Source organism: Triplophysa rosa, linkage group LG14, assembly GCF_024868665.1.
Source record: "Triplophysa rosa linkage group LG14, Trosa_1v2, whole genome shotgun sequence".
Lineage (NCBI taxonomy): Eukaryota > Metazoa > Chordata > Actinopteri > Cypriniformes > Nemacheilidae > Triplophysa > Triplophysa rosa.
Window position 1 is genome coordinate 21619983 of NC_079903.1, and position 111129 is coordinate 21731111.

At 38.4% G+C, this 111129-nt stretch overlaps 3 protein-coding genes and 1 long non-coding RNA gene across 5 annotated transcripts; all 4 read right to left on the minus strand.

Moving 5' to 3' along the window:
• Positions 1-684: 684 nt before the first annotated feature.
• On the minus strand, positions 685-18765 carry etv1 (ETS variant transcription factor 1). 2 transcript variants are annotated; one of them, XM_057350893.1, is made up of 13 exons: positions 18529-18765; positions 18112-18239; positions 17812-17899; positions 17501-17548; positions 13229-13282; positions 9673-9802; positions 7775-7963; positions 7057-7304; positions 5391-5459; positions 5217-5285; positions 4794-4963; positions 3681-3782; positions 685-2750 (listed from the first exon to the last, which is right to left on the minus strand). In XM_057350893.1, the coding sequence occupies exons 1-13, from the start codon at positions 18722-18724 to the stop codon at positions 2529-2531; spliced, it is 1713 nt and encodes a 570-aa protein (XP_057206876.1). In that variant the 5' UTR covers positions 18725-18765; the 3' UTR covers positions 685-2528. The 2 variants fall into 2 exon arrangements, with proteins under 2 accessions (XP_057206876.1, XP_057206877.1); XM_057350894.1 differs by lacking the exons at positions 17501-17548; positions 17812-17899; positions 18112-18239; positions 18529-18765 and adding exons at positions 9948-9984; positions 13676-14182 and having other exon boundaries at positions 689-2750.
• Positions 18766-38951: 20186 nt separating this feature from the next.
• On the minus strand, positions 38952-54842 carry LOC130564637 (uncharacterized). The gene is made up of 10 exons (XR_008964292.1): positions 54761-54842; positions 54526-54617; positions 49703-49786; positions 48887-48985; positions 48714-48785; positions 45236-45298; positions 43753-43847; positions 43500-43673; positions 39246-39301; positions 38952-39066 (listed from the first exon to the last, which is right to left on the minus strand). It is a non-coding gene; the product is annotated as an uncharacterized LOC130564637 (long non-coding RNA).
• Positions 54843-55396: 554 nt separating this feature from the next.
• Positions 55397-87143, minus strand: agmo (alkylglycerol monooxygenase). The gene is made up of 13 exons (XM_057351471.1): positions 86913-87143; positions 85001-85131; positions 84503-84654; positions 71291-71394; positions 70943-71038; positions 69162-69228; positions 68875-68940; positions 68528-68607; positions 67323-67457; positions 64830-64946; positions 63122-63204; positions 62933-63035; positions 55397-56710 (listed from the first exon to the last, which is right to left on the minus strand). The coding sequence occupies exons 1-13, from the start codon at positions 87033-87035 to the stop codon at positions 56630-56632; spliced, it is 1338 nt and encodes a 445-aa protein (XP_057207454.1). The 5' UTR covers positions 87036-87143; the 3' UTR covers positions 55397-56629.
• A 1711-nt stretch (positions 87144-88854) lies between these two features.
• On the minus strand, positions 88855-98663 carry meox2a (mesenchyme homeobox 2a). The gene is made up of 3 exons (XM_057351373.1): positions 97849-98663; positions 93388-93560; positions 88855-90904 (listed from the first exon to the last, which is right to left on the minus strand). Exons 1-3 carry the CDS (start codon positions 98348-98350, stop codon positions 90686-90688), a joined length of 894 nt encoding a protein of 297 aa, XP_057207356.1. The 5' UTR covers positions 98351-98663; the 3' UTR covers positions 88855-90685.
• Between the last annotated feature and the right edge of the window lie 12466 nt (positions 98664-111129).

A 111129-nucleotide genomic window follows, 5' to 3' on the forward strand; every position in this document is an offset into this window, starting at 1 on the left:
TTCAGTGTGAGTAAAGGCAATCCGGGAGATGTTTAGTGGGTTTCGGTGTCAGTGTAGTATTTTTATTTTTATGTTTTTCTATGCATGTCGTCATTGTATTAACGAAAAACAGAACAATGTGGGCCAATAGACACATGAACGATTTAGCGTGAAAGGTACTAGAAAGAAAACATCTGTTGGCCCATTGAAAGACTATTATCATGGAGATTATCCAAATTTACACAGTCCTGTTTTATCCTCTGACCTCTGTCCTCACTTTCCAGTACACTTACCATTCCACCACATATTTAGAACACAGAGGCTGTTTGCATGAGATTTCAATGATCGATGTTTGAATAAACCACTGTCATTTGTGCTTTTTTGGTAACCGTGACGATCGTTTTAACAGCCAAATTTGACCGCAGCTTTGGGCCGATGTGTGTGCTTTACATTATGGGACAGTCGTCAGATAAGTTCACACTGTTTCAGATGTGTTTACGTATGTGTAAAAACTGTGATGGTTTATGTGCACTGTGTTGAGATTTATATGAACCACACAAGCATAATTTTAGTATTGCAACTTAAAAATAAAAGCAAACCAAAAAATGTAAACTACATTTATTTCCTGTTGTTTTCCTGTTCTTGTTGGCTTTTATTAGCAATTGGTTTTTAGGCTGAAACGTTCATACAATCACTATCAGATACATTCCTTCAGAATGAGAACTACGAATGAAAGCAATTGCCAGTCATGAGAAAGCTTTCCTAAAATACGTATTGTCTTTTTTTCCCTGGGCTCTTTTGGCTAAATGTTTCATGATAGTGCCTCTCGCAATGTGACAATTGAAGCGTGAGAAAGCCATGCATTATGGAAGGCGTGATCACAAAGAGGACATGATAGTACATTGACTAATTTGAAAATTCCATTGAGTCCTAAAATAAATATGCAGTTTCCAGCAATATCAATGGTGTGGTGTTTGTAGCATCTCCATAGTTTTAATAAAAGTTTAGTTCAACCAAAAATGAAAACTCTTTCAATATTTACTCACCCTCATTCCAAACCTGTACTGAAGAACGTTGGTAACCAAACATTGACTTCCATTGTATGAATACGAAACCACTATTTTTCAAAATATCTTTTGTGTTCCACAGAAGAGGATATACATATTTTGAATGATATGAGAGTGAATAAACAATGACATCATTTTTATTTTTGGACTATTCCTTTTAAACTATCCTGTACTTCTGTCAGGTCTCAGTTTATTAGGAATCCGGATTAGGAATGACCATGAATTGGAAAACATGAATAATTTTCATACTCATAAAAAAACAATCCAACTGTATTTCAACACTATTTTATTACAGAACTGTAGCTATCGCCATTCTTTTCTCAGTTATGTATATATATTTTTACATTCCATAAACACTGATTTTTTTCAATGTAAAAAAGAACGAACGAAATAATGAAGGTACTGCAGAGCGTAGCTGCCGTCTGATCATACGTGACTAAAATGACACGAAAAGCAGCATTGAGGTGCATTAACCTGAATATACACGTTTATATGTTCAAACATGAAACGGGGGAGCGAGTAATGGAACAACATTCACTTTAATGATAATATAATAGAAAAAGAAATTTGTCATTCTAACCGTAAATGAAAACGTAAACACGTGAACCTTGTTTTCGAGAAAACCATTTGATTTGTTTTATGATTTATTAGTCATATTCTGGTCCCAAATATGTTTAACTGATACTGACCTATGGATATGTTTATTAAATGTCAAAGTCAAAGAAAATTCCGAGCAGCATTTGAGTGTAAGAATTTAAAATCATGCTTGAATGGGATTTTTTTAACTTTCATTAAGATTTTCTTGCACCTCCCTTTATCTACGACTGTATATTCATTTGAGAATATATATACGGTATGACAAATATTAGTGTATAATAACCCGTCATAAATAACATAAATTTGTCATTACGCTGTGCTAGTACATAACCACCAAAAGTAGTCGAAGATGTTTTTTAAGTCCAGGACAGATCGAAAAGGGATGTTTATGGAATGTTTGCCATGTGAATCTCTTTAGACATGTGCTCTCTTCAACATGGAAAGTTTGAAGGATTTTATTTCCATAGTAATACACTGTATTATTTACTCAGTATGACACCAAGGGAGAGAAAACAAACGTGGTGAAAACCGTGTGAAAATAACAAAGCGCTCCACAAACAGTCCGAGAGGAATTTCGGCGGTAAAAGAGGTCGGGGTTCATCCATCCGCGTGCTCCAGACTCTAACCTGTCTAAACAGATCAAAACGTCTGTCCAGAGAGAGGCCACGTCCCCTTGAGATTACGGCATGCTGAAACATCCTCTTCCACATCAACAAAAACACCAAAGGAGCATCTAAAGTAACTACGGTAAGTCTGTAGGTTGACACACTGCTACTCTTTGTCTATAAAGTGCACTTCCTCTTTGTCCTGGGGAATGACTGAGAAGAAAATCAGGGAGTCTGAAAGTTTTTTGAGGGCGCAGCACGCTGTCCCGTCTCTCCGTGTTCAGTAGACGTAACCCTCGCTGTAAGGGTGGGGGTTGCAGTAGCCGGCGTCTTGAACGTACGCCATGTTCTCGTCGAAGTGCGACAGCGGTACGGTGTCTTCCTCGTTGATCTGACGCTCCAGGTCGGTCTTCAGCACAGGCCGCTGATTGTCAGGGAAGGCCATGGAGAACAAGGCCTCGGGGTCGCAGACGAACTTATACACATATCTTTCACCTGCCACCTTGGGAAGAAACAGATCGTTAGTATATATTTCAAATGTGATGGGAAAAAGCGTAACTTACAGTACGAATGTTTTCCCAATAAATAAAGAAACACATATTTGTATTAAATGAGCTTGTTAGCTTATATATTGAAGTACCAGTTTGCGCATTTGGGCAGTTACATGTATCTTAGATGCATTTTTTGTTTTGTTTTTAAAGCATAGTTTTCCATAAGATAATGAGGACGATAACGTTCCATATTCCTCTTAATGGGCACGTTAAAATATCTATTTCGTGGATTGTGCACCGTGATTGGCCCGCCTGACCTGAACCCCATAGAGAATCTAAGATGAGAGACACCAGACCCAACGATGCAGGTGACCTGAAGGCCGCTATCAAAGCAACCTGGGCTTCCATTACACCTGAGCAGTGCCACAGACTGATTGCCTCCATGCCACGCCGCATTGATGCAGTAATTCATGCAAAAGGAGCCCCAACCAAATATTGAGAGCATAGAAATGAACATACTTTTCAGAAGCCTGACATCTCTGTTTAAAATATCCTTTTTTAATTGATCTTATGTAATATTCTAATTTTCAGAGACACTGAATTTGGGGTTTTCCTTATCTGTAAGCCATAATCATCAAAATTTCAAGAAATAAAGGCTCGAAATATTTCACTCTATGTGGAATGAATCTATATAATATATGGGTTTCACTTTCTGAAATGAGTGACAAAAAATATTGACCTTTTTCACAAATTTCTAATTTTTTGAGATGTACCGGTATACATTCTCTGAGAATTTATATTCAAGTTTTGACTGAAAATACCACATTCATAATGCTGGTATTGCCCATGTGGTTAATGTATTTAAATACAGTATTTCAAATCAAATGTTAAAAAGGTGAAAAAGTGATTTTACCAAGAAATAGAAAAAACGTTGCATCTACCTTTTGCATGATGCCTTTTTCATAGTAATAGCGCAACGATCTGCTGAGTTTGTCGTAGTTCATGGCAGGTCGATTCTTCTGAATTCCCCAGCGCCGTGCCACCTTTTAAAATAAAGAAAATGTTTTAAAAAAGGCAGTAATCTAAACACACAAATAGGAGGAAAAAAGACATAACACCCGGCTGTCTGATCTCACAGGAATGGTGGCTAATGTGCATGAATTCATACGAAGTAAACGCACAAAAACACGATTACTAGAAAAAAACAATAACGAAGCTCCACCCCTAAGCCTAACATCACTGGCACGAAAGCATATTGTAGTAATCTGTACTGAATTGATCAAAATGACGAATTGTCACACGATTATGTGGCAGACTAATATACTGGACCACACAAGAGTCAAAAAGCACCCGACCGTCTGCGGTTAAATCTCTAAGGGCTGAGAAACAGCTTTGTGCCTGCAGGTTGGGCACAGCCGTCTGCTCACACCTCTAGACAGAAATGTGTTCATTAGGAAGAGCAAAGTGTGACAGATGTTCTTGCACCTGTCCGTACGACCACCCACCTGTGCCCACCCTCCTTTTCATATCTCTCTCCCCCCGCACTCTCAGAGCCCAGCGCCGTGGGTTTTTTCACTCTACTGCGGCTCATTCACGCCTTGCGCCTGCCCGGCCGGTCCCAACAGCCCCCGGTCACCTGATGGCATGAATGACTCGCCTGTTCCCTACAGCTGCCCGGTGGAACGACGCCAATGCGCACACACATACAGTAGACCTCCAGCCACACACACACACACACATACACGCACGCACAGGACCAGTAAGTCCCGCTGTCACAAACACACCTCTGTCCGTCCCTTCCAAACACACTGGGCACTGATCATAGCTCAGATGTTTGGACAGTCGACATGTTGAGATATTTTCTTTTTTTGGGAGGACATAAAAGCTGCTTTATACAAACAATATCCTAAGGCCTTTCTAGGAATCAAAACCTTGCAAATAAAGTCAACGTTTGTTTGAGGTCATGATGCAATTAAATAACGGTCACTCTTTCTTTCTCTGTCAGATATTTTGAGAAAAGTTTCAAGGATTCTGTGTCTAAAAGCTGTTAGTACCTCCTCTGGCTCAATGAGTTTAAACTCCATTCCTCGTCCAGTCCATGCGATGAAATGTGAGTTTGAGGGGTCATCCAGTAGGGCTACCAAAAACTGCCAGAGCTGCAATGAGCCCCGTCTCTGATAGGTCGGGCCTTCACGATACATCCCAGCCTCCTGCTTTATGTCGCCTGTGGGTTTAGAGTTAAAAGGCTTGTTAACTCTCATAGCCAAAAGTAAAGCTGGACGATATTTCTTTTTGCAAAATGTAATGAAATCTAATTTAAATGGCTTTTTCAGTAATATCACACACTGTATTCAAATACATGATGTCTGGAAGCTCCTATACACGGAAAATCCTTGAAATTAAAAGTGATCTAAGAACAATATAACTCGTAACGCAAGTACTGTATATTAGCATTAGAAAATGGTATTGAGACATACCTTCCACCTTTTCTGGGACCACGCACGTGTCGTCATAAAAGTGCCTCGCAACTTTGTCGAACATACAGCCTATAGAAAAAGACATTGACACATACTGTATGTAAACCTAATGCTCATATTAAACAAGACAGAGACAATGAATATCAGATACAATGTATCATTCTGTGTAGTTACCTTCTGCTCTGTTAGTGTGGGTCAGATAGCCCTCTTGTCTCAGATATACAGAGCGACAGCTAGGCACTTCTGAAATAACAAAAGATAAAAGTATGTTAGGATTTTGACTTCACTTTAGTTTGTTTAAAAAGAACATATGAACATTTTATTTATTATTATTTTTATTTACATTGCTTAACACTGTAAAAATATTTCTGAAATATGGAAAAAACGGCAAATTTACAAGAAGAGCATAAAACTTAATTTTACGAATTCTTTGGAAAAATGTCCATTTCAACAGGATTTTTTACAGTGATATTTTATTTATTTATATGATTATTTTATTATAAAACGGTTTTATTATTAATAACATATGTTATATTATATCATTATTATTATATCTATTTGTTAGTAAAGATTTAATCTCTAATTTAAATGAAAAAAAAATTGGCGACGGTTGACCGAACTGGATGCCTTGCTCTCCTGTCAGTCATGTTGTTTGCTGACGCTGTGATTCAATCAAAGCAAAGCAAGACAGCCTAAGTGAAAGCTCTATAAACCATCTAACCCTGTTCATTTAGACCTATAAAGATCTTTCAGGCTTTCATTCAAGTAATGGGCCTGTCAAGGAAATGACCTGTGATTAAATTAGCCACTGACTGCCCCGTCCTTACACAGCCCACAACAAAACAAGCTCCTGTACCAGGCAGAATAAATGCTTGTTAATGGCTGGGAGGGGATGCAAACAGGTCCCGTGATCTCCTCCTTTGATGCAAAGAAGCAATGCAGACAAATCACTCAAACTCATGGCATGTTTACCCCTTAATCCGTTAGCTTTTAGAGTATCTAGTTTACAGATAACGTAAATGTTATAGCTTATAATACAGTATGTGATAGATAGGTAATAAAAACGTATCCTAAGTCGATTATAAATGACAACAAATTAAGGTTGCTAACAAATCACTTTGCATTTGTTAAATTTTAATACCTTATATTTTGTTTATACTATTATAATACAATTTTGTTATTTAGTACTAATGTTTAATTTATCACAACATGGTATGTGTTGTAAATAAATATTAATGCTTTTTTTAAGTACAACAATGTAAATTGTAACTAGATGTATTATTGTAATACTTATATTTATTTTATATGAAATAAATAATATAATATAATATAACATAATATAATAGTGTTGGTGCTACTGTATTATCATCGGGTTCTGTTTTCCACATTCACATAATCAACAGGAAACAGCTGAAAAGCAGCGCTGCTTTCTCTCCTGTCCACCACCATTTCTTATGAATGAAAACCAAAAGCCTCTTCATTCATGCCAGAGCTGGGCCGACAGCCCGGGGGTCCCTGAGGGAGAGATTAGGGGCCCCTCTCCTTTCCAACCAGAGCGTTAGGAAATGAGATCAGACCCAAATTTTCTAATGACAAGCTAATTCTATCAATCATCTCATCCTAATAAAGTTGCTATCTTCCTGTGTGTATACAAAAAGAAAAACGTGCTTTCCAGAAGATTCTGTTTCCTGTTGGTTATTAAAATGTGAATTCAATTTGATCTTTTAATATTTTTTCCATATCTGAATATGAAAGTTTAGTCTAGAATTTACATTAAATGTACACACCAAACAATACAAGCTGTATTAACTGCTATGTAATGTATAGACACAAAACTCACCCGAGTCGTAAGTGAAGTCGCGGGGCTCTTGTTTGATCATCATGGAGTGCGGGTACGTCTGGGGGAGAGGGCCCCCCACCATGGCCGGATGCTCAAAGAGGGGGTCGGCGTACTCCTGCTTGAACCCCTGAGGAGGGAAAGGGATGCTGGGTTCCGACATCTGTCTGTGATACATGGGCCGTCCGTCCCGTGACATTGAAGGAGGTGATGGGAACGAATGGCACGGCTCCGACAGCTGCCGCCGAAATCTGTAAGCCCCAAAAAAGAATAATACTCTCAAGCATTGTATTTACTTTTTTTTTTAATAAATTGATATTTTAATGGAAATATGTAGAGTGGAGATTTGCTATTTTGTTAAATATGAAATAATACCTGTTAAATATGAAATAATATATCTTAAATATGAAATAATTTAATGTAATTATATCAAATGAGATTGAAAATTTGGAAAAATTAAATAAGCATGTTAATGCAATACATTCTAAAAATTAAATGAAACAATAAAATGATTGAAATAAATGAATACAATTTAAAATATACATTGATTCAAAAATAGTGAAAAACACATTTTTGAAAAGGTAACTATGCTAAATTGTTAATTTCACTGTTTGATTTATATATAGAATTAGACACTTTCTAGTTCTAGATATTTGGTATCGTCGGTCATTTGCATGTCAGGTGTGTTTTGGTACTTTACGTTTGCATTAAATGGCAGTACCTGTGGTCCATGGGGTAAGCGCTGTCAGGGAGGGGTTGCGGTGGAGCGAGGTGAGGATACGTTCTGTCTGGTTTAGGGGTGGGGGCAGCGGTGGGAGACACATGCTGGCCAGGGGACACGGGTGTACTGCAGGGGGTAGACACTGGGCTGGAGGCCTTCATTCCAGCGGGATGCTTCTGCTCGTAGGCACTGGAGACACCAGGGAACAAGAGCAGCTGATGTTAGTCTGTCCTGAGGGGCTTCAATGCTACATTCATTTCTATAAGACAGACTTTATTACAGGAAAGAAACAAGTACTCTCATGTTTGTGTGTGTGTGCGTGCCTATATGCTGTGTGAATGGTATTTTGTAAGAAAAAAATATATTTAAAAAATACAGTCAAAACAGTCAGTTTACATGAAGAGTTTGGTTCCAAAATGAGATAACTCTGTTATTATTTTTCAAAAATCATGTTTTTTTATTGTGCATTCCAAATAATATCAATCAAGCTGTAGTTGGTTTGTTTTGATTTAAGCCATAATAACTCAAAAAATATATAACTAACACAATAAAACACAATAAAAACATAATCTAATAAAAAACAAGATTTTTGAAAAATGTTAAAAAAACAGAATTATGTCATTTTGGAACCAAACTCTTTATATATATATATATATATTCATTTGATAATTTATTAACCATATCACTTTCTAATTTTAACAAAATCAGCATAAACACATAGTCTAACAGTAGGAAACCAGCAATCCAAAAAAATATTTTTTTCCCCTCTCGAGTCTCGACCAACACCTCATTTCACAATCGAAGAGGTACAGAAGAGCAACCGCCTCATATCTTTGTGAGGTCTAACCCTTAACGCAATTAAACTCCATTCAAAAACACTAGAAGACAAGCAACAGACTTCTATGGATCCTGAAAATCTCCAAAAGCCCCTTTTTAAAGGGAACATCATTATCACAGAGGTTGTCTGTTGAACTCGAGTGTCATGTGCCGTAAGAGGGCAGGTCGTCTCCTCCGGTGCCATAAAACATCCCAGTGAAATGTCATAAATTTAAAATCAAATCAATAGAAAGATGACTGTAACCAAGCAACCGCGCTTGCTACATACGCTTGTCCAAGTGGAAAAGCCATTTATAGCACTTAATGCACCGTACCGTAATTTCTTCTTTTTTCCCCTCCAATTTCAGGTGTATCTCATTCAAGTCATTTCGAACAGCACCTGCTGTACAGTTGCCTCCGAGTAAATAACTCAAGGAAAACTATTATTACTATACAGTTACTTCCGTAAATACAGCTGATTTTAAAACTATTCTGGGCTCCGACTGAAACAAAATCATGCCTACGTGGAGAACCCATCTTCTGGTAAATTACTCTGCCGTATAAAAGGTAAAACACCTCGTTGTGACGCTTTACTGTTGGAGGTGAATGTGTGGTGCATATAAAGCCCTGAACGTTCAGCGTTATGAACCCGGTGTTAAATAAAAGCACGATTTAAGTTCAGAAATTTTCTTTCCCTCACAAAACATCTAGAATGAAGAAAAACGCACGCCCTGAACTGACTGCATGAAAATAGTTTGTTAAACTGTATCATATGATTTGCAAATGTATGTAGACATATTCGGTCCATTTATCACTTAAATCTCACACCAGCTGCTGCGCCTCAATTTGCAAACCAAAATATGTGACATTAGTGTCTTTTTGACAGCTGAACATATAAAGTTCAGACGAGCTTTTCACAGCTTGGTGAATTGTTTTGCTAGTTTCCTTTCTTGATTCAGTCTAACACAGTTACAACCTGTATTTTAATGTATTTTCATATATATATAACCTAACACCTTATATATACATATTCATTACACGAAATGTTTCATATTCTGTGCGTGTGGTTGTATGTGTGTTACCTGATGTTATACAGGCACTTCTCTCCATAGTGGAGTCTGAAGGGCCTCTCCTGACTACAGGCTGACCCCAGATCAGTACATGGACTGTGGGGCTCTCTTTTTATCCTCAACTGCAGCCCGTGAAATGCCACTAAGAGAGAGAGAGAGAGAGAGAGAGAGAGAGAGAGAGAGAGAGAGAGAGAGAGAGGTCAATACTCATAACAGCAATCAAAGGTATGGTTGCTTTAACAGTACATAACACATAAAGAATGAATATTGTGTCAGAATTGACTCACCCTCGTGCCGTCCCAAACCCATATGACTTTCTTTCTTCTGTGGAACACAAGAGGAGACTTTTAAAGAAAGTTGTTTCTGCTCTTATTTCCATACAATGACAGTAAATAGGGACTGCATCTGTCAGTCAATCATTTTCTGCCTTACATCTCCTTGTGTGTTCCACAGAAGCTATAGTCATATGGGTTTGGAACAGCAGGAGGGTGAGTAAATGATCACAGAATTTATATTTTCAGGTGAACTGTCCCAAATCACAAGTGAACAACATGACACAGATTTCGGACCCCAAAACAATTTGACTGATGCAGCACTACCTGTACATGTCATTTCTAAGAGCAGCAATCAGGTCACTGGTTCAATTTGCAGCAAACACACATACTGACAGAAATATAAAAGATGTAAATGTAACTAGTTCAATAATATATTGATGTAATTCATGCACCCTTTAAAGCTTCTGTGTTTTTTTAGCTGTGCACGGATACCTCACAGACAGACACGATCATTGATCGATTGGGACTATCTTCACCTTCTAACATTTCTTATACCTCACAGAACTTTAATGGAACAACTGCTGATGGTGTTTGGTTGCATTAAGAGAGGATCAAAGCTAGTTTAGTTTAGAAATATCTACTGAGAAAATGTTGCTGTCATTATTCGAGTTAGGGATATCCTTCTATCCATTCAGGTGTTTTAAATCTACAAACCAGCAGTGCTGAAAAATATGTCCATTAAAAGTTTCATGCTATAATATATAATTATATTATATATATATATATATATACTGTATATAACATAGTTTTGTGTTGAACTTTACCATACCACTATTATAAAAGTAAAATAAATAAAAAAGTAAAAACATTGATCCAAAACACACTGCTACTGCTGGCTTTGGGCCAGATTAAAGCAGTCAAATTCATATCTTCAATACAGTTGCTGAATTTATTTATATTTTTTCGAGTGCTTACATTTTGTATCAATATTCGAGCATACTTTTAAAACGGTCAGAAAAGACTTATCGTTATTCTGAAATTGAAATGACAGACGAAGTTACCATGGTAACACAGTCAGTGCTCTGTGATGAAGCCCCTAGAGAGCTGACCTTTCAGGGTCACCGGTTAAGAGTAAAAGTAAATGCAGGTAAAGGTTTTAATGATGTCAAACAGCAAGTCATATGGGGCCAACCAGGCTATTTACAAAGTAAACGTGGCCGTGAATGGGTCTGAGAAACATCTAAGGCGAAGTATATATACAGTACATGCACAAATTAAAATATATGTATTAGATCTTTGTGTGTAATGTAGCAATGCATAAAGTTAAAATTACATCCAGTTAATGTATATATCTTTATAAAAATATATAAATATGTAAAGTAAAAGGAAAGTCTAAATGATCAGACAAAAAATGGTCTTGGGATATCATTGATCCTGGTTGTGGATTCTAAAAGTAGCGCTACAGATGAATAATTCATATTTGAGAAGAGATCTTGACGGACCAGATTAAGAATCATGCTGACAGAAGACAGAAAAATGCCGTAATTGATTTTACACAAAGAAATAAGAATACATAAATCAATGCAAAAGATGTTAAAAGCGTCTTATTTTCATTGCGGGAACGTCAGATGTCATTCCAGGATTACAACAATTACACATGCATTGATTGATGTTAATGGGCAACGCTTTGAAGTACTCGCTCGTGACATTTACTACGTTAAAACCAAAATCCATATAATGTTATGCTTTTCATTTTCATAATTTTATAAATACTTGATGACTCTGACCAGATTTAATACTATACAGCTGACAGAAAATCACAAAACTCCAGTCATAATGCTAAAGAAGGCAGTTTTCTAAGTATTGCGTGTCTTCTTTTCTGTGTTTTCTCACCTTCCTCTGTTTCTCACTCTCACCTCTTTGCTGACTGTTACGCGCTGATAATAGATTCACTCACACCTTCTCTCTTAAACACTCTGGGCTTGAATTACTTTGGCCTTTACAAAAGGGCAAATAACTAAAAAAGAAATTACCACTGTTTGATCACACTTCCTGTGCCGGCAAATCACGGAGTGTAATAAATGATTGATCTTTTTACAGCCACAATAAAATGTACAAATGTTGTATTTAACACAATCTTTCAAGCATACGCTGTAAGAATATGTGAAACAGCTTCTGTTCTACATTTATCTACACAGCGGGACGAGAGGTGTGTTTTTACTGGGTGTGTTATCCCTGTTTTGTGGGAATGGACCACATGAAACGGAAGCGATCCATTGGCAGTGTGGACTCGGACCCATATGGGAGGGCCAGGATGCCCGTTCAGGAGCCCCGCCGCCCTGCCCTCGCTCTCCCTCCATCTGCCTGTCTCTCCTGAGCACTACGCCAGCAAACTGCAACATGCTTTAAACAGTTTCATTTAAACGTGAAACTTTGAACTTGAGGAATTATTGAAATTTTGCATTGATACTAAGATGACTAATGATCTCAGAATTTCTAAAAAAAAATTAAAATTAAATGCATAATCTAAAAGGTTTAATACAAGTCTACACGTCGATATATTAATACCCAGGTCAACAAAACAACATTATAGCCTCTTTTTGTGTGTTCGCTTTCCGATGGTCTACGCTCACAATGAGGTCTAGCCTACGTTCAGGAATCGAACCAGTACAATGCTCCATTATCAGCGAACAGTAGTATATTCAATTTCCTTAATGAGCTTGACTTCTGCGGAAAGACAAAGCCCCCCGTTCAGTGTCTGTTTTGGCTCCTCTTTAAGACATAAGCTGGATTCACTTCCCACTGAGCTTCATTCAGTCCATGCCACTTCCGACACTGGCACCAGCTCTACCACGACCGATCCGCGCCAACTTTACTTCCTGTGCCCATTTAAAGGCCTATTGCTTCTGGCTGCACTCAGCGAGGAGGTACACAACCTAGCAAACACACCCCTCTCTCTCTCTCTCTCTATCTCTCTGTGTTCATCTACTAAAACAATAGCGTTGAACACGTAAATGTTCATTGTGAATGTAAGAAAACAAATAAATAGAAATAAAAAATATATTAAAGAATATTGATATCAAATATAAATATAAATAAATCACACTCAAGTAAACAAACACGAGATTCTTATTTTCACTTTTGTGACTATAAATTCTCTAAATATATAATTATATTACAGTACATCACTCGCACACACATCTTTCCTTGCAATAAATCTGAAACAACAGTCATGTCGCTAATGTGAGAATTAAAAACGTTAAACTAACAAAGAATTATAAAGTCACACTTACAGTTTTCAGTCTGAAAGTCTGGAACAAACTGCTCGTCATTATCAGGAACTTGAGCTGCGGGAACACACGAGAGCAGAGGGTCAATAAGGACAGATTTCTCTTTTATTAGTATGTTTAATTTTCACGTTACTATATTACACGCCTAACAAGTAGAGCTAACACAATATGTATCTCAATAATCGCTTCAACTGGTCATTTCCTCTTCTAATCTACTATAATCGAAAAACTAATGATTTGAAATTCTCAAAATTACGCACAAAGGACATTTATTGGAAACATATCCTCTAATTATGTTCATAATTGAATTTGAACTTCATTTGCTCATGCGTGTGAAACTGTCTCAACCGCTTTCTCTGACATCCAACGACAGACTTCAAAGACGTACGTGCACAAAAAACACTTTTACAATACACAAACAAACACAAATCTAGACTGCGAGATAAATACCAGGCAATAAAAAAGATTAAGAGCAACTCCTCCCATCCCGAGGCGGCCCTGGTGATCAAATGTGTTTTCCACACTCCACAGTGTCTTTAGAAGGATAGCCATGCGGCGAGAAAACACCTATTGTTCACACTGTCTAATTGGGACACATCCCCACTGGTGAATGCACCTGTACCTGCCGCGCCGGCTGCCGTCCAAACAGAACACGTCCCCCTACCTCTCCCTCTCATAGCTAATGCTAAAATAATGAAGCCTTCATACGGGGCTCAATTAAGCGTGTTCGTGTTTATATCACGTACATTTACACTCTTGCACGACTTCTGTTGTTTGCTACGCGTCGGGCTCTACGCTAAGACGAAGAAGCGCACGAGACCTCGCCGCACGGGCTATTAGCACGTTTATTCCTCTGCGCTAAAATTGGATTTTCATTTTCACAACAACAGTAGCAAGTCGCAACACGTATCAACGTTTGCTTTTTGTGAGGCAACAAGTTTTGCTCGGCTAGTTGGGTTTTTGTGGAAGGAGGTGGCCCTTAAATATTTTGACAGATTAATTTGTGTGTCTTAAATCCTTCGTGGGTACATGCTTTATCTGGGCATGCGGTTAGATGTTGCAACCTTGAACACAGATCAATTATTTTTATTTGATAAATACAGTCTCCAACAAGTACTACAAAAACAAAATGAGGAAAAAAAGGTGAATTTAGTCCTTCAAATTCTTTATTCATAATTTTCAGCTAAAGCTGGAGGCGTTGCCATGATTTGGGTTGAATGTTTTAATTCATACAATTTAATTCAACTACGTGTTTGCCAAAACAACGATTTGATGTATTTGCACATTACTTCTTACATTTCTGCTAATTCTGTAACTGTTTAATGTTTCATTTTTTTTTGCAATTTGCTGAAAGGTCTGTAATAGACTACATCGACTGTGTTAGACGTAATGTTGCGTTCCACTAGTAGTTTCTCGATATATACAGAAAAGTATAAATAAAAGATTTGCCTGACAAAAATGTGACAACCTGCCCGTATAACATCAGAATCCTTTTTTACATCCTAAACTCTGCAAGAAACAGCACAGCTGCACATTTCACAGTTACTAAGGCAAACAGAACTCAGAACAAGTATAACAAAAGAAACAGGTGTACGAGAAGCATGACACGTGATGAAAACAATAGCTATAAAAAGGAAAGTTGAGAATAAGAGAGAATGAGGCGGCAGCCAGTTTTCACAACAGGGTGAATGAGGCAACCTGTGAATGGGACAGCTGATCGCCGCACCACTCCTGAGGCCGACTGAGGTGTTGGAGCATGTCCACGAGTCAAGAAAAACAGAAGAGACAAACTAAAGTGTGTTAAATGCAGAGCAGGCCGGAAACAGAACAGAACCCGACCCAAAATAACCTCTGCCTAACATAGAAGAAAAATGTAAGAAATGATATGGTGAGACAAATGACAACAACACAGAACTGTAATCCTATTTTTGAACTGAACCGATCTGGATCAAAAACGAATACAGTTGTATTAAATCAAACCGAATCAGTTAATTCTGAAATACTCCGTGATCGTTTCAGACATAAGCGAGACTCTGGCCAAAGTGACACATGTATGTCAAATGACGAGCCATCAGGTCTTTAGTCCACATTGCCGGAAATTCTGTCCGTCGCTCATATGTCTTTTCCTTTCCAATTACCTGAGCTAATAAATCTCTGAATGAAACCACTAGGTCTTGGTTTGGGTTCTAATGGACAGTAAGTCATATATTAAATCTATCCGCGATTCATCTCTAATCTTTGGGCGCTGCTGCTGATGGATGTAAGACAGGTTGAATTGTATTCCTCACTGTAATATCTGCTGCAGCGACATCTTTTTTCCCCCGCACACTTTTTTCCCTGCCGGATACACTAAAATATTTAAGTCATGTCTTATTCTTTTAGAAGCCCTGGGGTGGATTTAGCATAATCAAACTTGCAACAAGGACGGCAAGGTAAAGTCCGAAATCTGTACTAAAGCATACTTTTAATTTTAAAATTCACAATCATACTGCGAGCATATTAAAGAATACATTAAAATAGTGTTTTAAAAATGTATGTTCTCTTTTTTTCTATGCAGGTTCTAAGTCTTGTGCAATACTGGACATATGCAGTTATCTTTTCTTTATACATGTTTGACTTTTTAAAAGGTGAACAATATATAGAACAGTACAGAACAAGGTCCCACGTAGCGCAGCTGTGCGAAATCATATTTCACCGTGAGTTATTGGAGACGATACTAAATAAAAAGATGCTTGATTAAGTTGAATTATCCAGGCTCTCATGGCATGTCCTGTTTCATAAATTCAGTTACACAGAAACCAGATGGATTGATGAGTAACAGAAAACAGACACACGATCATCTTCGTTTCCTCTTTTCGTCAAAATGAAGGCAAATGCATCGCATGGATTGAAAGGCATCCAATTATTTCACAAATGAAAAACACTGGCCTTGGTTTTACAAACTGCTTTGTATAATTTTCAGCTGTCCAACTACTTTGTTTTTCTATTTGCAACCAAACTGCTTTTACAATAAATAAAGAAAAAGCTGCTAAATCTGCTCTGATAGGCTGGCGTCACACATGTGAATGTTTGCGCTGCTTAAACTGATTTATTACCCTACAAAATGTTTTTAGAAAACTACTGTAAATGTATATAATATAAACTAAATAATAAACTACCTTACATCATTGGAACAAAGATATAATGAATAATTGTTCAATCAAAAACTTTTGGATTTAAACACAATGAACATTTTTCTGTACATCTGAGGTTATGAATAACTTCAATAACTAAATCGTTCACTTTTTAAGCCATATTAAAACTTGGAAAACGAAAAACTACCAACAAAGTTACATTTACAGCAAAAAATCACAATAAACTACACACACCAATCCACTAAACTAAAACATGTCTAAAACTTTAAGAGAATAAGAAAAACCTAACCTCAAAGCTGACAACTGCTCGTTTGCCATTTAGATTATTTTTTAACGCAACATGTTGAATATAAAAAAAAACATTTGTTATTTAAAACACCACTTCCAAACCGACATCTACAGTACAACGCACAACAATAACCAACAAAAGCGTGCCATTTACTAACCTAAAGGTCGGTGTAAGCAAGGTGGGAAGAAAACACTCGCGTTTAACTCCTGTAGCATCACGTCTGTTTTAGACCACAGTCAGGATGTCTTTCCATGAGAAACAAAACATTTCCAAAACAAACAAAAAATTTTGAAACAAATTCAAGCGCCAAAAGTTGAGGCTCTGGAAGGCTCTGAAAAAATGTCCATTTCTTAACCAACAAGAAAGATCAAACGAAAAATATCAGACCGCTCTAGAACTCAAAACACTAAAAGAGAATGGAAAGACTGCGTAAAAGAAAACGAGCGAGGAATCGAACCGGTGCGTGCGTGTGTGTGTGTGAGAGAGCGTGTGTGTGCGAGAGAGAGAGAGGTGGCGTGTTGGTAGCTCGTCTGCCTTAGCTCCTGCCAAAAGCGGCCGAGAGGAGAGTGAGCGAGACTGCAAGTTCTTCTGGTAATTTGTGATGACACTCAGTGTAGAACCTCCTTGGTCTCCCCCTAGACTCCTGCTCTTCTTAAGCTCTAATGTATGCATGACACACCAAGTGCCTTTGCAACAGATGCATTAATTGGACTGCAGATTAGGTCTGTAACTTGAGGCACATTTGCTCCCCCCCTACATCTCTTTTTCAGCCTTGAAACAAAACCCCGATCATTCACTAACACTTCCTCAGCAAAGACAAACAGACGGCTCTGTAAATACACAGAAGCTTACCTTCTGCAAGCCAGGTCTCCTGAAGTTGACTGAGATCTTGAAAAAGCTCTACAACAAAGACACAACAGAGTCGAGATGGTGAAACAACAGCTACAAAGCTTTAATTACGACAGATCCGAAAAGACAATCATGCCAGCCTCGAGTTTTGACTCTCGATTTGAGCGTCAAAGCCTCTGAAAACCAGAGAGAGCGCTGGTGATTGAGATTTTAAAGCCTGGAGTGCAGGTGGCAACATGCGATATTGCATTTTGTGAAATGTTAAGAAGGCGTGAAATGAACATTGTCTTTTTCACCCACACCTGAGCGCTTACCCTCGGTGTCCAACGCCAGGTCAGAGTTAATTAATTTTCTTTTCCTGTCTTTCGCCTGTCTCGCCTCGGGCGTCTTTCCCTGAGGATTCTAAACAGAAAGCAACAGATCAATTGCTTAAATGAACATGGAGGGTGTTGGGCTCTCTTTTGCGAGGAAGGGATTGTGACAGAAGACAACTTTTGTTCTACACATGAAGGACCTATCTGTACATCCAACACAACTCTAAAACTTAGAAAAAAAGAATAACTGCAGAACAATTGAAATTATGGTGTGCAGCAAAGTACATCCAACAGACTTACATGAGAATTTATGAAAGGCACTTGTTGGTCGTTAAGTCCGTCCATTCTGCAGGGTTTGGATGCTGTCTTTAGCTGATGCGCGCTCGTTGCGTCCGATCGCCTTTTGGAGAGCAGACTGACTTTAAGCGCTTTATTGGAGATGGAGAGACACATGAATGAACTGTCTGCGCATTCGGCGGATTCATTCAGAAACACATTTTTCATTTGACCGTCAACATTCCGTGCTTTATTACGAAACAGACATCAGATTTAGCAGATCCGTAAATAAAGTTGCACACAAACTTTCCTAATCTCAAATATTCTGCCGCGCATCGCACGCGTAACGCCGTGCACCGATCATGCAAAAAGACCTGACTTTGGAAACTGTTTTTCGCGAATCACCGAAGATGATGGAGAACTTAAAGCGTAAACACTCACCCCAGTCAAATGCACGGCATTCATTCATGGATGTGTCGCCGGACTGAATGATAAGCGCGTTCTCGTCTCTCCCGCGCCTGAAGCTCTTGCGCTCGCTGCTGCTGGTCCAGGGGCCTCCCTTCACAACCCGCCGGAGCCCCGCTTCCCATTGGCTGTCACTGTCCTCCACCAGATCAGATTTCCAGCCGTCAATCATGCGTCTGTTTCACGGTTCCTTCATCAATAGCGACAACATCCAAAACTTATATCGCAATTAAAGTGTTTACTTATGAGAAACATATAACATCATTACATCTTGTGGCAAACGTGCTTTGGATATTACATGCGTAACGCACACACAATCCTTGCTGTAACCAGTTTACAAATGTCCTAGTGGTTTTTGACAAGCAAAGGAAAAAATAAGAAAAATGGAGAAGAAAATGCATAGACATGCTCGGGTAGCAACAGATGTATTATCTGTAAAGGCCACTTTTAAAAAGTTCAGAACACTCGCTTAAAAACAAAGGGGTAATATTTGGAGTGCTGCCATAGAACAGTGGATCGCAGTCTTTTTGACTTCAAGGTCCCCCCCATTGAGCATAACAGTATTTGAATAACAAATAAAGTAAAACAAATATAAATCAAAAACAATAATTCATTTTTAAAGGTGCTTCACGATGGCATAGAAAACTATATTTGGTGAATGGTTCTGTTTCACAAAATATTCTTTTGAAAGAAAGAAAGGGCTCTTAGAAGAACCTTTTTTTTTGGTCGCAAAGAACCATTCACTCAACAGTTCTTATATGGCATTGTTCTGAAAAACCTTTTTTAAGAGAGTAAGAAATCTATTTCTAGCTGTTTCGGCCAATTTTAAACATTTTACCTTGAAAGTTTGTTGAGGCTCTCTAGTGGGCCCTGGCTTCTTCCCACTTGAAAAAAGAACCATTTTTAGTTCCCTAAAGAACCATTCAATCAAAGGTTCTTAAAACATTTCTTTCTCACCTTTTGAACCCTGTAGAACCGTTTTTCCAATACAAAGAACCTTTTGTCCAACAGAAAGGTTTAGTGGATGTTATAGAACCGTACAGCCAGACAAATAATAATACCTTTTTATTTAGGAGTTTACACTATAGAGCAGAGCCGCCCCAGTATCAAAGAAAACCTTTCTTACTGATTCTACAACGCTGCAGTGCTTGCAAATTCACATAAAAATCAGTTTACATTTCATAAATATCAAAGGTAGAGGTAAATGCGTATGCCATATCATTTTTGCAACCAGCTAAACTTAAAATGTGACTAAATTATTAATGGCTCTTCATGCAATGATTATTTCTTTAAAAATCAAACACACACCTCTGAACTTTCTGACAGCTATAGGCTATTCTTGACACAAGGAGAAACCTTTTTTCCATGACACCTACTGTTATATATACACTTTTTCACACTTTGACCTTTGAGAAACAGTTCATTATATCCATTTACATCCACGATATTTAACACATGCTGGAAGTGTCAGTCCGCTGGTTCTTTGTGTCACAGTTAACATCACCTTTGCTGGTTCAGGTACGATAAACCATCGCATAAGCAGAGGACCATACGTAATGGAGAGCTGACGGAAACATAAACTAACATTTTGAGTCATTTATGGCACGACGTATAATCCCGTGAGCTTTAAAACATGCGGGTAGAGATGTTCATTTCACAGGTTAACATTAAAAAGTCACATAGGTATCCATTTAACGCGAGGTCAAAAGAAGAGCAGCTGCGGCGACGTGAAAGGTTCAAAAGGTGACATGATATAAAGTACGATTTCATTTAAATATTTAAATGTTTTTTCGTTTCCCATTGTTAAACTTTTTATCTATAGGAGTCAAATTCTCACAACATCAGCACTTGTTTGTTTTGCCAAACGCTATTTATCTTAGCAACACATAAAGTCTTTGTTGGAACAAACAATGCTGCTCAAATAATGAGTTGCACGACATCTGGGTGACAATAGGCATGCCGTTTCAGTTGATACAGGAATAATGCTGTGGTCAATCAAAGTAAAATCTCAATCTAAAGCTCCAACGAACCTGAACGTACGTTTTAACCACTGAAGAAGTCAAATGTCATATTTCTATGCAAGATGCAAATGCACCAGGCAAACTAGTTCATTGTCTATGTTCTTCGCACAAAGCTTCTATTATGAACCGTAAACGGGGTCAAGTAAAATTAAAACAGGTCCGATCAGAAACTTCAGTTACTATGATGTTTGTTGGAGTCGCACGTCCTTGCTGCTATCACGAGAAAGAGAAAGGTGCAGTCACACATTCGCTTTAGCAGCAATGCTTCCCAACACGTGAATATTCATGAGTAAAACCCTTGTGACCATGACAACCATGCCTAGAAAGAGCACGAAAAATAGAGTAGCAATCTAGGTTCAAAACAAAACTTTTGATTCAAATAATTAAAAAAAAAAAAATTGGCATATGCTGCTCTTTTTTTATAGATTTTAAATTATACTATAACTTCAATTCGCAGAAAAGAAATATAGTTTGCCTGAACCCTGGCCCAATTTTTGCTTACTTGGCTCTTTCTCAAGTTGTGTTTTACAAACCGTGTACAACCCCTCCCGCCTTTACAACAGACCTAAAGTGCTTTTGTGGTGTCTGTTATCCTCAAAATCTCCATGATTCCTATTTATACCACCACTGGCCCAGTGTTTTCACCGAACACCTTTCATCTGCTCTTTCAATAGACATTCGCAGACAAAAAGAAAAGCACCCGAGGGTTGAGGTTGTTCTTTTCTTTCAAGTCGGTGGCCTCTATAATGGCAGTTGTGTATACTATAATAGCCAACTTAGAAATTGAAGCCAAAAATCTGGGATTTTTTAGTCTGTACCTTCTTATAAGATCTGTTTCCAGCACTCGTGTAAACTCTTTGGAGGTTGTAGGGCTCTGGTGCTGTGGGTTGTCAGAGTGGCTGGTGGTCAAATGTGACTAAAATCAGAATGTGAAAACGTGTCATTTTAGTGTCAACAAAAGTGATGTTTATCAAGTCTGTCACATTTAATTGGATGTTGAATTCACAATTTAAGGGTCAATTAAAATTGCACATCAAAGGTAATGGTAAATATCAGCTCTTCTCTTTGAATTCACCCGTGGGCTTCGTTCATGAAAGTATTGAAACACAGCAATGGCAGTAAGAAGGTAAATGGTAGTGGAAACCTTAAAACCTTTTGAGCATTTAGGTTCAGTTAAGAGTCAACATGACATTTGACATTTGTTTTTTTACATGTGAGCTGAAATCAGGAGTGTTCATATATCATGTAAATTGAATGGACCCATGCCCTTTTTTAGTATCTCTCTGGAACCATTTAGAGAGATTAGGAGCCATTAGATGTTTTCCTTGATTTGACGTAAGAATAAAATGATGCTCTATTGTTAAATTCTGCAGTCATATCAGCTGTAAAGTTTGGTTAGATTTGTTAAATAAAAAAGGCAAAGCAAGAATGCTTCATTGAATTCCAAATTCGCTGTTTTTCAGGAAATGGAAAAAAACACTCCACTTTTTAAATGATTAAATACTATGTTGTCAAAGTTGACAAGCACTTTTTAATACTCTTTATCTGTTAGATATTTGCCAAACCCAGTGACAAATATAAAGAATGACTAATAATAATGATTTTTGGAAAAAAATGTAATCACAATATATGGAGATACGAGGTTTCAGAAGGTCAGCAGCGATATAAACAACACAACAGAACAAGTAACCTTCTTTAGCAAGCAGCTTTACCTAAAAAAATTAATATAGCATGAACAATTTAAGTTCATATACAATTGATTTATTCAATTTCTGAAGCTTCTCTCTTCTATAGCCGTTCTTAGTTATTTGCACCCACAAACCAAATAAGCCCCGCCGTTGGTTTACATATACAAACATCCTCGCAAGTGAACGTGAACACAATGCAGCGCCACCTAAACTGTATTAGCATAATCACTTTAGGCGAAGCTAACTTGGAACACCTGAACATTGACTGTAGTGTTTCATAAGCAGTCATTGCATTTACTGACACTAATTAAGCCGTAGGTTGCCATGGAGATCACCTGCGACAATCACGGTTTTGTTGGTGTCTACCTGTATCCAGGTTTTAATCTACAGGTACAAGTGCGTCTTCCAATTAATTGTGTTGTCATGCTTTTTGGATTCCAGGCATCGACGAAATGAAGCATATGTAAATGAACACTGCACTTCAGCAAAGATGCTTTCAGAAAAGAGAAACTTTAATTAAAAGCAAACAAAGCTTCCAATCTTGCTAATGAGGTGGTTGTTTTGGGCTGGAGCACATTTTCAGCTTTCATGAAAGACGCTGCATGGTTTTTACACGAGCTATCACTGGGAATGACCTACGGAAAGTAGCACGGGGAATGATGGCAAACTGCTTTTACTGGCAAAATATACTGCTAGTGTACAAATCCACAAGTATAGTCTTAAAGGAAATGTTGACCAAAAGATGAAACTTCTCATAATTTATTCATTTATTTCATGCCAACCCAGATATGACTTCCTTTCTTCAGTTGAACACGAACTAACAATTTTCTATTAAAATGCAATCACATTATCTTATATCTTATCTTATGTAGTGATCAATAGACAATCAATAGTCAATGATGTTCAATCTCGCTGCTTCTTGCGCGTCATGTAATAGTTGTGATATATGTGTATCATCATGAGACGCACAAGAACCAATGAGATTCGACGTTAGCGATGTGCCACCATATTTAAACTTATCATGCTGATTTGTGTGTTGCCATGGATACGCAATGTATCGATCACTAATGCTGCAGTCAGATTTGACTTTGAGCATGCGAAATTCGTTCGTACGGTGGTACGAAAATGGCCAGGAGCGATTCCTCCATTTTTTACATTTCTGTACGGAGAGGTCACGCTGTGACGTTTTGATCTTCTGTTGGTCTCACGCACTCACGTGATGCGAATTCGCAGGTCAGAGTTCACCAAACGTGAACTTTGCTGCGCAGCGAAATGTGGAATATCTTCGGACGGGCTTGCGTTTCCGGTCTGATGCATTCGCATGCGTATGAATGGAAGTCAATGGAATGAAAAATCAACGACCACGGCTTAAGTCCAAAATTTGAATCGTTTTGCCTCCCGAATGTAACATTTCATTTCGGAAAACATTCAAAAGTCATTTGGATAACTTTAATGCTGGATGCATGTGGAGATTCACCCCATCTTAGATGGGATTATATTCTAAAAATAATTCACTTGTGTTCAACTAAGGACAGGAACCAGTTTTAAGTCAAAAATTGTCAAATTAAGTACATTAGGTTACATCAACAAAATCAATCCCTAAATATTCTGTAGATGCTAAAACCTTTTATCGTCAATGAGATAACATACAGACCCCCTCACCCCAACACACAAACCAACATCAATATCACTGTCAAAATGTGTTAGGCTGTTAAACCAGCCGCTTTCTCCCAAACTGAAGTCTGACCCGTGAGGGGACGTCTGATGATAGAGATTAAGAGAAACACCACAAGAGAAGATAAGGAGACAGTGGAGGTGTGGAGGGGGTTGGGGGGGAGGAGCGTGTGAGAAAAAAAGCTTGATTTGGAATCTTCACAGTCTGCCTTCCGCTCTAAAAAAGCATAAATTGTCACCGTTGGAGAAAAGGAGGGGAGAAAAACACCAACAACCCGCAAACAAAACACCTATTAATTAGAATGCGACACTGATGCAAAGCAATCTTGTGTTCCTCCATATTTATTAATTTCTTTTTTGTTTTGAAGTTATGAGCATTGATTTTTCCTCGGTCGGAGGTCCAGAGCGGCGCTGAGACCATCTGTTCAGCAACAGCTCCTATGAGCCTTTCTCTCCTCCTCCTAAAACACACAAACTCGGTGTCATTCAGTCCACAAACAAGCAACAGTAGAGAAAAAAATAAACATTACATTTCCATTTTTTAATTATTTTCAAACTTTGCATTTGCTTTTCGTCACTTTCACTTTAGGGATAACAGAGCGATGACATAAAATGATGTATGAAGAGACGAGACGAGACGGGGACGAGATGGCAAGAATGTTGCAAGCCAGATTCAAACCAGTACTGGAAAGCAACAATGAATTTACTTACTATTTTGGTATTGTTTTGCAGTACAAATATCTAAAAGATCTTCAATAAAAAACATTTTAGAAAATGCATTTTTAAAGATATATTTTTGATACATTTAGAAGCAAATGACCCATACAGATATAGAAGATATAAAAAAGTAGTCAGAAAATAAAGATAATCTAAATTAAGTGCTCAAACAAGCAAAATATCTGCCATTGAGGTAAGAAAAATAGACTTGAATTAAGATTTTCTTTCAGAAAAAGAGAAGTCATATCCTAGTCCATGCTTGTATCTTGATTTAAGAATTTCCATTTTCTTTTAAAAGAATCTGTATGTATTTGTACTGGAAACAAGACAAAAAATACAAAGAAATTGATTTTTTTTGCATTTCAAAACAGGTCATTGCTTTTATTATAACTATGGACAGTTTCATCGGACGCACACTTTCGGTCTGTGTTTGGTTATCGGTCTGGCTAATGGCTAGTAATAAAACAATTGATTTTATATTTAACTTATATTTACATAAATATTTTATTGCATATTAATTGTATTAAATTAAATCTACTCAACACTTATAGATTCTTTGTGGAGGTCTACTGTAAGTTAAGTTTGGGTCACAAACCGTTTGTTATGTTGTTGCTGCTGAGAGCGTCTAGCGTGACTAGAACTCTGCATTGGCCAATCAGCATCCAGGACTTTGAAGTCATTTACATATTAATATCTTTAAGTTAATATCACGTGTGTTAAATAATCAAGTTATTACTTATCTAAACGTAACAGAATATACAGTATTGTAAAATACTGTAAAGGTGTAAACTCAAAACAAATGCCTTAAATGTGGTACAGTAGAAACCCTGCGTTCTTGTTGTCAAGGAGACAAGGAGGGTGTGAATGAGGCCTTGCTGGGTTTCAAAAACCTGAGAGAAGCAGAGTGTGTGTGTTTGTGTACACAGTCCTTTGACCCCTTGAGGTCCCCTTGCTCTTTAAAGGGGTCAGATGTGCATGACTCCAGAGAGCTCACATGGGTACAGCCATCAGTAGCGCTGGACAATACTTCAATACTTTAGCTGGGAGTTGAAAATAAGAAATTATTCTCCACAGATATGAGATATGCATTTACAATAGTTGTCTCCACATAATCCGAGATACAAAAGTACTTTAGCATGAACGAAATTACCCACATCGCCTCTCAAATCTTTCTTTGCACACACACAAGTCGTGCGCACCTGATAATGGTGTTTTCTTGTCACCTGTTTTTTTCGGTGTGATCGAACAGCTCGGATTTGCTCCTGTAGCACAAAGAGTGACCGTCATAGGGTGTGCGGGGAGGAGGGGGGGTTATGCTTTCACACAGCGTGTCAGGGGACATCAGAACCCCGTTACAGCCCACGTCCATGCTGAATAATTCAGCCCACCTCCATTCCCTTCCACCTGAGGAGGTCTGTCTCCTAGCGTCACCTACGGGGCCACTCAAGTGCTCCCGAAAGGTCAGACTCGGCCGTGGGGGCTAATGCACTCCCTGTTTACCATCCAGCTTGACTAATCTGACATGCCCATGCCTTTCACCTTCAAAACACCTTCAGGTGAACGTAAGCTTTCAAACCCCGAGCAAAGCGGAGCAGCTAAGTGCCTTCTCTGGTCCGAACCTTGTCTTGCAGGGGGCTCTCTGTGCCAATCAATTGATCGTTTTATTTTTTAGAGGGTTGAAGGCTTTGATTTTGAAGCCGAAGCGCCCTGATTCCATTTCGTCCCATTTGAGAGACACGGCAAGGCGGCCAAAGATGCAGCGGGATATTACAGCGAACATGCATGACACAAAGGGGTGCATTTATCAGCGGTCGACTCGTATTGACTGAAATTAAAGAGCGCAAGGGGCCGGCTGAACCGTACGACACGGGCCATGAAATAATGGATTGGTACTTACGGTTTAACTGAGGAGGACAGATTAAAGAATTTAATGAATGAGATCCTATGGAGTTATAGGCTGTGATGTACAGATATTGATATACCGTTCAAACGACAATGTGAATAAGTCTACTCATATTTCATTTCAACCCATACTGGCCGGAAAAAAATGAGCAACACTGGAAAACCTTAAGAGGTAAAAGTAAACTCTTTTACCTGCACGAGAAAGAGAGCTGACGTCTAACTGACAATCTTTCAAATGGGTGATTTCTCATCAGGGAACCCGGAGCGGTGTGATTTTAAGATCGTAACAGGCTCAGACGTTTCACCCTTCATTCTGCTCTTTGTAATCCAAAACATTCCCATGATAACGCCCCAAAGAGACTCCGTACGATCAATGCTCTCAAAGCAAGAACAACACACAGATTTTCCCCAACGTGGTGACGACCGGCGTACACATTCTTCGATTAGTGAACAGGTCTTGTTAACCCTCTGGAAAGGAAACATCAAAGTGTTTATCTCCACATGAAGGATCTTTAGTGTTCTTTGCGCAAATTTGGCAGAATTTAGGTTAATGTCATGTCACAGGAAACTTTCACAGGGCTTTTTTTGATTTAAAGGGGTCATATGGCGCGAATGCATGTTTTTCTGTGTCTTTGGTGAAGTTGCCCATGCATTTATTAGAGACGTAAAATTGCAAAAAGCGGAACAAAAGATGCGTTCTATCTAAAAGCGAATGCTTACCCAGACCTGCCTGAAACGCCTCGTGTATCCACACCCCCACAAATCGACGTCAGTTCATGGTATGATTTGACTAAGACCGCCCAAATGGGCGTACCTGTCAGTACAATTGCTTTGGAACCTGATGTTCCAAATATGGTAAGAGGCGTTACATTTCTGTCACATGCTTTCAGTATTCCACCAATCACTACGCACTGTTTACTGGCCAATCATAGCACACCTCGCTTTTCAGAGCCATGAACTTTGTAAAAAATCAGCGCGTTTCAGAGAGGCGGAGCAAAGAGGAGATACAAACAGGCACGGTATGTGGAAAATAGCAAGCGTTTTTGAACCTTAAATCGTGTATACACATTACAAGTAAAACAAACGATAATATTCGTTTTAGCCGTGTCATATGACCCCTTTAAATAATCTTTGCTTTATATCCTAGGCCATCTACTGTATGCAAGTAAGTTGGCGTTTTATATATGCATTTAAACAACACAGGCTCATTGCAAATACGTACCTGTGCATACTGTCTTTTGCTTCCGCAAATATATACTGTATACGTCTCTACTATACTACTATAAAAATCTAAATGAACAAAATCTAAATAAATTTTGCTCTATGGAACATGTTAAACAAACTCTATGTGCCTATATGCTAATACAAACAAACTGTAAATTATAGATCATGGCAATGATGCTAATATACAGTACAGCCAAGGAAAAAATTAAGAGACATTTCCAAATTTGTCATTTCAAATCAGCATTTCTACTGTGGCCATTCCAGTCCCGTGTCTTGAATTTCAACAAAAACAAGCCTCATGAGTGACAAAAAGTCATCCAACAGCAACGCCAAAGAGAAAACTGTGATAAAATCGAGGTTATTAAATTTAAAACTATATTTTTTTAACTTTTCCTAAATACATCTACAAAACTGTTGGATTGCTTAAAAGTGAATATGAACTTGTTTTCTTTGCAGTATTTAACCCTAACCCTTTCTTAGGTAAGTACACTGTAATTACACTATAAGTACACGTACTGTAAAATAAAGTGCAACCGAAAACTTTCATGTTCGATTATGTCGTTTCAGCCTTGTATCTGATAGCTCTGTAACACAGCTAGCAGCAATAAGACTTGAGCCATCACACCTGCTGTTTTAGAAAGTACAGTCTCGTAGTTACTGAAATCCTGATCAACATGTTTCACCCTGATGAGTGTGCTCGAATTAGACAGCTCCGTCCACCAACACTCGCATAAAGCATTACAGAGCCACTGACAATCCCAAACACTGACGCTAAACTGCGGCCCTTCGTCCCAAATAAAACCCTTGCACCATGATTCAATGTGTCACTGGTGAAATATTCATAACAAAAAAAAGTTTCTCAAAGCTGCCTTTGAAACAAAGTCTTTGGAGTGTGCTCATACAGTCTCTCACTACCTCCAATATGGATGAGATTTTAATCTCATTATTCTGCACTTCTGCTTTTCCAAATTCAAATTCCAGGCTGTGAGGTGCAGTGGCGCCCCCAAGGGGGGGGGGCGGGGGGACAGGGGGGCCGTGGCCCCTCCAAAAAGTCACCCCCCATTGGCCCCCCAACCAGAATGAGATTTTTAAATAATTTTATTTTTATATTAGAATAATAGTAGAACTTTACATGTTCCCAGTAGTATTAATGGCAATGTCAAAACTCTTAACCATTAGATTCAGGCATAATACATTTTTTAAAATGTGCCACCCTAAGATTTGTACTGGCCCCTTTGTGCCACCCCATAAAAAAATCCTGGGGACGCCACTGGTGAGGTGAACTGCACTAAACACAACTGGCTATTTGAAAAGGGGGAGGGGTCACTTAAAACGTTCCACCCCAACTTCCTGTTTCAGTGGAAATTACCTTACAAACGCCAAAGGTTTACAAGACCGTGTATCAAATCACTACATTAAAACTGAATGATTGCAAATGTAAAACTACATCTGTTGCCATTAGTAGATTTAAACTAATTAGCATTTGATGTGAAAAAGTGTCAGTATTTTGCAACTACAACAATCTAATGTTTTGTATCAAAAACAACATGCAACATATTTTTTGCAGTGGTTCTGCAGGGGGTGTTTAAGTGTTAGAAAGGTGATAAGACGTGTGGTTTCTCACTTATTCTCATTACCTCCAACTCGGTATAATCATGCAGCTGCTTGCAGCTGGCAGAGAGGGTCTCTGAAACTCCAAAGATCCTAAATTCATCCTGCAAGCAACAATACAACATCGGGCATAGATATCAGTCTTTTATGGCTTCATTGTATGTATTTAAAAGGCTTTGAATATAGCTCACAAGCTGTTTGGATCACTTTTATGGTTCTTCCGTTGACGTTTGGGGCTTGACAGACCGGCCCTCATTCACATATAAGATAAAGAGTTTGGATCGACATATCGAAGAAGGAATTGATAATGTAATTTTTATTTTTGGACTTTCATGATGTTTCTTAAATGACAAGGCATAGTAGTGCCTCTAAAAAACTATGACCATAAATGCAAGATTGTAGGTTTAAATTCAGCAAGTGATTATTCATAAGCTGTCACTTCAGGCCTTAGTCAAGACACTTAAAGGAATAGTTTACCAAAAAAGACAAATTCTGTCATAATTTATTCATCCTCGTGTCATTCAAACCCTGTATGTGACTCTTTCTTCTGTGAGAAGATATGTTGAGAAATGTCTCAAATGGAAGTCAATGGGGGACAGTGTTCTTCAAAATGAAATAGTTGTGCAAAAGAAAGTGTGACTATGTGTGACGGCTGTCTGATGTAAACATTGGCTCATTGCACAAAAACGGCAGATATCCTGTACAACTCAAAGAGAAACTGAAGCACATGACATGACACCAGCGTCTAGCATCACGGTGCCCAGCGAGGGTCTGGACAGGGTAAACTAACTGCCCCTTCAATTACGAATGGGCTGTAGAGCCGGACCCTTGTCCCCCACCCCACACAAGGTCTCTCTGGGACCGGGATCATAATCGGTGACCTCACTGAAACAACTCGCCATCTGTTTCATTACCAGCGCACGCACACCTGAACCGTCCGCAGCAGGGACGGACCACCAAAAACCTTTAGAGGTTCAGAGAATTAAACTATGTGCCTTAACAGTGGATGTGATTTAAAGTAACAAAGTTAAACAAACATACATTTTAAAAACAGAAAAGCTTTTTCAAGCGTTATCTTTCCAACATCAATCTCAGCCTCTGTAATTAAAATTGAGATGACAGGTATTTTTGACCTTAGTTCACACACAATGGATTCAATTTTATTAATGGTAGCACAGCCTTAAGTGCCCAGCCAAAGCATTTATGAATCTGACCGAATTCTTTGCACCGGTCGCAAATCCACAACAGGATATCAATCAGGATTTCACGACGGGGGAAAAGCCTTTTAAAACTAGCTGATGTGCAAAACCTGCGCCTTAAAAAATGATTCCCTCTTTGCTGGATCCCGGCCCCAACAACCTGGATCTATTAGTATAAGCAGGACAACAATCGCTGAATTATTGATTTCCTCATTAGACTTTTTGTCAGGACCATTTAGTGATGTTAAAAATGAGCTTTCATTAGCCACTTGCAGGAGAACCTTGGCCGCTTTTGATTTATAATGTGCAACATGGTCAATAGTCACGGGAGACGCGGAGGAGATCAGATGAGGAAAACGGCACGCAGCAGCCTTCCTTTGTAACAACGCACACCTCAAAGCATGAGTTTCTTGTACCTTAACACAGCAGTGGTATACCTTCTGTTACAGCACACATTTAAGACATACTGGATGCCTGGATTAACACATGGACCTTAACGTATGTTATGGGTCTGGACAGCGCTGCTAATTAAATTTAAAAATGCTAATTAAAAGCTGTGTATGATTTAAATGCAGAGCAAAATGACGATTGATGGTTTTATAACATAAGTCAAACTTTTCTGAATGAGAACCGCAGGTAAGGCCTCGAGTTGCATCGGTTGGAAACGCCATCATCTCTGCTTGTCTCCGACGAATTCCTGTGAGATCAGGTTGGATTCTCGTGACGTGGTTTATGAATTCATACAAACTCATTTTACAATCTGCTTTTGACTACACGATTATCGTTGGCAAAAGTATTCACAATAACGATATCATCGTGATATCTATGAAATTGAAAAAGTAACGTACATTTTTAGTCAAATTCATCTTTTGTTTTCTTAACTTTGAGTTCTCTTTTGTGGTCAATGAAACGCACTGAAAACACGACCTTAAGTGAGAGGAGAGAGCGGCTGTAGACTCTCAAGGCAAAATTTTAAACGGATGTAAAACCACCACATACCATGTTGGATTAGTTACAATATTATTATATTAACGTGATACCAATAATCATGATTCTTATTAGTTTCGCGATATTGTGACACCCCTTAATTCACATTGTGCAAATTCATACAAAAACGCCAAATGATATGAAATGTTTTTCTGTGAGATCATGCTGGAGAATTTTCATTTTCTGGGTGAACTGTATGGAGTTTAAATAGACCCAAAACTCACGCGCATGGAATCCGCGCGCAAACGCGCATAATGATAACCACGTGTGGAAAGCTGCTCTGCGAGGGCGCATTTAAACTCCGCGAGCGAGCAGAACAGTATCCGCAAGAGGAAAAGAATCCTCGCGCGGGCGCATTTCTGCTCCTCTAGCAAAAACTCAGTCCGCGAGCAGAGGCTTTGACGAGCGCGCGCGCGCGATTCTCTCTATGCTCTCGCAACTGCTCAACACTTGCTCGCTTGTTGAGTTGACTTCTGAGACTTTGGGGGCGGGACAATGGCAGACTTCTCCAATCCTTTGATTGGTCACTTTTAACATGCACTCACCTACAGTCTCCGACATGTCTTAATCTGGCATAACACGATACTTTTTTCCGTTTTTAAACTTGGGTTACAGTGTTATGTATGCCATTGGCTTTGGATCTACATATTTGGCATCTTGACAGGAAGTTTGAAATAAATAGTTTGGTATGTGTATTCATAATTGCTTTTGTATTGTTAATAATTTTGATGAAATTGTTATAAAATGAGAATTAATAAATGGCTAAACAGTATAACTCAAAGCACAAGTTATTATAAATTACAATATGAAAAAATTTAATCTAAATAATTTATTTGTTTTGCTTTATTTGTTTTGAAAATATTAAAACGGGCTATGCCAGTAAACAGATATTAGATAACTCAAATTTAATGACTACAGGAGACATATAATTATATTATTATAGTATGTTTTAAATAGGTCATACATGACGTGTAAGTTTAACTGCTATATTATATAGCATAATTTTTGTTGACAGATGTAAGAAATCAAAATGTCACTTGTTAAAACACTAACACATAGCTAAGGCAAGGTAATACACTAATCATTCGGTAGTAAGACATGTAATCTGTAGGTGACTGCATGTAGGTGAGTGCATGTTAAAAGTTACCAATCAAATGAGCGGAGACATGCAGATGTCTCCGCTCATTTGATTGGTAACTTTTAACATGTATTGTCCTGCCTCCAACGTCTCAGAAGTCAACTCAACGAGCGAGCAAGTGTTGAGCAGTTGCGAGAGCATAGAGAGAACCAAGCCTCTGCTTGAGGACTGAGTTTTTGCTCGCGGAGCAGAAATGCGCCCGCGCGAGGATTCTTTTCGGATTCTTGCGGATACTGTTCTGCTCGCTCGCGGAGTTTAAATGCGCCCTTGCGAAGCAGCTTTCCACGCGTGGTTACCATTATGCGCGTTTGCATCGCGCGTGCGCGTGAGTTTTGGGTCTATTTAAACTCCATAGAACTGTCTCTTCAAATTCAGAGGATGGGATAGACCGCAAAGTCTAAAAATAACGAAAATAAATAACAAAACGAAATAAAATGAATAATATGAAAAACAAAATGCAAGTTATTCTACACATCGGCAATGCCCCATGTCTTTTCTCACCATTTTTTCATTCACCGCTGACTTTCAGAACTGCAGACATTGAAACACAAGATCAAGAAAGATTGAGTCGAAATGGTTCCGAGGTCGATTCCCTCCACTTAACCTAACAAGAGTGCTAAAGCGACAAATCAAGCCGATCCCTTTGCTCATTAGGTAATTAGGAGCATCTCATCTCTTCAATCGGATTCCCATCTGTTCTGTTCCCTTTCAGTGACGCACACAAGCGGGGCTGATAGACAGGACCACAGCTGCAGTGCAAAGATCCATTCAAACACTATGAGGGTCGAGTGAAAATCAGGGTTCTTCTTAATTGAAACATGTGTGACGCAGATCGCTGATGTTACATGCTGAAATATAAATATATAAACACAATGTGTTTCATTGTCAAGAAAAGACATAAAACACAAGGGCTGAAAAGTTCTTTTAATCTGCTTTCAGATTTGACGGTGTACCCAATAAGGACTTTGGGCAAAGTGTCACGGTGCCGTTGTCGACCTCGGGCGACTTTGCCCTTCGCCGCTTTCCGCTGCGTCTGTGGAAGGCAAACGTGGCCATTGATTTTCCTTTGACACATAATCTAACCTGCAGTGATGTACGACCTCATTCTCACACTAATTTCTTCTTTATCTGAGGTGATAAATATCACATTGATATAACTACAGTCTGTCAGGACGGCTCCGAGACACTGGTTTGTACAACATGACCCTACAACTAAAAGAGAGAGAGGGTGCTTGCTTGACCCCAAAAACAAACATTTGTAAATAACTTTTTGTAGAAACTTTGTAGATCATTCTAAGACGTTTAAAAGGTTATTATCTCCATTAATAGACTGTTCATAATTTATGCTTAATAGACTGGCATGCTGAGTTGTGATTGGTCAATCCCAAAATATGGCAACAAACACTTAAAAATGCTAAGACGAGGACTTCGTGTGAATATCTTCGAGCGTACGGTAGGCTCACGGTTACCGTTATAGGCTGTCGAGTGTGAAGAAGGAGAGGTTCCCTGGCAGCTGGCGGCCCTGCAGGAGTCATGGGCTCCACATGGGGTCGTGGGTACTGAAGAGGTTGCCTTGAAGGCGGGGGAGAGCTCGGCAGGGGAAGGAGGCCTCTCTGCGATCGCTGGGCTTTTAGAAACTGAAAAGCAGTGAAGGAAAAGCGACAACTAACTGCAAATCGACAAGGGACAAATCCTGAAGACAGCGCTGTTGCTGAACTGCGCTCATGTTAAATATCGGTGCACACACTGTGTCTGGTACAGTAAGGGTTTCCCTGTGGAATTCTGCTCCAGTCAGGTTGGGAAATGTCCTCAGTCTCTGCAGATGGAGACCAGCATCTGCCAGCCGAGTCTAAGAGATGCGACACCGGTAATCAGAGAACAGCAAGTCCTGGCATGTCTACACCGTGAATAAACTGAGACTAAACCATAGAGGAACTGGCGGCTGGCCATGAATGTGAAATCAAACACAATGAGGCTGTATAATAAACTCACCAATGAATGGCCAGGTTTGTGAAATCAGGTTTTTTCGATTGTATGATGCATATCGCGATTAATCGCATCCAGAATAAATGTTCTGTTTACATGTCTGCGTACCTTGCACATTTATTTGGTGTTTATAAAATGATACACATGCATGCGTATACTTAAGAAAAATATAAAAATGCATAAACATTTATCATTTCAATTATTGGTAAATATAAATAAATACAACTACATATTTCCTAAATTTTCCTAAAAAACTGTATGTATGTGTTTATAAATACAAAATTAATATGCACAGCACAACAGACATTTTGTAAACATAAACTTGAATTCTGGATGCGATTAATCGCGATTGATCGTTTGACAGCCCTAATATTTGGGTCAATGGGTCCCACACAATCCTGAATAGATGACATTCTTGTAAACCCAAATACGTCATAGTTTGTCGCCCGAAAATGTTATTATTTACTCACCTTTCATCTCATTCCAAAAAACACAAGGTAAAAGGAGAGATTTATGTCGTTTATGTCCTTTAAAGCAATGCCCCGTTCGTTGCAATTGCACAGAAAAGGGTGATACTGTTCGGTTTCATGATGCCATAGAAAAACCATTTTGAGACGAATGATTGGTTCCATATAGAACTTTTAATATCCATTCACAAAACAGGATTCTTTAGACCATAAAAATGGAAGAAACATAAAGAACCTTTGAATAAACGAATCTTTAGGGAACCTAAAATGGTTCTTCAATGGCATTGCTGTATAGAATCTTGAGTGTGTCATGAGAAACATTTACATTTATGCATGTAACGGATGCTTCTATCCAAAGCGACTGAGGAAAACAACAAAGCATAAAAAGTCATGAAACAACATAAGCAGAAATGTCTTTTTTGAACTGAACTCCCTCTTTAAGTGTTGATCTTGATATGGATGTGCAAGGTGTTACGTCTTCTAACAGTCAGCGTGTGAAGTGTGAACATCAGGTGGATGTATCTGAGCTTATAGAGTGTAGGGTGTGAACATGTGGAGGTGGGTAGGCGGAGCAGGGAGAGGTTTGTAAGTCCGGCAGGCACGAGGACAGGGCCACAGGTGAGATCTCAATAAATTACACTCTGAAGTGGCCATTAATTATAAATGACATCCCAGTCAGACCAGCGATTTCATTTGAAATGAGGAGCAGTGTGCATAGCGTGCCGCCTAGAGCTCTGGTGGGATGGCTTACGTGTGTGTGGCGTGTGCAATAGCTTTTTGATGGGGACCCTCATTACGCTAAACGCACCTCTATGGCTCAGCCCCCCCCCACGACTGGAGGAAAGGTTAAACAGAGAATAATTAAAGAAAATCGCCTCGGGCTGAGAGTGTCAACCTCAAGGCGAGACTGGTCAGCGGTAGGCCGTTTCAAAGACAGCGGTGAAGAGCTTCAGTGCTTCTCTTTGGTCAGTATCATACAGCTAATACAAACGATACATCAATCATTCAAACGTTTTAGAGAGAAGTCATTAAATGAACTGGCACGTGTGGTCCAAATTTAGGCCAAGCGCACCAAACGCAGAAAACCAAAACAACAGTTTTTGGAAAAAGAAATTGAAAGAGACGACAAAAACACAACTGAGAGAAGTTTACACTTTGTGCTGAAAACAAAGATTAGCTCGAAACTGCACGAGCGATCAGTGACGGGAGAAAGTGTACTTTAACAAGTCCGCCCGATGCTGCCGCACTGATTGCCTGCTTTTAATCCTCGACCTCATTATCACCCTCTGGTCTTACTCCAGCAGTATATTAATCTATCCGCAAAATGTGTCAAATCGTCTCACCCTCCTCCTGGTAATCACCCGAGGTGCAAATAAAACCAGGGAGCTGGGTTCACTCAAGAACCTCGTCCGTTATCAACAAGTCGATATCGTGTTATAATTAAAAACCAACTGGCCATTGTTGGGTTGCTCATTAAGCCGATCAAATATTTGTGTCTCGGTTAAGGTCATCGCAATGACAAGTACAATAACAGGCAAGTGAGAAAAATGGTCGAGATTGGAAAAGTTCAGAGAAAACCGCCAAAAAGTCTCGAGTCGAAACGGATACCTCCCATTACTGTGCCTCGTTTCGTGTCTTGCGCCGTTTGCACATTTGCACGTTTTATGTGGTCATGTCTGCGTATGATGTTCAGTTCTTATTTTAGTCCTTATTTCTAGATCGTTTTAAAAAAGCCCAAGAGTTAAATGACTGGTTAGGGTCAATATTTCAAGTTCTAGAGTAACTTGTGAATCTAAAAAAAAAAGGGTTGTGAAAATATGAAGAGTTTGGTTCCAAAATGAGATAACTCAAAAAATCACGTTTTTTATTATGTTATCGTGTTTTTATTGTGTTAGTTAGCTGTATTTTTTTGAGTTATTATGGTTGAAATCAAAACAAACCAACTGCAGTTTGATTGATATTAATTGGAATGCACAATGAAAAAACGTGCTTTTTGAACAATTATCTAAAAAAAAAAACAGTTATCTCATTTTGCAACCAAACTCTTCATATAATAATGCTTTTAATAATCTATTTTATGTCTAGAAAAACAACAACAAATTATTGTGTCTAAGATCACGATCACAGAAAGTAATGATATAAACTGGATGACATAATAAAGTTAAAAAAGACCATTTCAGTGCTACACTATTTGATGAAAAAGAAGCTTGGCAAAACTCACATGCTTGTTTCTTAACAAAAATAAGGTTAATGTCCTGTAAACGTAGGAAACTGTAAAGTAAAAAAATACACAGTACTTACATCAGGTGGCAGAAAAAAATAGGTCGGCTGTTCTGTTGGGTAAAGATCAAGTGGATTCAACATCAATGAAAATTCTTCCAGTGCTTTTAACTGAGATACGCGTCCTCTGTAATATGATGATATATTAAACAGCAATATATTTGTAAAAGATAAAAGTTCTTCGATAAATCAAAAAATATAAAAAAATCTGCAATACCTTCCTAACTACGGTCATGCATTATTAAGAGAGAAAAGATACTATATAATAGAAAGATCCTAAACCCATTCGCTCATGTGAATTATTTATCAAATTCAAATAACAGATGGTATAATTTTCTTAAAATATCTTAATAATTATTCAAAAGACACAGTGGTGTAAAACAGTTTCTCTGCGCTTCCTGTACACATGCTTTGCGCGATCATAACACTTTATGCTGTATGTTTCACACAGATCGGAATCAATAGCAACATATTTTACATAACCAAAAAAATGTTTATGCCTGTTCTTTGTGTTTCTTTAGAAAAGAAAAATCACAAATAAGATTTCTTTATCACAGCTTTCTTCTCAAAACAGCATTGAGAGATAGTTAAATCTCCTGCTTCTTAGATTTCTCTCCTAAAAAATAATCTCCTCTCATGAGTCTCTAAAGATCTCAATGATGTCTCAAACTTTGCTCACGATTGCTCAGACATGCAATGAAAGATATTTCAATTTGACTATAATCTATATTCAATTCTTTCATGAATTCAAACATGCGTCATATTTTTTCCAGGACCAAATAATCTGAGCTATGACGTTCACATTATTGTATACCATTAACTAATACTGTATAACAATCGTCTCATTTGTGTCTGTTTTTATTTCCTCTAGAGGTCTTTAGGAGAACCATCTGAGACAAAGTTGTTATTGAAATGAAACTGAGAGTCTCTTGAGTTATGAAAGAGCAACCGTACAGCAGCAACATTTTTCCCTGGTTTCTGACCAGTTCTTGATTCTGGAAATGAACGTGTTATCTGCTCGCCAGGTCTGAAATAAAATATCACATGTAGAAAGTATAATTATTATTTGATTATTAAAAGACTCTCCTGAAGGTCTTGTGTCATCACGGTGATGGAAAAATGATGTCAAACTACCCAAGCAAATTCAATTACCCGACCAATTACTCGCCTGTGTTCGTACTGACTTATTGGTACATTAAATATTAACGGGAGCATGGATATCAAATTTGCTCATCATTAGAAGGTGCGCATATTGTGGGCTAATCACAGATGTTTCACATCCGTCAGATCCTTTCAGCAAGAATAAAAGTCACAGCAACACAAAGGAGCGCTTACAAATGTTGCGCAACCCTCCTTTCACAAGATGTGATGCAGTTTCCCAAATATAAAATACAATTCTGTCATCATTTATTCACCCTCGTGTCTGTTCAAAATCTGACTCTTTCTTTTGTGGAACACAGAAGAAGATATTTTGATAAATGTCTCCATATAATGGAAGTCAATGGGTTATCTTCTAAATGTGTTCTGCAGAAGATATATTTTTCAGTTCAGTATCATATTTTAGACCCACCTTTCTCTAATTTTCGGTATGACTTAATGGCAGAAGTCTCAGAGACACACCTGAGGGGGAAAGAGAGGGAGCGGGGCATTAACTCGCTGTAAACCCAGCAGACTCACAGATTGAGTTGACAGCCGAAACAGTGGGAGTTAAGATGCGGTGTTGGTAAAGTGATTGGTGTTAACAGCGAGAGAGAGAGAGAGAGAGAGAGAGAGAGAGACTGTTAAACTTGCTGTTAAACCTTTTCTGGATGTTTCTCTCTATATAATGTGGATCCCATGCACGAGCAACGGAGGCCTGGAAAACAAGAAAATAAAAAAACATCGAAAATAGATGTTTTCTCCATGTACAAAAACTCCATCATTGTCTCAATCTACACAAGCTTTTGACAATGGCTCATTAGGAGCCTTTGACGTAATACAAATGTGAGTCAGATCTCTCATCGCACTCTGTGCATCTGGGCCTAAAAAGTCTTGAATTTGTCAAAACAGCTGTGCGACGATGAAAAAACAGCAGATTGAGAATCGTACTGAATAGTTTCATGATGGTTCCATCATGGATCATTAGCTAGGAACAAAAGCACCACGTCAGAGACGCGTCAGGCAGAGACGTGTGTGTTTTAAAACCAGACGAAAGTCAGACACAACACGAACTTCCTCTCCCCCCACCCCCCCCAATTACAGGCCTGATCGGCCTTCCACATGACTCGAAACAACTTCGGCTCCATGCATATGTATGCGTGTTAACAGATAAGGTGCTTGCGATTCTTTGCCCAGGTACAAGCCGACCGACGATTGGTATTGACAAGAGGATTGCGGCTTCTCTACCCCGACTAATTAAACCAATGCGCTTGCATCTCGCAGAATCTCAGCGCCAAATGTACTCAGGATGCTGGAGCCGTCGCAAGATATTCTTCCTCTGTGACACCTGGAGGTTCATATACGAACATGGGCGCGCTTCACATGCATATACTTTGTGTAATGTCATTGTTGTTGCTATGGTGATGTATAGAGGATATTTGGCCTTCGAGAACTCTGATGAAGGCTATACAAAGGTGTACGCAGATTTTCACCATAACCCGCACAAAAAAACATGGCAAGATCTGCTGTTTAAATAAAATCGTAAAAACAGGACAAAGTCTAAATAATTTGAAGGAATTTTAAGTATTGATATTTTTACAGCTGTTTTACTTGTATTTTGCACTTTTGAAACAGAGTATATAGGGAAAAAGAGAACGAAAAAATGAAAAGACAGAAATACACCTATATTTGTCTGAGAGCTGCATTGAACCCTGTAGACATAAATCAAAAATATGGGTCAACATTATCATGAAATAATTTTAACCAAACTGAGAGCTCAGATATATACTGTATATATAAATATATATATATATATCAATATTTAGTGGTTTGGTCCCAAAGTTTTTAAATCTTTTTTATTTTTGAATGATAATTTTCCATCAAGAGCTGCTTTCAGAATTGTTACATTCATAACAATCCGAATTCCTTATGGGCACATGAAAATTAAAACATAACTATTTTATGTCCACAAAAAGCCACGACTTCTCTATTTGTTTGGTATTATTGCTTTTGCTTTGTACAATTTAATGAACAATCCTACAAAGTATGTTGTCTCTCAAAAACATGTCCTGTAATTAGTGTTTTTTGTATAGATTGCTTTTTCTGATGCCTGGATTCTATTAATTATCTACTAACAGATGGTTCAAAACACATGTTCAAAAAAATATTATTAAAAAATAAATGTAAATATATTGGTAATACATACATTGTCTGAGAGTTTTTACTTCAAGTTTTGACTGAAAGTGTCACATCCATAATGCTGGAATTGCCCATATGAGAAATAAACAATAATGAGCCACATCTGATTGCAAATTTAGGGTGGAAGATGCAGGTCAAAATGAATGCTTTTGGAAATCTTTTAAAATATAAAAATTGAAGCAAAAATTTTTAGACACACAATGTCCACCTGACTCATGTCAAAGTCATTGTATCCCCTCACTGTCAGAATTTTTAAAAAGAACAAGGTGTAGGCGAACTTGGGTATAAAAAGAGACGAGGCTAAAAACTTCTGGAAACTTTTTCTTCCTCTAAGAGGGCCTCCCTCTCATTTCCCCATGGCTCCGATCACACCGTTATGCCCATTTCATCTCCAGCCCCTCCAATGAAACCACCTCCACACAGAAGACCCCCTGCTAGCTCACTGCTGACATATTTTGATGCAAGCCAACAAAATCAATTCCTGTACAGTTGACGTCTTTTAAAGTCTGTTAGACGACGACCACAGGGGGTCCCACAAGGCTATGTTTTCCTCAACCCCAAACAAGAAGAAAGGTAAAACGACAGGTGTATCTAAAAGATTGTATTTCTCTTTTCTTACAAACCGCGCAATAAATAAAAACATGAGAACAAAAGCACGGTCCCCCCTCGGTCGGGCTCTGGTTTGATGCCAGCGCGGCTTCCATCAGACGTCAGCGTGCGGACCCCAGATTCCCTTTCACAGAAGTCAAAGTTGAAGCAGTCCATCACGGGCGATCCGTCATGTGCCGCTGTCCACCCCTCCCCTGTAATTACAACCGCAAAACTCTCGTGCCCAAATTAATAAGGGGACATATGTAATGTTCTCTCATAGTTCACCATTTAGTCCAATTACGGCCTGTCCAGGCAGATGACGTCCCTTTACCGGGTGAGTAATGACTTTGACATGAGCGCAGGGTCATTAAGAAACAGACTACATTATCTTAGGCGATCCTGTGTGATTAGGGACCGTCTCTAGCTTCTGGCTCTGTCCGAAATGATAGCACCCTCTGTCTAACAGAGGGGGATATTTCAACTTTGGTATTTAAATGGTACCTAATTACCCAAAATATCACTTGACAGGGCGATCAGTCATCAAGACATGTCTTAATATGAAGAACAGCTTTGACTTGAGAGAGGTTTTGATGATGCAGACGTCCCAACTTGGCACATTCTGCGGTAAATTCAAGAAAATCTCGTATCAGAGCTGACCGTGGGTTTTTTTGGCATTCATAAACACTTATAATGAGAAATACATTGTGAAAGTTTTTTTTCATGTGAAATGATTCAAATTGGTTGGTCATGTTTTGGTTTGTTGCACTTAAAATAATTAACTAATGAACATGAAATAACTTCTCTATTGTCTTCTGTTCGTTTCCTACAGCATCTTGTTTGGCAACATCTGCATTTGGTGGACGTTGTTCCTTTAGAACAAGAGTTCATTCACATAATTACAAAAGACGTTGTTTTTCATTTGCATAATCCGCAAAGTAATTATGAGCATGACTTGCTTTGTAATCTCTATTGGTTTTCAATTGTTTTCAAAAGGAATTCTTGTTTTGATGTAAAATGCGATAAAAAAAACACATAACACTTGATTCCAGCGAGATTTGCACTTCTTAATCCAAACAAACAACTACATTTGTCAACACACTGAGAATCATATTTCATTAACACGGCGCTGAACTATCCTCATTCTTAGTTCGGTGAGATACAGACCATAATTTACCTGAACTCGAGGAGACATACCGTGCATCATTCAGAGACTTAAACACACTGCTATATTTAATAACTCAATACACATCAATTCCCTTATTAACAACATGACATTGACTAACATTTGTCCAATCATGTCTCCCTCATTACATTTTCGTTTTTTTATAATAATCGAAGATGTGTACAAATCTAAAATAAAACAGAGCCGTCAAACCTGTAAATGTCAATTACCATATTTCCCTTGACATTTCTGGATAATGGCTGACATGCGGTCGCTGTAATAAGCATCATTAGCTTTCAGACGGCCCAGGATGCATCAACACACGGCGTGCGTGATCGTCGTTCGGTAAGACGAGAGCTCCGTATCGTCTGTGGCATATTTCATTGTCAATTGGCTAGCTTCGCAGAGATGAAGGACGTCTTTGTTAATGTAATAAATGCTGGTGGCATTTCAAAAAGCACTCAGCACTCTTGATTAGCTCGTTTAGTCTTATTACTTAGGGGCCTTATACGCTTCTTCATTCATAAACGCCACTCACAGTCATCACGGTTAATGGACTAGACTAGCACACTGGCCAGACTGGCTTGTCATTGTTTATAATACAGATTTAAACTTTATCATATACTGTATGTACATTGTCTGTTTTGCATGTACAGTGGCAACACAAATTCACATAGGATGCAAACGATCAACTTTGCTGTGTTTTAAAACTAAACACACCAATTTTTTTTAAAAAGTACTTTTCAAGCACATCAAATAATTCGATTTTTTTCAGAACATCGAAAAATGTTTTTGTGAAACATGTACATGTTACGCTTATTTCTTTAATAATAACCCGTGTTTTTAAATGATCCTTTAAAAAATAACATCAGAAAACATCTGCATGAACGCAAATGATCAAATGTGCCTATTTTTCATCGTTGACCTCTTATACACATATATGTATGTACATTTTCGTGCTCACCTTGCCAATAAAGAGTTTGTCTGGTGCGAAGACGACTAACATCCTTTGTTTGTCTAACATCACATTAATGCTGTTTTCATTGCCCTTAGAATCTTCAAAATCGTTTTTCCTTCATAGCCTACAACCCCAGGATCATACATGGCATGTTTCAAGGTTTGGCTCCAACGGGCCAAACTGTATGAAAGGCAAAAAACAATAAAGATTACACATGTACACAGCTGTCAATGAAAAAGACTCAAGATCACTAAATTACCTGTACCCTAGCGGCTAGCACAGACACGCGGCGAGGTCATTTCCTGTGCCGAGAGGAAGTACACACCAGAGGATTCTGTTCAAAGCTGGCTTCATCTAGGAAGGAAAATAACACTTCAGAGAAAGAAAGGCAAGGATCCAACAAAACAAGAGAGCGTATCCCATGATTCCAGGCACTTATAAGGGCACAAAAAATGATATTTCTTGTTTCTTGCTGTATGGCACGTGTACATTATGTGTTGAATGAAACTCAAAGGTCACACCGTTTTTAATCCACTCTTCTGAAAGTATCCGAAGAAAAATCAACAATCTGTTCTGTGCCTTATCACTGGCCTTATCATTCACAGCATTTTCCGGCCTATTACTCCGTCTTTGTTTTGATTGTCAAAAATGGAAGCAATTTTTGACATAAATAAAGGACTGAATGAAGACGCAGTCGCCCAAAAACATCACCTGTAGAGACTGTTCTTCAGATGATATAAGTAATATGCCATTTCTTGAGGAAAGATAATCATCCTATTTGCTGCCCCTAAAATACAGGTACGCATGTAATAGCTTTACTTCTGCGAGAAATAAATATTTCACTATTTTGTCAAATGCAACAAAAATTACTTCATTTGAAAAACAAAATATGACGCAAAAATAATTTTCTTTTTGCACTCACCATGTCTTTATGTTCATAAACTTTCCGTTAGTTTGTCTGGTTTGTTTTTATTAAATCTATAATAAAGACTTCCTGGATTTAATTCACAACAACGTAAACAGCATGACTCCTGCTGTTAATTGCCTTAAAGGGGTCAGATGGCGCAAATACGTGTTTTTAGTTATAAGTTGCCCACGCATGTATTAGACACGTAAAATTGCAAAAATTTAAGTGTCGGGACAAAAGAGTCATTCTATGTAAAAGCGAACGCTCACCCAGACCTGCCGGAAACGCCTCCTGTAACCACACCCCCACAAATCTACGTCAGTTGGTGGTCTGATTTGACTAAGACCGCCCAAATGTATACGCAAGTAAGGTGGGCGTACCTGTCAGTACAATTGAAGAGGAACCTGATGTTCCAAATATGGTAAGAGGCGTTACATTTCCCTCACACGCTTGCAGTATTCCACCAATCACCACGCACTGGTGAACTGGCCAATCATAGCACACCTCGCTTTTCAGAGCCATGAGCTTTGTAAAAAATCTGCGCGTTTCAGAGAGGCGGGGCAAAGAGGAGATACAAACATGCACGGTATGTGGAAAATAGCAAGCGTTTTTGAACCTTAAATCGTGTATACACATTGCATTACATCTAAAACAAACCATAATATTCGTTTCAGCCGTGTCATATGACCCCTTTAAGACATGAATCGGTCACAAAAAAGGCCAAATTAAATAAAGGAGTGGTCCAAAAAATTGAATTTACTCAGTTCATGGGGCTATGTTTGCTCTACCAAATGATCAGTGACAAATTATTTTCTATTTGGACATCTGAACATACCTGATGTCCAGAATCCATCCAACAGTCCTGACCATCTCCACAACAGACCAAGACCCAGGAAGACTTGAATACGCAAAAAATCACCGAAGATGAAGAGTGATTAGAATTATTAAAATAATAAAAAATATATTTTAAAGCTTTATTTAAAATAATTTACTAGAGACAATAGAATCATTTTTTATAAAGCGAATTAATACACACCGGTTTTTACATTTCTATACAGTAAACAACTTTTTCATTCGACTAAACATTAAAATATCCATGTGGCATACCTACCATAACTAAAATATTACTCATACAACCTTGATTGTATTTATTCATTTAATATTTTCCACAGTTCTTGCCCCTTAAAAACAAAGCTTTCATTTAGTAAACACAAATCTCTCTTTTTCAACAGCCAGTGCCTTTCAGAAACTTCACAGATATACCAAGAAGAAGTTCGCTGCAACGTTTTCCATTCCTTCACAATAATACAGCTGTAACTTGACCATGACACAAAATAAGACTCTTAATTACTTAACTTTACTTAACAAATCATATTAGTCGCAAAAACAGACCAATCACAAGAAAAGCAACTACGGGATGTTTGAGCATGAATAAACAAACACCTAATTTGCTGTAAAATCGTGTTAGGCGGACGTAATGATAGCACAGAGCTACAGGACAGTACATAGCACAGATTATGATAGCACGACTATGACAAAATGATGTGATATTTGAATAGATGAATGCATAAATTCAAAATCTATCTTTTCCAGCAGCGCAGAAACATCAATTTTAGGTTAGGTTGGACACCTGACCTGTCACAATCAATAGTTTGATTATGACAAGGTCACTAAATGATGTGTAAATAGTGAACAGTGGGGTATTGATAAAATAATTGTATACCCCACCACAAAAAACATAAATTGGGATGGAACAAAAGCTTCCCTTATTGCATTTATAACATTTCCAACTGGAATCAATAACTATCCATTTGTCTATCTTTAAGATGCACCTCGTGTGCCTTTGGTGTAAATATAAATCTTGCCGTATGTAACATGGGTACCGGGGCTAGTTGTCACATGGGGAAAGGCTGTATCTCAGTTAATATAAGGTTATGAAGCTATCCAACTTGTGAGGTAAAAAAAATGTATATTTTTTGTAGCTAAAACGTTGAATCTTACAAAAATGATCTTCCAACAAAAAACAATTACTGGCCTGGAGGAATATGTGTGACAACTAGCCCCGGCGTCCGTTATAAGATAACGTCACATACAGAGTTCTTCAAAACTTCTCACAGTGTTGTTTTTGCTTTCTCTATCGTCCATTTTGGAAATACACAAACGTTGAATATTGTCACAACCCTGACGGGCGCACATTTATCTAGAATGTGACCGTGTATGTAGCATACTAATAACATATTCAGTGGCTGTTCTCAGGGCGTTTGATTGACACCACCGTCGGTATGCGTGATCACACGAGGCCCTGAGAGCGGCAACGCTCTAACAGTAACATGTATCTATTATTACCAGCTGACTGTGAGCACTGGATACATTAACAGACTTCTCTGCCGTGTTTGTGATTGTGAAACTAACCCTTTAATAATGTTTGCACTCGCAGCTCGCACACACACAGAACTCTCTCTCGCATGAATTAGTGCACAGTAATACGAAGCAGGGTCTGAATATACAATACACTGTTAGAAAACTTTGTTTAACTGTTATCATCAGAAACCGCGAGTGCGGCACAACAGTACGAAGACATGTGCAGGATGTGCAACTGTTAAAATGATAGGAATAAATCATAACCCATATGATATTTACATCAATGATATGATATCAATCATATGTTTGAATAAAGGGCAAAGACGCCATGGTGTCCTAAATTGTACAACACTTTTGGCTATTATTATTTGGCACTATTGCATATGAAGAATGAGGGAAATAAAAAGTAGGAACTATTCAGAATAGCTTTGCGTTTTAAATATAAATTCGTTCACATGTTTTTATGCAAAGTGCTTTACAGTGCATCCAGGCTTTACGTTTGATCACTACGCGTGTAATCCCTTGGAATCAAACCCATCCCTGTTGAAAAAAAACAGCATATGCTGGTTTGGTATGTTTTGATGCTGGTTTGCTGGTTTGTGCTGGTTTAAGCTGGTCAAACCGGCATCGAAACATAACTAACCCGGCATATACTGGTTTTTTCAACAGGGATGGCGCAGATATACCTATGCTTTACCATTCAATCCACAGGCCAGACGATTACTACTCATCATTATATCACATATAGGCTAGTGGCAGTTTAATATTTGCATTTAACAATTTGCATAGAACCTCAATATTTATTTGAGTCATTACAATGCCAGAAAAAACGGCTTGATGATGCAGTACCCGTGAAAGCAACGTCATTGGATTTGAAACACAGTAATCTGCTCCATAGTTACTCCCTAATGACAGGCTTTGACCATGAGTCACTTTCTACACGGATGCTGCATGATTATTGTGGGGTTTTGGAGCGGACGGAGCACACATGGTCTAATCCAGAATGGTCTTCCGGTGGACGGTGACACAGATAAAGCGCTTAAAACAGGACCCATCGAAACAATCCCAGCAGGCCCAGGTGAATTAATGAGCCACCCGTCCGGCGAGGAGTGATCCATTACTTCCTCTAATTATAAATAATAATCCTGATTATTACACTGGTTAGCCGCTGCCAGTCGTGATGGATGGCCCAGGACATGATCTGTCTTTAGCGTTCTGTCATTACTATGCCGAGACAACGTGCAGTCGAGGCAGGTCACTGCGGACTGTTGCCTCAACCGAGTTATGATTTATGAACGCCAACTAGCTTCATAAAAAGTGAGATTTTCACTTACACATGTAATTCATATTACAATAATAAATTCAGTATTAAATTGGATTGTTTTGCTTATAAAACAGTCAAACTACATTCTTTTCTTTAACTTAATCTATTAAGTTCTATTAAGGGCAGAAAACGCACATACAAGTTTGGCAGTGTTGGGCAAGTTACTCTGAAAAAGTAATTAATTACTAGTTACTAATTACATATTCAGTAGTGTAATAAGATTACTGTACAAATTACCTTGATTAGTTAAGTGATTTAAGGATAGACATGAAACGGCTCTTTTAATTCATTCAAATAAATAATATAATAAAGTAGTTCATAAAGTACTCTTATTAACTGACCAAAGTATTACAAATGTGAGAATTATACAATAAAGCACAGATTTTAAAGTTAGACTTTGAATTTTGATGTCATTTCCAGTATTGCACACACACAAAGTATTTTAATTACATCAGAAGTAACTAATTAAATTACAGAAAAATTGAGTAATCCATTACTTTACTTTTTCAAGGGAAAAATAATTAAATTACAGTAACTAATTACATAGTAACTATAGTTACACCCAAAACTGAAGTTTGGACATTTAACTTTTAGGAGGTCAACTTGGTATCAAGACATCAAGACTCACCTGTACCCATCATTGATGCTGAGTTGGTACTTTGTGTTTTCCTTTGTCTTCCTTGTTGGTGGACCGGCTCTCCTGTAGTTACAGATCAATTGTAAGGTCTCAAAGAGTTTCAAAGAAATTGAATGTCACCACAAATTACAGAAATATCATATAAAGTAAATATGTCATTTTACCAGCGCAACAGGATGTTTTGTGTTTGGAGGAAGTATGTGATTTCTCAGTGAGCCGCAGTCATATTCACCTCTGACGTGTGAAGCACACTTGTTGTGTAGCTGCATGAAGTTCAGGATGAAGGAAACAATCGCAACTTTACTAATCAACATCATTTACATACAGACTATAAATACTTGTTTACTGTTGAATGAGTCAAAATAATAACAAAAAAGATAATGCAGAATTATGACTGATATAATTTAAATGATGACATTAGAAAACAATTCATACGCTCACTGAAATCTTTAACTTATAACAAAAGAAACAAGGTTTTCTGACACTTCTGGACAAAAATTACGCAAAATCTACTGTATTTAACAAAAAATATGCATGTATGTGAAGGAAAGAAAGAAAGAAAGAAAGAAAGAAAGAAAGAAAGAAAGAAAGAAAGAAAGAAAGAAAGAAAGAAAGAAAGAAAGAAAGAAAGAAAGAAAAAGAAATAATCAGCAGCTTTGATTAAAACATCACGATGTGCATATTTAAACCTAGTTAGTCTTGTAATTATAACGCTTAGAAAGAGAATTTCTTTCTAATTTCATTAAATGAAAAGCAACTCTTGGTCTAAGCCCCGTGAAGCATTTCTGATCCATGCGTGCTAGTTTTTAAACACTACAATTGGATGCACCTCTGTTTTTCACATAGGTTTGACTCATGGGGGATCGATCCACATAATGCTCATGTCCTTGCAAACTACAATACAGAAGGACAGACATTCACAAAGTGTCTTGTCATTGTAATCGTCACCAATGAACTATAATAGAAAGTTCTGTCCTGACCTGTCTTGTACCAACCAGCAGCATCACAGGTCCAGCATGTAAACCATAGGCAGGTTTTCCAAAGCGATGATGCCCGTCATCCTTCTGTCAGACAGAGACAGACAGACAGCTAAGAAGTCAATGCAGCTACACTTACATATATACGACAGTAATCAAAGTAGGCTACTCAGCTCAGACAGGTCAATGTGAAAAATAAATTGATAAAATATATATTTGTAAAATCAGGCATATTATACAGGAGGCACTGTGCCACTGAAATTGCAAAAGATAGTTCAGTGAATGCAGGACTCCATCTAGTGGTCAGGTAGAATTCAGCTTTTTGATTTACACTCCCGAGCTGAATCTCTTTCTACAAACTTTGAGGCAAGCAGGCAAACAGACAACAAACTCAATGGATGAACACAGTTTCAAGACCCAACGCCAGCAGAGGAGGCATATTTGGTGATTAATTAATGATATGGGGTTGCACTGGGCACTTTGCTCTAGTGGTCAACAGAGACAATACAGAATTATTGCACTAGGTGGCGTTGTGGTGCCGACGCTCAATGTTTGGCTTACCTTACTGTCTTCGCCATCTGTATCAAAACATGACTGCAAGAAAAACAGATACACAACGATACAAATCTAAACATTCAAGTTCAACCTAAATCCACATAAGAAGTTCGTCTGAAAGACATTTTTCAACAAGTCCTGTATCCCTAAAAGGTCAATCTGACATCTATAAAAAGAGTGTCTTTCTGGTGCATCGTACAGCCAAAGACGGAATCCTTCAATTCAGTCGACCTCAGAAAGTCCTTTACCCAATCGGTTATTAGCATGCTGTTTTGTCACGCAGCCATAGGCATTTCACAAACATTGTTTTATTGAATGAAAACAAACAGAGGCAAGAACAGACTTTTTGTAGCGCTATCTAAATTAGCTACAGTTCAACAGCAACGGAGTCTGACCTTAGCAAGGGGGGTTTAGACTAGCAACAACCAGAACAAAACAAGTGCTATGACACCGACAGGAGATATCGGCTATACTTCAAAACTGTCGGTAGATGGCAGCACAGACTCGTGTTTATATGCCGCTGTCAAACACATGGTGTGCGTACGACGAATTAATTACTGTAACAAACAATAAGTAAATACATTTAGAAATACACAGTACAAATTAAGCTGACGTATAGCCTAATTTAAATGTATTAATTATAACCTTTCTTGACCAAACTATATATTATTCATAAGAATAACCAAAGTCTGTTTGAACATATTATTCTGTGTCACTTGTTTTAAAGTAGCCCTACGGTGGCTGGGACGGGAAATCCCTGAAAAGTAATCCTTCATCTCTCCATGAATTGTTGCTCTTGTGAGAAATGCCGGCATGTTTGTGTAAAATGTATTTGTGACTGTTTTATACGATTAAAACGGAATTACACTGAATAGAAACGTGACAGCTTTTGTTTATTTTAGACTTCAATTGACCGGACATTTCCTCCAAACTGAAGTTTTTTATTTATTACATTAATTTCTAATATCTTGGTCAAAATGGGCTCACTGGAGGGCTGTAAATATGCTGGGTTTGTTTTAACCCATTGTTGGGTCAAATATAGCCTATTTTTGGGGAGGGGGGTCATTTAATGCAAAGGTTGGGTTTGTCCCTTTTTGACCCAAGGATGGGTTGAAAGTAACCCAGCATTTTTTAGAGTGCAGCCTTTGTGATTGGTCAAAGGTTTGCCCATGATTGGCCAATGGGCTTGGCTTTGGGTCTCTGTTGCAGAAACTCAAGAAAAGATGCTGACAGAATATCTCACAAGCTCATTCTCCAGGAAGGTTTTTTATGTCCTCGTGGTCAATTTCCTGCTAAATGAATACTTCACTTAATCCTTCAAACTGATCTAAGGACAGCAAAATACAGCTGTAAAACGGTAAAATGACAAATGACCTGATTGAGGATTTCCGGCTTCAACGCAGTGTAAAATTGCAAGGAAGAGGCCTTTAGTAAATGAGCACAAAGCAAATCACAGTGCTTTTATTATCCAATATAATCATCCTGTGCCATAAAGTCCCTCATTTTAGCTGATGATATAATAATGATCATCATGTACTATGAGCTCAACATGGTCACTGGTGTGCTTTTATAAGGTGTCTCTTTAGCAGAACCAGAAACCTGACCTGTAACTATGAGACACAGCGTAATATTTACCTCTTCAGATTAGGCTAGGGTAAAATTCAAAATCTATAAAACTCTTGAAGAACATTTCATAGCTGCTTCTTTAGAAGAAACAAGTGAAGGCAGCACCAAGTTTTACATTTAAAGAGAATTGAAACACGTAAACCATTTAACCAGAGTGCATCTTTGAGAAGATCAAATCATCTTTATCAAGATGTTTGACGATGGTGGCGGTCACATCTTTTTAAGAGCAAAAACTAGCAGACGACCACAAAGGGACTGCATATCTCTAGTTCCCACTTTGTACAAATGAATGATCCATATTGCTGTATTGTGTGCTAGCAAATCACAATGAGAGATGCTGTGACCTAGAACAGGAAACATTGAGCTCTGGAGCCATCAATTATTCAGATGATTCAATTAATCTCTGATCTATATGTGATGAATGATCCTCTTGTTGTCAGTTGATTTGTTATCTATCTACTGCATCCATCTGTATTTTTGTCTTTACTGTTATGCCAAGTTTTTACATAAAAGATGTGATGATTTGTGTGATATACACTTTTTTTATTGAAATAACTGGATCCTGAGATTTGTCAAACCTATTACTTTGATATCAAGCAGAAATAATATGATAGTCTTTATTATTGGTAAATGTGATACATGGCATACTGAATGATGAATTGTCTGCTTCGGCATGGATGGTGTTTCCTACAAAGAGAGAAACAGGTCAAATGGACTTTCACATATTACGCATTGCAAGAATCAAAGCTCATTATGGCTATTATGTATTTAAGGGAATTAATAAGTGTCAGTCAGAAATGTTCTCTACATAGTCTGGTTCCTGTTGGATTAGACTGAATTATTAACCTTAAGCTTCAGGAAATGACATTTCCTTAAGTGATACGGTGTTCAATGACACATGAACGATTTGTGTTAAATGGCTCGATTTTCATTTCGTGAACTGGCAGGCTGTCAGTGTCAACATACCTCCATGAGGATATTCAGTGGGTGGAGATGTTCTCTGGATATCCAGAAGTATAAACTATGAGTGATGACTCAAAAATCTAATATGTCCACATATTGTTTACACTTTCTAAACATATTTAGTGTAATTCAATTTTTACATAATTTTTCTCTCTCAAGTACTACTTGTACTACTATTATTATTATTAATATTTTTTTAATTATGATGTGTAAAGCTGATTTGCAACAATGAACATTGTGAAAAGAGCTATATAAATATGAATTGAATTGAAGAACACTGTAAAAAATTACCAATTTCAGCTGCCTTAAATGTTTAAGTTACATAAAATTAGCTTTACGAGTCAATTAAACTTAATTACTGTATATTGGACCAACTTTAAAAATTGAGTTGTAAAAAACAACTAGATTTTTTTAAGTCAGTTCAATATAATTTAAGCTTAATTGACTCATAAAGCTAATTTTATTTAACGTAAACATTTAAGGCAGCTGAAATAACAGCTGTTTAACTAAGTTTTTAAGTTGTTTTTTACAGCGAAGAGAGAATTCTTTTGGACTCAGTGACCCACTTTTTTCACGAGGCATCTATTTTTGTCCTGATGTAAGATGCACCGGCTCTGCTGTGTAGAGAATGAGAAAAGTCAATCATTCTGTCTTCTCGCCCACTTGTAAAATCTTGATAATGTTGACATCAACATATAGCTCATAGCAAAAACTTGACAAGTTTACAACACTGAAGAAAACAGTAAGTTATTGTATTAGATTAGTACGCACCAAAGATTGGTCTTGTGTGTTTATTTTTGTGTAAATATTGTAAGGAGTGGGGGGCTATTTAGTTTTTGTTAAAACTGAATTTTATTATTTTAGAAAAAAGTCAACCTGTCAGATCTTTGAACTTCTCGTGCTATATAACAAGACCAGGAAGCACAGCCTGAGGCAAGTGTCTTTACTGAAAAGTTCATCTATATTTATGAATGAAATTGCTTGTCAAGTGGAGGGTTGAGAAGTCTAAACAAATTCCTCACGGTGTTGCCTAAGGGTAGAAAAAAATGGATGGTCTTTGCTTCATCTTGGCCGAAACCTAGATGATGAATTGACCCTTTTACTCACAGCTCACATGGACATGAACTACATTTACATTGAGTCATTTAGCAGACGCTTTTATCCAAACCGACTTACAGAGAGTTCAGGGTGCAATAAGCGATATGTCATACAGGAGCAATAATACAATAGGTGCTAATACCAAGTTACTAGTTTCAACAAAACTCAAAACTATATCCATCTGGCTCACAATTCAATTTCAAAGAAATTGAAAAATCTCTAGTTTGAGTTGGCTTGTGGTCAAAGCCAGTGGTCAAAACCACATATGAATCCTGATAACAAACCAGTCTGACCAGGCAGGAAGAAAAACAAAACATTTTGAGCTGGAGTAACACAGACAGGTTATATTTGAGCATTTTACAGCGGCTACTGTAAGTATGACAGATCGGCTGGGTTTGTCTGGGTTGTCCATAAATGAATTAAAGGGACACTCCACCCAAAAATGAAAATTCTGTCCAGAACATATCGTGCATCAACCCTGCAACAGCACCACAGTACAGGTCTTTTTGTCACGTTGTTGGTTGTACAAAATACAGTATGATTCCATTATGCCCGTCAAATGCATAAACCAGAATTACACTCACCTGATGCTACTCAAAGTTATTTCAGCTCCAATTCACCAAGCTTGACTTGCCACGCAGCCTCGATGAAACGTCACATGTCCACATCCCTCTCTCTGTTGAGCGAGAAACATCCGTTCTGTTTTTTCCAGTATCAGTAAATGAATTGGCTATTGCGAGACATTGGAAAGAGGGTGCGTGATCTGCATCTGCAACATCAGTTCTCATGCCTCCGCTTGCATCACACGCACACACTTACCCTCCCTTTCCTCATCTCTCTCTCATCCAGTGAGAATTCGGCCATTCTGAATGCGTGATCTTTGTCTTTCAATTCTGTCCCTTTAAACAAGTGGTTGTTTAAAAACTCCAAAGCTGGGAAGGCTTGAGAACGTAACATGAAAACCACACAATTTTGTTACAGAGCTAAATAATGCCAGAAATCCCTTAATACCTGTATATTTTGCTGTGGTCATCATCCCTAGTTGATTTTCATCCAGGGTAGAAGACAGAGGATAGGCCCGCTTCCTTTGAAGTGCTGCCAGTTAGTGCAATGCTAGAATCTGAACATGAGTCATTCGGGTCTTTTCTGGCAACGGAACACAACATTTGTGAGCCTAACTGGACCAATGAGTGCCGTGTGAGGAACAAGCCTGTTATTTTCACCACATTAAACATTTGACCTAACTGATTGTTTCCAATGCAATGCATTGTTTATTTGTAAAGCAGATTTTATGCTTAATGATAGGTACATCTTAGTTCATGGTTGTGGTTAAAATTCCAGTATGCACTAATCATTTTTATGCTGTCTATAAATAACCCCAATAGAACAGTTGCACAAGCAAGTTTCTAATAAAAAAACAAAATAAAATAATTTTACGATACCTTTCAGAGGAAATACAGGCTTTTTTATTATGATTAAAGTTTCAGCCATACAATACACACAGCAGTGCTCAATGTTATTTTTAGCAAAAAAAAATTTTTTTAAAGATAGTAGAAAACCACATCATATGTGGCAGCTGCAAACAGCTGTAATGTATGACAGCTTTACACTATTGTTGCTGGCCTGCTGTTGTGCTTTAATGAGCAACACAGAAACATTGCAAATTTAGACACACCTCGAGTGATCTGCTAGTCAAATTTATCATTACACCACTTAATACCTCATCCCATTACAGGTGTAAAAGCAGCTGTTATACAACAGTGAAATTGTGTTTTATGAAATTATGAAAGTGACATACATCAACATCGTTAGAAAGACACTTGTAATTATAACAAGTATACAGTACATTGCAAATTCTAAATATACGGTACAGTAGTTGAGTTAAACGGTTTTCTCTCATTAAACATTTATAATTAAAACATTATTGCTGTTTGTCCCAACTTGTTATATTTTTATGTAGATAATGTATTATGAGAGCAATGTAATTTGAATTCCTTTAATACTGCTTTTGCCTCCTAGTGGTTAATTGTAGAATTGCAGGAGATCAGAGCACAGTGAACACTAAGCAGTCTCTATTTGTTTATTTAACCTGTACAAGTTGTCAGGAATGCCAGTACCTTTTTAAAAAACATTAAAATATATTTAAAATCTATAAAAGATTACATTACATTAAAATTACATTTGTCCAAAAGTATGCTGGTTCTCTATTTTGTCACAGGTGTAGGTCTAGTCAGGTAGTTTCTGTATGATAAGATGAATCTTTAAACATAATACTTCAAAATACATTAAGGTTACATTTATATATTAATGAAATAACACTACACTGTGCAAGCAGTTACAGTTGATACCTTCTGTATTTAATCCATGTATGATGTGATTAAGGTTTAGCTCAGTTCTGAACATTAAGCAATATTTGAAGAGTTTGGTTCCAAAATTAGATTAATATCAATCAAACTGCAGTTGTTTTGTTTTGATTTAAGCCATAATAACTCCACAAATACAGCTAACTGACACAATAAAAACATGATAACATAATAAAAAACATGATTTTTGAACTGTTTTAATTTCGGAGTTATCTCATTTTGGAACCAAACTCTTCATTTGGTCTTTACAATGTTTTTGCACCTTCACAAAAGTCAGTGTGTTTTAAAAACTGAGTTTTCACAGAAACTTTGATTTGGGTTTTCTTTAGTTTTGTTTCTTCACCTTGTTAATTTGCTGGTTCACACTCTGTGGAGTCCAGTAGATTGCAGAGATTAGGACAAAGACCTGTAAAAAACAAAACATTTAAATAGAAAATATGTTAATATTAACAGGCAAATTTAAGTTAATTAATGCTCTAAAAAATGTTAAAGATGAAAAAAGTTCACATCCTCACTACATTTTATGACTTAATGTCATTTATTGCACAGCATTTATTAGTAGTAATGCAGATTAAAAACCTACACTTACACCAACTGTAGACTTCTTTGTGAATGCTTTCTACATAACCATTTCTTATTAAAATAAATGTCAGTACATTGCTGACAGTGCATGTGCAAATTATTATTCAGTGCAATACAGAGATGCGTGTGAAAATAAAAATGCAAATCAATCCGAATGCACATAAAACATCAGATAGCATTTTATGCTACAATATCATCTGTGCACTAAACAGATTTACCCTCAAAATATGTCAAAATTGTATTCAAAATAAAAAGTGCAAGAAACCTAAATGTCATAGCAGGAAAATGTACTAAATAAAAACAACAAGTAAAAAAGAAAAGCATGTGGCCAAAGAATCTCCCATGATGCATTTGAAAAATAGCAGAGGGTTCACAGAAGCCATTGTGGAATCAGGCCAGAAATGACATTCTTCCAAAAAACTGTAATTGTAACCGCCCTTTCTTCCTTGCGTTCTGGACCATAAACTGCATCCGAGCTCTAAACGGAGGCCAAAATCATATTCTATCTATCAGAACTACCTCTCTGATGGGAAATAACCAGAGTTTCCTCAGGACCAGCACAGCTGTTTCCCTCTGAGAGAAGACAGAAAAACATGCGAGCGAGAGAGAGAGAGAGAGAGAGAGAGAGAGAGAGAGAGAGAGAGAGAGAGAGAGAGAGAGAGAGAGAGAGAAAAGAGTCAGAGAGACAGAAAAACATGCATGCGAGCGAGCGAGCGAGCGAGCGAGCGAGAGAGAGAGAGCGAGAAAAGCTGACCTCAGACTACCTGATTCCACCCATCAAACCTTGTCTGTCGGAAAACCCACTTGATCTCTCTGAAGTACAAATGCTATGTTTTTGAATGCATGTTGTTTTCCCTCTTGATACTGCAATATAAATATCGTAATACTCCAATATTTCAATCATTTTTACTAGGTGGCAATGCAGTTACACAGAGCTTTTGAAGTCTACTGAAACTCAGATTGTTGTCCTGACAAAAATAACACCCTGTCTGTTAGTTTGGAAAGACATATCAATAAATTGGGATCAACAGCATGTCTCCAAACAAAAAGTCAAAATTCTCATTAAGATTTAAAACATTTATTTATTATAATGTCTTTCCACAAGCAAATGATCTGAGCTACAGTATGCTGTGCGCTAAAAAGTGTTACCAATTATGTCACTTTGGTCACTTTCTATGACTTACAAATGGGGGAAGCATATTGCCATCTCTGTTCAAAGCTGATCCTTATGAATCATAGCTAAAGACTTCTGAGTCTCCTGAGCCACGAAAGAGCAACCGCTGAGCAAAACAGTTTTCCTTTGGGAAAGCATGTAGGACAAAACTGTGGTTAAACTGGAGAGAGAAAGAGTGTGTGTGGGCACCAAACAGAAGTAAAACAAGAACAGAGGTTCGGTTTAAAGTTTCAAACAACAGCATGTGGAGTTGAAAAAACCTCAGTAAGATTAAGATGAACGGAGCAGGAGAGCCAATAACTCTAAATACTTAAAGAACAAAAGAGAATATCGAGAGGAGGAGATGCTCAGTTTATAGTTTCAATAGAGCTGCACTGCCTGGGTCAAGAAATTATATTTAAAGCTCAAAAGTCTCACAGAAAACCTTACAAAGCAAAGCTATAAAAACACCACCTTACCACACACACACACACTGTTTTTACTGTACTAGGGGTTGCAGTTTGTGCTTTAGCATTTCTTTTTATGAAATATCATGTAATGTATGTTGTATACTTGTTTGTAGTTTAACTACTCATTTGACATGATTTGTATGTTACTATTGCTATGTGAAGCACTTTGGTCAACACTCGTGTTGTTTTAAGGCGCTATACAAATAAACTTGACCTTGACACACAAAGACGTGCCGTAGAAAGAAATCTGTTAAGCAATAAAAGCACTTGCGTGTGACTCTCTGGGCCGGGGTGGCACTGGTGACCCATTACTGAAACCCCCTACTGCTTTTGGCAGTCTTTGGTTTGGTTCGGCGCGGCCGCGAGCGCTTTGATGCAGGCCGTCGTGGCAGCCGTGTGTGATTCTCACCGGACTTTCTGTAAATCAGCTCAATGAGATTTCTGAGACAAGGGCGACGATGGATTGGGCTCCCGGGGCTTGTCAGGAATGTTCGAGCATGGCCTGCTGAGCAACCTGAAGCCATGGAAGTGCCAGAACATATCACCTTGCAAGAAGATCTTCAGTTAAGAGCACAGGGAAATATTACAGCGAGTGCCAATGTTTGCTTGGTTTCTGGTTAGGAATATCCAATATGTGGCACTTACAAAGGTTTAAATTAGGTCTATATTTCATCTCCCTCTCAATCTCCCAGCAATTTCCTGGCATTCTCCGCTTTATCAATTAAATAGCCATTTCTTATTTTTCCATAATCCCAACGATCCAAATCTCCTCACGACTGCAAATTCCCTGACACCTGAGGACTATATGAAAACAAATGTTTCCAATCACCCGAAAAAGTGGCTAATAATCTCTTTATCAGATGAATTCAGACGGCAAACTTCCTCTCCTGCGGCACGCTGGTGGCTGTCATGTGCTGTGGAAAGATAAAGCAGCGGTGTTGCTGACTAAAGCTGATCTTGATAATATTATCTTAACCTTTTCCTTCCAGAAGTGGGGCAGGTCTTTGTATCGGTATCATATTTGTTTCGCCCTTGAGAAATGAGGCAGCCAAATATTAGCTTTGATGGGTGGAAAAACAGAGACTGGAAAGAACACGGATAGGAACGCTGGAACATTATCAATGGCCTGAAATAAAGAGAAGCTTGGGTGGGTGTGCAACTGACCAGGACATTTTTAGCCACAGATAATGTCACTGAACGCTTTTATTGCCAATACGGCAGATATACACCGTCAAAAAAAAATGACGGATAAAGTACTGGCAGAAAATTACCATTACATTTTCCTTTATTTTACGGACATTTCCGTTAATGCTAAAATGTAATTTAATGCAGTGCAAAATGTAAAATACAGGTAAAAAAACTGTAAAAAATGAATACGGAAAATTCCTTTATATTAATACAGTATATTGTTCCCTATTTTTACAGATTTTTTTAGAGTGCAGCTATTCAAAGGGATGGAGTTTAAAACTAACCGCAACATCTGTGATATTCTGTCAATCACAGAAAGTAGTTTTACGGTTCTCTTAGTTTGTACCGTGTACCATAAAACACATTACAGTATGTTACTGCTTAACTTGAAACTTTCCTTTAATGCACAGGACTGAAAACAGCAAAAACAAGACAAACTTTACATAGTAAAATGTAACTATAATATAAAATTATATATAAACGCTCAATTTTAATGTAGAAATATATATTTAAAAAATTCTCCTTGACATCGAAGAGATTAAATGGAGAGCAAATGGAAACTTTTGCTCAAGTCACCATCTTAGACAACTCTTTAAAAAAGGCCTGAAAATCTCACAAATGTCTCAATTGGAGTTTCAGAAGAAATCTCAAAAATGTCACAAACTGAGCTCACACTTGCTCATGTCTGCAATTAAGTGTCAATATTATTGCCGAATTCAATATTTATTTATTCTACATTTATTTTACAGTTCATACTCTTAATGTTACTCCATCATACTCGTAAACAATCATCGTGCTTCTATAGCTGCGTCTTAATTCGGAGGTCGCATTTGTAGGCCGCATATGTCATCGAGGTTTATTATTTCATTTCAAGGTAAGAATTAAACTACAACGATAACGTCTTAAGAGAAATACACGTTCATTTTATAATGTGTTTTTTTTACTGAAATGATACAACCTCGATGACGTATGCGGTCGACAAATGCGACCTCCGGATGACACAGCCATCGAATTGAGGCTGATGCTATTTCTAGTTCTCCTAGGCAATTTTAAGAAAAAACACATGAGACTTAAATAAAACACAACTTTCAAAGAGCAACTTCTGAGCAATAAAAGTTTCTTATGGGATTGCATCAAAAAAGGTCAAATCCGAATTATTAGAACATTTTAGAGCAATATTTCCATTAATAATAGTCTAAACCAGTGTTTTATCTGCTGTGAGCTTTGACAGCGCAGAAAGGGTTAGTGTGCTCACACAGGCAGGTATCTGATCATGTCTCAAAGCATAATGAGGTCACCACCGGACATCTGTTGAGAAGATCCTTTAATTACAATCAGACATGCAGACCTAGATCTAGACCCGGATTCCCCTTACCTGAACCCTTCACGTAATGCATATAATCACATAAGAACACTTTTCCGTACGCCCTGCCACAAATTCACTGCACTGCTATGTACAGGACGCTCAAACAAACAGAGCAATGTTTTGATAGCACCACAGGGCTCGTGTTTAGACTTCTCAGGTAATCAACTGAGGAATGGTTTACTTACGGGTGATTCTGCAAATTACACTGGCATAGATATCGCACTGAAGTATTAAACTAATTCAAAACTTCACCTTAAGTAAATTTCCTTTCCAGTTTGGTTGATCGTGGATTGTTGGTGCTAGCGACATCAAAGTCATGGGTTTTAATCCGAGGGAACTGAGTATAAGCATTTGGCAAATGAATGCATGCAAATATATTTGATTAAAAGCGTTTAACAATTAAATTCAGAGCTAATAAAATACTCATAATCGGTCTGGCGAAGACTAGAGTTACAGTTTTATATTATATTTCAAGCCATAAGAGCATTTCCTAAATGTTATTGTATCCTTCTGTATAGCTCGTAATTACAGAGGAATTAAAAATGTTCCGCGGGGCATTTTCAGCACCTGAACTTACAGATCCACACTCACACAGTAAAAGCAAAAATTCTGTGTGTAAATCTAATCAGTCTTCCACCGACGTACTTAATTGATTCCAGAACTGTTGCCTTCACGTAACGCATGGAACGTGGAGAAGAAACGGAGAGATGGATGATGGATAGATGGAGGGACTCGAAGACAGAGGTGGCGCACTAATGAAAGGTCACCCGAGATGCACGACCATGCACGCTGCCAGCGGCAGAAACACACACACAGCAATTTTATGGTCAATTGGGCCATGCATCTGGACTCATACATCACTGAGGCGTGGAGCAGAACTCCGTGCCAGATCCGACATACACATATTGTTACACAACACATCAAGTTAACACAAACGTATCCACATTAGCCTTCATGCAGGACAAATGATGCACAGAACTAGGTGAAATAAGCTCATGTCACACCTATATCCTGATCAGTTTTGCTGCCTTAAAGAGTTCACCCAAAAATGAAAAATCTTACCATCCAATAGAAGATATTTTGAAGAATGTTGGTAACTGAACAACGGCAGTACCTATTCACTTCTATTGTATGAACACCAAACCAATGCTAGTCCACCGTTGTTCAGTTACCAACATGCTTTATAATATCTTCTTTTGAGGCTTAATAAAATTTAAACGGATGAGTTATAAAATGAATTCACCCCCCTCTCAGTTGTCATGAAGGGCAAAATTAGCAATATAGACCAGAATAGGTTTTTGTACCAGACTGTAATCATGTTTTTCTCTGCTATAAAGTTGGGCATTTTAACATGGGGCTCAATGAGATTCTGCTCTGTTTTGAAACCAGTCTCTAGCGGCCAGTCAATGAATTGCAGTTTAAAGGTGCAGTCGCTAAAAACCGCCGCTAGAGGGCGCACGACCAAAACAACATGATGGGAATGGTCGATTTTCTCACGATTTACAAGTAGTTGGAAACATTTGAGATATTGTAAGTACTCAGCTGAACAAAAGATATAACACTGGCCTAGTGGTTTTTTGGATATTTTACTGCAAAATTGTTACAAACTGCACCTTTATGTCACTTCTGTGTTGGTTTCACGAGAGAGACCGGTAGGTTGCCGGTCGGTTCGATCCCAAGGAGTGAACATACACAAAATGTACAATTTAACTAAATGCACTGTAAGTTGCTTAAGTGTCACTATGTCATTTATCTTTATTTTTTATATATAAACCAAAAAAGTGTGTGTATGAATTTGGTGTGCATATTGTGTGTATGAATTTGGTGTGTATATTGAAATGCAGCAAGTGTTAAAGTCATCAGTCATACCTCAATTGGAAGAGCCAAGAGCTCTAGATGTCTAATGTAACCAAACCGATAAAGTGCCATTAAAAGAAAACATCTCAGCATCTCCCACATAGCTGCATTAGCCCTGCAAAGAATGAAACCGTTATAACTTAAAGTGAATGACGGCATGAACATTTATCGCAGATGGATAGATCGATAGATGAGACATACCTCTGGTCTATAAGGAAGCCAAGGGCGGTCAGAGAAAGTAATACGTAGGTTGTCATTAGAAGTACAGACATTTCTGAGAATATCTATGGGACAGAAAAACTCTATTTAACATACTGTAAGCACCCCATTGAATTGAATATGATGTCTGAAGAAATAAACCTGAACAATTTGGGTAGCAAGACAGTTAAATAATAACATCAAGAAGCTGCAAATCTTGAAGGGAAACCATTAACACTGTTAAAGGGGTAAATCCGCGGTCACACATGACTTTTCCCTCCATTGACTTCCATTCATACGCATGCGACCGACCGGAAACGCAAGCCCGTCCAACGATATTTCGCTGCGTAGCAAAGTTCAAGTTTGAAGAACTCTGACCTGCGAATTCGCGTCACGTGAGTGCGTGAGATCAAAACGTCACAGCGTGACCTCTCGGTACAGAAATGTAAAAATCGGAGGAATCGCGTCCGCCCATTTTCGTACCACTGTCCGAACGATCTTCGAATTGCTCAAAGTCAAGTCTGACCGTGGCTTAATTCATTAGAAAAAAAACTGTTCTACTAAAGTAACAATGTCACCTACTGTACATGTTGCATAACCCGATGGCGAGTAAATTAAATTAAATTTGTCATTTTTCGGTGAGCTAATGCTTCGAATCGTGAATTTTCGGCCAGATTTTCACTGAGCAAATATCATAATCTTTTCATATAGTTAACACATGGAACGGTGTTAATGAAGTTTATCTGGCCTTGCTAACCCACATTACCCAGCAATGGTTAAGTCAGGTGTGTGACCTCATAACATTTTTGATATGACACCAGCAAACAATTACCAACTTTTCCCTTGTGCGACACCAGACAGAACCCAGACCTCAGGCTATAGGGCCTGGCTCGGTTTTCCATCATTAAAAAGGGGAAAAGGGTGTGTTTGGATTTGTTAATTTTTCAAGCCTTTCCATCTCCAATTCCTACAATAACAGTGCGAGAGGGCGAGAAACCATCCTCACAAATTTGCATTTCTGCTATACTCAGCTCCAGCTAAATTGTTATTTAAGGTAAATGCAAACCTACACTGTTTTAGGCTATTTATTGCCAAGCCAAGACGTCTAAGTTTGTTATTTGTCTTGGAAGAGGTGAAAATGAATATTTCCAGGGGCCGACAAAGTGGTCATCTTGGCTCTCTGTGTGTTTGTATTGGTTGTTGGACCACTGACTGCCGTTTTATTGGCTGGCCGAGTTAAGGAGGGGGATCCAAGGGACACTTCTCAGAGAGCCACAACTAAAGGAGCACCGCAGAGGTAGGAATCATGGGAAAACACGACCGTTGCATTTCATTGGGGAGGCAGGGTGGGGCGGCACATTCTGGCTAACCAAAACCATGCCTGGGGAACATCGACTTCCAAGGATAACGGAAAAGGGAAACTGAACATCTATCTGTTTTTGAAGGCGGGAGATGAACAATAATAGATACAGATTACTTAAAAGTAGCCTGCCTGCTCAAGAAGCACAAGGCCTTATTATTAAAGAACATTTAGGATAATGAGAGAGAGGTTGATAAGAGACCTTGCGTGGTCCATACGTCAAATTAGTAGCTTTTAAAAATCACGTAGATGACAATGAAAGATGGAATACAGATGATGGCCTTGGTGTTTCTGGAAGGCTACAGGGAAAACCTGATGTGGATTTTTATTGTGGAAGGAAAAGGTACTTACCGCTTGATTCGTCAACAGGTTTTCATACACGCCCAGCAGAAGTAAGAAGTGTAGGACCACGTAGACTTGCATCACAGGAGACCATGCTGGATCATAGGGCTTTTCCTCACCTGTAATCTGATATTATTCAGAATTGTGTCATATTTGAGTTACGTAAGCATTACTCAATGTAAATGCAATAACATCCCCATAAAATAACAGTTGAATTTTTTTTATGAATATGCTAGTCGTAGGAAAACCAATAAACTAGTGTGCCTCAAAGCATTGACAAAACATGCATTTAGAAGTCTACAGTCTCTAACTTTCGCCAATAGGGATGAATTGTTTTTATGACATCCTCCTGCACTTCAACTGCTCATCAAATTCTACAAAATTAGATAAACTAGCCGCAACTAACCATTGTGGCTCTTGAGGCAAAACGTTAAACGGGTGCCGAATTATTTACGGTATTATCATCATATGTGTGGAATTAACACAATATCGATAAGTTACTCTGAAAAAGTAATTAATTACTAGTTACTAATTACTAATAGTGTAATTAGATTACTGTAAAAACTACTCCCTCCAAAAAGTATTTAATTACTTATTACTAATTACTTTCTATATCCTACATCAACCTTGATTAGTTAAGTGATTAAAGGATAGACATGAAAGGGCTCTTTTAATTCATTCAAATAAATAATATAAAACTACATAAAGTAGTATTATTAACTGACCAAAGCATTACAAATGTGAGAATGATACATTAAAACACAGATTTTAAAGTTAGACTTTGAATTTTGATGTCAATTCGACTATTACACACACATATATTACACAAAGTATTTAGTTTAATTACATCAAAAGTAACTGTAATTAAATTACAGAAAAAATAAGAGTAATCCCTTACTTTACTTTTCCAAGGGAAAAGTAATTAAATTACAGTAACTAATTACTTAGTAACTAGTTACACCCAACACTGATTGTGACACCCTTGTAACAGTATACATACATATCAAAGTAACTCAATCAAGCATTTGGCTTTGTAGTCCAAACATCTTAGCTCTGTAGAAATCTCTCCATTTGAAACTGCAGCCGCTCAGTGAAAATGTTGGTACGATTCAATAATTCAACCTAAAACCACAGTACATAACACAACTACATCACTCTTTGGATCCTGACCAAAAACATCACGGTTTCTGCGTACATAATCATTGAGAATTTGATCATTATTGATATCCTAAGCATTCCAAAGTCATGTGTGGCTTTTCCTCACACCAGAAACTGTGGTGGCTCCACCACCATGGCGATCTGCTTTCCCTCAGAAATCAACACATCCAACCCTCCCTCACCGCCGCTTCTCCACAGGAGAAACAACAGGCACACCCCAGTCTTCATCACCACGAGCCTTTCAAGATATTTCTGTCAAATTCCTGCACTTTGCACATGTTTAGGATCACCAGGACCTACTTTGAGGTGGCTTTAATTGTAATATAGTGAGCGAGACTGAGAATGAGAGTGTGTGAAACCGTGAATGTGGAGATTTTCAAAGCAAACCGCCGTTCTCCTGATGAGAAGACCTCAAAACCTTGTCGCAAGCCGACTGTTTGATCCAGCCCAAAAAAGCTGGCTTTTAAAGACGAGCGAAAACGAGCCTATTGTTCTTTGGTCCGCAAAGGCAGTTAAAACCGATTTGGCATCGGCGCACACTTGTAAAGACTGTCTGAAACATGAGTCTGTTTTTATGTGTGAACTCAGTGAGTGAGTCATTCGGGAGACGGTTTTTTCCTGCTTGAGAAACTGCAGGTAGTAAATGAGAAAAAAGGGATGTTTCTGACAAGAGAGCTCCCAATTTAAAGGCAAAGAGTTTCATTTTAGAATGACTAAAACAATAACCGTTTAAACTGGATTCACAAAACAGCCAAAAATTTGTGGAAGTTAAATAACACTTTAAAATATGCCAGATTGTTTTCAAAAAGGGACATACCCGACCAATGGTTTAATTAAGCTAGAAATGACCCAACCATGGGTTGAAACAACCCAGAATTTTGGTCTGAAATAACCCAGCATATGTTCATTCATAACCTATGAAAGCAATTTTTTAATTCTACTTTCTTTTAATCTGACCACAAAAATTGCAATTGCACCGCGCTTCATAAAATTCATATGATTTATTCAGATAAAATATAATTTTCAAATATTTCTTTGTATTTAATAAATGAAATATAAATTTGTGTAGCTTAGTATTCCAAAAAAGGAATATTTGGATAACATTAACAAACATTTTAGCCGGATAAAATGTAATGCATCATTAAAAACTGCACTTAAAAGTATAAGTATACATCAACTTCTTTCGAATTTCTTTCGATTTCATTTCTCCTGCCACAATTCATATTCATTTATTCTGAATTTAAAAGGCATTGTCTGAAAAGCACACGAACCCTGCTGTCTACTGTTTTATCAGAATAAGAAACATCTTGATATGGCAGACTAGCGTGAAAAAAACCTTCCCACCTCGGGAATATCTGCGATGTCTCCGAGTCTCGGTTTTCCTGGAGTCCAGCCTGGGCCTTTAAAAATGACGGACAGCTTGTTTGAAATTCCATCAGCTTCCCAGAACCTCTGCCACAGGTACGGATAATAACGAAACTTCAGAAGAACAAGAGAAATGAGTGTATTAATGACACATGACACGCTTCATACACCCATTACTGACTCAACTCTTTGATGCTGCGTTGCGCAAAAACTGTTAAATCGAATTTAATGTGAAATGTTATCCAACTGACTCGTATTACTCTCTTTTCTTTAGTAAACTCGCGTTAAAACTAATAACAGCTTAACATTTACTAAATCTTGCTTTTCATAACATTAACATCATTCTTATTCATTTCGTCATGGAGTCCACGTGGCTAGATGCTTTCTGTCACACACATCAGATGGCTCTTACTCCGGGTCACCAGCGCAGAGAAAATAATCAAACACAACTTCCATTGGGTTTCGCCGGACTCTTTCACCTCCCCTGAGCCGGTTGTTTAAAGTGCAGTAATAATGTTATGGTTACAGCGTGGTTTTTCCACTAGCCCTGTAATGTAAGGAGAGGCCCGGCTCCCACTGACCCTGGCGAGATATTTACGTCTCTAAAATTAGGCCAGTCCAAAACGCTAGAACCCATTACGTGAAACCCAATTCATTTGCTTGTTTTGATATTTTCACCAGTCAAAGGTCTTGATAGAATGAAGGGTCAAATTAATCTTAACCATTTGTTTATGTACAATGTAGCATTTGCTTGTATAATGTGTGGAGTGATTAGTGAGCCCATGAACGTCACACAATAACTTTGATATCCAGCCATAGTAAAGAAGGGCTATCCCCTCAAAAATGGTTTAACCTTAGAATACTTACAGTAGAAAACAAGCACACGTCATATTGAAAACGAAAGCTCAAGTCATATTGACTTATTTTATGGTTGTTTTAGAGTGCTTTTTCGTGATTTAGTACTGTGGAGATGATCTTAAAAATGACACCGATTTTAAAGAGCTTTCTTACTCTTGAGTAACTCGCAGAGCTTTACTGCTTTTGTAATAAACACTTCTTAAATTTTAGGAATTACCAAATATCACAATAATATTAACATCAATCAAATCAACCAATGAAGGAATCGTAAAAATATCCTCCAAAATCGATCTATACTGTACATGAATCTGCTTCGGTGTACCAACCTCGACCGTCCAGATTTCAAATGTGTTGATTGGGTGTGTGAGCCCGTAGATAACTTTATCACTTTCTGGAGCAAACGTACCTGCAGTACAGCAGAGCAGAGATTATTATTTACATATTTGTGTTTGTTAGATTACAATTATTTGACTTTTATTTTTGATATTTTATTTGAATACAGGCAATACAAAGCAGGCAAAGAGAGCTGAGTAAAACTGGGACTCAACACAGGATGCATTCAAATGCATCACGCCTCAGATCAGGTATAAATTTCCATAATTTCAAATAATAAAAAACAAAACAGAAACCACTTTTCATCTTATCAAAAGCATACACGGCACACACAACTTACCAAACATCCTGTCCCATATGATCAGTATTCCTCCATAATTCTTATCAATACAATATGGGTTTCGCCCTGCGGATGGAATTTCATACGTTACTGTAAATGATCAATTCATGATCATCAGTAACAGTGTTATGTCACATACACATGATAAGACAAATCTCATGTTTTCATGAGAATCATCCCAAAGACAAAGTGCATGTGAAGGTGCATGATTTTTGGCCCAACTACTGAAAAACACTAGTGCATTGTGGGAACAGTTAACCGTGCAGTCATTGGGTAACACTGCTTACCGTGGTGAACTCTATGGTGGCTAGGAGTATTCAGAATCCACTCCAGTGGGCCGAGATCTTTGACCAGCTAATGATGAAAACATGACGTTTAACAGAGTCAGAGATAATCATTTTACAAGGACAGTTAATCTCGTTTCATCACATTAACCCCTCTGATAACTGTTTCCTTTCATGCAGTCGACAGAAAAAGATCACGGAAAACACAAAACAAGACAAATGAACTCGGGTTAGTCCATTGTCCACACGTCAAATGTTTCATACAGACAGGCAGACTGAACGGTAATATTAGTCTTGCGTCCAGAATGTGATTAATTTTCCCCATTGAGTGCCTTGTCTTTATTTTGGCATATTACGCTGAAGCACTGTTCTCTTTTGGGACGGCGAAACCTTGAATGGTTCAGATGTTTGCGAATGTATTCAGAGACATCATTAATGCGTAGTGTTTTCATACGCGATGAGCTCGGCTGAAACTCGGCTAACTACGGAAAGATATACAGGAGCCAAATTTCCAGATAGAAAGAACAATATTTATAGATTGGAAGTGAAGCAAACATGGACCGGGAGTCAAGCAGAAAAAATCGACGAAGAAGCCAGCAAGTCTGATAATCCCACATCCACAAGTACGTGCACTCCTCATCACACGTGGTTAAGGCGCTTTCCAAGCCTATTTTCTCAGGATAAAACATCCGTTTCAGCTTGATGTGAGGTATATATATTGCGCAGGTGCTGGGGTTAACCATCAGGATTTTTACTTGAGCGTTTGATTTTTGACGTCTGCAAAATGGGAACAGCTCGGCATAAGTGACCACCACATTTGAGCGGCCCATTATTTCCATGTAATGAGAGGTCTGGCAACAGCTGAAATTTATCTTGAATGAAAGGAGCTCCCTCACAACTTGACTTGTGTTCTGATGTTGGATCAGGACGGGGAATTCGAGGCCAATAAATTATGTGACATCAAAAAAAGCCCATAAAGGAGCATAAATTACACCCTTCAGAAAATTGGAGACGTGTAGACTGTTTTCACTAATAGAGCTCTACAAGATGGAAGTCATTCCAAATCCATTTCCCTGAACGTAAAGCTGATTCTAGCCCACTTACTATACATGGTAAAAGTTAAGTTGCTTCTGTTAGGAGTATTTCATAAAACTCTTTACCTTAAATGTTTCGAGCCACAGAAATGGCAAACCTATCAACCCGCAGGAACGAAAAATCACCAGTGAGTTTCGCCTCTTAAATGGCTAAAACCGTAATCTCAATTTTCTAGAGATTCAATCTCAACAATGTCTGAAACTTTGCTCAGATTTGCCAAAATGGAGATTTCAATGTAAACTCGAACGGTTCTCACCAAACTCTTCCTAAATAAAAAAGAGATTCGTTTGATAGCACTAGTCTAGTATAATGCCAACAATTGGTGTATACTTTTACTTCTCTTAAGCAATTTTTAAAGAAACATCTTTCGACAGTGCTGATATTTCAAAGAAACTAAACAGAAAACCCCATTAAGTCTCTTGAGCAAAAAAATACTTTGGGAAAGCTTTGAGTTTTGAAAATGTCTAGATTAAGTCTCAAGATCCTATCTGATAGACTGAAACAAACTTGTCAAGATCCAAAATGTGTTTAAGATCAACAGTCAAGATCAGGAATGGTTTCAATTTCTTTTGCACCGAGCCTCCAAAAGATCCGAGATGGAACTGAAGCAGTGCTAAGCCATTAGAAACAAAATGTTAGAGGAGAGATGTTGCGTGAAAAATCACTTATAATAAAATCTGATGTCATACCTCAGTATGAATCCAGAACTGATAGAGGAGATTAAATTGTACGTGCACCGCAAATACAGATGGAGGGACCACCAGCGCCAGTGGAAGGTAAAACACCTACAGAAAGAATTATGAAGTCACTTTTGAATTTAAAAGTGCGCAACTAAAACTAATGAACTGATAATGGTTACACAATCTGTAATAGGCTATATGGTATTGTGCCAAATTTACTGTAGGTACATAATGCAGCGATATCATATGCAGCAATATTTGTGTTCCCATTTAACCACATTAGTCTCACTGCGAAAACTTGGGTTGCATTTCAAACTTCTAGATTCTAGGTGGCCTAAACATGACTGAAGCTCTTACCCACGAAGAGAACTGCTGGGCGACAGACTGGCGTAGTGCTGTGGACAGATTGTAGTATTCAGAGCTGTGATGCACCTGATGAGCGGCCCACAAGACATTTATCTCTGAAATGGAAAAAAAGGAGTAATACACAAGTGGAGTGAAGTTGACATTTTCATCTTTGCTTGTAAAAAGAATGCAAGGTTCGAAACTACGATTTTGTTGTTACATTAATCTTCATATTCTACTAGCTCACATTTGCATCTAAAGAATGACATTTAGTCAGTTTGTCAAAATTTTTTCTTATAATGTATGAAATTTATCAGCATCTAGCGGTGAGGTTGCGAATTGCAACCCCAAGGAGATAACGTATTAATGAATCGCGCTCTGTAGAGTTGTTTGTCCGTTTAGGGCTACTGAAGAAACAACAGGGCGAATTCAATGAAAGGGCACCCGTGGCTAAGAGTATAGAATACCAAGAGGCGAAACTCAATAGAGCGCTCCATTGCAACACTCGCGCCCAGTAGCAGCCCTGTGGTTCCGCCATTTTGGGGTGAAAGCGACTCAGCAGTCCAATATCTTTTTGCTGTTGCGATGGCAATATCAGCTGCTTTGAAAAAAAAATAGATGCTGAAATCCAACATGAATGATGAAATACATGATGACAAAACCTTGCTCTCTAGAAACCGTGTGAGTCATCAAGTATTAGCATTAACACTTTTTTAATACCAACAAGTAAAGGACATGCATCAGAAAAATTGGCATTGTTGAACAATAAATGGGAAGTTGACGAATAAATCGTGTGACATAGTAAAATTTAGAAAACAAACTATTAATATTACATTATTTTATATTATTAATATTTATGTTTATAATATAAAACAGTATAAGAGAGGTTTTTTTCATTGTTTTTTCCTAAACTTTTGCCATTACACAATAGGAAAAATTTGCATATTAATCTGTAAAATACCCAAATTTTAATGGAAAAAGCTAATGGTTCATAATTATATTTTTTATATAATGGAAACAATTAGAATTGGGTTTGTATTGTTTTTCTTCAGCAGTAATGCATCCTTGCTAAAAAATATAGAAACCCAATAGAAACCATCACAGGAATTCTAATGGTTAGCATTTTCCATTAAAACCATTACAAAATTCCTTTTTGTAGCGTGTTTTTGGTATTTGTCATGGCTCTGCTTCCTTAGTCATGTTTTTCTTGGTCCTGTAGCAGAGCCATGACAAAGTCTTTGGTTATGTGTGGAGAGAAACTTATTGTTGTCCTTTGGACAATAATATACGTTCTCTCCAGTGTCTTGTCATTGGCCCCTTTCCTCTCGTTTCCTTGTTATCTTTCCCTAAGTGTTTGATTACCCTCACCTGCCCTGTGTCGTTATCCCTCGTTTGTGTTTCCCTATATATACCCTCTTGTTTCTTTGTCCTGTGCTCGTGTATTACGTTGTGTTTGCGTTGTGCTCATGTTCCTGTTCTACCCTGGTTCCTGTTCTACCCTGGTTCCTGTTCTGTGCCTTGTCCTTTATCCGTGAGTTGTGTTTTTAGTCTTTGTCACCCTGCCGTGTTGTTTTTTTGTAAGACGTTGTGTCGTGCCTTGTTTTGTTAGTTTGTTTTTGCCCCCCCGTGGGAAGTGTTTTGTTTCAGTTTTTTATCTCAGTTTCGTTTTCCCCATTGTGGGTGTTTTTGTTTTGTGTTTTGTGTAAAATAAATATTATCTGTTAACCCCTTCACTGCTGCCTGCGCTTGGGTTCTTCTTCTGCCATTCCCTGACAGAATACATGAGCCACTATGAACCCAGCAGGCAGCACCTCGGCCTCTACCAGGCGGGAGTTGGCCGATTGGTGGCAGTCAACCACTGCCAGGATCCAGAGGGGCGACGGCCCGTTTCCTCCGCAGGGCGACCGGGCCCTCGCCGAATATGCCCAGGCATCGGCAAGGAGGAGAGGCTTTCTCCCCGAGGTTGTTATGAACGCCTTCTTCCTTGCGGGCCTGGTCAACCCTCCATCTCTGGAGGACCGAGAGAGAATGGTCAGGGGGTCATTCAAAGACATGGTTAATGGCCTCTCCTCCAGCGACCACCCAGGCTCCTCAAGCTCCCGCCTACCTCCTATTGCGGAGGATTGTGTAGTGGCGGTCGCCACCCTGGGAACACCACACCTTCCGCTTCAGCCCCTGCAGTCTCGTCTCCACCAGTCACCCTCCGTGGCAAGCGAGGAAGGAGGGCATCCGGGGAAGTGTCTACAGACTCCTCCGGTGCGGAGCTAGCCACGCCCTCCAAAGCTGCCTCGCAGCCGACCACAGGCCCTGCGGTTCGGTTGAAGAAGAAGAGGCAGCGGAGGGGCGCGTGCGGATTCAACCCAGCAGTGCAGCCGGGTCCAGTCCGGTGCAGCCGGGTCAGTCCGGTGCAGCCGGTGTCCAGTCCGGTGCAGCCGAGCAGTCCGGCAGTCCAGTCCGGTGCAGGCGATCCCGGCTGTCCGCAGCCGGCTCGTCCTGAGTCCGGCAGCCGGTCAGCAGCCGGTCAAGCCCTGTCCAGCCGGCCTTCCAGCCGGCGTCAAGCCTGTCCAGCCGGCCTTCCAGCCGGCGTCAAGCCCTGTCCAGCCGGCCTTCCAGCCGGCGTCAAGCCCTGTCCAGCCGGCCTTCCAGCCGGCGTCAAGCCCTGTCCAGCCGGCCTTCCAGCCGGCGTCAAGCCCTGTCCAGCCGGCCTTCCAGCCGGTCTTCCAGCCGGTCCCTGGGAGACTCCCAGGGCAAAGACTGTTCCCCCAAGGACTACTCCTAAGTCCCCCAGGACTCCGCGCCCTCGAGCGCAGCCGGGAACTGGGACTATTCCCCCCAACCCTTTTTATTTACCCCCCATGAACTCTTGTTTTGCCCCACCCCCCCTCCCATGTTTGTTGTTCTTGTTGTCCCACCCAAGTCCCTTTGTTATTTTGTCTTGTCTCCCACTTATTCTGTTCTCCATGTTTTGTCTGGTCTTGTCTTTGTCTCTGTCTCAGTCTTCCTTGTCCTGTCCGTCTACCCCTTGGTGAGCACCTGGAGGTGCTCATTAAAGGGGGGGCTTCTGTCATGGCTCTGCTTCCTTAGTCATGTTTTTCTTGGTCCTGTAGCAGAGCCATGACAAAGTCTTTGGTTATGTGTGGAGAGAAACTTATTGTTGTCCTTTGGACAATAATATACGTTCTCTCCAGTGTCTTGTCATTGGCCCCGCTCCTCTCGTTTCCTTGTTATCTTTCCCTAAGTGTTTGATTACCCTCACCTGCCCTGTGTCGTTATCCCTCGTTTGTGTTTCCCTATATATATATACCCTCTTGTTTCTTTGTCCTGTGCTCGTGAATTACGTTGTGTTTGCGTTGTGCTCATGTTCCTGTGTTACCCTGGTTCCTGTTCTGTGCCTTGTCCTTTATCCGTGAGTTGTGTTTTTAGTCTTTGTCACCCTGCCGTGTTTTTTTGTAAGACGTTGTGTCGTGCCTTGTTTTGTTAGTTTGTTTTTGCCCCCCCGGTGGGGAGTGTTTTGTTTCAGTTTTTTATGTTTCGTTTTCCCCATTGTGGGTGTTTTTGTTTTGTGTAAAATAAATATTATCTGTTAACCCCTTCACTGCTGCCTACGCTTGGGTTCTTCTTCTGCCATTCCCTGACAGGTATTATTCCAATAGGATTTAACATTATTACCACTAAATCTATTACATTGTTGTTGTTTTTTAAGCATGGTTTATAAGATCATCATGTTTGTAGTGTGTTCCAGGGGATTAAAACGTACAATGTATATTTGACACCTAGTGGAAGAATAGTAACTAATAATAGTAATAGTAAATGTGTAAAGTTGCATACAATGGAAATACGCAGTGAAGTAGGCTAAATGCTTGGATTCTACAACTGATAACATAAAACGTATATAAAACAATACAACATTTACTGTAGGTGTCATAAAATTGATGCATTGACGTCACTTTCCCACGTGCACATGTCGGGATACGCCCTGGGACACGCTCCCCTGGGTGGCAAAACACCCAACAAGATGGTTGAGCAGAATAGGAAAAACAAAGAAACCGGGACTAAACCACGCAATTATTTGCTGAAATTACAAGCAACTGGACTCGACGGTGATCCTCAGGACTTCCCTACGACTTCCAAAGGAATCAGGTATTCCTGGACACTGAAATGTTGTGCGGAATTGCGTTTCCTGATATTGTAAGCAGTCATTTTGTGTTTTGCCACCCACGGGGGTGCGCAATGGCGTGCTCACTTGGTGTTCACGTGGTAAAGTGATGAAAGTGACGACACGTCCATACCCTCTATTGTCCAGCTGGCATTTTCACCCCAAAATGGCGGCCGCGCTACCGAAGCGCCACCTAGTGGCTGTTTCCCATAAAGCACCAGAGTTTCGCCTCTTGGCATACTCTTTGCCCGTGGTGTATGTACACATAACGCTTCATTATGTAAGGTCTTTATACACCTCTGAAGGCATATAGTTATGTGCACTATATTGCATTTCTGTCAATATATCCTCCAAAAAGTTACACATTAGACCTTTAACTTGTGCCTGATAAAAATAAATATAAGTAATATATTACTTATATAAAAATAAGTAAATGTCCACAAAATCCCAGTGACTGTAAAACTCTAGCAAACAAAAATGTTCTTCAACATCAAATGCAAACAAGAAAAACAAATGCTTCCAGCACCACTTTGCAACCTCATTTACAAATTTGACGCTTGACGTTGCATATAATATTCAAATCTCTTTATGATTTCACGCTAGGATGCTCAAAGTTCTTGTTCGGGTGTGAGGTCCATCAAATCTGAGAGCTGGTGAAGTTCCAGGTGAAATGCCGTGATCCAGCTGAACAAACACATCATGCTGAGACCGTAAGAACAGAGCGTTTCTCTCGGCCAATGGCGCACCGCAGAGACCTTAGAATCACCAGACTGCAGTTCTCCATTGAGAAAACACCATCAACCAGGCCACTTAATCAAGATAACAGGCCCAAGAAGAGACGTTCACGGTTGTCATTGGTCAGGAAGCAGATCCCGTCCTAAAACTCAAGCTATTGGTCGAGCCAATGTTGTCAAACGGCAGAGAAAAGTTAAGGTGGTGCTTAAACGTTTTTGAGAAATCATACTGCAAATGGCTCATTTATAGTTGCATTAAGCTGCATTTAAACCTAAAAGAATACTCACACCGCAAGTTTTAGCGAGAGCTAACATTGCTATAAAATAGCATACTGTTCTTCGGTGTTTGCTACATCAGTCAAATCAAGAGATAAATTCAGAGGTTTCGCTTAAAACACACCTGCATAGATTCAAGTCATTGTCTGCGAGTATGCGAGCCAGGGCACAGCGGTGTAAGATTGATGTTGGGTGTCACCGGTAGGAAGTATGTACAGCTAGGCCTCATTGCAATCTGTGTCCTTGTGCGCCGGGCTCGGCTGGATGCCGCATAGTTTGGCAGGCAGTATTCAGAGGGGAAGAGCTTTAATGATGAGAACCAATGCCACAGAGAAGACTTTCCCATCATGCTTGAAGACCATAGTCTGCTCAGACATGGAAGATCTGTTCTTTTCTCAAGAATACAGGGACGAACAGCATTTGGTTACAAAGAAAGCAGAGTGTACTATAAATGGAAAGAGAAACACTTGGGTCTCAGAGTGAGCTCGGTGAGAGAAATCACAGAAAGACGTACAGAGATGGATGTTTTGTGATAACAATTATCTTTACTTATCTACTGTTATAAAAACTGAGACCATTCACATTGCACCATACCTATCAAACACCCTATATTGAAAAAAAAATCACATCCACTTTATTCCTCTGTAATGCTTGATTCTGATTGGTCAATCACTGCATTCTGTGGTCAATTGTTGTTTACATAATGACCACTATCATACATCTGATTTCTTTTTTAACATATAACTTCAATTTTTCCTCAACTTGAATAAGTATTTGTATGTCCATTTATTCATTTGAAAATGTACAGTAGAGCTGTGCAGCAATAAAATGAAATGAAATAAAATATCTATTTATTATTTAGACACCCTGTCGTGTTAATTTTGTGATAACCAACTGGCTGTATACATCACCCAATATTTATATACGCACTTTGATTCAAGGTTCAACATTTTATTAACTAAATACACAGTAAATACAAATCAAATTAAATCTATTTATTGTCACTCAACCACATACACAAGTGCAACAGTAGGTGAAAATCTTCAGTCCCGACCAACATGGCAGTATGACAGATTACAAGTAACAAAGAATTACAATACTTTACAGTAGACATTTCTTGTACACATTTACACAGTAAACATTTCTGTACAAGTGTTAGACCATAGTATAACGTAGTATATTATGGTATTGTCAAACTAAAACTGCCTTGCATTTAGACCTTTTTAGTCATTTTGCCTTCAAGTTTCAAATTGGTGAAATTGAAGCAACGCCATGAAATTCCCATAACAAATCATTAATATTAAAACTACTGTAAAAAAAACACATCTCAAGGTTCAGGGCTCACTGTCGGATATGCTTCATAAAATGCTTATCTATAAACTCTGGTTTAGACACAAAGTACAGGAACAGAATCAAAGGTACAGATTCACATACAATTAGGTTACGTTACATCTTAAACTATAGATACGAACTGGGTGAGAGGGCTGTACAGGTGACGTGTTGAACACACAGAAAATGACTTTTACCACAGCGTTTTACACTTTTATAAATAAGCTGCATAACTCCAATGAAATAACTTTGAAATAATAATTATAACATGAACCAAACAAAAGAGCAATACAAGTCTTTTACTCCATCGAAATCCAGACACAAAATACATCCCAAGTATAAAACAGTCGAATGTATTTTTAATGTGCCAAACATTTGCACACTCCAAACATCCATTTCTAAAAAAAGGCAAAGCACATGAATGGTAAGTTTTTGTCGACTTGTGCATTGAAATAATGCGTTTTAGCATAGAAATATTTTCTGTGCAGTTTGACGCAGAGTCCCAGTAACCCAATTCTAGTGCCGCCCTCAGATCAGATCACGGTGGCATGGATCTCAATGAGCCATCGAGCCTCAGTGTGGCGAGAGACGGCGTGCCATGTCACTCAGTTTATCAATGAACTGTGAATGGCCGGGCTGAGTGGACAAGCTGTCAGCTCGTAGGAGATGCCAACACAAACAGTCAGCAAAGGCAACCAAACCCAAGTCTGTCACCACAATACTTCACAATGTCTTCACTCACATCTTTAATCTCCTGATGACAACTTTTCTTAAAGTATGTGTATATGTGAAAAATTTGGGCATGGCTTCACACCATCTTGCGCGGCACAAGGTGGCTGGTTTCTATCCTGTAAGGCTGCAAAACTTTCGGCACAGCGAGACATCCCTCAGACTGGCTCGGTCCAGTCTCGTCCAACACTTACAAACACACACGCCTACAGACACAAGTGGCTGATTTGCTGGACATTGTTGATATTATTGCAGTGTCCCAGGGGCGCTCGTGTCGAGCCCTGGCCCCACATCCTGACCGGCTCGATTCTTTTGTACGCCCTCCAACCTGCGCGGCCGGGGACTTCCAGAGGCAGGAGAAGATTTATGAAGCCCCCGTGGCCTGGGGTTAGCCCCCGCCGCTTTCCACCAAGAGGATTCCTTTTCAAAACAATAACATCCAGTCCCAGGCCTCCTTTGGGACGGCCTGCAGCGGTATTGACGCGATCCGTTTGTCTTGACGACTGCCGCTGTCTGCGTAAACGCTAAGCGCATGCCACTGTCACATCCTGAGCGCTTTCATGCTTAAAGGTCTAGCTACCGAGTAATGTACATACTGTAAGTCAATCTACTGTAGTTTTCACCAAAACCTTTTCTGAATTCTCCTCTACCGTACATCTTATAACAGTTCGGTTGGGCTGCACACCAGGTTAAGTAACGTAGGTCGATCGAGGCTGAATATAAGCCAGATAACATTCTCATTGGACCATCCAACTAAATTTTCTTAAAATTTGTTCAAATGTGGATGTAGCGACGGAAGATAAGAGGGATTCAGGAACCTGAAATGCAGATTGCTTTACAAACCTACAAGTGGGTCGTCTGTTCCAAAGACCTGCAGGACATGCAATTAATCTAAAGACGGCATACATCGCATGAGTAACAGGATGCAAAGCTAAGCCAAACTAATCAGCACAGAGCTTTTAAAAAAGTTGAATTTACAGACAGGTATATAGTGAGTTCCAGAAGTGAAAAAGCGTCTAGAGTATTTTGCATATCACCGCTGTCCTTCTGAAACCTTGTATCTCCATAATTTGTTATTTTAATTTTTTGCCATAAATCGTTATTATTAGTCACCCTGTATGTTTGTCACTGGGTTTTACAAATATCTAAGAAAAGTCTTAGAAAGTGCTTGAAACAACAGTTTTGAATCATTTAAAAAGTACTGTCTTTTCAAAAAACTGTGAATTTGGACCTCCGGAAGGACAGTGACGATATGCAAGTACAACATGTTTCATTGGAATTATATTATTGAGCATAACAAATCAGATAAAACATTAAATTGAAAAATGTACAATTGTAGAATTTTTCAGTTTTTTATGTTCACTGTAGGAATAGTTCACCCAAAAATAAAATCCTCATGTCATTCTAGGTGTACAGTATATTGAATCCTTTCTTTAGTTAAACAAAGTTGAACTTTTTTCTTTATGTGCATGTATAGGTACCATCTTGCTGAATGTTCAAAAAGCAGATCCATCCATAGTAAAAGTGGTTAATAAATGTCCTCTGAAGCAAAAATGTCCTCTGAAGTGAATGAGAGACAGTGAGAAATTTTTTTTATATTTTAAAGATCCAGGAAATCAAAACAAAAGTTTTTTTTTCATTTTTTTTAAATGAGTGAGCCTTACGGACATCAATAAACTGATATGCTACTAAGCGTTGACAAAATTCGCATTTATGAGATATAACCGTTCAAAACTGACAGTCTGGCACGTGCGCTCAAACAAATCTAGAAATTCCATGACATCACGCTACACTTCAGCCTCTCGTCAAAGTTCTTGCCCAATCAAATCCGCTTTAGAATCCGAAGAGTCCCGCCCCCTTCACTAGCATAGCTGCGGAAGTGCCGCCTCATATCAGCCACTTGTTCGCACATTTATTATGTCCTACAAGGTGAATGACGCATAATACACTAGATGGGAGATGGGGGATGATCCACACAGTGTAAACATTCACATTAAAGTCTTTATTTTGCGTTAGTGTCATGCAAGCGTTAAGAGACACGATAGTACAGAGCTGATCCTATGCGCGATCATACGCGCAAATCCGCTGAGAAAACAAAACGCATCTAACCCATTTCAAGTCTACACAGAATATTGAATGTTAAGGCAATATGGAAGAGATCAGACATCACAGCGTTGGTGAGTAAAGGAGAAGACAAACGCCAGTGTCCAGGGACGGATTACGACGTCAAAGGGCCCCGGGGCCAGTTACCTCCGAGGGGCCCCCCTCCCACAATTTTTCCGTTCTTTCCTTTAGCTGCGCATTCACAGTTGTAGAAAGTGAAAGTTAAGATGATAATGAATATTAAAACCGTTCTCGCTCTGCGTCAAATGCCTGCGCTACGCTAAAAATAATCTGTACAGGGTTTATAGAAGTCTAATATCAGCTACACAGCGAAAAATCAACAATGGACCAAATTAAGGCGTATGAAACACACGTGTTTAATTAACTGTCAAACATATACATAGACATAAGGTGATAAAGAATCTTTGCGTTCAGCTGAAGAAAGACATATACATTTGGGTCGGCATAAGGGTGAATATTAGAAAAAGCATTTTGTATTATGAGAGCACACTTAAGCTGGCATAAACTGTGCTAAACCTTATGATTTATGTCTGAAAAGGGAAAACTTGATGATGACCTAAAGCAGCACAACCTCCTTGTCAGAAGTGCACCGGGCTGCTTCAGAGTTGAATCGTGAATGGAGGGTTACGCTGAGGTTTTGGTGGAGCTCTTTGGAAATAGCAGCATATGGGGACCAGAGTCACTGTTTGTCTGCCCGAACGAGAGAGACAGAGCAAACAGATTTACCACTGCTGTCAGCGAGTCAGCCACATCTGATCCTCCACCGCCAGCGCGTGTGGTGCCTCAGATTATGTTTACTGATTGTACACAAGTGAGAGTACACAACAAGCAAACAAATCACACTGACTTGAGAAAATTGAAATATCAGCCGTATAACCAAAACGGCTCTCTGTTCAATCTAATGCACAAGCACATCTTGCAGACACTGCTACACTCGATATTGCACTGGGGACCGCAGCTATTTTAATACACTTCTCTGACTAGGGATGAAAAAATCTTGATGCGTAAAAGGATCCAGAAGGCCATTAACCTAGTCCAGGCTAAACCATAAACCTCGTCTGGCCAACGTTGCCAAAACCGAGCGTGCGGTTGGAAAGCCAGCCTCGCTGCAGCCGAGTGTGGCATCGCTATAGAGGAAGACATGGAAAGGCCAATCACCACCGAGCGTTGCAATAAAGGTTTGCAGGCAACTGGAAAATAAGGCAACATGTGGAAAAAATGCGACAGGGAATGACAGAAGAGGGCTGACTGGACACATGCAAATAGCTCATGCAGAAGCAGACGCCTGGGCAACATCAAAAGCTAACGAAGCCAAACACCGACTGTGATTTATGTGGATATGAATTTTTAACGATATTACACGGTTACATCAAACACTTACTTTACAAACAGCTCTTAAAATTAATCTCCAATTTAACTGTTAAGTCGCTCGGGACAGCTGTGGTAAACTGCTTAAAGGAACTGTTCACCCAAAAATTCTGTCTTTATTTACTCACCCTCATGTTGTTTCAAATCTGTATACATTTCTTTGTTCTGATGAACCCAGAGAAAGATATTTGGAAGAATGCTTATAACCAAACAGTTCTTGGCCACCGTTGACTACCATGGGAAAAATTACTTTATAAATGTATTTGTTCTGTTGAACACAATAGAAGATATTTTGAAGAATGTAGGAAAGCAAACCCCTCTGGGGCACTTTTGACTACTATTGTCATTTTTCCTACTATGGTAGTCAATGGTGACCAAGAATTGTTTGGTTACAAGCATATCTTTCTCTGTGTTCATCAGAACAAAGAAATTCATACAGATTTGGAACTCGGGGGTGAATAAATGATGACAGAATTTTCATTTTTGGGTGAACTGTCCCTTTAAGAACTGTGTTGCATACACTACAAGCAATAGACTTCATAGTATCGTGAGTTTTTCCCTTTTCTAAAGTTCCTGACCTGCGGAGGGGAAAATGAAATTCATAAAAACGATCAAAAAATTGCTCAGATTTTACAATGGCACTAATTAGGGTCAGTATACTTTTATGGTGGTCATATTTCTGCTGTTATACCCTGAAAATAGCCTTTTCATGTTAAAATAAAGATTTATAGCTCGTAAGCCTCAAAAGAATAGAGCTTTAGACAAAAGCATCCCTCCGAGTATGAAAATTTGGAGATCATTAGCAAAAAACTATGAACCTATACAGAGACCCGCAGTTAACCTCCATGGTCAGTGGTCAGTAGTGAAATCTAATATAACAAAGCCTGACGTATGGTTTAATGACAACATTTGTGTTCACAGATTTATGGTCGTTGAAACCATCAATAATATCGAAGAATGAGATCTACAGATCACACACGGAGCATTCCTTATGTGGAATATAGCTTTTCACAAGTGCAGAGAATCATCTCATATATTGAATATTGTAAGTGACATCAACCTGGCTGTTTGTTACAAATATTTTAAAAAAATCTAACACAGGTAGTCATCAGTATAAAAAGGTATTTTTACATAAAAGTAATGCAATTTAGTAATCCAATAACAAATACATTTTCAAATAAATGTACCCACTAATGGCAGATGTGAGACTTTGAAATCTTCAGCTGAACATTAAGTAAATATGTGATGTGACAAAAATGACAGCTCCAAAATGACATCACCTTTCAGGATCTCTGTTGGCACTCCTACATCTTTGCTCAATATCAATCCCTGAATGCAAAAGTATAACAGCTAATCTTTTCTATTCTACAGTACTCTAAACTCTTTAAGAAAAAGAAAGACTTTCATGTCTAAAGATATTTTGCCTTTAGAGATGAATTATAACCCTGCGTTATCCAAAAAAATCATCCTGGACTGCGATGGAACAGAAAACGAGACAAATAATTTCCTCCGAGTTCAAAAAGAACAAATTGGACACAGGAGACCTCTGACATAAATGACATTTCAGTCGGTCTGAGCAGGAACCCAGGACAATGGAAAACATAACATGACAGCCACAAGCACCTCATCACTTTTTTAAGGGTCGAAGCGAAGCCTGGAGAGGCGTAATTTAAAAAACGGCCCGCCATCGTATCAACATTAAATCTCAAATGGACGGAATTGGTGTAGCATATGGTAAGCATACTTCAGAAGGCCGCTAGCCTGTTTTTACAGTTTTTACTCCATAGAACTGAAGTCCACACCCCGGCCTATGACACAGTGTGCTTGTTTACTTGTTTAACAGAAGAGGGCAGGGGGCACGGTATTATTGTGCAATGAGCAATACAGATAACATGCTTTCATAAATGTTCTCGATGTGTCACGTTTGTATTCTGGCGAATCAAAACGGCAGGAATCAAGATGGAAAAAGGTTATGCTTTCTTATCCTCCAGCCAACTGGAGATCTGCTTCTAACCAGCATATGATCCATCATGTGAAGAGAGCGAACCGTTGAGAAGTAGATTTACAATCCATGGTAAGAAAGTATGTTTACCGGCCATGCTGTTCTGCAACGGCTGCCATTGAAGAATGAAAAACAGCACTCAGAAATTACAGCCGGGATCTGTTTGGACACATGTCTAACAACTGTCGGCCGGAACTCTCGTGCTACACAAACATATGCACCTTTTGCAAACTCCTACATCATGACAGATTGATATTTTAGTTGCATGCTGCATAATAAGAGTGTTTCACCTACAACAGTTACAGTTTCCACAGAATCATAAAAATATATTTAGCAAAAAGGAGTTATAGACGAGCAAAAGCACGAATTGAAGAAACAAGGGGTCAAAACTCATCAAATCTTCTCAAAAAAAAAGTTATTTTCTTCCCCTTTAAATTTGACAACATTGCATTTTAAAACAGTCGGCTAGATATAATAACAGCGCGCTTGGCAGAATATACACATACCATGGACGAATCGATGAAACCAGTAGTATCCCATGTCGACACCAAAAAACGCAAGCCACCACGTCCAAGCCGAATCCCAGGGAAGCTCCAACATACGGAAGTTGTTCCAGACGTAGATATAAGCTGACAGCTCCAGACTTCTCATCACGAGCCTGAGAAAATGATTGGGAAAAAAGTCGGATTACTTCAAATATACAGCTAGGTAACCAGCAGTCAAACATGTTATAAAATCTGTTGGCTGGGTAATTCAAGAGTGCAACATAAAATAACATTGTTTAAGGACTTTTACAGCCCTTTTTATATTTGACGGCCAAATATTATCATTAAAGTACCAAATTTAAAGTATTTTAAAATTAAACTTTTACAAACTTAGGTTTTGTATTCTATAACATACTTTCCTACTGAAGGTTGTGCAGCATACTGCACCTATAACCAATGTGTAACTCTTTGTATAAAAGGTAAACCAGAGTTTACTTAATAAACTTTTTATTGACTCACTGAGGGAGACGTGACATCATCCCGGCTTGCAAAGACATAATGAAGTCGTTGATCTTAATGTGAGGGCGGTCCGTCTTTAACCATCCTAACACCATCTCCAACAAAATCAAACCAACGAAATATGGTGTGGCCTAGCACAGACAGACAGACAGACAGAGTTTGGAAATACTGTTCCGTCTAGTACACGAACACATTTAAATGTCAATTTTGCCGTAACATTTTGATCTTTCTGGATTGAAACTGAGATTGAATTAGAGATTCTCATGGTTTACACGAGTGGATTTTGGATACAAAGAAGATTTTCAGGCTTTGGATTACTCATCAAAACCTGAGACAAACCACAGAAGACCAATCAAAAACGAGCTGCTCAACAATAAGCCTCAAAAGGCCATTCTCTACACTGTGAAACTGGAGACTCACTTTCTGACATGTAAACACGCATACAGACACACAACGGTTTAGAGTAGCCTAGATCTACAGGAGGAGCGAGAAGAGTGTGTGCGTACATGTGAACAGAGGCGAGGGAGACCACTTGGGAACCCCTAACCTGGTCACATCTGGCTGCCGACTATAACTGCAGGCTGTTAGCGCAAAGAGATCTATTGTTTAACTTAACTCAAAACCGACAGTATGAAATTCAACTTATTTACAATTTACATACATATTAAAATATATATGTATAGTTCTATAAGTAAAGCAACAGCTAATATATAAGTGGAAAGAACCATTTAGAAAATCGTATTGTTTTACTCAAAAAGTTGATTTAACTTATGATTTGATATAACTAAACAACAAGAAACAGCAAGAAAATAACCACAGCGAGGCTGTAACATATTTCACACTTGTGAAAACTGTCGAGGGACTCTTAATAGTTATAAAAGTGTATTGTGCACTTAGATCTCACCGGGGAAAAAATGACATTCGTGAAACAGATGTTCGTTTTTATAGCTTTATAGTTTCTATGCGGGGTTTTTTTACATAAAATACAAATTTTTTGTTTAAATGGTTTAATTTACAGTATACACAATATTATTCCTTACAGAACGATAATGTTTCAAGGCCTACATTTTTCTCATAGCAATATAATAATATGCTTCTAATCATACGTCTAACGTCTGACATGTTACAGGATACAAATGATATTGAGTTATAGTAGCCTGCTGTGAATTGACGGGACAAAATGTATAAAATGGTAAAGGGTAAATCCGTGTATTAAACATTAGAAAACTCAGAGAATGTCTGTTGGCTCACCCACACACATCAAGAGAAAGAAACTTCAAATAAAGTGCGGTACAAATGGTGAGGGAGGCAGTTTAACAAGTGTGTGTTTGTGACAGAATTACAACAATTAGGATTCCTGCTGTGCGGTTAATTGCAATTTCTCTATTCATGTGTTTATGGAGGCCTGTAAAAATGTGAGTGTTTCACCTCAAACAACAAACATGTGTTGATCCGAGTGCGGCCAAACCAAAAGCGCACACATGGGTCTGATCAAATGTAAGGAGCTAGCACCCCACCATACGGCTCAAACCTGAACAGGTGGTGGAACTGTTCATTTTGTCCACTGTTTTTGAACGTTTATAAAAATTAATAAACCACACCATTAATTGTGCAACATCCCTTAAATCCCATTAACTAATTTGTTTTTAGAAAACACGTGTGGGGTTACCCTTAGCCTATAAGTTAGTCACACTTGGTGGTGAAGAACGAGTATCACAAGCAAAGCAAAGAACCAAACAAAGAGAGAAATGAGGACATTACTTTTTGGCAAACGACAGATACATCATCTCTCTCTCTCTCTCTCTCTCTCTCTGAACTCATGGATGAATTCATGAACTGTTTTTGTCGTCTACGTGTAGTTTCGTAGTTATTTTCCTTTTCTCCGCAACTGTGGCGATGACGTCACACTCACCTGATTGACGTACTCCGGCACCTCTTCCAGAGTCGCGAATGACGATTCGTTTGGCGTAATCAGACTGAACAGCATGCGAACACCCTGAGAAACAGTAACGTTTGTCACTTCCACTCGCTCCATTGTGTTTGTGAAGGTGGCGAGAAGGAAACTATAGATCACTGGCAGATCGCTCTCGCTGTAAGATAAAACAGATGCTATTTTCCGCAGGACTTCTACAACCAGAGGCGTTTGGACCTTGAACTTGTGATCACAGTGAAGATGGATGGTATTGGCATGACGCGATCACATGACGCATGACAAACAATATTATACAACTGCGCCTTTAACCTGTTTTCTATTTAATTATTCGATTGTTTGTTTATTTTGTATAGACTGCCACAATGATACAAACACAAATGCTGCTAAATAGTTGCATTTTATAATAATTATAATTGAAAAAGGCTTTTACTAGCCTATTAAAACAGCAGAGAGGGGCAGAACCTGTCCACAGCTGTACAGAATATATATATATATATATATATATATATAGCCTACTGAAAGAAACAAAAGCACACCAATGTTGTTAAGCTGTTTTATTTATTCAAAATAATTTATATACAATATTTATTTGTAACATTTATTTCCTGTAAAAACAATAGAAAAAACACAGAAATTCTACTAAATTTAATAGGCTACTACTACTAAATGTAATGCAATGTAAATTGTATTGTTTTTATGGAAGCTGTATTGGTGTCTGTGGATCTAATCTAATGTGTTGGTGGGTTGTTATCTGACAGATGTGAACCAAGAGAACATCATTAAAACCTACTAGAATAAAGCCCAAAACACACTACATCAAATATTTTTGTAATAGTTTTGATGGTAAACATTTTTGTAATATTTGTAATGGAAACCTTTCTTGGGTTTTTTTTTCAGCACGGTCCGGTCCAGGAGAAAGAAGTAAAGATGTCCCCTCTCCAGTCCATTGTGCAGGACGCTCCATAAATCTCCTTGGTGATACAAAAACATTCCAACAACATATATTTGAGTGGTTTCTTCAGTCCAAACGAGTTTAAGTTACAAGTGATTGTTTTGGCATAACCCTCAAAGTCATTCTCACCGGGCAGGCGTGTTTTGATCCTCCTGTCTTTCATTATGAATTAGAATGCACGCTCACTCTGGAGCGACAGCGAGAAGGGCCCATAACAATATGTCAGACATGATTCTGTAATCGAATATGATCCGTTCGCTCCCTCACCTCTCAGACGTAAGGCAGAAGTCCTGACCCTGCCTAAAGGAGAAGCTGAATTTAGCATATCCAGCACCCTGCACCTCATAATGACTTATTCATGTAAACTCCTCTCCAAGCCTTGGCATATTTTACTCTCATAATCAAGGTGATGAGTCGCAGACGCTCTCTGGAGTTCTCTGTAGAAACATTCATCTTTAAACGTTCAGGGTTGCTGAGATTATAGGTGTTCTTGACGAATTAGACTAACAGCTGAATACACAACAACAGTGTTAAAAGGTCCCGGCTAGATGAGGCCCAAAATTTCAGCTTCTGTAAGGTCCTGGTTGTGGTCATTTTTATTATCCAGTGAACTTAAAGGGATAACTCGCCCAAAAACAAAAAATCGGTCATCGTTTTCTCACTTTTTATTGCAAAACACAAAAGTAGATATTTTGAAGAATGTTGGTTTCCGAACAAAGGAGCACGGTTGCATTGCTTTTGTGTCCATATAGTCAAAGGACTCCGTTGTTCGGTTACCAACATTCTTCAAAATATGTTTTTTGTGTGTTTTGCAGAAGAAAGTCATACAGCTATAAAACTACAAGAGGGTGAGTAAATGATGATCATTTTTCCCCTTTAAGATAATCAAGACTTAAAATTCTGTGTAATATTTGTAATGGAAACCTTGAACATTTTATTTTTTTCAGCAGAAAAATATTTTCTTAGGCAAAATGACAAAGGTTTATTATTGAAGCATGTGGTATTGTGTGCATACGAAACAGCCGTGAAATCTTTCGACATACGAATACTAATATTTACATAATGCAACATTTTTTCTTCTTCTGCATGCTTAACAGGTTTTTTTTTGGATCACATTAAAATTATACAAGCACATACAGTAGAAATCAATGAAGGCACATAATGCGACAGTGCAAAACACACACCTTTGTTCAATCCAATGCAAGTTTAAAATGGAATGTTTTGGATTACATTTGACCAATCGTATATACTGTAATGCAGCTACATTCCACCTTTCAAGTGAAAGAGAAGGCTTTAAAGGCTTTTAAAGGTGCCGAAATGTCCATGGAGAGCCTGATTTAAAGGTGCCCTTCCCTGTGAGGCCGATTTTCAAACTTTAGTTAGTGTGTAATGTTGCTGTTAGAGCATAAATAATATCTGCAAAATGATAAAGCTCAAAGTTCAATGCCAAGCGAAACATTGTCTTTAACAGAATTCGCTTTTCAAGGACTACAGAGAACGGCTGGAATTGGACTACAGCCCTCTACTGTACAGCCCCCCGGGTACATGATGTCACTATTCCGAGTTTTTGAATAACCTCCGCCCAAAGGAATACGCCAAAAAAGGGGCGAGGCCTTCCTCAGAGAAGAGGAGGAGCCGCTGGAGTAGTGTTTGGTTCTCAGAGATTGTAAACATTTAACTGAGCTACGCGCTAAACTACTTTCACTTTCATCACAGTCCTACAGCTGGTAATAAGAATTCATCGACACACATTCTAAGAGAACCAACGGTCAAATAACAGCTTCATGACTTTAACATCGGCTGTGAAAGCTGTTCTGTGTAACTGATATTGTTTGTGCGCATACCTCTAAAACACTTCTATGAAACGTCCTTTGAAGTCCTGCTTGCAATGTCTCCTGGTCAATCTGCTTTTTTATTATCCAATTTAGATCCAATATGAAAAGGCCAAACTAACGTTTCTGTTATTAGGGTTAATTAATATAAGTGTCTGACGCCAATCGGTCCGGTGTCATTTCCCTCGCCATAGTAGGAAGAAAATCGCGAAGATTGATGTTTGCACATATGCGCACTAGCAGACCTCCGTTACACTTCGATGGATCCGCATGTGTTTAACTGATGAAGTGAAGTTGACGCCATTGTTACTGTTTATTGTTAAAAGCCAAAGCTTATGAATGCACGTGCACTGAGAGGGGGACCGGCCAATCACAACAGCCTGAGAAGCGGAAGCTCACTGATATGGTTTGGGTGGGACATCTTCAAACTCAGCGGGGAACCAATCACGACAGACTGGGTCAGCTTTACCAATCAGAGCGTTTAGGAAGGAGGGACTTTTTAGAAACCGGAAAAAATCTCGTTTTTTGAGAAGAGGGACAGCGGTGAACAATAAACTTGAAATATGTGAAATATAAAGCATTTTTTGAAACTATAAACATGAACATCCATTGATAAACACCCAAAAAACATAATCAAAGCTTCAAAAACAGCCAAAGAATGACACCTTTAAAACAAATTGAACATTTATGTAAACATCTGTCAAAATACATGCAAAGACCTAGAGTATCACTGATTTTCTGTATTCTCCAAATGCACATGCATTAGTGGGGTGCGCACTTGTTTATTGGGCACTGTCACTAAATGGCACATAATGGCACTCGTAAGACCCGTCCTTAAGGGAATGGGGTGCGTTGCTTCCATACAGTAACGTCCTGTGCACTTCTTGTTTGTGCGCATGTTTTCTCAGATTGTTCTGCATAATCCCTAACAAAGAACAGCATTGAATCTCTAACCATTTCTCTTGGCATCATAAGTGAGCATTTTCAGAGCTCTGGTCGCTGTCGTGGCTGTCGTCGTTCATAAGCGAGTCCGGCGTATGATGGAGTCCAGTAATGCTCGAAAACTCAGAGGGCAGCAACGTGCCCTTTTTAACGTTCACAAGCTCCTTCTCTCTCGCTACCGCCCCCTGCTGGCCTCCTTTCACACGTTTCCATTTCATTCGTCTGTTCTGGAACCACACTTTCACCTAGCGGAAAAGAAAGACATACGAGTTATGCACACAGCGAGAGAGTAAGTAAGAAGATACATCATCTTCAGCAAATTAGCACCCGGCTGTAGCACATGATCTGTTTACTGTGGTGGTTGGCTGGTCTGCAAGAGAGGTCGGTCTAGCCATGACTCACCAAACTCCAGTAAGCCAATATCCCTCTATCAGGTGCAAATGCCCCATACGATCAGATAACCGGCCTGCTATTCTAAGGCATGATTCGCAGTTTGGAATTATGTTTCTGTGAAGATCTTGGGAAATGAGTGGTAACACGGCTTCCAATAGTTCGTATCTGGCAGCTATTTCCAGATCAGCAATAGCGGGCTGACAAACTGGCCCCAACTGTTCTGTGGCATCAAACGTTTCCGTCTTTTCCTTGCAAGTTCAGTCGGAGCCAGTGTTTACGTTTCCCAGAAAGGTGATTTAGCAGTTTCTTAAACGGTCATTTCAATGCCGAGGGCCATCATACAATTTATTTCTGGCTGGCTATATTGTCGTCGATGAGGGTTACGTAAAAAAAAGAAACTAACCAGAAATGAATAGAAGCCATTTTACTCTAACTAAAAAAATGTCGTTTAAGGTCGTTTTTTTTATATAGGTACCAACGTAGATGGTGTTACCTGTTTCCTACGTCGTTTGTTCAAAAGCACTTTTTTTAAAGAGACAATCTTTGCAGGCACAATAATTCGTTTCATGACGAAACTAATCTCATGACTTAATTAAGTAGGTATTTTAAGATTTTATTTCATGGTTGAACACTGTAATTCAACGGGCCACCCAGTTTCATAACTGTCAGCACTGTTAGACTGCCGTCCCCAAAATATATCTGCAATGTTTGCAATTCTCATCTCGGGCATGGAGATAACCTGCATGTTAACCTACTCAAGTTAACCTACGTCTTCTTGTCACTAATAAAGTGCTAAATACAGACACAAAATACTGTAGATTTGCATTAAAGGAATAGTTCCTTCAAAATGAAAATTCTGTCATCATTTACTCACCTTATTTTCATTTTAAACCTGTGTGACTTTCTTTTTTTTTGCATAACACAAAAGAAGATATTTTGAAGAATGCTGGTAACCAAAAATCGTTAGTCCCCATTGACTTCTATTGTATGGACACAGTTCCAATGCAAGTCAATGGGGACCAAGGGTTTTACATTTTACATCTTCTTTGTGTTCTGCAGAAGAAAGAAAGTCATGCGGGTTTGAAACTATCCCTTTAACTTAAGGTTACTAGTGCTTGCTAGAGAAGCAGCACTCGCTTGACAGGAAAAAAGTAATGTTGCGCATAGTTTACGTTTGTCGGCTCAGTGTAAATTAATGTGCCAAATTGATGCAAAAAAAACAAACAAACCACCATTAAACATTTCAAATTTTACAGTGACATTGCCTGTAAATCTATTCGATTTTGAATGCCAAATTTTGTATCTAAAAGCACACCGTATAGCGTGTAAATTATCTACAAAACAAACTTTCGATAATGTCTGTCTGTTGAAAGATTAAGGTTGAATTCATTGCCTAACTTTAATTCTTAGTCTTAAACGTTTAGAACAAACCTTTTAACAGGAATATCAATGTAGTGCTGCCTGCATGCAATAAATGTAAAAAGTCATTTTAATAAGACTGTGTGACTTTACTATGACCGTTACAGTATGTGACCATTGCGCGCAATGTTGGTGGCCACTGGAAAGTCATAATGTTACGAGTAACGGCCATCACGAAAGTGCAGATCTCCCCAGCAGGTTCACACAAGGATCGCATTGCAGGAGACAGATTTGCTTACTTGTCGTGTGGCAAGGTTTTTAATTCTAAGCCTGGGGAATGCTTCCCTCGAGAATATATTATAATTTAAGACCACAGATGTCACTGTATTGAGTGATACTGGGCACGCTGCAAAGCCTGATGAAATCTGAAAGTTTCGATTTTTTTATTTTGTTGGATATAAATTCAAGAACTCGTTTAGAGCTTTTGAATGGTGCTTTGGAGAAGGCTCGAATGACTTGACAATGATGTCATTTCAAACAAGGCAACACGAGGTCAACCATTCAAGCAAACATTAGATCAACCATTTATGTTTTTAGCACTCAATAAACTTCAAACATTTAATAAGATTACATAGTTGTCCATTAAAGCACCAAACTGTTCCAACGTCCCCTATTTCTTTAGCTCCATATAAAGCGTCATGTGCTATTTATTTCACATATGTCTAGGAAGTGCCTTCCCACGCACAGACCAATTTGTAAGACGGAGCGGGATGGCGGAAGCGCCTTAGCGGACAAAACTTCCTCTGCCTCTCCCTGTTACTTGACTACAGCCAAGAGAAAGAGCTTTTAGAAACATCTGGAATACAATAGTCCCACTCCATGGCCACAGCTGGATAGAAAAGCACCGAGGCCGAATTAAAACCTGACAGAATGATGGATGAACAGGTACGGTAGAGGTTGTGGTCATCCGTCTCACCTGTCTTTCCGTGAGATCGAGGTTGACGGCGATTTCATAGCGCCTCAGTCTAGTCAAGTAGTTGTGATGGGCGAACTCGGCCTCCAGTTCTCGAATCTGCTCTTTGGTAAACGCCGTCCTCTCCTTTCTTGGCTTGTTGCTCACGTCCGATTTGTAATTCCCATCTTGGGACTCTTGAAAGAGAATAAAAGAAAACATTTCCATACACTCCATGATGACACACAAACATCACTATAGTCACAAAGCTTTGCGAAGGAACTACACCTACGTCAAATTCTGCAGCACATTTGAAACCAGCGAACACAATCTAATGTTCATTTCAATGCGATCCCTCCAATAAAAAATACTGGAAGGTTGAAATGCCAGAAATGTCATAAAGTAAGCAGAGGAGAGTGTGAAATACTTCCAAATATATTTTACAATACAGCCATTTCATGTAAATACAGTCACACGATGAGTTGGCTCTCACCACAGCACTTTCCAAAGAGTTAATTTGACTGTTATTGGATTTTGCTACAGTACCCTTGTAGTTTTAATATGGAACAAAACATAACTGGAAGATGTGTAAAAATAAATTTCCTTATTTTATTTACCTCAATTTTCAGTCGAGTGTTTCTAATTCACTCTTTTCTATCAATAACACTGAATTATTGTACTTTCCCTATGGGTTTAGATGTCTTTGTGTGTGACAGAACATGGATACATAAAAGCATACATGTGGTTATTTTAAGGGATGGGCGAGAGCTCAATTACATCAAGTCGTGAAGATCTTAAATAGGATACACAAAAGGTCAATAAGGAAACGTCACATTAGACAGGTGACACATTTCACCAGCATTCCCCAAAACCACATTTGCCTCTGATATTTTGACACATCAGGAAGTAAAAAAATTCTGTCTTCATTTACTCTCCCTCGAGTTGTTCCAATTCTGTATAAATGTCTTTGTTCTGATGAGCACAGAGAAAGATATTTGGAAGAATTCTTATAACTAGGGCTGTCAAAAGATTAATCGCGATTAATCGCATCCAGAATAAAAGTTTGTGTTTACATAATATTTATCTGTTTACGGTGCATAATAATTTTGTATTTATTAATACATACACATCCATGCATATATTTAAGAAAAATCTAATTATTAATAAACATTTATATATAATTTCAATTATTGGTAAATATAAATAAATACATGTCCTAAATATGTATACTTGTGTATGTATTAATATGCACAGTACATAGACATATGTTATGTAAACACAAACTTTTATTCTGGATGCGATTAATCGCGATTTATCTTTTGACAGCCCTACTTATAACCAAACAGTTCTTGGCCACTATTGACTACCATAGTAGGAAAAATGACAATTGTAGTCAAAAGTGCCCCAGAACTGTTTGTTTTCCTACATTCTTAATCTTTTTTTTCCTACTATGGTATTCAGTGGTGGCCAAGAACTGTTTGGTTACAAGCAGGCCATGCCTGACTTGCAAATGGCACAACGGGGCGACAAAGGTTTTGGGATTATTTATCTGTGAGTGTCGAGTATAGCGCTAATCTGACAGACGATCTAAAAGCCAGCTGTAAATCGAGTTACTTTTATTATGCCCCATCTTCAAGTGAAGAGACCAACCCGACTGTCTAAGAACAACGCCATTACAAACCAGAGCAATACTTTTAGGATTTGATCATTTAAACACGAAGCACTGTGCAAGTCTCACTGTCGCTGGATGTTCAGATGAAGTGTCAAATCGTTGCTGCAGCTGATGGCTATAAACACATGCCAGACTGGTATTAAATGGTTTTGCTTACCGGTTGCCCAGTCACACTTAAGGTAGGTGATGGTGACTTTTGGGGTTCTAAAAAATTGTAATTCTATTAATAAGATTGGATTTAAAATCTCAAAAGTTAAATTTTAGGATTTTGTGTAAAAATGAAGAAGAAATGAGACTTTCTATATCAGATCATGTTGTGATAACATGACATTTTGCACAAATTGGTGAAGTCAATGTCTTTAAAGTAAGTACCATGAAATGCTGAAATTGATATGCATTTTCAATTGTACTTTTGACTTAATAGTTATTCTAAATTAAAGGGATAGTTCACCCAAAACTGAAAATTCTGTCATCATTTACACACCCTCTTGTCATTTCAAACCAGTGTGATTTTCTTTCGCAGAACACAAAAGAAGATATTTTGGTAACTGAACAGCGCCAGCATCCATTCACACAAAACCAATGCAATTGACTGGTTGCCAGTTAACAACAAAATAGATTGTTTTTGCAGAAGAAAGTCATACAGGTTTGAAATGACAAGAGGGTGAGTAAATGATGACAACATGTTTGAGTGAACTATCCCTTTAAATCAGAGAAAATGCAAAACTTCTCAGATTTTCGGACCACATTGTATCTCTGAACATGTCACTTGATGACAGCAAGTTGTGCATCTGGCCGTCCCTTGAAATGGTGTCCTCTCTTGCCCTTTTAATGGATTCCCAAATGTAACATAGCCGTAATGTATTTCACTGAATGTGGATCCGATTAAAACAAATGCAGAAAGGCACGTTTACTGCGGGCTGAACACAGCGCTTGTGGAGTGAGAAAAACCAACACAAGCGCCTTTTTGAGAACAGAGCTGTTCTGAGTTAAGTCAACATTTTCCCGACTTCTCGGCATGAAATTAGGCCCGCATCTTAACTTTTATCCCTTTTATCTCTCTTTAAAAAAAAGCTAAAGTAATGGAAAAAAAGGAGTGGAAGGGCTGATTTGAAATACTACAGTTAAATGAAAATTCATACTTCTACTTTAGCGTTCTAGTTACACACACTGCGGTTGCAATTTATTGGTGAAACGAAAGAGAAAACCAACATGAATATTATTCAAGCCCACATTAAAATATACACGATACGCTGTTGTATTCTGTCCAGACCAGCCATGTGTTGTTTTATTAGATATGCAAGCTATAGTGCAGTCAAGTGGGAGTATATGCACGTGCTTCGGATAAATCAAACAAAAATGTGTAGGCATTTTAATAATCTCTTGTTGAATTAATTGATGTACATTTAAATGATAAAGACATAAAGCAGAGTATTTTATAAACTTGTGAATGCATCACAAATATTGTAATGCTCAAAATAGTTGGACCAAATATAGACAGCAAATATAGATTTTAGTTTTTTTAGTTCTTAGATATTAGATACACAAAGCTGATAAACTAAATTTTGGAAAAAAATATAGGCTATTAAAAACGATACAGTTATCTCCATTGCACTGTAAAGTGTGTTTGATAACTAAGGACAAATGTCTTGCAAATTTGATCCTAGATTTATTCCGCAAATGTATGACGATCCATGTGATTAATATTGCCAACTGATATCACAGATGACAGCATCTTTTCAGCAGAATTATTTTAAGAGATTGATTTATAGAAAAGCAAATGTTTGTTTCACTCAGTTTGTTTTAGAGCACTCAAAGAGCAGGAGGATTCGTGCCCTGACAGAAAGTAAACAAATGTTCATTTTGTTTTATCAACAATAATTGTTCCATTTACCATATTGTTTATTTTATTATCCATTTTTATACATCTTTGGATTTGAAAGGGATAATAAATTGGGTTGGCTCTCATGTCGACCCAAACTTCGTTTTAAGGTTAAAAAGTATTTAAAGTTTCTTTTAAAGTAACAAGATTATACAAATCCATTTTATGCCTTGATAAAGTGATTTTTGACAGTAGACACAACCGTTGCAGAGAAGACACAAAAAAGATGTGAGTGATTTGTTTATAGGTATCTGATTAAACATCTTTTTTTGCAGCAAATGCTTTTCAGACAAATTTCGTAACAAATTAGTGACTATATTTTCATTCTGATTTAAATGCAAGAACTAACGATTAAAGCAAGCTACCCAAACATCTAACACTTTTCTTTCAGTGTTTGATACCAACACAGACGCGTCTGTGTTCTAATTCTCAGCCCGTGGCTTCTTTTTTTAAACCGTAGTAGACAAAAAAGTGAGGAGATACGAGGCCAAATGTGAATCATGTGTGCAGTTAAATGCCCACACAAGAGTTACAATCTGCCCTTTTGCTTGTCGAAATAATTGTTTCTCTGCATGTTAGCCAAAACTTGCATGCAAAAGCACAATTTTCAAACAGTGGGAGAATCATTTTCCGAAAACACAAGTAATGCTTGTGTGTGACTCCTTTAATGTGACTCATTAATCATGTCTTTGAATTACATTACAAACTTAACAAAACTTCATTCAAGTCATGCATGTGATATTCCACATCAAATTTTCAAGAAAATGTTTAGGCTTGATGTAATATGTCTTTATAATAATGTTAAGTAAAAGGATTTTTACAAAATGCATTTTTTAATGATTCAATTATTTCTTTCTTTTGACAAACCACAGTCCTGAGCAAATTTTCAAAATGACACCACATTTCACAGGATAACTTGATCATTTCTTACCAGAGCTGTCACTTCTCCGTTTACTATTCCTTTTCTCCGCCTCGGCTGGCGACATCGTATGACGCCCAAAATCCCCCCCAGGAACACAGGAGGCCCCAGAGGGCACCCCTCCGCCGAAGCTCGGCGTGCTGGCGCAAAGGCTCGGGCCCCCAGGTCCCACATCTGAAGATACCGAATCAGGGGCCGAGATGCCCAGTCCCAGGCGACTACTGACCGGAGAGGCGTTGGACGTCTGGGGTATGTGCCAACCTGTGTGCTGTGGTTGGGGAAGATGATGGTGTTGCTGGGAGATGGGTGGCCCTCGCTGGTGGCCGTGTCCCCCAAAGAGTCCCCCCTCCTCACCTGGGTAACCACCTATGATGCAGGTGGAGGAGGCAGAGTTGGTGGAAATGTCAGGGTAGGTGGAATGGTGCTCAGAGCGTCCGTGAAGAGCGAAGGCAGGGTGCAGGGCCTGCGGAGGGGCGTGGGGGCTGCGCAGACAGCCGAACAAAGTGTGATCCATCGCATGCGAGAAACCAATGCGACGTGAAGCGAAAACCACAACGGCAATGCAATTTCCCACGGAAAGAAAAAAATCTGTAATCGGAAACAACACACCGAAAAACAAACAACGCGAGTTCCATAAAATGTAAGTCTGCTCACTTCACATCCACTTCAAAAAGAAACGTTCAAGGAAAAATGTTTGTGTGTCAGTGCACGTGTGTATGATAATCCCGTGAGCGCACAGACGGAGAGTTGCCAGGCAGCGCTGGCTGAACACAGGAGCCCCACGGCTCAGCCGCTGAATCTCACTTGACAGTCTAGCGTAGACTGTGGCCCAGCTGAGAGGGAAGGTGCTTCCTAACAGCGCTCGGAGTTTGGGCGATGGGCTGGGACTGTAGAGGGGAGTCTGCGGAGCAAAGAGGGGTGGGAGATGTTATAAATAGGGCGGTAATATGAGAGGGAGGCTGGATCACAGGTCTCTGCCACAACTGTCCAAATACATCGAATCTAATGAGTCTAGCCCGATATAGCTCAATAAAAAAAAAACACTTTCTTTTTAATCATTGTCCGTTTTTGGACGTAAAAAGATATTTGTTGAGAAGGTCAAAGAGTAAAAAGGTTCAAAGTGTTAATGGATTGTTGATCTTCACCACACCTTCTCCACTGTTTAAAGATGATTTAGGGGCCCATGGCTAGAAGCCACTTGCAGTATATCTTCTTAAAACGGGAGTACGGAGACAAGCATGGCTTAACTCAAATCCTATAACATTAACAGAGCGAAAACCTAAAGACAAATGGTTTTACCTGTAATTAGATTTTTTCATAATAAAACTGTGAAAAACATTAGACATTAAGTGCAATATACTGTATATGGTACCTCTTTACTGCTGTATTCTCTACATACGGTTACTATTGTGTTTGTTGAATATATTGTACATTGTCCATTTGGTGTATTTAACTATATTTTGCAAAAGGTTTATCATCTTTATTTTTATGTACAGTATTTATTTTTCATATATTATTACTTTCTTTCTTTCTTTCTTTCCTTATATTCTTGTCAGTGTAAATTACCTCCATACATTTTTAATAAAACAAAGTCATTAAAAATAATGTACATAAAATAAATGACTATTAATAAACAAGTCCCCTTCTGATTTACATTACATTCGTTTTATTGTTTAACACCATCATTTATTTATAACTTTAGTGTTATTTATCTATATCTATAACACCCTATTGTTCTGAAATAAAAAGTTATTTATTTAATTTCTTTAAGCATCAAATATAAGTTTATCAGAACATAATTATATTGAATACATATCAAACATCTTTCCACTGAATGAATACTAAATCAAATATTTTTTGTGTGGGAAACTTTAGCCGTTGTCCTTCTGCATTTCTGTTCTGAAACCAGAGGCTTATCACGGCTCGCACTAGAAAGCGGTTGCCATTTACATTAAATGTAAATTAAATGTTTCACCCGCAGATATGACGGCAACGGCACAGAGAGCAGGGCCTTTCTCTGCTCAGAAGAAGAAATCAGATGTGTTGTGGGGGGAAATAGCTTTAACAGATGGGGCAAAAGAGTCCTGAGGCTTTATTTAGAGGGAGAGAGACAGTGAGAGATGGTCATTCTCATCTAACAGAACGTAGTGTCACACAGCCGGCGTCTTGGGTGAGTACCCCAATTTCCCTGTTTATCTTGCTTATTAGTGGAGGAGAGCGTTATATCAAGATTATATCAAGATATTTTTGTGGTTTCTCTCTTTCTCGGTCAGTCACGGCCTCCTCACGCACTGCCTTGTGCCGTGCTTGCCTGATTGGATCTCACACAAAGCTTTGAGAAAGTTACATTCAGAAGTTTCATATTTGAGGGTTTTTTGACAACAGAAAGCTTAAGTAAGAAATGAACAAAACAGATGAGACAAATATAATTATAATGTTTTTTGCATATTTGCCTGGACCTGGTATGATTAAATTACAAAATTAAGGAAGATGTTGTATTAATAAAAAACAATAATAATAGTAATATTATTAACAATAATAATAGTGCATCAGTAAAGGCAGAAAAATCAAAAATCTGTTTGTTGCTGTATTTTTTGTCAAGTGCCATACTGTCACATCTGCGACACATTTGCAAACACAGGCTAATGGATGACTGGAATTAAAAACAGGCTTTGAAAGGAATTCTCATTTTAAACACACATCAACCATTTATTCTGTAAGACTTGCCACAAATCAATAAATGTTATTATCTGCAGTATATATGGTTGCTCTGCCAATTACAAATGCACAAGATTTTGGTACATATAAACATAATTTCCTGTTTATAAATAATCTCACTTTGTGACCAAGTTGGGATAGATTAGTGCAGTTGATGATACTCGTAATACGTCTGTAAAATGTTGGAATTTAAAAGTGCAGTCTTGCTGCCTCTGCTGTACTGCACACACACACACACACACACACACACACACACACACACACACTGACACCTTTTATTTAAGCAACATTTTTCAATGCACACAACTAACAATAATAAACTGATCTTTAAATTCAAATCCTTCAGATTTTGCTTAATTTTTTTACTTTAAAAAATGCTGGTTTGACTTGCATTTATTGCTGATATTAAAATGAAAAACTGTGCTGATTTGTCCAACAGCTGCATTTCAATCTGCTGGGCCGATAGCTTGTAATTCAAATAAAATAATTACATTTATATTAAACAAACACTGGCCAATTGTATAAACTACAGAACAATAGCGTTCTTTTTGTTGTTTAATTGCAGTACATCAGTGCTCTAATAACACAATGTAAACAATTTATACCTTGACAGAAAAATTACAAACAGGACCGATTAAGTTCCCTACTTCGATTACCGTTACTATTGAGCTCTGAACTGTGTTGTGATGTAACACCTTTGCTCACTGGAGGATTCTGTGGACTGGCATGATTCTGGGATAATACACGGATGATCATTCAGTCCTGATCATGTATCACCGTTCAGGCTCTGAAGTGTTTGCATGGTAGCTTACTTGTGATCCATTATTTTCATGTGGTCTGGAAAACTACAAACTACAATGAAATATTAAATTCAAGTTTGTTCTTTACTTATTTAGACAACAATAAATACCTGACAATGCAATGCTGAAAATTGCTAATTAAATTCTGTGGTTTACTGCACTCCTCCATTCCATTTTCCTCCACTGAATGAATGCGGTTCTACTAATCTTTGAATTCGTGCTACAAATTGTGTCTAATAAATCATGATCATTTCTGACTGTATGGTCCAATTAGTTTCATCCACATGCTTCTCTGGCCGCAAAGAACGGTCTGAATACTGTAACAGTCAACTGTATCACTACAAGGCTTTTGTACCCTCCTGTCCACCATTCTGTTTTAATAAATCAACTTTTTATGATCTAACTGCTTCCTTCTCGCTCTTGGTGCTCAAGAGGAAGGCCAAATCCCAGCGTGCTGGAGACTCGTCTTGGGAGATTTCTTTCTAAAGCGACTAATGGATTCTCAATATGAGAGTAGAACGTTATCAGAGAAACCCATGTGTGATGTTGGGTTCTTTCTCTACATATGCTGTTTCAGAGTTGATGTGCCAATGACGTCTGGACATTAATGCAAATTTTGAACTGAGCTCTTTATCAACAGTTTCAATGTGATGTACAGTAGAGAGTGCTGAACGTGAATGGCTTACTGACCTCTACTGGTGCGTGTTACCGGTGTAAATGCCAGTCTACACTGATGAGTGTGCTAATATGGCATCCGTTTGTTTCTGAAGGACATAAACCTGATACGATGCAGATTGTAAAAAACTCTATAAAAATAAACTTGACAGATCTGCAAAGTAAAGAAAAAAGTTTAGGATTTAAAACAATAAAACCATGAAGACAAAATATTAAAGGTTCTGTACTATTTTTAGCTGACTATAACCAAATGAAAGACATTTTGTGATCATGACTTCTGTATAAAAGGTTATATTGTCTTGCTTGGACTGGCCACACAAGATTCTTTCTGGAAAATGATCATGCAGAGCATCCTGGGATACATGATTGATCAGGTTTTGGCCATGACAGATCGAGTGCAAGCTGTCAGAGAAAAAAAAGGATGAAAAAAGAAATTCATCATATGCATTTTTTTTTAATTTATCTATTTTAATCCATACACTGTATTTTTCAATTGTTGTAGGCCCTTCCAACAATATAATTTATGAATAATTTTTTTTAAATTATTTAAATAACATTTTAATTAAATATTTAATTTAGTTTAATTTAATATCAATAATTAATTTAATTAAACATTTTAAAAGAATATTGTCTTTTTTTATTGTAGACTGTAGGAATTTGATTTTATAATTGATTTTGTAAACTAAAGTTTGCTTACAAGAAACATTTTGTAAATTTCAACAACAGTTTTACTTCAAACCTCGAAAAAGAAAGAAACATATATAAGAAGAAAATATACAAATGTGTGCTTTTGTAAAAAAAATACTATGATCTATACTGACAACATAATTATGTTTGTCCAAAGTGGTGAATATAGTACCACTAAATGCCTCTCCAGTATGGCAAATATAATTCCCATTAAACACACATGCAATCACCCGTGAAAGGAGAGCCAAGCTAAAATGGCTGGTTTTACCTCCTCATGCTGTCAGTCATATTTTGATCCAGCCAAACAGAACTCGGTGACCCCTGCATATTTTTTACTCACTGGGGTCAAGCGCGCACACGCACGCACACATACGGGTGTTCTCCAGGGAGCTGTTACTCCATTACATTGGACGTTCTCGCCTAAGAGTGGGAAGTGGAGCTCTTGAGCATTTCCCCATTTTGCTGCGGGACAATCCCATCAGCCTCTAATCAAGCCTGTGGTTTGGTAGCCAGCTCCAGTTCCATCCCATGATCATCCTCATGCAAGGGTCATGACGCAGGCCCGGGACAATAGGAGGATATTGAAACACTTCGGCTTCCACTTGAAAGTCCCGAACTTCTCTGCCAGATCATTCATGAGATTGTGTCACCTTCAGAAAGTGGACTGGTGTGTATGCGTGTGTGAACACCTGTATATCATTCCAAACCCGAGTAATTCCTTCTATAAAACACAAAAGGTCAATGTTTTTTTACGTTCAAACTTCGAAATGACAAAAACAAACGGAAAGTATTATAAACGTTGTCATTTCATTTCAATGTGAACTCAAACATTTCTCATCAAATCCAGATTACAGATACAATTCACATTAATTTTACAATTTTACATACTTTTACAATTTTTTCATTTTTTAAGCAATTTTAGCAGTAACATTTGAGACTAAATTGACACTTAAATGAAACAAGAACTCCATCAAATATACTGAGCAATGAAAGAACAACCTCATACCCAATACAATTTACAAGATTTCAAAGGAATAATGACATAAATTTGGATTTTATTAAGAAAAAAGAACCAATAGTCAGAACCACCAACAAAAAAGGTTGTTATAGCTAGCTTTGCTTAAGTGAAAATCAAAATGTCAAAGTCTCCGAGCGTATGAGACTTACATGAGCGAAGCGTAAGGTTTAACCACATGAGACAGATCCAGGTCCAACCCTCATCCAGACCCTCTCAAGAGATTCGTCACGGACAGACAGCAAGTGGAAGAAACTTCCAGCATATGACCCAACATCTGCCTGGCTGATGAGAGAGAAAAATCTATGTGGAGAAAACATCTGAATGGACGGTGATGAACATTTTTAAATGGGCTTTTTCCACAACAAAAACTCATAACAGGTGATTTCCTCGCAGATGTCCAAGGACCATCAAATTATTCAGTGCAACCGAGACATCCGTCACGGAGTTTGAATGTAACAACAAAGTTTTGTCAGACAGACGGTGCAGAATAACTTTTCGCCGGAAGCCGAAGCGTAGGACGATCTCAAGGGACATGAATGTGCTTTGTTAGAATTGCAACAATGAAACAAGATTTCTCATTTTGGCTGGATTTTGGACATTTGAAAAGACATTTTCCAAACCTTTTTTCGTAGAACAAAACCAAAAATCTTTAAAACGCCACAAACCGAGGCATTTTGCAGGAAATGGACAAAACCGCACGTGCATGAGACGGATATGCTGGGGATCATGAGGGCTGTGTTAAAACGTTCACCCAGAAGTGAGATACATCTATAAAGATACAGCCGGCAAGCACACCATAAAGTACATTTGAAGTCACTGAAATAGTTGGGTTTAAACTGTGACATGGCCATGATAGGATCGCAAAAGACTTGGAAGTGGAACTAAGAATAATCCCAGCTGGAAATGAATTTACAGCAAGACGTACTACAATGCATGGCAACTATGGCCTAAGGGCTAGCTCACATACTTTTTATGTAAATAAAATGTTCTAAACCAAAAAAAGGTTTTGTCTTATACAACCATACACCGTATGAAATGCAGTGAAATGTTTGGTACCACTGTCTGCCCAAGAAGAATATACTTTGAAAGTTAGAAATAAAAATCTATAATAAATACAGATATTAAGAATTACATTTAGAAAAAAGATTTTTCTTTCTTTACAGTATGTCAGCCGTGATTTGTTCTGTTTCTGTCACCCAAATCTGTTCTGTGTCACAAATGAAGCTGTTATTTACTGTAACATTTACTCTTACACTTTCCCATCCATCAAGAGTGCCGATGTCACATCCTGTTGCTTTGTAATCAAGACATCATTATCCCTCCGCCTCCATAAATAAACACGGTTTAAAAGACACGCAGGAGCAGGTAATGGATGTGTGTATCAGAGACTGCCAAGACATGAAGACCTCTAAAACACACAATGCTCCTCGCACACTTGTGGCCAATTGTGTAAATAACGTTGATCAAACGCCCCACTGTGAGCTATTTTCTCTCTAAATGGGCTGTATCGCATCTTTCCGCCTGTTTATCTTTTCACTGATAGAAATTCTTTTTAATAAGCAGGATGAAATGTGTTTATCACAGATTGAGCGATAGGTTTGTCATTTACTCTCCAGAAGGTCCTTATGTTAGATAGAGTTGGCAAAACGTTTTTTGTAGTTTTCTTTATGACTGGGATAATATGAGGAGTTTGGTTCCAAAATGAGATAAAAATCTAAACTCATGTTTTTTTATTGTGCATTCCAATTAATAACAATCAAACTGCAGTTGGTTTGTTTCGATTTAAGCCGTCTTAACTAAAAAAATACAGCTAAATAACACAATAAAAACATGATAACATAATAAAAACGTAGTTATTTCATTTTGGAACCAAACTATTCATATAGAAAAGTACTGCATGGGGGAGAGAGTTGGACTCTCAAACCTGCATCTCCCATAAGAGCGTCATGTTCTCCTACTGCTCACTATAAATCAAAGCAAAAAATAAAAGTGCACAAATCTCTCTACAACAAATTTCGACTAAAGAAAACAATATCCTCTCCAGCTTAGATAAAATCCTGAAGGACGAAAACCAAAATGATTGGCTTTGACATTGTGGAGAGGGAATGCAAGCTTCTGAGGTTCAGGCCAGGAAAGGGGCGGAGCCTGTCCTATGTTTTACACTGTTTCAGCGAGCTTGAATTTATTTTAGTTTACTTAAAAGCATTCCCCCATTACTGCATTTGTGTATCATTCTCTGCTCTCTTCCCCTTCTTCTCCTTTTTCCAACACGTCTCAATCATTTCATACTAAGTCACTCTGAACGGGATTGTTCATTCTTCCTAATGTTATCAAAGATGTGGCTGACCCCTCTCGGAAAGCTTCTGTTTTTCTCGTGCGGAAGAATTAACCTCTCAGACATTACCGCAGCGCAGCCTGCGGTGTGCAATTTTGGGCCGAGCGTTTCCCTGCTTTACCACAGCCTGTGGGCTCATGGGGCCCGTCCCGCCCTCTAATTAGATTACCCAATGCTCCCAATTTCGCCAGGCTCCGCTCTAGACAGCCCTACCTTTAGAGAGCTGTAATATGGGGTCTTAAAGGGAGGAAATGACTTATATGGCCGGATTCTGTTACGCCCAATGGTGTGCTGACAAAACAAGCTGTGTGTGAAGTCACAGACCCTCTTCAGGATTTACGGGCCGGTTCTGTACGGGACCACGCGAAAAAACCTCATTGGCAGGTTCCGGTCAGAGAAGCCAATAAGAAACAGCACATTTGGATCATTTCTGTCTGAATCATTTCTACGGTGAAGGTTTTGGATCAGACTCTGGTCTGAAAGTGTCTGGGCCGAGAGTACAGTGTCCTTCTATTGTCTCCCAACATAAACATTATGGTGGCATTGAAAAAATAAAAAAATGAGTTTCAACCACGCGTTGGCTTGCTAGAGCCAACAGGGTGACCCCTGTATAAACAGGGTCTTTGCCGTCAAGATATTCAGTCTTCAAATCAAATTTCAATCCTTAAGACCCTAAACATGGTGTATGGAGGTGTATCAATCAATATTGAATCAAAAATTCCAAATGTTCATTTATTCATCATTTTTAGATGTATTGTGGTCATTCCAGTCGATTTTCAACTAAATCAAACCTCAGGAGTGACAAAGTCATCCAACAGCAATGTGAAAGACTGACAAGACGCATGAAAACTGCAATAAAAATCTAGGTTATCACATAAAAAATATTTTTGAACTTTTCCTACATGTACACATATTACTGTTGTATTGCTTAAAAGTGAATATGAACGTGTTTCTTTGCAGTATTGAACAGAGCATCTTTTCTGTTATTTTCATCTGTTTCTCCAGTTACACATAACTTAAAATAGTACATTTTAAAATCAGAAAGTCTGAAATGGTCTCTTAGTTTTTTCTGCGACTGTATATTGTTATTATAAGCTAAATCAAATTTGTGGTACTCGCACAAATTAATGAGCCATTCTGAAGTTTGTCAAGGTCTTCCTCTTTCTTTAGATAAACACGCACATCTCATTGCTGTAACATCCAGCCTGGACCAGTAATTCATCTTAAATGTTTAGCATATTCAGAGTCCAATCACAGTTCACCTATATTTAAGATAGTATATAAAAATGTATATAAGTATATAAAACTTATATATTTAAAAATGTATAAGTATATAAAAATGATGACATCACAAATGATGATAAGTATACGAAAAGTTATAAAATACTTAAAAACATTTTTTATATGACAAACCATAAATATGATCACTACACACGTCCATACATATAACCCCCTTTGAACTCTCACAACCTCACGGTTAAGAACCTTTGGTCAAGAGTATGTTTCTGGTGCTATCAAATGGTGTAAAAACACTCAAGTGGTGTCAACATTGACACAAAAGTCGAATTCTTAAAATTGTAAGATGTCTGCTGCCAACTGTGCTGACTGTGTCTGTCTTTTTACCACAGTTAAAACATCTCCTTTAGAATTGTATATTTCATTTAAATTTAAACTTTTACAAAGTAAAAATCACATTGTTGCCCATACAAACAAAACTGATGAACCTGCTTATTACCATGTCGATTTAAAAAGAGACTTCTACAAACCCAATAAGCATTATTTTATTGCAATGATTGCACAAGAGATTCCATGAGAAAGCTATTAGCAAACACAATTTTCTCATGGCTTTTGATGAAATCAGACAAAATCAGACTTTTTAATTTTTGATGAAAGCCTTCATCTAGATATGGAACAGACCTGGGAACACAACAGACCAAAGGTGGCCAAAACAAACACTGGAAGGCCCTGCCTTCACAAATTCACGAACGATGAGTGTGGGGGTGTGTGAGATGATGCAGAAGAATACTGTGAGGGACTTTTTCTGGTTTCACAGGGCAGAGGTGGTGAATTTGAGTGATGTACGATCATTAATCATTTCTGCAGCACAGTAGGAAGCAACCAAACAGACCGTGCAATGTTCAAGAGAATGAACTCAAACATTTTTCAACATGTGCTTAACGCTATCCTTTGTGTTTTTTCTTTAGGCACATCAATCAAAGAAAGCGCATTACAAAAAATTGACGAATAAATATATAGTTGTAAAACAAAAATGATATGTAATAAGTACAGACAAATAATTAAAAAAATGACAATCTTCTATTTTATTTTAGATGCAATTAAATCTGAAATGTTTGGTATTTATATCACCATCAGGTTACTTTACCTACTTCTTTACCAGTAGCGCAAATGCGTAGGGCCCCGCGAGCTTGGGGGCCCCCTAGTGGCCACAAGCGGTTAAATCATTTGATGATTGCTTTTGACGCTTTGTTGTGAGTTCACCATAGTCTAGAAAGCAAGCACTGAAATCTTGAGTGTTCTCTAGTCAAATTAATTGCAATAATATTTACTTGATTTGTGTTCATGCTATTCAGTTTAAATTATTATTGATAACTCGAATCATATTTCATTTTAAACGATCAAAATTTGCCCCACATTTTTTGGGTAGTGTTGCCACCCCTGGCACAGATACACAGTCATGAAGCGTGCATATCAAATATTTGATTCCAAAACAAAGAATGTTTATTCTTATACCAAACTGTAAACAATCTTGTGTGCTGTTATGCGGTTCAAAGTCAAATAAATCCAGGTTATATATGTATCACTAATTACATATACTCAACATTACTGTTGTGCAATTCAAAGGGAAAAAAATGTTAGTATGCATTCGTGGGGGGCCCCGGGTCTTGACTTTTCTTAGGGCCCCCAAAATGCCCTAGGGCCCCCATCTTAATTTTTGTTTAAATTAAGATTTAATAAGTAACTACTACATATAAGAGCAAACAGAAAGCAAACACACACTGCATATGCGTCTCTTGCTTTCTCACAAACTTAGCATGAAACTCCTTACAATTGTGGAGTTATGCACCCGATTACAACAGTGTACATCCCATTCATTTGTAAAACTACAAATGCTCCCAAAACCTGTCAAATTGAAGTGCCTTATGGTTGTGAGTGTTTAAACATGTGCATCTTCATCTCTAAGCTGGTCTTCAAAACATGAGGGAGAACTTTGTCTTGTGCTGCCAATCCTCAGTTTCTACTGTTACAGACAAGCAAGGAAAACTCACCAGCAAGCCACACAAAAACTGAGGAAAATTAAATTCATGACTGAAACACAAGGACGGAGCGAAATCCCGCGTTAAGCTTCATCTACACTGCTACATGCATTTTACATGCTGCAAAGGAAAATGAGATGAGCCTCTCTCATGCATAAATATTGCAAGGCATTTCACAGATGTTCTTGGTTAGCGGTTTTCTCAGAACTTTTCACACAAACTCTCAAAGCTGTAGCAGCAATGAACATGACTCACATTGTCTGAAACTAATCCAGACATCCTATTATATGTCAAGCCTCAGAAGAACATTATTTCGCATAAATTATGTAAACTACACACAGATAAACTCAAAAATATTCACGTGAGGAGAAATGATGAGGACATCATTTAAGTCTTAAACAGTGGTTATTGATTTTATATGAAAAGGGAACAATAACACAACATCTCGCATTTCTTGCTTACAATTGTGGTCTCACTTAAAATTTTGGTGATGATATCATTCTGAAATATTGATTTGATCAGTTCTCCGTTGTCCGCTTAATCATATTCAACATAACAGAGTATGCAACATCACTGTCGTTCCACCTTAAGTCTTTCCAGAGGTGTCCGTGAGATGTTGCTGAACATCTGAGAGGTCAATCCATCTCAGTCATAACCAGACGTTTCACACAGAGAGAATCTCTTCTCTGCTCTCTGTATCCCGCTGACAGCAGAAAACAGGCGCACACACTTTCACACGTGCACATGCCGCAGCCGAAACATGCAACATATTTGGGAAACAACACCTTACAAAAAACGCAAGAACAACCGTCTGAATACACCTGCATGTCTACTCCAAAGTATAAGAACACGAGTACATGAAGTGAGTAGTACTGTTAACAATAACCTGGATAGACGACATGCAGCTTCTTCCGAAACTTGTTACCATGAAAAAAATGCTCTGCCCACCGTCGGTACCCATTTGAGAAGTACGCTTTTCCACAGCGGCACAATTATCTCACGCTGTAAGTCATTGGACAGGATAGTCAAGGTCATACTCAATGTGTGGCGAGCAAAGGAGAAAGAGTCAAGGGCCTCAAACGCAGATGTACATTTGAAGGACTCGTTCGCTAACCTGTTTCCGTCAGAGAGGGTTTAAGCTATGAAAACAGCCAGATTGATGAAATGTGGTGGTTAAACAAATTGGTGTAGAACAAGTTGATGATTGGTGTCACGTGAAAAGGTCTGCTGACAGCACAGGTTTTTCAGGGTCAGGTAAGACAAAGAAACCAGAAGTCTAAAAAAGACTTTTCAAACCAACACTGTGTTGACAGTACAGCATTAAGAGAAATGCATTCAAGCAATATTGGGAATTTATTATATCAAAACTACTCGTTCTTAATTACATAACAGCATTTTGAGAAATGATTTTGTGTCCATACAATGGAAATCAATAGGGTCTAAAGGTTACCGACATTCTTCTAAATATCTTCTTTTGTGTTCTGCAGAAGAAAGTCATGCAGGTTTGAATGAGAGAATGTTTAGTTTTGGGTGAGCTATCACTTGTAAATGGTTTTAAAATGAAAGCTAAAGAAACATTAAGAGAATCTATTGTAAACTGAAGGAATTTACTATTTTCTAAAGGATTTATAGCTGCACGCATCATATCCCCTACAGTTGTATAATATACTTCTATAATGCACAACGTCATATTTTCATAACCTTCCACAAGATGGCAGCATTTGATTAAATATACAGACTCAAAGTGAGACAATGCGCTGTAAGGGACATGATGTAAAACAGTGA

Excerpts from the sequence above, each read along its gene's own strand:
- etv1 (XM_057350893.1), bottom strand. The coding sequence starts at position 18,724 with ATGATTGACGGCTGGAAATCTGATCTGGTGGAGGACAGTGACAGCCAA. Across the intron at positions 17,900-18,111 it reads TGCCTTTCATAAATTCTCAT|AATCCTCAGGGAAAGACGCC; the intron begins GTAAGTCTGTTG and ends CTTTCTGTTTAG. Across the intron at positions 7,305-7,774 it reads GCTTACCCCATGGACCACAG|ATTTCGGCGGCAGCTGTCGG; the intron begins GTACTGCCATTT and ends TGGGGCTTACAG.
- agmo (XM_057351471.1), bottom strand. The coding sequence starts at position 87,035 with ATGGAGCGAGTGGAAGTGACAAACGTTACTGTTTCTCAGGGTGTTCGC. Across the intron at positions 69,229-70,942 it reads AGTTCTGGATTCATACTGAG|CTGGTCAAAGATCTCGGCCC; the intron begins GTATGACATCAG and ends TTTCATCATTAG. Across the intron at positions 56,711-62,932 it reads TCTTGGCTCTTCCAATTGAG|GTCTTTGTCCTAATCTCTGC; the intron begins GTATGACTGATG and ends TGTTTTTTACAG.
- meox2a (XM_057351373.1), bottom strand. The coding sequence starts at position 98,350 with ATGGATCACACTTTGTTCGGCTGTCTGCGCAGCCCCCACGCCCCTCCG. Across the intron at positions 93,561-97,848 it reads ACGGAGAAGTGACAGCTCTG|AGTCCCAAGATGGGAATTAC; the intron begins GTAAGAAATGAT and ends TTCTCTTTCAAG. Across the intron at positions 90,905-93,387 it reads TCGATCTCACGGAAAGACAG|GTGAAAGTGTGGTTCCAGAA; the intron begins GTGAGACGGATG and ends CTTTTCCGCTAG.